Source organism: Furipterus horrens, unplaced genomic scaffold (assembly GCF_987537825.1).
Source record: "Furipterus horrens unplaced genomic scaffold, mFurHor1.1.pri manual_scaffold_12, whole genome shotgun sequence".
NCBI classification, from domain to species: Eukaryota; Metazoa; Chordata; class Mammalia; order Chiroptera; family Furipteridae; genus Furipterus; species Furipterus horrens.
Window position 1 is genome coordinate 4,104,813 of NW_028327182.1, and position 123,808 is coordinate 4,228,620.

Below are 123,808 nucleotides of genomic sequence, written 5' to 3' on the forward strand. Positions count from 1 at the left end.
TACAAAGTGAATATTGGAATAAATGTGGTACATCACAGTATAATAACAGACAAAAAAGAATATCTAATGACTGGAAAATGGACAGAAATATGCCCCTTTACTTCATAAGAATATCATGGCAGAAGCTACTCAGAGTAATACGGCGTATTTTTGAATACTATTGAAATACAAAGGCTTCCCTCTAAAGGTCTGCATAAACACTGAAAACGTATTGCGTGCATAGTTTATGCACAATATACAAAATACTGATCGAGTGGCTTATTGGTCCGTGGATTAGCTTTAACATATGCTTTATAAAGTGACAATACAGTATTTTAAACGAATATTAGGAAGAACACGGAGGAGGGATGCACAGCTGACCCTCTTGTACAGTCTTGGCGACCATCGCTGTGTGTGCCCGTGGGCGCGTGCGTGACTGCGTGTGTGTCTACGTGCTCGTGTGCTTTCGGAAGCAGCATGGTCTGCGGGGAACGCCTGAGGGTTACCCCGCTTCCCAACATAATACTGTTTCTACCAGCCCTTTTTGATGCTCTGAGTCCTTATCATAAAAAAAAAAAAAAAATCCCAAACCTTTGTTTGCATATATAGATTTGTTTTGCCTGCATCTATGTTCTACAGTAACAACGCTCTGTGGAACAGAGACGCCTGACGCCCCTACAATATTGTCAGCCTTTGGTCCATTTTCTCCCCAGCACCCCGCGCTCCCGTTTCCTTTACCAAGGCTGGCACAGCCCTTCCCCGTCAGGCAGCGACTCTGCCGTCTCTGGGTTGCTTTCCAGCAGCGCTGCAGGAATGAGAACCACGGGTCCGCCTTCGGAGCGCGGCTGGCTGCGCCGGTGCTCTGCGCCCCGGTGGCGCCGGGTGGCTCCGTCTCAGTACGGGTACTGCTTCTGCTTCTTGCCGGAGAAGCAGGCCAGCCACGTGCACAGAAGGACGGCGGCGGCGGCCCCGGCCCCGGTGCAGCAGTACGCCCAGCCGATTTCACACGTCCCTGGAGACGCGCGAGGGGGAGAGAAAGCGGGGAGGCGTTAGGAGGGTTTGGTAGGAGGCTCTGCTGCTTCTCCTAGTGCTCCTGGTGCGGAGAAGGAAAGGGACACACGCACTCTAAGGGTGGCGCGCTCAACCGAATGGGATGAAAACCCGGGAAGAAAGCCGGGATGCTTCTGTGCAGTTCAGAAGGACCTCAAGTCCTCTGCCTGCTGCTCCAATGGCCAAAAGCCTAGGGGTGAAAAGCAAGGATGGCAGTAATCAGGAGAGGAGAGAGGAAGCTATCAATTCTAATTTAAATCACCCAAACTGTATGCACAATGAGGTACCTTCGGGAAGAGTGAAGAACAGGCCCAGCCCTTCTGACGGAGATCCACGGAAGGGTAATGCTGGAGTGGCCGCTGCTGTTTACCTGCAGCTGCTGAACGGCTCACACAGACTGAAGCGGGCAAGAGAAGCGCCCAGGCTCTCCTGGGGTCAACACTCACCCCTAAACTAAAGCAGCAGGAAAACGAGGGCATCACAACAAGGGTCCACACGGGCGGGTGTTGGACCTCTCAGAGCTGGATTAGCACTAGCAGTAACAACAACACCCACTATGCTTAAAATACCTCTAGTGACGGAAAACAGGGGCAGTTCTCTTAATTTCAGAGACAGCAGACTTCCAAGCAGGGAGTTATCAGGAATAACAAAGGGCATTAATAATGATAAATGAGTCCATTCTTCCAGAAGACATAATAATCCGTAATGGGTGTGTGCCCAAGAATAAAGCATCAAATGACATGAGTCAAAACCTGACGGATTTCAAGGAGAAATAGATGGATTCGTTATCAGAGTTGGAGATGTCAGCATCTCTCTCTCAGAAACGGACAGGTCCAGCGGGCAGGAAATGCCTGCGGAGATACAGTTGAACTCAACGACACCATAATCAATTAAATGTGATTTACATCTATAGCCTACATCCCACAACAGCAGAAAACACATTCTTCTCAAGGAAGATGAAACATTCGCTCAGCTTCTGGGTCATAAGACAGAACTTTACCCTCTAATGGATTCTCCAAAATCCAATCTCCTTCCAATGGCCTTGAATGAGCTGGCGCCTGCCTTCCGCCAAGGCCTGGTAAGGACCTTCCCTCCCTCTTGCCTTTCTCCGGCTGCACTGGCTGCCTTCTCTGGATCACATCGGGCTTGTGGCTTCCACCCAGAAGGCTCTGCTTCCAGGTCACTAGAGATCTGGCTCCTTCTCAAGTGACACCTCTACAGGGGTACTGCCCACGCACACCTGCTTCATCATTCATTCTGGCCTTCATTTCACTTGATTGCCTGTGTGGCACTTAACCATGCTTTGTAAATCCCGTGTGTGTGTGTGTGTGTGTGTGTGATTTCAGCGTCAGTTAGAGGGGATCTTTGCATATTTTGTCCTCTACTGTTCCCCTACAACAGTGCCTGGCTCATGATAGGGATTCAACCAGTAAATGTTGAGTGAAAAGCGAGGAAAAAGAAAAATAGAAAGAAAGGAAGCAGAGTGGGCAGATAGCCAGTCCCTGACAAATAGAGTAATTCTGGAATGTTGCTTTAAGAGTTGCTCTGATCCTGTTTGGAACTGAACTTTTGGGGAGCAGCACCCATGCATTTATAGGCTCCTGCGGGACGTGTTCAGGGGAACAGAATGGCAGATCCTGAAAGGTCGCCTCTCTATCTCAGGTATGGCCTCCTTGGAACAATGGCCTCCATTAATACTGATAGATGGGGTAAGAATTTTTCAAGGGTAACACAATCCCCTTCATGGACCAGATTTGCTGATAACCACAGACTCATGTGGCCGTGACTCTCAGGAATATAGTTATTCTCCATTTTGAATTATTCTTTAACTGGATTAAATAAATGCAGTATGAAGAATTAATAGGCAGCTAAGAGACAGCAAATGGTTTGGAAACGTTCGAAAAGTCAGCAAAATCTGTGGTCGGTACGTTTAGCGCAGGACGCCATCGGCCATCCATAAGGCATTGACCAGCAAACAGCCCCATGACGTAATGTGAAAAGCGGAGTACATAATTCTTTATTACTGAGGGCACACTTGTCTGACAAAAAGGAGCTGGTGAGCCTAATAGGCTGAGGGTAGTTTAGTGACAGTCACCACACGTATTGAATAAGGACGGAAAAAGAAGCTATTAAAGAGTTGACTGCCGGGTGACTGAGGAGAGCAGTGAGCAGAATATTTTTTCTCCATGGAAGTCAATAAAATAGCAGTTTCAACCTCAGGAGCTTTTACCTGCCAGGGGAACGGTAGCAGACAGGATATCTGTTCTACTCAATTCCTTCGGATCCCTTTGCTGGTTCTGGGCTCTTATTCCTCAGCTTCTGCTTGGGCTCTGCCCCTGCCCGCTATACGCAGGTGCCAACCCTGCCAGAGGACCTGCGGGGATCAGAGCCACTTGGCCCCAGTGTTCAGGGAGCTGACGTGCCCCTGGCATGACCTGCCGCCGATGGTGGACGGGAGCATCCCTGAAAACATACCCTTACTTAGTTCTTACCCCTTTCCTGCCTGGCTTTCCCACTTCCTTACTGGTTTTTCCTTGGCCCACTTCCTTGAGTACTTCAACGTGAGTCCTCATTTCAGGATCTGCTCTGGGGCACCGCAATGTAAGACAAGAGCAAATGAACAAAATCTTCCTTGCTTTTCTGGATCGTAGGAAGGGTCTGTGAGGTTGCCTCCAGTGTCAGAGGCTGAACCCCCCCACCCCACCCACCCAGCCACACTCTGCCATTCCCTGAAGGTCCCAGAGCAAGACTACAACCCTCAGCACCAGCTGCCACCCATTCTCCCTGAACTACCCTACTCTTGGGGAGTAGCCCACTCCTTGACTTCTTAAGTGTGTTTGCGTCCTTTTGAATCATTGTTACGTTTCTGGAGATTTTCCTGTTTGCGTCATAAACCATGTAGTCAAATCATCAGACCCACCGTTTGTCAAGTGAAAAGCAGAAAGAATAACACCTGAAACAAAGGTAATTAAAAAAGAGACCGTAGTGGAAGAAAGTATTTCAGGATGCCACAAAATGTTGCCACTCATTACACATATATGCAAGTTTGTGTGTGTGTGTGATTTATACATTTTGTGGTTTAAATCCAGCTGCTGACTGAGGTCCAAAGTGAGCAATTAATGTTCAGCGTGATTAAAAAAACATTTCTCTAGTGGGAAGGGAAAAATCTTTTGTACACTTAAATACCGTGGCCAAAGCCCAATAGGCCTCTCTCCTCTGGATTAAATTCCCTCGTGCCCCCTCATAGGCAGACCATCCCGTCTGCATAGGCATTAGACCCAAGAACAAAAATAATCTATCATGGGACTAATTCCGTTTGTTCTTTTGTGCAGTGACTGAACAAAGCTGTCTCTAGTCAAAAAGAAAGCGGTTTTAAACCTTTGACCTAAAACATACAAAAGCTTTAATTCAAACATATAATGGAAGTAGTTAAAAGGATCCCTTGTGGGTCTGAGAAGAGACGAGAACACCAAACTTGGTGGGCAAAAAAAAAAAAAAAAAAAAAAAAAAAAAACAAACCAACTAAAACGAAAACCAGACGAGAAAGGGCTGAGGGCGGAAAGCGTGAGGAGCACGGCTCTGTCTGTGTTCACGACTGGGAGCCAATGCACATGGCTTCTCAGGGTCGTTCTGCACAGTTTCAGGATGTATCCTGTGGACCCCCAGACAGGTGCTCCAGGGAGTGCTGCCCGCGAGCAGAAGTCGGTAACGAGCCCCAGGAAGAGCCAAAGAAGGCTTCCGTGGAATGGCAGAACCCCCCAAAGACTAAGCGCCAAGTCTGGGCACACAGTGCCCCAGAAGAAGGGGTGGCCAGCCTCCAGCCTCCTCCGTTTTCAAACCAGCAGCCCCGTGGGCCGGAGAGGTCCAGCCCCTCTCCTGCAGAACCACAGCTCCTGATTCTACTGTGCTGGCTGGGCGCTATCTTTCCACCTCTCCCGCGCCTTCACTCCCAGGTGTGGGAGACTGTACTCTCCTGGAAGTTCAGTAGCTTGTCCCCAAAACACACAGTGTGCCTCAAAGCACTGGAGCCACACCTCTTCAAAAAAAAGAGCAGAGGTAAGAGTCCCGACTTTCTTTGCTTGCCTTATTGCTCCGCAGAGATAACCAGGAGGTGAAGAATCTCAACATAAAATGCGGCCGTGACCATTGTTAAGGACTAACCCATTCAAGCTGCAGTGGCGTTAGCTGGGGGGTTCGGCTGCTACACATACCCAGGCTGGTCAGCGGGGGCAGGGATGGACTCTCTGCAAAAGATACGTATCTGCAAGGAGCGCATAACAGCGCTGTCTAAGGAGATCTATCACAGTGAATTCTGATAAGAAAGTAAATATCACCCTTTTAAATTTTATTCAGCGCAGCTGCCTTCATTCTGCAGCTGGAGCAGACGTGAGCAGGGGTCTCCCCAAGGGAGGACATGGTGGGCATTGGCTGGCTGGGCCAGAACCATATTCAGTTTTAGGTTTCAGGGGGAAAATCTTCCTGAATTATAAATTCTTTTAATTCTATTCAATGGTATAAATTTCTCTGCTGGATTGTCCTCAAAACTCTTGCTAAAGAATTATAGCTTTAATTTCCTTGGTCGTGTCTCTCTTGCCCACACAGAAACGTTCTAGCTCCACCTGTAGGATAAGCAGCTGAGAAATGAAGAAGAGTTATACCCAAGTCCTGTTCCTGTCTCCCAGGGAAGGGTGCCAGCCATCATCGTCAGCCTGGGGATTGCCCGGGGTGCTTCCATTTTGCTCAGCTGCTCAAATTCATCAAAGGGAAGGACACCCAGATTAGTAGCTGGATGTGACATCCGGTTCAGTCTCACTGAGCCCAAATGATACATCAGGGAGAAAAGACAGCGCTGTTTATTATTATTACTATTAATACTTTCTGGAATTGTAGTAAGTTCCAATATCAGATGTAGGTATAGACAGTGGGCATTTTTTTTTTTTTTTTAAGTTTTGAGCATACGAAGATTTTAACTGCGACTTTATGTTTGTTATCTTCTGCAAATGGAAAACCATAAAGCAGAAATAAAGTCCAGAAAAAGCAATGTACAGTAAGAGAAAAAAAAATCCCATTTCTTTCATTCATAATTCTTTACTTGAAAGATGTCAAATAAGGTCTATAGGTTAGCTAAAACTATCATTTCAATTATAATGTCTTAATTTTGGGAACTGCACTGCTATGTAAAATAATATTAGTTTAAGAAATTATTCCCTTAACTACCTATGGTTGGAGGGACGCTGTCTGAGAGAGGGGACAGAGCAGGAGGCAGGGAGGGAAGACAATGGAGGTATGAAATGTAACACTAAGGTAATCTGGGAAGAGGACACGGGAATTCTTTGTACTATTTTTGCAACTTTTCTATAAATCTGAAACTAGTTTGAATCAAAGTTAAACAAATATAAAAAATTTATATAGGAACCTATGTACCTGTGCACAGATGCATATTCGCATGCATACACACGTATATGACATCAGTGGGCAGGCTTTGTACGTGTAAGTGTAAAGAACAAGAACGCAATGATCTGTCGGCTGTACTGCCCTGTAAAGTGAGAAACCTGCACATGGCAATTTTTATGGTGTGGTTCTCCTCGTGCGAATATTCGGTCACCTCCTCCACGCTGCTCGTTGCTCTGCGGAGTCTGGCACACAGCAGGTGCTCCAAGGCGGTCCCTGCTTCTGGCCACGGCCCCTCCCCACCCGCCACAGCCAACCACACAGTGGCACGGACAGCCTGCAGATGAAATCCACCCCAGTAAAGACGACATGCAGGCAGGAATCATAAAATCATGCACACTGGTAAGTGAGGAGGGTACGTGTGCAGGCCGAGTGTCCCCAAGTGGACAGGAGACGGAGCCCCCTCTCCTCCAGGATGCCCCCCACAGGCCACAGGGCAGGACCAGGCACAGAGGCCACGTTTCCCTCCACACCGTGGCCCGGCCCTGCCGAGACCAAGGGGTCACGTGCTCCCCTGAAGCGAAGGGCTTTTCCCAGCGGATGCACAGAAAGGTTTCGCACGGGCCAAGTCTGTGCTCCCTAAGAGGAAGGCTCCTGGGTGTGCACACGCACGTAAAGCTGTTTCCAGGCAGCTCCAGCTGTGCGTGCGTGCAGCAGGACGGGAAGGCAGAGGGACACAGAACTGGGGTCACAATAAAGGCACCGAGGCTTCTTCGCTTCACCACTGGCTGGGCTGGGCTTCCTCTGCCCGTGGGAACTTCCTAGGATCATTTGGTGTCACGTTCCAGAGTGTTCCTTTGGGTCCCCCTGTGCTCCCTCAGTTTGTTCAGCTTCCCTCCGTTGTCCTCTGGCTCTAGCACTTACCTGCTTTGGTAAATAAAGTTTTATGGGGACACAGTCATATCCCATTCATACATGAAGCGCCTTTCACGTTACAGCTGCAGAGCTGAGTGGTGAAAGTAGACAATATATGGTTCCCACGGCTGACAGTATCCACTGATCTGTCTCTTACAGAGACGTCTGCTCGCCTGTGACTCAGACTCACCAACCAGGGTGGCAAAGGACTGGCAAGGCAACCACAGTGCCCCCTGCGATGCCCCACGTCCTCCTTTCGAACAGACTTCCCGTGTGTGTTCTCTTCCCAGATATCTGCCTCCCCTGCTAGGCCTCAGGTTCCCCGAGGGCAGCGAGCAGTGCCTTTTGCAATGCCTTGCTGGTGCCGTACCCCAAACCCTAGCCCAGGCCCGGCACAGTGGCAGCGCCCTGTGCACACCCGTCGGCTGAGTCAGTGAATGAGTGAGCTCCTTAGATAACCTTTCCCGTGGGAACAGAAGCAGGGACTTCTCTCAGGAGATGGTGGGAAGAGAGTAACATTTCCGTACGTCATGCCAAGGACGGGACCCACCGTCCACAATGAGGAGGACATGAGCCTTCATCACATTAACACTGCCCCGCCTTTGGGGGGAAGGTGTGCCCAGACATCAGCAAGCAGGGGCTGTGCCCCTGACCATGGTCCCCGAGAGCCCCCCTGACTGAGAACGCTCACCCTCACGTGCAGGCTGGGGCCCCCGCCCTCAAGCTTGCTCCATAATCTGCGACTTCGCTCATTCGCTGAAGTTCAGCCTCCATCGGTGTTCAAGGGAACAGTAACAAGTTCTTAGAGAAAATAAACTGAACCGTCCGGCAGTTTGCATCTTCTTTCTCAAGTCTAGACAAGAGAGTCTGCAAATATAATAGGAACCCGAGAAGGCAAACTTGAGACCCTCAAAAGACTCATTCAGGGAGTCCAGGAACTCCTTCTATCTGTCCCTGACGCCAACTTTTATTTTCCTCATTGTGCAGCCTCAGAGAAACTTAAAACTAGAAAGGCACAGCTTCAAATGACACCACAGTTTTTAAATGGCGAAAAGGGCTTCCGTGCGTTTACTGACCTCTAAGGTAGTATGACCACTAGCAAAGAGGCCAGAGTTGTTTCTTTTTTTTTTAAGTGTAAGTTTGACATTTTTCCATTCACGTTTTAAAATCCACCATGCGGAGAAGACGCAGAACACTGGGGTGCGGTGATGAGCGCAAGGAACAAGGCCTGAGCTTCATCCTAGCCTGCTAATGGGTGCAGGGACACACAGTGACAGGAGAGAGTGGCAGAGCCACGTTCTAGTCGAGCCAGGAAAGACTCGCACACCAGAAAAAGGAAAAGGCCAAACACGATGCTAAACTCTCTCGCCTGGACAAGCCCGCTTTCCAAAAACAAACACCGTCCAAAGCACCGACCATCAGCTCTGGGCGGGCCTGTCCCCTTCCTGTCTGTGTATGGCAAGCACACAGGGGTCCAGACCTAGGACAGCCCCGTCCTCAAGGAGGGCAGAGTGGGCAGCGGGGACCCTCTGAGTTTCTCTGTTCACGTGACTCAGGTGGCAGGGAGAGGCCAATGAAAATGCCTTCATTTCCGATTCACAGACCTTGACACGGTGTCACATCTGCCCATTCTTCTTGGCATCTAATAGAAAAAACATTTTGCATAGACGTTCCAACATAAACGTAATTTTAAATGATTTGGGATATGGTAGGACCGCCGTTAGACCAATTCCCTCAAGTAGTTTCTTCTAAGAGTTGTATGTTTTTTTAAGTGTAACTTCGACATTTTTCCATCCACGTTTTAAAATCCTCTAAGAGTGAAATATTTCATGTGAGAAGTGGACGTTTAAGTGAGTCACTCACTACCCACTAACCGTCAAAAACAGTGCGTCTACCCACCTATCAGGGGAAAGTATACTTGTGAGCATCTGGCAGTGTGTCTTACGGGTTCACAGCCTTTGGTCGAGTTACACCGATTCGAGACAAACATCCTGAGAAAGCAATTCAATTAGGGAAACCTTGTACTCATTAAACTACTCATTAGACTATGTCTTTAAATAACAGACACTGGAATAGAAAGAAACAAGGACGTAGTTACATAAATGCAGGTTTACCGACCAAGTGAAACATTAACCCATCATTACAACTAATAATGGGGACGACCATGAAGCAGGCAAGAAAAGAAAACCTTACAGATTGCTAAGCAGAATGCACTCCATCTACAGGTGAGAAATACCTGAAACTTCCTGACGAGCCCACGGAAGCACTCCTGAGCCTCTCATCGGTGCGTGAATGCCTTCTCCCCTGTTTCCCCCTGGTCCTCTGCTGAGCCTTCCCCACCCTTCCCTGTGCCTTAGCTACACCGCCAGCCTTGCCTGCAAGGTGCTTCTGCCTCCTGACAGGTAATCCACACACATCACTCCCTTCAACACCCAGTTTGATTCTTACCCCCTTTCATCAAGCTGTCTATTGCCGGGAGTGAAATTGCTATAGATCCCTTAGTCCCTGTCATTTCCTTGATGGTCTTGTTGGTCGTATCTTCTTGGGTAGAGCGTGGATTCCGTGGACAGTTATTTTTAGCATTTGCAATGGATCATAATTATACGATCTTGCATGAATTAATCAATAAATAGAAACACCTCAGAGCAAGAGTCATTCCTTTTTTCTGTAGCTACAACATTTCCCATAGTTCAGGCGAACAGAGGATCCAGGGATCACCACTAAACAGAAGGGTGAACGGACGTCTGGGTGTTGTTACACACGTCTCCGGCTGCATCACTAGGTGTACTTTGCTTCCCCGTGTTTTCCACTTCCTGTTCCTGTGAGAGATCAGGGAGGTTCTTTTCTAAAAGCAGTGGCCTCTAGGGACAGAACTTACCCAGGTCAAACTGGCCGGAGATGTAGCCACAAGTCTGCTGGACTTCCTCGCTGTCCCAGCCCAGGGGGTAGAGGGCGCAGCCCGCACCGATCAGCAAGCCTGCGGGGAGAGAAGAGGGCGATGTGAGCACTGCCCCTCCGTGTCCCTACATGAAGGGAGCAGGAAGGAAATCGATATGAGCACGCCAATCAAGGAGCATCGTGTCCGCTTTTTAGAAAGCCATCCAAAGCTGGATTCCAAGAACAAGTCTGAGTTTGCTTAAAAGGAAAAAAGGAAAAAAAAAAACAAAACAAAAGAAACCTTGACAGTCAGCGTAGTTTGGGGTCCACCTTTGCCTTTTAAAGATGTAAAGCCTTGCTTTAGGAAATACGATCCTGTCTAGGAAATACAATCCAGGAGCCCCTTCAATTACTCTTGTAAAAAGCCATGCAATTCTATCATCAATCCAGGTTATGTAATTCAAGAGCAAGCGAAAGTGCCTCATAGGTTATGATTCCCCATTCATTTGGTTGTTTTTCCAGCTTAAGAATTGAAATAGAATGTCTCAGCACCATCAAGTGTCACCAGGGCAGCGAGAACGCAGAGATTTCCGTGAGAACACAGAGATTTCCGTGGGTCATGTCGGCACGGTGGTTGAACCTGTGAACTGCACCCCGTTCCAATGCTGCACTGAGGAGTTGGGAGTCGAGGAGCACCCCCCTGTCTCACAAATCCTCTAGAAGACAAATGCTGGGGCAAACTAAGTCCCCCTTGCAGCCCAAACCAGCAGGTTCGAGGACTCCGCAGGAGAAGGAGGTGCTTTGGCTTTGGTGTAAGTTATCCTGGCGGCACAGGCTGAGCTGATAGCTTCCCCGTGTTAGAACCATATGGTTTCAGAAGAAGCTAAAGGAGCCCAAGGTGCCGCCATGTGAGCCTGAGGGCTGATGTCAGAGTGACGCCTTGTCACACCCACCTGCAAGTGTCCCCATCGGCAGTGAGTCCCACAGTGCGCCGGGCCCGCAGGACCAAGGCCCACAGAGTGGAATCGGCGCGAACCCATCCTTGCCCGAGGGACCACGGGTCACAAGGGCTAAGTGAGGGAGCCCCTCAGTGAGCAAATCCATTACTATGGTCATGCACAGGCAGGATGGCAGGGCCTCAAGTGCACCTAGAGGAGGCTTCCCATATTTCTGCAGGGAGCAATGCCTTCGGGCTTTCTTCCCACTCCGGTTTTTCTCCGCCCTACCCCTTGTGGGTGACGTGAGCAGTTGTCACCTAGACGGTCTGTTTCCTCACAGGCGTTTAAGGACAAGCTGCTCCCCCTCCCCCCCACCCCCACCCTGACCCCCACCCCCAGTCTCTATGCTGAGCAGCGTGCAGAGCCCTCTGCTGTGAACTGGCCGAATTTCCCACACCCGTGCCTCAACCTCCAGGTGTCCCTCAGTCCAATCGTCACAACTGCAAAGCACTCATCCCAGGATGTCCTATGTATAAACGTGAAGTGTGCTGAGATGAAAGAGTAATTTCTTATTTTTTTATTTTTTAAAGATTTTACTTATTCTTAGAGAGAGGGGAAGGAGGGGAGAAAGAGAAGGCGAGAAACATGGAGGGTTGCCTCTCATGCGCACCACAGCTGGGGACCAAACCTGCAACCCAGGCCTGTGCCCCAACCAAGAACCAAGCTGGCAACCTTTAGCTTTGTGGGATGACACCCAGCCGGCTGAGCCACATCAGTCAGGGCCGAGGTCATTAGAGAGCAGCAGGAGGAGGTTCTGCAGACCCAGCAAATGTCCCAGCGACTGGTTTTCTTAGCTGCCCCCCGCCCCAGCGCCACGATAGAATTTATGGCATTTTAATGATAAGCCAGGTTTATCCACCGTCAAGGAAAGAGATAATTAATGAGGATGCGAATGTTCGTGTAAACTGAATTCCATGAACGTTGAATAAGTAATGTGACATCATTTCCATGATGCTCACTTCTTGAATTAATAAGGAACACCAGTTTTGAGAGCGTGTGAGCAGCTTTTTTAATGCAGAAAGAGCAGACCAGAAAACGTTCAAGTGGAAAAATATGAAAACACTAACATTTAAACCACCCTTTTCTCTTTATCTGATAGGCAAATAAGTGATAAACAGTCTCACTTGCTAATGTTCTTTTCAGAAAAACATGCGTCGTGTATTCACGAAAGCACCTGCTTTGGTCTAATACAATGCCAGCACTCTGGGGAATGAATAGAGAGGAATGAATAAATGTCATTATGTGGAGCAAGGTGGCCTGTGGCTGTCTACGTGGTAGAACACCTGGCACTCGGGGTGCCTCTGTACAATATTGGGCTGTCTTGGTGACACTGAACTATAGGTTCAACCATATAAATGAGGGACAATTTCATACTCAGGAAATTTATATTACATGTATGATTTTTAAAAATGTCTGATGTAACTATGCTCACATTTAAAATAGTGTTCAGTGGAGGACAACTGCCTTACCTGGATTTTTATATTGATATTTATGTAATCTTTGTTGTATCATCTGCTCATGTTGGCTCAGAGCAAAGAGAGCGCAGATTCCAAAGGTTTGAGAGACATTTCTGGGAGAAAAGTGTGTGCTGCAAATTGACCGGGCTAACCGGCTGTCACAATTATTAGGTTGTGTAGGTAAACATCAGAGGTCTCCCCAGCCCCCGTGTGGTGTGTTAAAGTGAAAACAAATCACAGAATGAATTCAGCCAAATATACCACAAATGTTTATTAGCAAGCTGGCATAAAGAGTAGGCAGAGGACCAGTTCCGTTAGCTCGGAAAAATCCCCCCCTCCACCCAACTCCGTCAGACAGTCGTTCTAAAAAGTACTTTTGACACAGGAGAAGTACAACAGCTATTCAGATGGTGGGATCAGGGACATGTCAGGTCAGATCGGGCAGTACAGTATTCCCTCACTTATCGCAGGTATTACGTTCTAGACCCCCCGCGATATGTGAAAATCCGCGAATTAGGAACCTTATATTTATTTTAGTATTTACTGTACAGTCCTGCAAAATCCCGCAATATAGCAAAAAAAATCCGCAATAAATAATTAAATATAATATTTTTTAAAATCCCGCGATACAGTGAGGCCCCAATAAGTGAACCGCAATACAGAGAGGGGCTGCTGTATCTTCTGTTTAATGGAGTGGGAGAGGGGGTAGGACTAAAGACAGTTCCAGACCTACATTGCCCAGTGCAGTAACCACAAACTCCACGTAGGTATTTAAACTTAAATTAAAATGAATTAAAGTGAAGTAAAACTAAAAATTCAATTCTTCAGTTGCATGGGCCTCATATTCAAGTGCCTCCTATAAATATAGACCATCTTCATAATTGCATGAAGTGCTATTGGAGAGGTCTGTTCTAAACCTAAAACGCCACTTCAAAAGGATGCGGGGCGGGCCCGATTCCCACACCCTGTGCCGGATACTGCTTGTTAACCATCAAAATCATCCCTGCTCGCTTAGAGTCTCCCTTTCCAGGGTGGAGCTCGAGGCCAGGAAACGACATTTCAAAAACTCTTCTCTTAAGAGGAATTCTGGCTCATATTCTGTCGTTGAGAAGCCTTCCAGTGGGATTTAGCAAGTAAGAGAGGGATGAGCCGCACTCCCTGGGCAGCTGGAGGAGTGACTCTGCCAATGGCTCCCTGGCTGCCCTCAGGGTGTCCGGAAGGCAAATCAGCAGCTGTAGCTTCTTTCCATCCTTGCTCTTCCTGAACTCCGGCATTCCCCTCTGAACTTCACTTCCCCTGACCTTCTCACAGGTCTCTGGAACTTTATATGCCTGGACTACATCCCTGCTACTTGAAATATCTCAAGTGGTTCCCTTTTCCTGGCTAGACCCTGCCTGGTCCATGTCCTGCTTGTCCCAGGGCAGAGGGGCTGATACACATCTGTCTGTCCTCCTCTATTACTTGAACATCATCCATTTTCTCAAAGTGGCCTCTAAGGGGACTTATGCTAATTATTAAACCCAGGGGTAAGTTTGGATAGTAGCATTAGAAAGCTTTCTGTTGACTGCCTCTGGTTGCGGTCTCTGGTTAGGGAGCTTATGCTACTTACCTTTTCCTGGAATGTGGATTTCAGGAGAGGTACTTCAAATGTTAACTGGCCTGAGCTTGGAGTCCGCTAGCAGTTTACTGGCTATACTACAGGATTAATATTATAAAATTAGAGAAGATGAAACGCAAAAGTGAAAACATCTTTCTAACGGAGAAAAATCTGCCATCAGTCGGCGGTAGCAGTGTTAACTCTTAGACCATATTGTAGAAATCAATATTTAATGGAAGCATGGTTTGAAAATCCCTGAATTAGCTACTGCTTAGATACTACACTTGAGGCTAAAAAGGGGGAGACATACTAAATCTGACCAGCTCAGGGGAGACCCCCATGATAGGCCTTATGAACTCGGAGACAGAAAGTAACCGCACAGGGTCTGAATGTAAACATTCTTAACACAAAGCAAGTCACGGAGGGCAGTCAGGTCCTAGGCCTGCAGCTTCCTTGACAAAGGTCAGTCTTTACCTTTGAAACTGTCTGTTGCCTTTGTGCATCTAAGATAACATACCTTTAAAAGGTCAGTTTCTTTCCCAGACCCCGGGAAGGTACAACCGCCAGCAGGAGCCCTGCTGTTACCTTATTCCCCGCATCCCGCCTCTGGGTGCTGTAACCGCTCACTGCCCTGTGCCCGCCGGTGAAAACAAGTCTGCGCTTCTCCATTTTGCTCTTTATCCAACCCCAGAGAGTTCCCCGCTCTGCTTCCTCCCGCCCCCTTCAGCTCCCACCAGTGGGTGTCACGTAACCCTCCTCACGTCTCCTCTTTTGATTCTAATGCATAAAATAAGCTGCAAAACATCCGTTCTCTGGAGCGTTTTTTCAATCTGTTGAGAGTTGGTGTCCTGGCAGTTGTCATCAGTTTGGCTCAGATAAACTCTTATTGTAGGGCTTTCTCTCAGGCTGGAAGTTCTCTTGTTGACCTGCTGTACCCTGAAAGAGGGCTCAGAGAATATTCTGGAATCTAAAGTGGTTGCCCAAATACCTTAATGACATAATGAGTTTAAATAACTAGTTGGTTACTTTGCTCCTGGGAAGCGAATGGCTCTATCAGAATCTTCTCGCTCACAGGTTTTTATCTCATTCACGTGGATTTTCTTTATTAGATTTGTAAACTTCGTGGATACCACAGGAACTTAATGATGTGGCATTTTAACCATATTCCTGTGTCGCTGCCATAAAAGGCCTCATGAAAGAAAACCACATTGTCAACTTTTTGGAAATCTGTGCGTCTAGGCGCGGAAGTGGGAGGAGAGGCTGTGAAGCTGGGAAACAGCCTGAGGGCTGGGACTGGGGGTGGGTGTTTGGAGGTTCGAGATCACTTGCAGCTATCGGCTCATTTGCAATTCAGAAGCAATCTATTTTTTGCAATTCTAAACACTTTGTAACTTTCCAGCAGTCATGAATAAATCACGACATTAGTGTAAATAGTTCAGTCTTTCGTTTTCACCCAGCACCTGGCTGCCATCAGCTACCAGGGGGCAAGAAATCACGTGGAAGATCATTTTGTGGGAAGTCTGATGAATTTGGAGAGATGCTGCCTCCTAAAAGGGGAAAACAATCTTCCAACAAATGACTCACTAATTCTTAAATTTAAAAAGAAATCAAATATTGTATTGACTATTAGGCCATTTCAACCTGAGTACCCTAGGGTTTGGGCCTCACCTCGTAGAGTACAAGACAATTAAAATAATCGAAGAGCCATTGTTGGTAGGGCTCAGTGGATTGAGCGTCGGCCTGCGAACCAAGGGTTGCCGGTTCGATTCCCAGTCAGGGTACATGCCTGGGTTGCGGGCCAGGTCCCCATTGGTGGTGCGCGAGAGGCAACCACACATTGACAGGAGAGCAATGGGGGAGAAATGGGACAACTGTAATTGAAAAACAAAATTCAGAAAAAAGAAAGAAAAAATATATTTGAAGAGCCAGGGCAGTGAAATGGCCTCCTAGGAGAAGAGAGGGTCTGTGGACAAGAGAAGGCATGAATAAGAGCCCAGAGCACAGAGGTGGCACTTGGAGCTGGGCGCGGATGCCAGGCTGCAAGAGAGGTCCGCCTTGGGCACCATGTGGGCTCCTGGGCCGGAATCTTCGCCCGGTAATGCTTTGCCTGCCCGGAAACCACCCACGAAAGAGAGCCCCTCTTTGAAACTGTATCTGTCCTTGCACAGTGCTGGAACTGTCTGCCATTACTTCCGAGAACCGAGGTCTGACGTTTGTCTGGAGCTCAGCGGTCCAAGAAGCGGGTGCTGGGAACCTTCCCTGTGGCGAAACACTTCCTATTCACTGTCCCTCCTGAACGCAAGCCAGCAGCATATTAACATAACAAACGGGTTCCTGCCCAAAAGACGGCACAGACCCCTGGTCACCCAAGGCCGATCACTCTGCCAAGGCAGTGGGAACAGAGGCCACGGGTTCAACTGGGAAAGCCTCATGTTTTCCACGCCGCCCTTCCAAGTTTTTATGTGATCTTACTTTTTATTTTTTTTCCTCCACAGCTATTGCTCCATTCTTTTTCCACAGTTGGGTCTTTTTTTTTTTTTCAATAGTGTGATTTTTTCCACCTCTCGCCCTTTTGGGGATCAAACCAGCTTTTCCCATGAATGCATCTTTTATGTTTTTTTGGATACTTTTATCCTTCCTCCAGCTCCTTTATCTTCTTTTCAGTGGCAAGCGACGAGGGAAATTGTTTTCTTTACTTTTCCCATGAAAGCTGCTCAGTCTTGCGGCCTGTTATCTGGACTTCTCTTTGGGAGACTTTGGCACCTCTCCAGTTTCAAGTCTCTATATGCTAATGCATGTACATGATATCTGTCCCCTTTCAGGCTCAGATAATGGTCCCTTTACAAAATGTAACAACCAAATAAATCCATTGGTGGGGAGTGAATGAGAGAGCAAGGGCCAGGATTTAACTCTGCAGACCTTCAAAGCACAGGAAGGGGGGTCTGCTTAAGTATTCTCTAAGAAGGAGGCTTGGTTAGGCCCTCTCTCATGAGCCACGCCTCCTTTCTGGAAACCGAGGCACAGAGGATGGAAGAGGCTTGTCCAAGGACACAGAGTCCAGATCAGTCCCATGGCTCTTGGGCCCTACCTCGTCCAGGCTCTTTTCTAGCTGTTACCTTCCCAGTGCTTGGACAAGTTCACTCCAAGGTCTCAGACACAGAATGCGGGATTGGATCCTCATCATCTTTTACTAAGGGGAACTTTCACCTGTAGGTACAAATTTCTGGTGTCTCTGAAGACACAACTATTGAGAGACGTGCCAATACCGAGCCTTCACGCACCTGGCTAGGGCCAAGCCAGGACAGTCCTATTAAGTAACTCCGGCACCCTGGCCTGTCCCAAAGGCATTTCTGAGTGGGGATTCCTGGCTTACAGTTCACAGGATAGAAATGATCCTGAGTGTTTGATTCGTGATGAGTTGTAAGACGTGACAGCCTTCCAAGTACATGCCCTTCCCTTTTTGGAGAAGAGGTGTCCTCAGCTCAGACCCCACGCTGGCAGTATTGCCCCAACCCCAACGGTCAACAAGAAGATGTTGCTACTGAGACTTCTTAGGAATTAGCCTTCTTAGTCCCATGAGACCCACTGTCCAACCTAAAGACTGGCCATCAAGGCGTTCTTCAGATCAATTTATGACCAAAAGGGGGGACTGTGGATGAAAGAAATGTTCTGTGGAAAGAAACCTCATCGAGGGCTCTCATCAGAAATTCCTCACTGGGCAGGGCCTGGTGGCAGAGACCCCTCAGGCATACGGCGTCCCTGAAAGGCTCACCTTTGCCCTGAGCAAGCCCTGCCCCTTGATTCTGCACATCAGGGTGAACAGAGCCTTGAAATGCCTCCTTTCAGACCCCCTCTTTCTGAGATGTCGCCTCCTTGAAAGGAGCAAATAATTTTCATTGTTTTATAATCCCATCCCTTCTTCCACCTTCACGTAATCTCCCTTCTGCCCCCTCCTTAATGTCAAATGAACAGAAGAAACGGCGGAACTGTCATTCCGTGGAGCGTTTGAGACCTGGCTCCCCAGCAAATGTCATGAGTTTGGCTGAAATAAACTCTTGTAAAAATTCTCCACATGTCCAGACACTTCTTACATGGACAGAATGAAGCACTGACATGCTACAACATGGATGAACCATGAAAACATTACACTAAAAAAAGAACCTGTAACAGGAAGCCATGTACAGTATGACCCATTTACATGAAATCCACAGACTCAGACAGCAGATTAGTGGTGGTCTTACCTGGAAATAAGGTGGTTGCAGATGTACTGAGCTACGGTGAGGTCACCCTGGAGCAGAGCGGGGCCCTCACCCGGTATCACTGGTGTCTTTCTAAGGAGACCACCACGTGAAGAGACCCAGACGCAGAGGGAAGGTGGCCGTGTGACCGTGGCCGGGGAGGCTGGCACACTGCGGCCACAGCCAGGGAATGTCCGAGGCCACCAGAAGGGGGAAGAAGCAAGAAAGGATGCCCCCGCCCTCCCCCGCCCGTCCCCTGTCTGTGATCCTTTCTTAAACCAGTCCTGGGAAACTAATATACATGATCAAAACTATTTTCTTCTCTCAGTTAAAAAATTGTTTAACCTTTCAGGAACTAAGTGAATAGAGAAAAGTACACGGACAGAAAGAAAGTAGAAAATTATTTTCTCAGTTGACGAACTGACCCTTGTCCCCCTCCCACCCTTCCCGAGAGGTCTCTGAAGAAAATGCCTCCAAGCAGAGACGTTCCTGGAGGCCCCAGTTTCTCCGAGCACAACACCGAGGTTCAGAGAGGCGGTCTGCATTCAGGCGCTGCCTCACGTAGCCCCAAAAATCTCCGCCTTAACTGCAGGGCCGTAGAAGGAAGGTCGGACAACTCCTCACTGTTATAACCTGGAGGGAGTGTAACGGAGACATCAGATACCATTAACCATGCCTGCCTGACACGCGAGGGGCAAGCTGCAGGAGTGTAGTTTCTATTGGAACAGCTTCTTTCTCCAAAGAACTCCAAGAGATTTATAGACTTTTACTTAATTAATCCACGCAAGCCATCCATGAAGAAGGTAAAGGAAGGTCACGGAGTCCTCTTCCCTCTGGCATCTCAAGGTTTGCCCACTTGTTCTGTTTACTCTTGTTTTCAGGATTGTTCCGTTTCCCTTCTCTCAACATGTGTGTTTTTATTTTGAAGCTCATGTTCATATTTCCATATAACCTATTCCTGGGAGCTCCTGGTGAATAGGAGAAAACATCTCCAATTCTCCTCCGCTTTTTTTTTTTTTTGGAGGGAAAAGCCTCATCTATTTCAAAAGCACCATCTCTTTAAAGCCATAACTCCTGAATTCTCTTCAGGTCCAGGAGACTCAGTGCGTATGACTGTGTGTGTGTGTGTGTGTGTGTGTGTGTGTGTGTTGTGTAGAGAGAAGCAACAGTCTTGCCAAAGGGCATCAGAATGGCATAAACAGGGTCTCCAGGGTGGAGGCGGGACCCCCACATCTCGGCAGATCACATCATCCTCACACAGGGTTGCAGAACCTTCTGGTCCGCTTGCAGGTGTGTCCCGTGGTGCCCTTCTCGGCTTGCCATGACTGGCAGATGTGGCGGAGGAATAAGGCAGGAGACCGAAGAGGAGGGCACTTTGCCCTCCACGCCTGTTTTAAGCAGGCTTGCTTCTCCTTTGCCTGTTCTTCTACTGAGCGTCCGAGTGAGCAATCCTCCCTCCTAAGCACCTTCATGGATACTAAGGCGAAGATTTAAGATCAGTAAATGTTCTTGAGCTCTTTGGAGAAGGAAGTTATTTTCAAAAGAGAGGCATGAAGCTCTGGCTGGGTAACTCAGTAGGTGGGAGCATCACCCCAGTACGCCAAGGTAGCGGGTTTGATTCCCAGTCAAGGCACAGACAGAAATCAGCCAGTGGATGCGTGACTGAGTGGAATGGTGAATGGATGTTTCTCTCTCTCTCTCTCAAATCAATAAAATAAAGATTAAAGAAAATTAAAAAGGGGGGCATGTAACATGCAGTTGCCCGGACCTGACCTATGAGACTCTGCCTTTAATGTACCAAAGGCAGCAGGTCTTCGAATGACAATTCTTTCCATGTCCTTGTGGGACCTTAACTCGTGTTTATATCAATTAGCCTTCGGTAAAACTGGTTTCATGCTATGTCATTTCACTCAAAGTATCGGGGCCCAAGGAGGGTGTGAAGTGAGGACTCTCCGCCGTGAGAAGCTTTAAAATCTGGGCTCTTGCTCTGCTAGGCTTAAAGCTCTTCTACACAGGGCAGCAGTAGGCCCCTTCAGCCTTGACGGGTCTGTCTTGGAGGAGGTTCAGCCAGCGAAGAGCAATGTTTTCCCAGCCATGAAGTTTGGGCAGTATTAGCTTGTCTGCTTGGATACGGTGGGTGGATGGCATTCAGCCAAACGCCACCAACCTCCAATCTAGCAGGGCCCTTTCTACAGCCCTCTGACACGTGTGCAGCCAGCCCAACCCACAAGGGGAAGTCTTTCCCCGAGCCAACAACGAGGACTAGAATGCAAGTGTTTAAAACCCTCTGTTTTTCAGATGCTATAAACATTCTAACCAAGGGCTTTCAAACACAGGTGTCTGCAAGACGAAGGAGCTTAACACTCAATCTGGCTTATTCTGCTGCTTATATTAAAATCTGAAGCTACCTGCAACCATCTTGTTGAGAAACACAGGACAATAGTTTTCTTACATGCGTTGTTATATTCATTTTGTTATATTCTAACCCAGCAAGAAAAATATATTAATTAGACGTATTAGAAGAAGAAGGTGACCATTAGGAAGAACACAAAATGGGAAGGGGGTGCCCACAAGTCCTTTCTAAACTCTTATCAGGAAGCATTTATGTAGCTATACCTTCACTGGAAGCTTAGACTAGCGGAAGGGGGAGAACAAGGCGGGAATCACTACCTCTTGTTTGTGGATGGGGGAGAGGCGTGGGGACTTGAAAAGAGAGTGTTCTATAAAGATTACACTGTGGAAAAGAACGAAACTCAGTGAGAAGTCAGGACGCTACGGCTAATGTTGCCTAATGCTGCCCCGGCCTCTACCATGTTCACTGACAAAGGGGACTTCATCAGCTTCACAATAATACAGATAAGGAGGACGTGGAATCAACAGAGGGGACTGATACCCTCAGCATCTCATGCTGTCAGATTCAGTAAGAGGAGGGCAAGGAGGGGGACTTTCCATTTGTGCCTGCTCTTCCCAGGAGTTATTATTAGACTGGTGTCATGGCAGAAAGATTAGCAGTACGAACATCTCTGAGCTTGGTGGTGATATGCATGCTCAGCCTTCCAAGTTTTCCAAATTCAGGTTCCACAGAAGTTTCCTGAGCTCTACTGCATGACCATCCTCATATCTTTGCCAACGGACCAAGACTCTCCCACCGCGGGCCATCGGTCTGACTTGATCGCTTTTACATCACTGCAAACGAGGAACCCAGATGGTTAAAGTGTGGGACTACAGAGCTCCGGGTCACTATCAGCCCCCCTCCGGCAACACCCCAAATCCTGTCATCTCAGACATCATTGTGCAGGTCAGGAGAACCACTGGGCAAATCAGGAAAGGATCTGGGCATATACTTAAAAAAAAATTAATCCAAAAGAGAAGCTGAATAGAAATGGATTATTTCGATAAGTTTCTTAGTTATATAGACTTCTGTCCAACGTGATAGCCATTAGCTCAATGTGGCTACTGAGCACTTGAACTGAGGCTAATCCAAACTGAGATGTACTCACAGTGTAAAGTAAACAATATTTATAAAGACTTCATTTGAAAATAAGAAAATACCTCATTAATTATTTTTATATTGAGGGCATGTTAAAACGACAATATTTGACATACTAGTGACCGAAATATAGCACTGAAGTGAATTTCATGCTTTGTTTTGCTTTTTAAAATGTGGTGCCAAGAAAATGTTAAGGGACGTAGGCGGCCCAGGTCACCTTTCTGTCGACAACACAGGCCCTGTGGCAGAAAGGGCTTCTCAGAACACCGACTCACGAAAAGTCACTCTGAAGTGTGTCTGCTCTGAAGGCCACGAGAGCAGAAGAGGGGCTAGAACTGGAGAAGGCGTCTTAAAACATCTTCACTCCTGAGAGCGACAGGAAGGGCTTCTTGTCAACCGCCCAAGCTAAGTGATCTAGCAGCATCAGAAAGAACCCCACGCAGATTTCCCAAACCCCAGCCTTGTCTTTTGAACGGACTGTGGGAAAGTAGGTCTCTCCGTCTACCAGAGGTTGGGGCTGCTGAGACTCCCCAGGTACTCAAATCCCCACTTTGGTTCTTCTTTGGATCCAAGATGGCACCTCATGACCGAAAAAGAGCCCCAGGTTCTTGGAAAGAATCCCCCCAGCAGGGTATAAAATGATCCAGAGAAATAGCAAGATAATTTGTTAACCACAGGCCAGATTTTTGAGAAGAGTTCAACTCCCTGATACTGAGAAATAAGGAAAAATAGGCATCAGTACATTGTATGAGACGTGAGGGAAGCGACTTTGTCCGGTGGCAATTCAAGTCATCCCAGGGACGGGCAAGGAAGGCGTCTGCCAGTGTAGACAAGGGGGCCACCATGCAGCTCTCCATCCCCCCCCTTTAAAAAAAATTTATGTCGTTGGCCTCTGTACGCGCTGTGTTCTGTAAACACTCAGGAAGGGGAGTTAATTACTGTTCGCTCTCTCATCCGTGAAGAATTTTATCTCTGCGTCCTTTCCAGGATTCCTAGGCTTAGGAACGCCAGCACGCCCTGTCCCCAAGTCTCATCTGCTGTAAATGACGTCACTGTAATCAGTGTGATCTGGTGCACAGACCAGCTGGCGGAAACGTTCATGCCCAGGAGTCATTCGCTAACACGCTCTGAAGAAAGCCCAGGCCAGGGTGGCGAGGGCACAGCTGATCTGAAAGAGCCACAGTCTAGCAGCAGCTATATAATACGTCCTGCTATTATCTGCCGTTTAATCAAGGGCACAGATGGTGCCAATTGCAAATAAATATCAATAATAGGATTTTATTGGGGAAAGTCATGTTTTGTTCATTAGCATGACAGAGGTGATAATAGGAGCTCATTAGGGTGACATTTCAGCTATTCAAAGTGTCTCCGGGAGCAGAAAGATGTCAGCCACAGCCCCCTGTGGCATGAGGGCCTGAGGGTTTAGCGGGCCTGCATTCTCTATGCCTTGGGCATGAATCCCGCCCCGCGTGGAGGAATGGGGTCTGTGGCTTGATCCCGAGATGGACCTGTGCCCAGCCATTGGTTTAGAAGGGTTTCTGATTTCCGATGCCAAGCGGAAGGCCTGGCATTGTAAATCCTGCATTGTAAATGCCGGCCTTTGGTCTCCAGGAAAGCTTTCTCACGCGGTGAGGTCAGCACACCCAGCAGCACAGGGCGCTGAGACCCCAGGAGCTTACAGAGCAAAGGGTATGAACTGTTTTGTGCCTACTCTGCTAAAGGCTATTTACTCAATAAATATGTGACTGAACTTTGTCTGGAGGGTGCACTTGTATAACCTGTAGCCGGGTGATCAGGGCGAGGTTTTCTCGCGTGGACTTGGAACGTCTTAGTCGCTGCTATTATCTGACAAATAAGCCTCAGTGTCGGGCACGACCCAAACGGCTCAGGTCCGTAGGCAACAGCCCCTCTGTCGCCCTCATCTGACACAGGGGGCTTCGGCCGGTCCCCGAGTGCCCAGCCCCTCCTGCCTCGGCAGCATCCTTCACCTGCTCAGCGCCTGCTCACTCTTCAGGTCCCAGCATCAACCCCACAATCCCTGGTTCCAGACTTTGCTGCCCGTTAGATTCACCCAGACGACGTCTAAAAAGTCCCGTGGCCTGGGTCACACCCCACACGAATGAAATCAGGACGTCTGGAGGTGGGAGCCAGGCCTCAGTATTTTCTAAAGGGCCCCTGGGTGATTCCCTTTGCGCAGCTGTTGCGGACCCGCAGGCTTCAGGGTTATTTTCTTTCTCGGCAGAGACCGCTGATCACTCTCCCCAGTTTAGGGCTCTTTGTAACTCGGCTTCCTCTGCCTCACGGCGCTCAGCAAAGTTTCTTATTTTATCATGAGCTGCGTCACTTTTGGGGAGGAGCCATCTGCCTCTTGACCGTCTGCTCCGGGAGGGCCAAGAGCTTAACCGTTTTTCTCATTCAGCATCCGAAACGGCCAGGACGGTGCCCGGCTTAGCGCAGGAACTCGGTATACAGTTGTGCAAAAGGAACGAATCAGTGAAGTCACTGTTTGTCTTTTCCCCAACACTTTCTCCCCCAAGGAAAACTAGCCAACTAACCACATATTTGAGTGCCGGCTGTGTGATCACGGCTGTGTGATCAGTCCTCCAGTAGGTACCTTGGGATGACAGGGGCGATGTGCAATCTATTTGTAAGCACGATCAATGCATATGAAATCATAGGAGAACTGGATGAGGCAGAATATATAAAAAGCAAGGGCTTAAATAAAGCAACAGGGAATGCAAGGTGACGAGTAACCCACGTATAAGGACATTTGTCTTCCAAGACGTGAGTGAAGGTGGGCACCCACAGTCAAATCTATGAGTCACACAGCACAGGCCGTCGTCCCCTTCCGCCCCAGCTCTGCCCCCCATCTCTCAGGCTTTGACTCCCACTCCCGCCAAGCCTTCCTGATCTTCACGTGACACTCTCCCCAATCAGCAACCTTTTTACCTGAATCAGAAAACTAGATTCACTCGCAAAATTTGGAAGAAAAAAAAAAAAACCATTGTCTTGAAAACCGATCGTCATCTTTATTTAATTTTGATCAAGCATTTGGGATAGCACTGAAATAATAAGCTGATAAGTCACAGAGCTGAGTTAGAAGGCGCAGACTTGTCTGCGTGTTCTCCAGTATTTACTCTCCTCATATTTTTATCTTGCACTGAAATCCTTGAAGATATAAACGTTTTCTGCACTGCCTCTACAAACCACAACTCCTGCCTCCAGCATGCACAGATAACGACCAAGCAGGAACCAAGACGGGGGACAAGGGGCAATAAATGTTCTCGCCAATTTCAACAAGTCAGCGTATAAGCCAACAGACCAAGAGACGCTCTCTGGCCCTTTAGCCTCCTAACATAAGCAGGTCCTGCAAATGAAAGGAACGTCCACAGGCCACAGGCCAGAGAAAGGATGCAGAAATTCCAGGGAGCTCCAGGGGGACAGAGGGCGTGTGGTGGAATGGAGAACACGCAGCATTAGTCAGAGGTAGGTGGGGGCAGGGGCAGCCCTTCCTCCGAGCGAAATCTGAGTGAATGGCAGGACTCATCCCCTTAATGTAAAGGACAGAATCTGTTCAGACTATTTTGGCAGCGAGTAATGCTAAAAAGGCCTCGTGGGTGTGACCGACATTAATTTATTATTCTGCATTGTAACGGAGCTCCCCAGAGTGCAGGATGGCTGGGAAATCACAAGAAGGCAGAAGAAACTCTTTCCCAAGCAAGGCTTGAGATTGTTACTGAAATGTTGTCCATTTGGGTTTCTTTATTTTCAATAAACCATATACTATTTGAGGAAGCATTGGGTCAGAATAGTATCATGTGTGACTTTGAGGGTCCCCAAGGATGACTTTTGTGCACAGTTAAGATTATTTAAGTTATTTTTTTTAAGTAAGTATTCCCAAAGTTTCTAAATCCAGTTTGTAAACTTTCTTCTCTCTTTTAAAATTGAGCAAAATTTAACAATTTCTTTCAAGTGACCTTTGATCAACAACTGGTTCGGTTTTTAATTTAATCCAACTCCTTAAACATTTTAAGCGACATTTACAAATTTACTCTGTTTAATTTCCTTCACTGCCTCCATTACTTGAGGACAAATTCTACTGCCCACACACGTCCTGGTAAACTGTAAAACCAAACCTTAAACATAGCGGGTCTTAAGTTACCTCAGATGGTCCAGAACTGTTTATGAATTTATTAATATTCCAACTTAAAACCACACGTCTGAATAAAATAGTCAGTTAACCATTTGTAATTTAATCATATGGCTCAACGAAGATAACTACTCGAGCTGCCATCTACATTTGGATTTCCTTATATAAGAACATTTAATATTACAGGGTGATTTTCTTAAACACTACATATAAATTCTTATGAAAACAATCAAATTGCTTCAACTTTGTGGTCACTCTGACAAGCAGATGTGCAGACATCTGAGGCTACATCATCTATTGGAAGTGACTGACTATCCGGCTGCAGGTTTTAACCAGGTGGCAAACTCTGGGATGGCAAGAGATCCAGTGTCATTTTTCTCACTGGCATCCCAAGGAAATTGTGCTTGGACAGGCATTAAGCCAACATGGATCACAAGAACATGCCTCCAACAAGGGCGATCTTTAGCCCAGGTCTCCTGATTAAAGCCATAACTCAATTTAATTTTCTTCCACTAACAGAATTTTGCAACCCTCATTAAATTAAGAGCTAATATCCTTCATATTTATTTGTGTTTCACAGATACTTAATTTCTTCATTGGGTTCCACAGATTCCCTCCCCACCCCCCACTTTTTTTTGTTTTAATGTACTGACCAAATAGTTAATGATTTCCCCAGTCTTTCCAATACTGTGTAGATCTTCCACCTGTAGAATTTCTAGGGCAGAATCAAATCTGGCTTCTCCAGAGCAAGGCTCTGAGTGTGACCCCATATTCTAAACAAAGCTCAGCATGAAATTAACCTTGACGTAGGCTAAGGCGTCAGTCTGTAGTGCGCAAGTTTCCATTTTCTGGACTTAGAGCTACGAAGATCTTCACTAACTTTCCTTGGTCCTTCCCGGATAAGTGCCGCTAGGCTGGCTAAGCATCTCAGAAAAGGAAAACTGGAAGAATTCGGTCATGCCATCAAAACTTGGTATTTCCTATGGAAAACAACTTGAACATATTTGTTTGTGATTGCAAAGGAGATCTGAGCTGCAAATAGGAATTAAATGGAATACGTTATGAAAGTGACGCTTTTCTACATAATAAATATTTGTCTAATAGGGTGTTTCATCTTAATAGTCACTGACCCATCTGAATACATAATTATACAAGACACAGACCTGTGCACATGATTTTTAATAACTGATTTATGATCTACTTATTTTTTTCTTCAAGGATCACTCTACAAAAGTTGATGTATTTATTTAGCCCTCAGTGACTATAGAACAAACCAATTATTAGAGCCACATACACAGTACTGGATTCTCTATAAAGAAACAGGAGCGTTTCCCTTCTCAGGACTCATGGAAGGTGGCCTGCCAGGGACACAGCGTCCGGCATTGTGCGTTGCTTCTGCATAATAACTGAGGAGCAGAAACGGATGCCAGAGGCTACTTAGTTATCTTGGTATCTGCCATGGTGCAGAACAGGGTGTTTATGCTCAGCTTTCTCAAATACTTTCTGAAATACAATGGAAATTAAGGAACGATGTATATGCAATCCTAAGAATGTCAAAAAATATTGAATAAACTATTCGATTATGCTGAGAAATAGCTGAGTTTTTTGAAGTTGTTATTGTATTTATGATAATATCTTGATGGTCTAATCTATAGACTGAATTAAACTGCCCTAATTGAGGGAGAAATCTTCACTCAGACAATCAGAACAGAAGGCCAGAGAATTATTCCGTAATAATGAAGATATCTTCTCAACTTCAAATTAAAAACATTATGAAATTCCTTGTTTAATCACTTTAATTAAGTGTAATTTATTTGATTCTAATGCAGATCTCCCAGGACTATTGCTTCCATATAGCCAATTATAAATACCTAGGGACTTTCCAGTTCTCATTACAGAAAACTAAAATGCTTTAATAAATAATGCATCCTCCCACAATTTGGGCCGATTCTATTTTTGATATGGTGCTTTACTATATTTTGCACCAAACACACAATAAACACTTATTCCTTACCTCTGACCAGATTGAGACACTGTGGCTTGAGATACCGAAAAATAAAAATCAGGTTCAAATAGAAGTGGACCAGGACAGACCCTGTGGCAATAGCACTCTGCCTGTTAACTTCAAAAAAGAAAGAAAGGAAGAAAGGAAGAAAGAAAGAAAGAAAGAAAGAAAGAAAGAAAGAACAGGTATGGTTTAGAGTCCAGTCGCATGAGCAGAAATATAATTTAGAGAATAGTTTTAATCATAATGAAAGGGATGACAAATTTGTGCTGTTATTATTTTTTAATTGGCTTAACTGATTGTAAGAAAATTGATATGGAGACCATGTGGAGGGTTATCAGCTGGGAAGGGGAAGGGGGAGAATGGGGGAAAAGGTGCAGAGATTAAGAAGCATAACTGGTAGGAACAAAATAGATTGGGGATGTTAAGAATATTATAGGAGGCCCTGGCTGCTGTGGCTCAGTGGATTGAGTGTCGACCTGCAAACCAAGTGTCACTGGTTCGATTCCTAGTCAGGGCACATGACTAGGTTGCACATCAGGTCCCCAGTTGGGGGCACAAGTGAGAGGCAACCACACAGTGATGTTTCTCTCCCTCTCTTTCTCCTTTCCCCTCTCTCTAAAAACAAACAAACAGACAAACAATAAATAAATAAACTTGTTAAAAAAAAGAATGTTTATAATTTAAAAAAGAAGAAGAAGCAGAAGAAGAATATAGAAAAGGCTGAAGCCAAAGAACTTATACGCACAACCCATGGACATGAACTAAGGCTGGAGGGAAGGGGGGTACCGGGACAAGGGGGCAAAGAGAAAAAGCATTGGGACAACTGTAATAGCATAATCAACAAAATATACTTAAAAAAGCAAAGAAAATAAGGACTTCTCATCTGGTTTGTTCCACCCAAAACAACCTGGATGTTTTGTAAAGAGCCATCAGGACAATAAAAGTTGTCACAGGTTAGGGTCCGTGGGGGCTAGCGGCTAGTGTACCATGAACTGTGAGGAATTCGGTTTTCAGCAGGTGGCTTAGACAACGTTACTTAGATCTACAGCCCAAAATGGCTTCGGATTCATTCTTCCAAAGACGTCATAACTCCTTGGTTCAAACTAAAATGCGCTGAGAGGCCACACATGATAAGCGTCACAGGCATTTTGTGCTGTGATGGCATCTAAGCCCCGCACACCCCCGTACGTCTTACTGAGTTAAAATGCCTGCCTTCCACTGCGCAAAATCCGGCACCAAATCCAGCTCGACAGTTCCACACACACAATAACCCCGCATTTCCTAAAGTAACCATTGAGGCATTTGCGTCAAACTTATCAAAATGGTATTTAAAACTGGTTCTTGGATAGGGAAAACATAATGTGACCAAAAAAAAAAAAAAAAAAAAAAGAAGAAGAAGAAGAAAATAATAATCCAAAATCAGTTGTTTTAAAACAGCGGGCTCCTTTTGGCCTCAGTCACCTCTAGAAACAGAATGACGCAATACTGTCCAACTATTCAGTGGTGTGGCCGATCTCTAAGCCAAGTTCTCGAGAGTTTATCATCTTTGTTCCAGATAGGAGACTCCTGTCCTGCAGCATACTTACCACCACACGTGAGACAAACGTTAAAAAGGAGAGCTTTTGTGTCAGAAAAAAATTCTCAAAAGACTATATAGCTTGGAAATCATTGTTCAGATATACAACAATGTTATCTATAACTTTTATGTGCTAAAATAGTCTATGGGAATTATAGATCACATTTGGGATGATAAGGATATCTCGAAAGAAAAAAATGTTTGAACTGATTTTTAAAAAGCTAGGAAACAAAACGTCTTTCACAACAGTTCAAAAATCCCGAGGCCAAATGTATTCACTCATTTGGCTTTCAGCAGGCCACTGCTTTGTCCCCAGCAGCATCAGGCCGGTTCCTTAAGAATGCAAAAAAGCTCAGGGAGCCGAAAATTCTCTTCCTATTGCCATGGTGAGACCACTGTGGAGAAGCTAGCAGTCCCCCTACCCAGCCCAAGAGGGGCGGTCTCCAATATTCCTTGGGAACACCACCACTGAACTTAAAAACAAATACTAAAACTTAGAAATGAATCCTCTACGGGATCTATAAAAGACCACTTCAAATATCATTCAGGAAAGCAGATCCTCTTTCCCATGTCCCGCCAGCAACAGTGATAAAAACTGCAAAAGATCTTCCCTTCATGAAAGACAAGAAGACTTTTCCAGTATTTGAAAAGGAAATGTACAAATAACATTCCCAACAGACACTCTCTGCCACAGCCTGGGAGGTACAGCTACTTTTCATACAACCTCACCGCCTCCTGCGATGGTCCATCAGCACACAGTGGCTTTGGGAGATTTTCCAAGAGCTAAGTCTCTGAAAATTGTTAACACTTCATTACTTCCTTCTTTTCTGAAGATTATTGAATCAGGAAGTCATTGTCCTGTACGAATCTTTGGAGGGGAAAAAAACAGTGGCAGGAATCTGTAACAACTTCCTCATCACACAGCACAGCTGCTTGGCTTCCAGTCAACATTTCCTATTTCAAGTCAGTATTACATATTAAACCATAAAATTAAAAATAGGTGGTTTCTTAGGGGGAAATCTTCCGAGGTGCACATATCTGTCAGAGCGATATTGGAAGAAAAGGCCGAACTTACTTTTCATAATGTTATGTTACCTACGATAAGCATTTCTGCATGGGCAATATGACACATGAGTATGAGTAATATTTACGCTATGCACAGGGCCGATCACCTGCTCCAATTAGGAATATACACTCCAACTGTCGTGAGCGAGCGTTTCAGCAAAAGGCCTCATTCTGGTGCTGCTGCGACAGATTTGCATTAGTTCTTTTTTTCTTCACGCTACCCTTAAAAGCATTTACAATTACCAAAATGGATGTAAGAGGTGCAGGGTTTGGTTAGTAAGATTATTGGTGCAGAAAATACATGGATGGACTAGACTACAGAGACATTGTTCCCTCGTATGGGTATGTGACCAGTACCCTGGAAACCTTCCGTCTGTTCCTCTTTTTTTTTTTTTAATTATTTATTTGTTTATTTATGTATTTATTTGTAGAGAGAGGGGAAAGGAGAAAGAGGGGGAGAGAAACATCACTGTGTGGTTGCCTCTCACTCGCACCCACAACTGGGGACCTGACGTGCAACCAAGTCATGTGCCCTGACTGGGAATCGAACCAGCGACACTTGGCTCGCAGGCCGATGCTCAATCCACTGAGCCACAGCAGCCAGGGCTCATCTGTTCCTTTTAATGACACCCACCCTAACTTCTAACAGAATCGATCGGTTGTGACTGTCTTTGTATTTATATGAATGGAATCATAAATGATGCACTCTTGTTATGGCTTCTTTCACTCCATGCTATGTTTGTGACATGTTTATTTTATCCATATTGTGGCGTGTCATTATGATTGGTTCATTGTCACTGCTGTCTAGCCTTCTGCTGTGTGAATATATCACAATTGATCCACTCCACTGCGGATAGGCATTTCAAGAGTTCCTCGCTTCTGTTGCTGCTACAAACCACGTTTCTGTGAACAGTCTCCTATACGTCTTCTCGTTCACACACCTACATACCGCTGTCTGGCAGATACGTAAGACTGATACTGCTAAACCATAGAGTACTCGGGCATTTCTATAGCTACTTCCTAACTCGAATTCAAGTTCAGTCAATAATAGTATCGGTAATAGCACAGGTCCAAGGAGAAAGCCTTAATAAAATAAACTTTGGTAGTGAGAATAGAAGTGTTAATGTTCATCCAACACAGTCTTCCTAATTACTTTGTCTAGAATGAGATTCTCACCACAGATTAGTAGAAGCCTATTAACAAGACTGGCTTTTGTCATTTTCCAAGAAATTGCTTTTAATTTCTCACACTGAGCTTTAGGGCGTGTACTTCAGGGCACCAAAAAAAAAAAAAAAAAAAAGTCCTCCAGGGTGACTTTGGCTGGAGTGCAGCTAGGACAAGAGTCCCTGCGTTTGGTGCTACGGGCAGCAGGGGAATCCTCTGGGGACACTTATTTTCACGTGTTCTCCTTATTTCTAGTGCAATCAAGTTAATTTCACATATAATGTTTCAAGTTCCTGATGCTGTGGGTTCAGTTTTTGACATTTGTGTTAAAACAAGCACTAAAATTTTTGCTTATGAAACTTCGAGAGAGGGCATAGTGATATCAATTATTTATCTTTTTCTGCCACAACACCTAAATGGCAGAACCCCTTGGCACTTAGAGGTTTTTTTCATGACTGTTGGCATTTAGACCCTTGAGTGGATTAGACAGTTTGAGGTCAATTAGCTGAAAGGAAACAGCACATCGTGTTACTTCAGACCATAAATAATTTACGAGAACAAGGTCAGAACGATGTCTTTGTGAAGACACCGGGCATGGTATTTCTCCTAAAAGCACTTATAATTCAAGGGCTTGGTCATATTTTAAAGTCTGTGCTCCTCCCTTTTTCTAACCCTTATGAACCGCGTGACCAAGTTATTTGGGGAAGAGCACATTCCTCAGCCCCACAGGGACAGGCCAACTGGCCCGGATTAACTTGCGCTTTTCTGTAATAGCAACCCAAGACGGAAACATCTGGAAAAATGCCGTGACTAAATTGGTGGGATCAAAGCCCCGCGGTGAAACGGTCTATTGTTCATTTCCAGGAACCGACAGAGAGCACAGGATGAAATAATTCAGTTGGGCACGAATCTCATCGGATTTCTGACAAGCTTGTCTGTCAATGTACTGCTGCACCAGAGAGCTGAGAAAAATCAGTTCAGCAAAGTGGTGGAAAAATAAATCTTTTTGCATGTGTGAGTTTGTTTTTATCTGACCTGTACACACACATGCCAAATAACTTAAATCTGTAGTCAGCATGCTCATGGAATATTCCATTGATGACAAGGACAAGGTACCATAAAGATACTTAAGAAACACAAAAGCCAGCTGGAGACACACTGAAGTCCTTTGTGACTTGAAGTCAAGACTTGTGTTTGCAAAGACACATTCTGGTCCCCCACCAGATGAGGTCTCAGAAGGCAGCGACGGTCTGATTTATTCTTGCCTTCCACCATGGCTGAGCCAGGCTCTGCCACATCGTTTGCAATGAACAAAAGTCTGCTGGGTGAAGGATAAATGGATAAATAGATAAATGGGAGCATGAAAACAAACAAGCAAGCAACCAAGATCCATAATCTAAGTGAATTTGACTCTGCAAGCCTTTCCCACTCACAGTCATTTCCTTGGCCTTTGGTAAATATATTAAGAAATGAGGAGAGAGAAGAAAAACAACACTTACCTAGCTGGAGTGGATACAGTGACCCCTCATTTATCGCAGGTATTACATTCTAGACCCCCCACAATAGGTGAAAATCCACGAAGTAGGAACCTTACATTTATTTTAGTATTTACTGTACAGTCCCGCAAAATCCTGCGATATAGCAAAAATCCGCGATAGATAATTAAATTTAACATTTTTAAAAATCCCGCGATACAGTGAGGCCGTGATAAGTGAACCGCGATAGAGAGAGAGACTCCTGTATTTGATAGTTAGGTATTTACAGAATAAGAACTAAAAAGACCCTCCCTTCGGATATCCCCCCTCTATTTCTCTGCCCGTGGGAGTGTTTAATCAGAAACAGAATGGATGTGGGGTGAACTGTCCAGCGGGTGAGCTGATGCGGTCTCCTTGGGCCAAATCGGAAAACAAGCGCTCGGCAAGCATGAACTGCAATCTGAAGTCTGCTAGGATGAAGAATAGTGAGAAGGCCCTTGCCAGGTTGCTCGGTTAGTTGGAACATCATCTTGTACATCAAAAGGTTGTAGGTTCGATCCCTGGTTGGGGCATATACTTAGGCTGCAGATTCGATCCCTGGTCGGGGCACGTATAGGAGGCAACTGATCAATATTTCTCTGTCTCTCTCTCTTTCACTCACTCAAATCAATAAACATATCCTTGGGTGAGGATTTGAAAAAAAGAATATTGAGAAGATTTGGGCGGGGGCAGATCAGGTTCTGTGACTGAAACCAAGATTTTGCCCTTGAGTTTAAACCCAAAGATGGCTGGTTTCTTTATCTGGTTTGTTTGTTACTGTATCTCAAGGGTCTAAAACAATGGCAGGCACAGCACAGATGCTCAGCACACGTTTGTCGAATGAATGAATAACCCCTAAAAAGCTAAAGGCAGGAGAGCATTTAACTCTATGATATTAGCTGGCCGGTTCATTCCCTTTACATTTTCTCAGCCGAGAGCAGAAGGTAACAGCAGTGTCCACTCGTGGGGTTACACAGTGACACCTGTGATTTACAGTTGAAAGGATAAAAAGAGAATAAAAGCTTTTCTCTCCCCTCCCACTGCAGGCTCCTTTGCCACACGCCCTCTTAATATTTGGGCGATAAAATCTGACGTTGGACGCTGGAAAACAATAGCATAGGATTTGTCTGTGTGCTGTGCGATGCATTATTTAGTTGCAAGGAAGGAGGAACTGCCAGCTTTCTCTCTTCTACAGTCTGATGAGCATAAATCAAACCCGGGGAAGGCGTCCAGATACTGCAGCTTTTCACACCCCGTCACTTTGGTGTCGGAGGTGGTAGAAATCATTGGTAAGTGACGTGCAAATCAACTTTTCCGCAAGTTGGTAAAAACCTCGGCTCTTCTAGTCCCAGCACCTATTTTTACCTCGTTGCCCACAATAGGAACATAAACATTTGTCGCAAGTGTTTAAGCGACGAACTCATTTTGTGCAATCACATACGGTTGTTTCCGTAAACGTGAATCCAGTTTTGTTTTAAAATGCCATTTGCAGATTTCTCCTGTCCTGCCTCTACATTTAGGGTAGCACAGAGTTGGAAGAGCCAATGCGCCTGCGGAGACTCCTTTGAACCCCAGGAAGAAACAGAGGGGGAACCGGCTGAGCTGCCTGTATTATGCTTCTAATCAGTGTCTCTTCTCTCCCTTGAAGTCATCCTGGCCTATTCACATCTGTCTTGAGAGAGGAGACCGGACTTTACCATAAAGAGTAAATGCCCCACTTTCCCCTCAAAAGGCACGGTCTGCTGGAGGCCGTGGTCCAGAAGAAAATGCGGGACCCCGTAGAGAGACAAGGTTAGGTCAGGGCGGCCTGAGCCAGTGCATGAAAGGCTGACATTCTTAAAAGCATGAATTGGAAGCCAAGGTGGGAGTTTTTATTTAGCTTTCTAAGAATATCTCTCTGTGTCCCTCCTGTCATTTAACCAACAGCACATCCACATTTTCTCCCCTTCTGAAAGGCAAAGGCAAGGGGGATGGGTCACGTTAACGACCGAGTTCCCTTCGGCCAGACTCTTGCTCGTTAGCTGTTCTGCAAAAGTTCATTAGCTGAATCACTCATTCTCCACAGACCTCATCTTTCTTCTTCTCCCCTTTGCTCTCCCCCTCCTTTTAAAAAAGAAATCCCTTCAGCACAAAACTAAGTCTTTGTCATGTGCAGCATGTCAATAAACTCTCACCTAGCCCCTCGGAGCACAGCCCCTGGGCCTGGCTGAGAGCTACATTCCAATTCAGTGAGGCCGCCACAAGGGACAGCCCCTCCGGCTCCCAATGCGATGGGTCCCGTATCTGACTGTGATTCATAACACAAACATGTTTAGAAAGCACAAGACAGGAAGTAGAAAAGCATGGGATTTGGAGTCATGGGGTCAGTATTGTTGGCAGATTCAGAGCATCATCAGGGGAGAGTAAGGATATTTTTCTGTGTCCCCACACCTCGTCTAGAGGCAGGTCTGCCCAATGACATGACACAACATTTTCTAAAATAAGCTCATAATTGAAACCACAGCAAACCCACAATTACCCTTCCCATCTCACCATCCCCTTTCTGTCCTGTCCTGGCAAAATCAACATAGGAATGAACGAATAAACAAAGGACCAGATGAATAAATGAATGAACTAAACACGTTCTCTTTGACTATGGCCTATGTATTTTTTGCGTCTCTCTATTTTTTGAATACTGTAGAAGCAAAAGCTGAATTACCTGCTTATTCTTTTTTCATGAGATTTTAAAGAAAATGCTGTGGGGATAGTCAAACATTCAGTGACCTTAAAGAACAGATTAATGTAGATGTCCACATTTATCCACAGGAAGTTTAATAGATTCAGAAATAAATTATTGATTGGCGAGACAGATACTGATTCCTAATATAAAATTTTAAAGCACAGAGTAAAATAAAACTTTTGTTCGTTTTAGGACGCAATAGAGCTAATACCGGGGGTAAAAAGAACCGGCCGTGTCTTACTTTTGTGTGATCCCTATCTCTGATAGGTTTATGCATATTCTACATTTTATCCAGCCGTCTCCTTATAATGCACGTGGTATCGGCAGAAGCCACAGAGCTGACATCAGCCTGCACCTGTGTAACCGCTGATGACGGTCACACACACTGGAAGTTTCCTGTCTGCGAGACCCCCATTAAGGCAGAAGTCCTTAATGCTCCAAATAGCAGCTGTGCATTTTCTTCAGCTAGCCAAATAGAATATCTAATCTGGTCACAGAAATCTCACAATGCTGTCATCTCCGGGGTGTTGGACAGCGTCACCTTTCCTATCTTCTACTCTGGCATGAGCATGAAACGCCCACGTGGCCACCCAGCCCTGCGGACCCGACAGCGTGGGGACAGTCGCGTTCGTCCTGAGCTGCCCAGGAGAGGATCCGTAAGAAACGGATTCAGTACTTAGTCATGAACAAGGTGCTGCCCAATGACCAGAGCCGGGAGTCCGCTGACTCACTTTTTCTGAAGTGTCTCCACAACATTACACCTCACTTTTCAGAGAAAGTTACGGGGTGGGTTAAGCTTCCCAGTTTGTCACCAGGTGACTCAGTCTGCACTTTACAGGTTGGCTGTGCTGAATCCACCCACGTGGTTCATGAAGACAGTCGCAGAAAACCCAGGTCAGGCTGAACTCCCTCCTGTACTGACCGCAACCTTGCTAAAAAAAGAGCAATAAAGGAGACGTCATAGCCCGTTGTTTCTCTATTCTGGGACTTCTTGCTTCTTGTCAAGTGCAAGCGCCGTTTCCTCTCTTCTCGGAAAGGGCTAAAGTCAAAGCCCTGGACAGAGCCCTGAGCAAAGGAAGAGAGGAACACCTCAGGCGGCCTTGGAGGAAATGGTTTTAGACATATTTGGTATTCCGCCCTCTTCTCTGGGAGAAAAATGGGGAAGAAGTTACGATAATGCTTATTTAAATAAACACGTTTTATTCATTAAAAAACCCTAAGTAAAAAGCTCTACAACCAATAAACTCCTCATTCACTGTATGTAAAATAAGAGTTGAGTCAGTCTTGTAAAATTAATTAAAATGTTTTAACTTCTAAAGCTGCTATGTTTCTAATGGCTGGGGCGAAGTGATTTCAGTTCATTATTCCTTCTAAATCTTAATTTTTATTGAAATTTCTACTCATTATGAGTTCTGCACATACCAGCCCTCAAATCATGTTTCTGTGCCTGCAAACAAACCATTTTTGTTTGCTTTTCCTTGAGGGTCTTCTGCCAGTCTGAAGATTATCAATGTAGATTAGAATTCATTAAAACTTTTCCTAGAGATCCTTTAAAAATCCAAGTACTTTCTATAACTGTTGATAAGATACATATTTTTCTTTACAGAAGTAAAAATGGAGGAAGTGGTGATTTTCAGTGAGGTTACCGAAGACGCTTTTTAAAACGCAGAAAACCTGGCAGGTCTGGACCACCGGCTGCACTTGGACCTGCTCAGCTGCACTTGGACTTGATAGTCGGACGTCAGTCTCCTTCCAGGGAGGCTCTCTGGACTCTGTACCCGCTTTCTCCCCTAGCTCCCTTTCTAATTAAGGCCGACCACACCCTCAGAAATGAGCCTTTTCCCCCAAAGACTCTGGGGTGTCTGGGTTATTATCCAGTTCCCAACATACGGAGTAGGCCTTTGCCTAGCAAAGTGTAATCAATGTCTCAGACTTCTTCATGTAGGTCCACCGTTCGCATGTTCTTTCTAGAAGTAGCAACTCACGTTGATGGCATTATGGGGAAAAACAAGACTTGGCCATTTAGAAAACTGTTCTAAAGGGAGAACACAGGAGCGTGCTCACAGCCGGTTTTCTTAGCACATCAGAATGACAGGATTTCTTTTATACTTACATATTCACCAGGCCCCCTCCAAGAATCGGCTTGTGGATCTCAAGGGACCTGAGCTTTGGGACAGGTAGCAGGGATAACACCTTCAGACTTTCAGCAGGGTTGCAGAAGGCAGACTTGGTCAGAAATGAGAAAACTTTCAAAAGGCTCTTGGAAAGGCTTGCAAGAACTGTATTTTCACTTTGGCGGGAAGAGATCCTTGAGGGAGATGAACAAGAGGTGGGCAAAGAGGCTGCAAACCACGGGAAGCAGCCTGAAGCAGCTTAAAGCCGCTAGGAACTTTGTGGTCTGTGTTTGTCCAGCAGTTTCTCCGTTGGTACCAGGAGCGTGGATGTTTTGTCCCGAAAAGAACTCTTTTCTTTTGTTCTTACAAGCGGCAATCCCTGCCGTTAAATTCTGAGTCTGAGTTAATTTTTTTCCCCTCAATACTAGAAACAGTTTGGTAACAGAATTGAAAAGGAGTTCTGCTTTATTGTTTCTGTATCGCCAGGAGGGCACCCTCACGCCTGGCGGTAGCACGATCTAATATGTCTCTTAGACCACAAAGAAACAAAGTCACAGGTGTGGATGTCCGTTTCCTTCCCTGTCCTGTCCCCAGCGAGCAGGCTGTGGGCCACAGAGACAAGCCAGCAGACTGAAAGTCAAACTTCATAATGCATTTCAGGAAGTGATATTTGAACGTCATATAATATCGTATTTGCTTACTGGTTTAAAGTTTCTCAATCACAACCATGTCTGTTTAAAAATATTTTGTACAACATACCTAATAATTTAAAATGACTCTTACAGATGTTACTAAATGTTGAATTCATAAACCTCTAAGCCTTCGGTTCATAAAACACCCATCACACACATACTCTGATGCAATAGATTCCAGCTTTATGACTGATCCTACACATTGAAAGAATTTAAAAACCATTCTCAAGTTCATCTGGATGATTTCATTGGGTGAGTGACAGTCCATGGTTCCACCTTGTGTTTTATAAGGTATGAAATCAGACGTTTCTTGCTAATAATGATCATTTCTAAATGGACAGGCATTTGGCATGATTCCATGTTAATGGGTGCCAAGTTCCAAGTTCAAGGTTCCAAGTTCATTCCCACTGGTAGACAACGGAGGAGTTACCAAGGTCATTTTGGGAACTCACAGCTGTCATCTGTTTCTACTTGCCCAAAGAAGTCGAAGGAGAACGGAGGAAGGTTGAAAAGTGGTTTCAGAATATTATAATCTGAAGGCTGGCTACGCAAACAATACCTTTTATGGAACGTATTTGAATTCTGTTCTCTCACCTGGGGGGATGGTTTCAGATGATTCCATCGCATTACATTCAAGCTCACTTCCCGCTGTGTGGCCCAGGTCCTAACAGGCTGGGACCTGTACTGGTCCCAGGCCCAGAGGTTGGGGACCACTGTTCTAGAAGGATTCTGCTCTGCAGTATTGTGACATGATGATATTTCAGAATGCTCACTCTGTCTAGACTTAAATCAGAAGCAGGGAAAACCTACCCAGGAAGACTATAACGAGACTCCAGGGGTGATAGTGGGGTGAGTTCCAGTAGGCAGTGGGAGGGCAGGAAGGGACATCTCCCTTGAATTCCTGTAAACTGGCACAAATACATAAAAATTTAAAAGTGCACACAGCACGGTTCTATAAAATTATGGTTTTTCCTAAAGTGTCTCCTGCATGCATATGAAAATAAAACCAAAATTGCTGAAATTGGGTAATAAAACTAGGTTGACCTTAGATTTGGAAATTCAATGAAAATTAGAAAAAGTAGATTTCCACCTTAGAGTCTCGATCTCAGAATTTAGGGGAATAGAGTTTAAATAAGAATGCTTCAATAAATGAGAAGCATGGAAAGGAGAAACAGGAAATGGTTATGCACAGACTGCCAAGCAAAGCTGCCAAGAATCCCAGCGGGCGCTCGGCCCCGCCACGCTGATGAGGACGGGGCTGTGAAGCCCACAGCCACCCGGTGTGAATGTGGCGGGAACAGCGTGACGGGCAAAGCCAAGTGCAGAAAAATCCACCCCTTGTGTACGGGCCTGGCTACGTTCATGCAAACGGGTAGTGAGACAGCATCCAATTTAAAGTCACGGGGATTTTTTTACAGAGTTAAAAAGGAAATGTCATGGCTCTGGCCAGGGAGCTCAGCTGGTTAGAGTGCTGTCCCCATATGGCACGGTTGTGGGTCCGATCCCCAGTCAGGGCACGTACAAGAAGCAACCAATGAATGCTTGAGTAAGTGGAGCAGCAAATCTCAGACTTTCTCTGTCTGTCTCCCCCCCACCGCGCCCCCAACTTTTTCCTCTCTCTAAAATCAATTTAAAAAAAAGGTCATTGTGATTTTTGAAAATGATTAAAATTTCCTGGTATAATTTCAGAGGAATCTCCGTGGCTATCGTAATTCATGTCTGTGTCCAATAAACAAATATAACCCTCAGACGGCACTATGCATTCCTAGAATATTTCCCAGAACTCTTAAAAGTGATAGGGCCGAGTATCTTGACATTGTTTGAACTACTGAAGTTGATTTTATTTTGTACCCTTAAATTGTTTTAGGCAGATTTATTAGGTGTAAGTGACAAACGATAATCCCCACATATTTAAAAGGTACAATCAGAGACACTTAAGCACGTATTTACCCATGAAACCACGGGTAATTAAGAATTTTATAACTTTATATAATACACACGCACACACAATTCTGTCTCTAATGCACTTTCTATAAAGTAAAGAGCATGTAAGACACATGTTCCTTTGATGGACGTGAGTTCTTAATAAACATCAAAAAGCAGCACTTAGGCCAAGGAAACTCCTGACATGGTCGCAACATCTGGACACACACATCTGTTCAAAAGTCAGCGACCTGAGTAGAAGACCCTAGAGAAAGAATTAGTGTCAGTGATAAATGATTATTATCAAAAACCCAATGTGACACCGCGGGTAATAACACAGCAGGCCAGGTAAGTGTAGCCTGAATGACCGCAGATTCCATGGAAATCAGAAGATCTGGATGGCCACCCAGGGCAGGCACGTGGGCGACACATTTCTCATTCGGCCTAACGGTAGAGGAGTTCCCGTAAGTCTCACTGTGGCTGCACTTAGTGTGGCCACACTAAGATGTACTAGGAGCCACACTAAGGTGTGTAGTAGCCACACTGGGTGTGTAGTAGCCACCCTAAGATGTACTAGGAGCCACACTAAGGTGTGTAGTAGCCACACTAGGTGTGTAGTAGCCAAAGTAAGATGTACTAGGAGCCACACTAAGGTATACAGTAGCCACACTAGGGTGTGTAGTAGCCACACTAGGGTGTGTAGTGGCCACACTAATATGTACTAGGAGCCACACTAGGGTGTGTAGTGGCCACACTAAGATGTACTAGGAGCCACACTAGGGTGTGTAGTAGCCACATTGGGTGTGTAGTAGCCACACTGGGTGTGTAGTAGCCACACTAAGGTATACAGTAGCCACACTAAGAGGTACTAGGAGCCACACTGAGGTGCCATGTTGTGTTCACCACTACACATTCGCTACTGAAAAATGCCAACGCCACTTAACAACACCCTTGAGGAAGTAAAAATGAATCTTTTTATTAACTATCAACCCTTGACTCCCTGTCCTTCTGACCTTGTGCACAACAGCTGGGAGGCGTGCCCACAGCAAAGGATGCCGGTCCTGAGGGGAAGCGCCGCTGGGGCTGGTTGTTTTGAGTTTCAAGCTGAACTGGCCTCATTTGTCATGAAACATTTTTGTTTGAAACAACAAATGATAAAGTATGACTAGACGAGACGTGGGCAGATGTGTTCTTTCACTGTTAAGGCGAGTTAAGGCAGTGCTGAGCGTATTTTTATTTTTGCCAATGATAAAATTTGAGCTTTCAAGCAAAAATAAGATTTGGAAACTCTGTATCGGTCCCAGTATGCTTGCTGTCTTCTCAATACTTAAAGACCAGTCAGGTAAAGTCATTAGTTATATTAGTAAATCCATTTTTAAATCATTGAAAAGTGTTTTACATTTTAATTATTTAAATAAAAAAATTATTGTGAAGTGTATCGATACATTTGGATCAATTTGGAAGATCTATATAACTCAATAAATCAATTTTCCAAACGGCATTTCCACAGCGTATACTACAAAACCACGCCTGGGTAAGGAGTGCGCTGCTGCCGGGGGTGTCCTGGCCTGAGAATCTTTATTTTTCCTGACCTCAGCGTGGGTCGCATTGGGGTGGTGGGGGCTGGACTTAAAGATCTCCGAGGCTTCTTTGAGCCCTGAAATCCTGTTCTTAATTTCCTTTTGTGTGTTGTGAATGTCTGCCTCGTCACCCTCCTGGTCCCCTCGGTGTCACCGGCCCTGTGGCCAACATCGCTTTCTGAAAATGCCTTCCAGGCTTTTAGTGTGGGGGCAGCTCACGGTCTCTACCATGGACTTCGGTTCACAGCCATGGCTGCTTCTGCACTGCCGCGCGCTCTCCCCAACCCCCCTCCCTCTCCCCTCTTTCAAAAAACTGACCACATTGAGTGTCTTCCATGGGTACCTCTAGTCAATAACTTCCCAATCTATCTCTAGCCCTGATGAGGTCACATCCCATAATGGAAATGGGTTGTGGGAATGGATGTGGGGCTTTAATAATTCTTTTCTTTTTTTTAAATAATTTGTTTGTTTATTTATTTATTTTATTTTTAGAGAGAGGGGAAAGGAGAAAGAGAGGGAGAGAAACATCGCTGTGTGGTTGCCTCTCACTCGCGCCCCCAACTGGGGACCTGACGTGCGGCCTAGTCATGTGCCCTGACTGGGAATCAAACCAGTGACACTTGGATCGCAGGATGACACTCAATCCACTGAGCCACAGCAGCCAGGGCTGGGCTTTAATAATTCTTAGAGATGTTCTTGCACTCAGGACTTTGTTAAGACCTGTTGAAAATAACGTTTCCAATTTCACAAAACGAAACACACAGAACAAGAAAGGTCAGCAGTTCCTAAGCTGGACCTTACATCAGCGGGAGTGCCCAGTCCTAGTGCAGAGCAGGTTTCATTTAACCTTTGTGAAAGTATTCTTTGGAACCCCTGCCGGGAGGGCGGGTATTAAAAGAGACCATCTGAATAAGTACTTAGGGGCGGAGAGTTACCCAATACTTGCTTTTCATAATTCACTTGGCAGCTCTTTCCCAATAGTATTCAGCTGTCCAGTAAGTACATATCTGGGAGAGACCAGATGTTTTCTGCAGAATAAATCAAAAAGCGGTACAGAAAAAATAACCCGGCCTTTTCACATGGCAGCCCGGAGTCCTTCAAGAAGACCTGCTACCTTCCAGGGCATCAAAGTTAGTTTGAAAGGGAAACAGCTTCTCCAAAATGGGTCTTCAAAGATGGCAGGGCACTGCAGAAGAGCTTTAAATTTAGGCTTTTTTTTTCTATGGCGGTTTAAGGATAACAGATGGATCTTCATAATTAGTACCATATTTGCATTTTTCTCTCCACACACAAAAAAAGAAAGAGTGATCTCAGAAGGAGAATTCAAAAGCAACATCCCATCCTATGTTTTGATTGACCTTATTTATAATCTGCGTGCCTGGTCTTCTCTCTGGTCCCTGTCACTTCCAACCTCTCCTCGGAGAGGGGCAAATTTACGAACGAGGAAACGAGCAAGTGGAGTAGTTACTCAGGATCAGAGTAGTTACTCAGGAGCGCGCGTCTGAAAATGACTTGGGACCAGAACTAACTGCAAAGCCTGGATAGAGTGGAAGAAACGTGGAGATGCAGAATCGGCTTGCAGCTCATCGGCATGATTTCCTCCAGCAGCGTAGGCTGGCCCACCTTTGTGTCCCTGCCTGGGAGCGTCCCAGCCTCTCCTGCGCGATACAGCTCCCGCCACTCCCAGCCATTTAGTCGGCTTCAAGGTGCTTTTGAATCGATGAAACCAGGCAGCCAAGGGCGCGCCCTCACGCGCAAGCTTTGCTGGTCTAGGGCTGCAGACAGCAGCGTTGCAAACTAGGGCGGGGAGCAGCAGAGCGTGAGGGAGAGGGAGGGGACCCTGGGACACTGGTGAGGCCAACAGCGTACCCCAGGGAGCTGGGCCAGGGTCGGCAAGGATCCTGTCCCGTTCGGGGTATAACAGCTGACATCCTGATGATGCCCATACCTTGCCCGTGGGGCAGATGACCTCCACCTTCTGTAGAGAAATGAAGTGTAGAGAAGTGAAACAGCTGCCCAGCACTTGAGTAAAGTGACAGAACCAGAATTTTTGTCTAGGTCCTGTCCAGCGGTAAACTGGATGATCATGTCTCGCGTGCCATTCAGACCTGCTGGGCTTGATTCATTCAAACTTGATGTCTGGCACCAATAACATAACCTTACAAGCCGCCTGAGTGGGGACTAGGAGCATAATCAATGATCATGAGACAGGAGATAAACCGGCCCACAAGGAAACTGACCCTTGACCTTCAGCTCGTGAGGGCTGACTTCCAACCAAGTCAGCTTATTAGCCGCAGGCTATCAGGTGAACAGACCGGGGTCCACGTCCCTTCACACCACAGATCTGAGCTGACGTGTCGTAGGAGCGCAGAGTTAACATGCCCTGGTTGGCATGGGGCCCCGTCCAGCACGCTGCGGACCCTCTGCGGATCCCACCCAGACAGAGGACACTGTAAGAGAACATTATAATCCTACGTTGGTGTCATCCTGGGGAAATAATGCCTATGCTTTGCTACATCATTTTTTCTTTTCTCTTTGAAGATGACACATCTAACCTAGAAATCGGGGTTTTTGAAAGAGTAGGGGTCAATGCGCCAATTTTTCATCCGGTTCATTGAACTCCCCACCCCACGCACACACAGGCAAAATCAGACCTCTCCTTGTTGAATCGGGGCGTATCCTACAGAAGACAGTGTGTCTTCAATGAAAAGCAATCGCACCACACACATACTGATGATATCTGTAAGCCCAGAAAGCCCCCCAAGGCACTCCCTCCCCCAAACCTTCTCCAAACCTCTTGTTATTGGATTTCAAGCCTCTCCAACAGCACAGGACCACGGTCCCCGCTCCCCACGCTCCCCACGCAAGGCTCAGTCCAGCCCACCCACTCCTCGCCTGAGCAAAGTCACCTAGGGGCTGGGTTCCTGCAGGGCAGGAGAGGAAAAGAGAAGAAAGCAAAAGGAGGGGCTGCATCCTCTGCCTCGTGTAGGCGGGGGTCCCTGCTCTTCCCGAGCCTCCGTAAATGCTCAACGCTTCTGAAAGGGCTGGAAAAGGAGAAACAGAAAGGAGAGGGGAAAGGAAGAAAGAAAGAGAAGGGAACTCATCTGGGGCGGCTCTGGCCTTCCTCCTCCCTCGGCGCAAACCCCCTGACCTCTTCCTCCTGTCTTTGTTGTAACCCCTCGCACCCCCAATCTGCCCACAGCAGCCAGGCCCCAGCCACAGCCATCACACAGGCAGACCCCGGAGTCCCCTCCCACGGCCCCGGAACGGGTGGTGGGGAGTCGTGGAGCTCAAAGCTTCCGAGCTGCTGAGGAAGCAGGTTGGCTGGTTGCCCTGATTTTAGACGGCTGTCATCTCACCGAGAAGACGAATGTTCTCTCAGAAGGCCAAGTTTGATAGAGCTGGTGTCCCAGGGGCCTTCGGACGTAAATAGGCTTTCGGGTGTCGGCCTTAGCTCTGAGCTTCGTGAGAGAACACCCTGAGGTCCAAGGCCTCTGTGCAGGAGCCTGGCCTGTACTCACTGATTCACCAGGTAGAGAAGTGAGGAAGAGTAGGGAGGGTCCCTGGCAGAGGCAGAAACAATGCTCGCTAAATAATACGCTCGGAATTCATCATTGGCTCCCATCGCTCTACTTTTCTTCCCTGTAACCATATACGACTGCGTGTAAAAATATCGCTACCACAACGTCTAACGTTCGTTCTAGATGTAAGCGTGGAAAACCTTACTGAGGGGAATCACATGCCTGGAGTTCTTTCAACTCTAATTTTTGTTTGTTCAGATCATAGTTCATGAGAGGACTCTAAATCCAGAAAGGTGATGGATTCTAACTTCCTGATGTAAATCTGACACAATCATTTGGAAATACTTAAACAGCTTATAACAGAAATAATTTACTGGAAAGCTTTACTACATTCCTTAATGAGTTCATTTCAGGACAAAGAAAGGATACTAATGCTCTGTTTTCTCGAGGGGAAAAAATCTAATAAGATTACATGTGTGGTGAAAAGAGCTTGAAGAGGCCTTGGCCAGTGGAGCTGACACGGCCACGTATGCAGACACACCGGACACCATCTGAGCTGGGGACACCGATTCCAAAGCAGTCTTACTTCCTAAAATGGCCTCAGCCACGCGCATGCAAAGAGCAAGCTTACTTCTAGTTTGAAGGACTAAGAGAGCAAAGGTGGGTACTACTTACCTCCCAGAGAGACAGGTGTTCAGTGACATTTGATGTCTTTTCTAGAAACAGAAGCCCAGGTCCCTGGGAAACGACCACTGATGTTTTTGCCCATATTTCATGAGAGTTACATTTAAATATGCACTAAATACACACACGTTTGAAATGTGCTTTCATGGCAAACTCCAGACATTAACACCCAATTCTAAATTAGACAAGTTCATAAAGAAATTTCTACTTACGTAACGGGCTAGAGTCGTAACCAATATTTCCAGATGTCATAGTCATCGTGTGAGTGGACGTGGTATTGGAGATGATGAGAAAGTAGTGTTGACAGAAACAGCGTTTTTCGGGGTTGCAAGCACTACGATTTTTCTGCAATACCATTTACATAAGTTGATTTGCACTTTTGCCATTTCAAAAATATTGTGATTGGGAGATATTAACATTGGCTCCGAAGTTTAGAATTTAAAATAGGCCTAAATTTATGCAACCCACTGCCCTACCATCAATTGATATGTTGGAGCTCATCTTTAGGGCAGAATAGAAGAGGGACGCAGAGATAATGAGCCCAATCATCCAAGCAGCTCAGCTTCCATCACCGTAGCTGTCATGAGAAGCTGTCCTGAAAACTAAATGGTACTATGCCAACCAAGAAACAATAACCACACGTGGGATTCAACTGCCACATCCACCGAAAGCTAATGGTTAAAGGTTCAATGATTCTACAGTGAAATAAACAAAAAAAAAACTTCAAATTACAATGGACTAATTGGCTAATTCCTACCAGCTCTGCATCGAATTTATCATCCCTGGTTCCTTACTGTGACATCTCATTTACCTACAGATATTTATCTGACAATCTCATATACTTGGAACATAGAATCAGTGAGTCAAATCACGGACTTCAAGCAACAAAACTCTCCACTGTGTCTTGAAGAAGAGGCTCTTACTCCTTCAGCTTCAAAGATTATCTGTGCGACAGGCGTGGTGACCTGTTAGAAACCGTAAGTACACAGGGTGAAGGCCTGCTGCAGACTCTGTGAGGGCAGAGAGAAATGCCGCCCGCAATAGCAGGAGAAATAGGAAACCTGCTGAAACCGACCAAAGCACAACGGTCTGGGGAGGCAGCGATGAGCCCTGACCCACAATCCGACAGGGATCATGACCATGAAAAAAAATTGACGGTCATTCAAATTCACCTAGAAAAGTCAGTCTTTTGTTTCATCAGCCCATTTAACAAGTCACAAAACTATTAACTCGTTTTAGAAGACATCCCGTTTAAAGGCTCAGATCCATGTCTCCGTGGGTGCACGGCTTAGACGTGGCCTGCCGTGCAGACAAACACAGGCGCCTCGCTCACATCCCTGTCCTGACACCTCCTTAGGTATTCCCTTCAAACACGCAGGTAAGACGTCGAAGACCAATTCCCGCTAGAGGCAGAACAGCAGGCATACTAGCCAGTGAACAAATGCAGAGGTTTAAAAAAAGAGGTACCCATTGACTGTATGGACTGAAAAGGCCGCCCAATTGCGATACAGCGCGGCACGCTTTTCCCCTGAGAAGGCCCACGGTGCGCGCAGCCGGCCCTGCCCTTCATCCTTCGGATCCATCCCGGAGCTTTGCCATCTGCCCCGGGTTCCTGCCCCCAGAGAGCGGAACCCTGCTGCCGCTGCGCAGACAGGCAGGGACAGACAGCCTGGGGAACGCCGAGGGGCCAGCAACAAAACCTCTCCCCGGCACCCTGACCTTTCCCAAGCTTTGCATGGACGCTGCGGACAGAGGAGGCTGCCGGCTTCCCTCAGCGGTGTCCGCTGGGCCGAGGGACAGACAACGCCGCCCTTCTATTTATTTATGTTTGGCATTACCGGGGAGGTGAGTCATTCTTGCAGGTAAGAGACTCCGTTTGCACTTTAAATGATGACAGTGTGGTTATAGCGTAAGACAAGGCCAGTCTAATTATTCAGGTAACATATCTAAGCAACGTGTCATTAAATGTACATGAGGACAGGGGAAAAAAAGGCAGAATCTGACTCATTAAGAAAGATTAATTAAGTTCCATCAATTTTAAGCTTATCTAGTATTTTTACTGTAAGCCTTGAAGTATATCATGATGTATATTTCAACGCATGCAGTGCTTTTCATCTGAAAGTACAGAAACTTTTATCTTGAAAAGCAAATATAATCTTTTATGTATTGAGCGAGAGGTGGGAGGGTGGGCAGAGCAGTGGAGAGCAATGGGAAAAATGGGCCACTGTAATAGAACAACAATAAAAAAATAAATTAAAAATATTAAGAAAATAAAATTTAAAAAAGCATAAAAAAATCTTCTGTGCATCATATGTTTTGTAGTGCTGAAATAAAAAATAACTTATGTTAATGATTTTATTTAATTTTCATTAAAGCAGGTGGCATTGGCAAGGCAACTATTACCATCCCCTGTTAAGGAGTATAAACTGATGTACAAAAAAGACACGTGGAAACCAGACCCACCATTGGTAATGGGGTGCTTTGACCTCTGCCACCTCGCTCGCTCCCTGAGCACTGTAATTCAATGCCGGCAGCACAGGATGGACAAGACAGACAGACTGCTGCAGAGTCTTCACCTTGACTGGAGAAAGAACTCAGCTAGCAAGCCATGTGCGTGATATAGTTCAAGAAAAGAAGAAGCTAAACTTCTCTTCCACACACTGGACCGTCAAGTACCAGAGAGAACTGAGAGAAGGTCAAAGCCAGGGCCAGGCTGGAGGGCGTGAGTGTCCGCAGGTGCAGGCCCCAACATGCTGTGACTCAGCTCGCCCACGGCACCCCCAGGTAAATGCACCTGAGGTTAGAACTATCAACTGCTTCGAATGGTCCAGTTCAGCTTTCCTCCATCCCTGTGTGGGTAATCAATAATTGATGCAAAACTGAGGATTTAAGAAAGATTGGATCTCACACTACCAGTATTACCTTCTAATCTGACTCCGTTGAATATTATTATACCTCTGCAGGACAGGTAAAAAGCCCAGAATCATAAAACCAAGATTAGCGAAACCTATAGTTATACTTTAAAACACATTTCAGCATCATCTGTTTTTCTTTTCTTTAAATGTATCCATAAGACTTGTGTGCCTGGGTAAGACTTGGGTTCACTTTAAGGATAAAACTAAAATTCTTCTTTCTGTAATTCCATTTTGCACCACTGATTAACACTGATGCTTCAAAGAGCACTTTTTATAGAGAGAATGGATTCATATCATGCATATTCATCACACTGGGCCTCCTAGCGATACTCTTTAAAGAGCGGAGATACAATATTTTCATCCCAGAGGTCAAGTGTATAATTGATGACATTTTAACTCATTGGGAAAAAAACGAATGTTATCAACGTAGAGTGTCCTCCACTTTTTTCTTCTTCTTCTTGTCACTTGGAGATTCTGTGAGTAAACAATCAGGTGGTTTTTAACGTCTAACTCATTTAACGGACATTCCCATGGCAGCCAGAGTACACAGCGCCCTGCAGACGAGCAGCTACGAGCTGGTGAGCAGGAAAGCTTCTGCCCCAACCTGGGCTCTTTTCTGAACACCGAAAACGGAGAAGTTCAAGTTTCCCGCTCTGAACTATTCCGTGCTCTGAAGTAACTGGACACAAAGGGGTCCCCTGCGCTCATAGAAGAAGAAGAGGTGGGCCTTTTGTGTCACAGACCCTCAACATGTATGTGATGATCAGTGTGAACATAAATCACTTGGATAATAAACTCCCATTTTCCATTTTGTTAAAAATAATGAGCGTTACTCTAAGTTTACAGGAGTTTTATTAGTTCCTGAGTTATAGACAGGCTGGTCACAGCAGCAGTGACTCCTGCTCAGAAGCCTAAGGAAGAGCAATAGTTTATGAGGATGATACCCTGGTTTTATTTCACTAGGGAACAAGGCTTTAAAGTCTCCTGTTAATTCTCACAGTGGACATAATGTATTTACCAAACATTACAAAGCATATACTTCATCTGTTCTAGCCATCAGTGTGGCATAGAAGCTTACCGCGTGAGAGAGGAGAGAAAACAAGTTGGTTTTTTTTTTAGCCCCACTAAAATTACCCAATCAACATTGCTGTTTAAATAGACAAAACACATGTGAAAAAATAATCATATTCTTGATTATCATCGATTTGATTAAATTTATGAGTCATGTTTCTGAAATCCACGAGTAGGGCAAACATCTTCAGCCCCTGCTCACTCTATGAAGGACACAGATCTATTCAAGGTGGTTGTCGGAACGGGGTAAAAGCTGTGAAGTGCTCTTCGGCACGGTCAACAAACTAAGAACAGTCTACATGCAAGCAAGGGAAGGACAGAAGCTTTCTGCGAGCAAAAGCCATTGTTAACCTCACACCCGGACAAGTGTTCGTTTCTCGAAGGCACTTGTTTAAAGCCTGAGCAAACTCTTCCTGAAGATACTTGCGGCTGGCAGAACACAGAGCCCCTCACAAGAGATACTTACTCTTCCAAACCGCAGAGGACGGTTTAGAAAATGGCTGCTCAAGGATGTGACTTTACCCTCAAATTTGTAAAAAGCTGATCATAGCAAAATAGGAATTCTGACTTTTGATCAATTGGGACAATCAAGGCAGGCATCAACACATTCCCCGACATGTCACTTTAGACCAAGGCGTCTCGAACAAGCTCAGAGATGAAAAGGTTAAGTAACATTAAGTAAATATTTCTTAAAGGTTTCTTAAGCACAAATTTTAAAAACTGTTAAAATGGACTCCATCCAGGCTAAAACCTTTTAAATTTGAAAGATACTGTTAGAAAAAAATATAAGCAACAGGCCGAGAGAAAATATTTGCAAAACACATGTTCAACAAATAACTTGCATTGAGCATATATAAAGCATTCAAGCCAGACAATCCAATTAAAAATAAGCAAAATTTGCACAGACGTTTCACGAAAGGTATACACATGGGCAATCAGTACATGACAAGATATTCAGCGTCACCAGCCATTAAAACCACCGTGAGACACGACTACACACCTACGAGCCTGGCTAGAGCTAAAAAGACTGACAATAGCAAGGGCTGACAAGGATGTGGAGCAAGTGAAACAAAACCCACACCATGCTGGTGAGGATGGAAACTGGGACCGATACTTTGGAAAACAGTATAACGGTACCTTACAAAATTGAAGACCTACATCTGAGCAATTCCATTCCCAAGAATTTACCCAAGAGAAATAAAACTTTAAGTCTGCATAAAAGCAAACCCAGGAGGGTAAGAAGCAGATCAATGGTGGAGGGGAAGGTGGATGACAAAGGAGCACAAGGAACCTTTCTAGAAGGAGGGAATTGTTCCGTGTTTCTATGTATACCTCACCGAAACGTATCAAGCCAGACCCTTAAAATGGGTGAATTTTATTGTATAAAACACCTTAACAAATAAAACTTCAAATTACACGAATCTTTTCCTTCACCCACTGCCTTTTGACAAAGAAAATGACAGTCTCTGGGAAAATGACCAGAGAATAATGCAGCGAAGTTAAGGTTTTTTGCAAGGCGAGTGATCAGAAATCCAGATCCTAAACCAGGAAGTCGAGCCCGAGCAAACCACCTTCCAACGCTATGACTACCATCCGGTAGCATTTGATGTTGTGGGAAAATGCTCACAAAATAAATAAAACATGTTCACAAAAAAATAATAAAACAGTACTAGCAGCTGCTTCTGGGTCCATCTGATGACCCCATGGAGAAATCGCTGAGTCCTCTAAGCAGATTTCCAGAGACAGCCTGCCATTAGCCAACCGTGGGGAACGGAAGAGGCAAGAGTGGGAGGGGTGGGGGTGGGGTGGAAGGGGAGCTGGCGGGGGAGGAGAGCGAGCTGTGCCCACGGGAGAAGGGGCCGCAGACAAGCAGGGAGCAGCCAGGGGGGCCCGCTGAAAAAGAAGAGGCTGAGAAAAAAGCAGGGGAGGGGCTGAATGCTGTCCCAAGAAAAGCACAGAGAAAAATAGATGTGGGAGCAAATATCCAAGTGAATGAAAGCAGGGGGTCACGAGCCAGGTAGAAAAGGGAAGACGAGGGAAGAAAACTATGGAACGTCCAGATGAGGAAAGAAAACAGACATTAAAGAGGGCTAAGAAGCCCAAATTTGAACGGGGACGTTGGGCTATGAGCCTGCCAGGGTGTTATTCTGCTGTAAAATTCCAGTATGTTCAGGAAATACCAGAGAAATCATTTGAAGAATTTTTTTCTAAGAAGTACTCAACACATTTTTTTCCTTCTATGAAATGTAACCTTCCTGGGGCCTTATAAATCTTATTTGGCTTCCTTAAACTTAAATAACTCAATTGAAAGGCATGGCTTCTTTTCCGGGGACATTTAAAGGCAAACGTTATGTTTTATAATTCTTTTCAAAGGTTTCAACAATACGTATAAAGTGATTTGCCACTTTCTTTCCTGGGGGATTGTAAGTCTTTTTAGATAGTATTTTTCTATGTATACACATTATTTATCACTGCATTTTCTAACTGTCTTCACAGCTCAGTTTGGAATTTTAAAACTAGGCCTGACAAGACAGCCGGAAGGCCCTTCAGCATTGAGGCTGTGAAAACAATCACGTGAATTTAAAGAAAATCATTTATGGCTACAACAAAAACTCTTCACAGCTTAAAGCATACACACTTTCTGAAAGATGTGTGTTGTTTTAGCAGAGATTTTGATGTTCAAGGAATCACTTAAAGTAGGTTTCAAAATATGCTCACTGGTGTTGGTGTAACAGCATCCTTTTCACCTCTTTTAGATTCTCAGAATTACCAGAAGGAATGTGATATGAGAGGGTCTTTTTAAAGAAAAGATACTACACCTTTATAGACTTTAACTTACTTTATGCCATTCAATAAATCCCTTGTGCGCCTACTGAAATACCTCTTTTCATGCTTTGACTAGTCGATGTCTGCAAACTGGCAGGCAATCCTTCTCCACCTCACCTGCAAAGCCACTGGAGGCAGTGACAGGAAATGGGTGTCATCACTATTGTCACAGATGGAGAGATGCTGTCGTGGGTGATGGTGGGAAAGGTCCTGGCCATGACAAGAGTACAGAGTCCATTAGTAAAGCGTCCCTGCCTTCACCCCACGTGTGTTTCTGCAGTGAGCTGGGCCCGATGATTTCAAACTCCTAGGACTTGTATCCCCCCTACCATTATCCCTACTGCTTCTCCTCAACCAAAGAAAGGGCTTCTTCATTGATGGCATGTTGTCAATACTGGGGCAGTAGATCTGAGATCTCCAGTGGGTCCCCCCATGCTGACTTCTTTGGTGCCCATGGGATCTGGTAGCCTTGGCAGGATGCTTATATTGATTATAAAATTATGTAACATACCAAAAAAACTATCCACTATGAAATGACCTAATCTACCTGACGTTCCTATTAACACATACCTTGCATAACAATATTAATTTGTGGTAGGGCTAAAGGTCATAGTACCTTACACTCCGTGGGTGATGGTGACGGACCATGAACAACCTTGTAGATATGAAGAGCCTATAATTGGGTGGAAAAGGTCTGAAGATTTCAGCCAGAGGCTCTCTGGCAAGTTAGGAGAAAGGGGAGCAGGAAGATATGGAGCTTCCCAGTTCTTAGGCTCTGTCGTGGGGGACCCCCTTGTAGTAGTTGGCTTCCGGAGGGCGTGTGCTGCACAAACCGCGGTTATAACTGGCCATGTGCACGTGAACGGACCCTGGTTTGTTCCCAGGTGTGATGAGTGCACACTGCGGTGGTGTGCTCCTCCTGCAACCTGGCCGCGGGGCTTCTACGTGTGCAAAATGAGCAATCCTAAATTGCTGACGCTGAGGGGACATGGAGACCTTTGCTCTGACGTCCTCACCCTCATGCTGCCGTTGCAAATGGGGGATTTTGAGTCATAATAATTTATATGGTCACAAAGGCTACACCACTGAAGAGATGCCAAACACAAAGGAAATGATGAACGAGGGGAAATGTCAGGTAGCTCAGTGATGTATATTTCTTTCTCATCCGCTCAGCGATGAAGTCGTTCATGAACTAGGACTCGAAGGAGCGAGACGTTAAAATATCTCCAGGGTAGCCTAGAAACACCCGTGAGAATAAATGTATTATATCAAGTAGAAGTGATATTTGGGGGCCAGTTAAATCCTTCCAGTGGTGATTTATATACAAATCAATGAGTCGAGGGACTGATGTTAGCGAACACACCTTATATAAAAGGGCCAATGATAGTCATTATTTCACACTTGACCCAGAATAACCAAGGAAAAGCAGTTAACAATAATGGAAGTCAAATAAAATTGAAGCTAAACTCAGCCCTAAAGTTGCTAAGACTATTAATATTGAATTTCGGATGAACTGTAGTAGTTGACTTCATATGAAAGGATGCATTAAAAAAAAAAAAGTTTTAATACCAAACTGCTACAAAAAATGTAATAAAGCCCAACCCTGCAATTCTTGTATTCAAAGACGTGTACTAACTAAAAAAGTAGCTAAGTATTTTATTTCTGTAACATTTGAAAGACTGAACAAATTCAAATATCTGGAAAAAACAGCCTTTAGGCAAACCTACCGTCATGATTTGGGTTTGAAACATTTTGTCACCAAAGAAGTAAAATATATGACCTGTCTCCAGAGAATTGGAAACGGTGCACTTGTTTCTCTCCTTAATCAATAATGCACAATGGGGGGGGGGGGCACAGCTTTAACTCTTTCTCAAGCTAATTACCCTGAAATGAGGTCTCAGACTCACCGCCGGAAGGAGAGTCCTTCAGATAACTCCCTATACATCTTATCTGGGGATACTGTCTTCTAATTGTGGCATTTATTGGCTAAAGAAGAACAAAGGGCCAGTAATCTTCAGGGACGGCCGCTGTCAAACAGCGTAAATCAGGGACCAGGATTAATTAACTAATTTGAGTAGTAAAGACAGATTTCGTTGCTATGGCAATAAGGAAGGGTTGACGACTTGATTATCTGAGAGATTCTTTAGTCTCATGGGATTTCATAGAAATCAGAAAGCACAAAGAGAAAAACCAGTTTTTTGTCTGTAGCAGTAGCCCTAAAGTAATAATACTTTGCAATCCCTTCTCTTCTGAAGCATTTAGATGGCTTTATTGACACTAATTTTTAGAGTGGCCTGAGACAGCTCCTGGCATACCAATCCATTAACAAGACATTCAGCCAGGCAATTCCTAAACACTACATGAGTGAGTGCTCAAAGCTCCTAGGGTCTTCCTGCCTTTGTGGCCCCTAAAGAACTCCCTCCCCTAACTTAGGAGCTACTTTCTCAGCCTATTCAGGGATTCCAACACCTATTGCCCAATTACCACTCTTAGGTTAAAGAAAACGAGAGTCCCACTGTCCTCAGACCATATCCCCCATACTAGTGAGTGAAATCATATGGTCCTTGTCTCTGTCTGACCGGCTTATGTCACTCAGCATAATGCTCTCCAGGTCCATCCATGCTGTTGCAAAGGGTAAGATCTCCCTTTTTATGACTGCGTAGTATTCCATCACATACATGTACCACAGTGTGCACTTGGGCAGAGATGCACCACAGACATGGACTCACTGAGTCATAAAGCAGTTCCATTTTTAATTTTTTGAGGTAGCTCCACACTGCTTTCCACAGTGGCTGCCCCAGTCTGCATTCCCACCAACAGTGCACGAGGGTCCCCTCTTCTCCACATCCTCGCCAGCACGTGTTGTTCGTTGACTTATGGATGATGGCCATTCTGACAGGTGTGAAGCAATATCTCATTGTGGTTTTAATTTGCATCTCTCTCATGATTTATCTAGTGATGTTGAGCATCTTTTCATATGTCTATTGACCCTCTGTGTGTCCTCTTTGGAAAAATATCTATTCAGGACCTTTGCCCGTTTTTTAATTGGATTTTTTGTTGGTGTTGAGTTTTTAAGTTCTTTATAAATTTTGGAAATTAACTGTCAGTATCTCCCTTTATGTCCACAAAGATTTGCTCTACATATTTAGGTGCTTCAATAGTAGGTGCATAAATGTTTACAAGGGTTCTATCCTTTGGCTGGATTGTTCCCCTCTTCATTATGTAGTGTCCTTCTTTGTCTTGCACTAGAGCCTTTGTTTTAAAGCCTATTTTGTCAGATCTAAGCAGTGCTTCCCCAGCTCTTTGTCCTTGCCATTGGCATGAAATATCTTTTCCCACCCCTTTCCTTTTAGTCTGTGTGTATCTTTCATTCTGTGGTGGCCATCTTGCAGCATATACATCGGTCTTCTTTTCTTACCCATTCAGCTACTCTATGTCTTTTGGTGGGAACATTTAAGCAATTTATATTAAAGTGATTGTTGATAGGTATGTATTTATTGTCATTTTATTCTTTTAATAATACGTTTGTTTCTTCTTCTTCTTCTTCAAGCGGGCCATTTGATATTTCTTGTAATACTGGTTTGGTGGTAACAAACTCCTTCCACTTTTTCTTGTCTGTGAAGTTCTTTATTTCTCCTTGGGTTTTAAATGATAGCCTTGATGGGTAAAGTAGACTTGGTTGTAGGTCCTTGCTTTTCAGCATTTTGGATATTTCATGCTGATCCCTTCGGTGTCTTCTTCCTTCACCAGGTTAGGGAGGTTTTCTGTCATTATTTCTTCAAATCGGTTATTGATCCCTTGTTCTCTCTCTTCTCCTTCTGGTACCCCTATAATGTGGATGTTGTTAAGCTTCATGTTGTCCCAAAGGTCCCCTAAACTAACATAATTTTATTTTAATTCCTTTTTTCTTTTTGCTTCTCTGATTGGGAGTTGTTTTCTACCTTGTCTTCCAGATCTCTGATGTGATCATCTGCTTCATCCAACCTATTGTTGATTCTTTCCAGTGTATTGTTCATTCAGATGTTGTATTCTTCACTTCTGACTTGTCCTTTCTTATGGTTCTTATGTCCTTTTTCATGCTTTTGAACATCTTTATAACCATCACTTTAACTCTGTCTCTGATAAATTGCTTGCCTCCATTTCATTTAGATCTTTTGCTGGAGAATTTTCCTGTTCTTTTATTTGGGGCCCGTTTCTTTGCCTCTCCATTTTGGTTGCCTTTTTGTGTTTGTTTCTATATATTAGGTAGATCTGCTATGACTCCCAGTCTTGGTGTAGTGGCCTAATGTAGTAGGTGTATTGAGGGGCCCAGGGGTGCAGTCTCCTCAATCACCTGAGCTGGGTTCACCTTCTGTAGCTTAGGTGAACCTAATGGTGTAGAAATGTTCCTAGTGTGGGTTATTTGGGTCCTCCTGTTGTAACTGAGTCTTGATTCCCGTTGGCCCGTTTGTGTGTGTAAGTGCTGATCACTTGCCTCCGTAGGTTTGGTGCCTCTTGAGATCTCCCTCTGGAGATGCCACTTGTGAAGCTTATTGGACCCTGCTCTGATGTTGTCTGAAGCTGGCCACTGGATGTGTTGGTTCTGGGTCTTTGGGGAGTTAATCTAGTTCAGATCAGTGTCAGACACTGCCTGTGGCTGGCCCTGGGCAACCTGTTTGGAGCAGCCTCAATGTGGCTTCTTCTATAAATCCTGGGTTATAACAGTTTTCTTCTACTAGTTTTTAGTTGGTTATTCAGAATGACTGTTTTATATTATTGTTTAGTTTTAATTTCAGTTTGGTCCTTAGAGGAGGTGAGTGTAGCTTCCACCTTCTCTGCTGCCATCTTGGATCTCCTTCCTTTCTGCTCATTTTTGAAATAGATAGACTCAAGGTCAATCAAAGTCAAAATAGCTAGCTAAAATGAAAAATTCCTTTGGTAAAATTATGCTAAACTAAATGGGCAAGATTTGTGATTCTTCAATATCTCTGATATAAAATATAACATTTTGTGCTGAGTATATTCAAAGAAACGCAAAGGAAAGTCATTTAATATGTTAAAGCTCCTGCAAAATTTAGAGAATAATGACCTTCAAAATCAATGTAATATTTAGCAATTTATTCTTAATTTATATTTTGATATTTTTCAGTCAATTTTTAAATCATCACCATGTGTCAGTTCTTCTATATGACAACTAAACATTGGTTCCTAAGAACTAAATTAAAAAGGGAACTTTATTTTAATTACAAATACAGACTTTAAACAATCTCAATAAATCAAAATAAAAATTTGTTTTCTTTTGTGATTTAATGCGTCACATTTCAGCTACACACACATGCTTCTAATTTCCTAAGCAGAGGAATGGCACTCCTATAAATTCTTGTTCCATGGTACAGGGATAAAAGGTTTTATAATCTTTCTGCCAAATTACATAAAAAAAGTCTGAGTCTTAATCCAACAACTTTCTAAACTTGGAAGTTAATTTAAAAAAAAAAGTCAAGTGAAATAAGTCTTGATTTCGAAACATCTTTCATAATTACTCAGGTCTTCGATGTTTCTTCATTTATAAAGTGTTATGATATAATAATAGTAAACATTTCAATTAATGGTCCAAAACAGAAACCAGATCATTATTCTAGATGCTCTTTTCTCTCTCCCTCTCCACTTCAGACCTTAGGACATTTGATCAATAAATATTCACTGTGCAACCACAATGTGCTAGCTAGCAAAGCGCTGGCTGGGCACCCTGAGCTACGAAGTAAAATGAGAGGGTCCTTCTCCTGAAGGGACTTAGGGATCATTCAGGGAGTCACCAAGAAAATCAACAACTACAGTGCAGTCACAGAAACTGGATGTGTTCCATCAGAGTGAAGGAGAAAGTATTTCCACAGGAGATGACGCCCGTGCTGAATTTTAAGGGACTGAAGGTTATGGCAATGTTGGCTGAGCTGTGGGAGAGAAGAGAAGGCCACACCAGACAGGGGAGGCACGGGCTTCTAGCATTTCCACTTTCCCACCTGGAAAACACCACTGAAATCTGTTCCCTCCTTTCCTTCCTAACTCCACTGCTTTGATTTGACCCTTAGGATTTTCTCCTAGAAGGCATGCAAATAAATTCTCTCGAGGGCTTCAGGCACCATGGGAGGGCAAGGCCCAGCGAGGACAGGAAGGAGAGGACTGTCGTTTCACCAAGCAGTGATGCCGAAGGAGCCTTCCATCCACACGGCCCAGCCAGAGGGCCCTAGAAGGACAACGGTTGCTATGGGTCCCAGTGCTCGGAGACTCTCAGCCCTCTGCCTCCCGATTTCACTTCCGAAGCCTCTGCATCTTGATTTATCAAGAACATGTATAGAACTGCTGTTAAGTTAGAGGTTAGCTGGTTTTATGTTACATATTGATAGTTATGCATATATTGTACCACGTGGATTATATATAGCATTAGGGACAGGATGGTTAACTTTGTAAAGAAATTAACCAAGGCATTACAGTTAATATTTTAGAAGTTATTCTTTTTTTCATAATGGCAGATTTTTAAAAAATTAACCTTATTGAGGAGACATTTGTTAATAAGATTCTTTAAGTGTCAATGTACAATTCTGTAATACATCATCTGGATATTGCACTGTGTGCTCACCGGCCGAAGTCTAGTCTCCTTCCATCACGATGAACTTCTCCCCCTGTACCCTCTCCATCCTCCCCCGCCCCCTCCCCCTCCGTGACTGCCATACTGTGTCTGTCTCCGTGAGCACGTTTGTTTTCTGTTTACTATGAAGGAAACCACGCAGTTCTTGACTTTTATACATCTGACTCCTTTCACCTAGCACGGTAGTCTTGAGATCCAGCCGTGTGGTTGCAAACGGCAGTATTTCATCCTTTCTCGTGGCTGAGTAGTCTCTCTCTCTCTCTCTCTCGGCAGCCGTCCGTCTCGAGAGACGATGGTGTAGCTTCTTAAGAGTCTATCTGCACCGCCGAGAATGGCTGTGCAGTCCGACTCGGGAGTGACACGGTATCTGTCTCCTCCCGTGTTGAATCGACATCTTGCGATGACGCTGGAGTGTCCTCTCCAGCGAAGCTGAAGCTACAGAGCCTGGGCAGGGTGATATGGAGGGTCTGCTGTTGCCCATGCAGCAGACCCCCCTCTCTTCGCAGCTGAAGGATCCAAGGGAAAGACGGAGTCAATACAGCTTGGCTTCAGGTGCGCCGCAGGAGTTGCCGGTGTTGACTACAACGTCAAACCGCCTTAGGGACTCCGGCTCCGGATTTTCTGTCGGGGTTTACTCCCTTAGCCTTTCCCCTGAAGAGGTATGCCGCAAGGCAGCGGAGGTTTTTTGGAGTCAGAGTTTTCCTTCTCTGATGTGCCCTGACTGGAAGATCGAACCAGCGACACTTAGCTCGCAGGCCGACGCTCAGTCCACTGAGCCAAACCAGCCAGGGGGCTGAGTAGTACTCCATGGAATATATATATGTACCATGTCTTTGAAGGACATTTTATTTATTTTTAAATGGATCAACTAATCACATGGAAAGGGTTGTCCCTCAGCTTTGTAATGATCATGAGTAGTTTGCAAGCGCACCTGATCTTGCGGTGGTGATGAACAGAGTAATAGCAACACAACACAAACGTCTTTTTAGAATGAGACAGGGAATAATTTCAAAAACATCTTTTGAGCATCGACACAGCACCTGGCAGGACCTGACCCAAACGTACTTCGATCTAAATTTGTAGGGAAGGTCTCTGGTCCCTTTCCCAGACGAGTTCAATCGACCACAAGGTAAGGCAGGAACTACAGAACTTTCCAGAGTTGTCTCAAGGTCACTACAAAGCTACTGTGTGATAACACGTAGGAACAGAAAATCAGACAGAATTAAAAAGAAAGAACAAAATAGGAATAGACGCTAGAAATGCCGTCAACAGTAATCCGCACTCTGAGCGTTATTGGGTCAGAAGGCACGTTTTAAGGGCAGGTTGACCTTGACAGTTGCCTGAGACTCACACGAGCACACGTCCACACGCAAGTGCCAGGCCAAAAACTCCCAAAGAGCAGAGCCAAAATGCACTATCATGGATACAGGCGTGTTTATGCTGTAGGTCACAGCCTGGCTTTTGAACTTACAGTATAAAATCAGCACTTTCCCATGTTACTCGAAACCCTGCAAATCAGCGAATTTAATAAACTAGAAAATATAGATCAATAAAAACAAGGGAAAACTCCACTCCTACTTCCACAGGCGTAGAAACCGCCGCCCCCCACTCCCCACGACTATTTTGGCACAGATTCTTCCAACTGTGTCCGTTTAAAGAAGGTCTTCTTCAAAGACCAGAGTATTAGAAAAGTTTAGAAAACATCTGAAGCTGGAAACATCCAAAAACTTTAAAAATAGCAATGTTACACAAGAGATTTATTTGAACATACATTTTGAAAAAGGAATGTTTTTTGAAATATCTCTACCCTGTTCCAGCTCTCTGGCTGTCAAAAATACTTCCCGCTCTGTCTATTTCTTTCTAGGCTTGTGTTGGGGCCAGGGCCACAGAAACTGTACCAATCTGTAGTGACTCTGAAACGGAACCAGAAAAACGAAACTTTTCTTTGTCCCCAAGGAAGACTAAAAAAAAATGTCACAGATACAAAAATAATAGGTGTTGATTATCCCAAACTCTTATTTGGCCGCAATTCTTTTTTTTTTTTTTTTAGTAAAACCACATCCTGCTGCTTTTTTATCTAATTCTGCCAAGGCATTTTATAATGTCATGAAACTCCCAGTTGATTGATATAGATTTTATTTCCTTTTCATTTTTTAGATGAAATACTGATGCTGTTGTCTTCAAAAACTAGACCCAATTTAGGATTTTACAAAAGCACCGGAAGTCCATCAGGGAGTAAAAAGCTAGAGCTGGCAATGCAAATAACTTATGGACTGAGCAACAAGAAGTGGCTAAGATATTCATTTAGAGGAGGCTTTGCATGTCCAAGGCCGTTTCAAGTCTGGTATTCCGTAAGCAAGAAGGATAGCACTCATCCCTGCCACCAGAATTATTAGTTAGAAGTTATTTTTCCCGGTTTACTGAGATTCACCAGGAGGACCACAATGACACAGGTACTTTATAGTTCTCCTTCCCAAAGACAGTTTTCTAAACGTCTCTTCAGTTTGCCGCAGTGGCAAGAAAACTTAATGAGTGGAAACCCCGGCTGGTCAGAAAAAGGAGTCAGCAGACACTCCTTCCTTTCCTTCTCTCTCCTTTTATTCTTTTCCTCCCTCCCTTTCTGCCCAGGGATGACTTATTGTAATTTGTAGATTCTTTTCCATTAATGCAAACTTCCTCTAAAAGAAGGAAGCATTGTAGTAGGCGGCTGTCATCTGTTACGAGGGTTTTAATACCAGCTTTCATCATACCCACTCTTCGCAATATAGTCCATGATATGCAGAATTTCTCACCTGCGCATGGAGGGCAGAGAGCATCAAAATGAGGGGTGCAGGCTCCCCAGGGATTGGCGTATGTGGCTGCGCACGGCCCTGCCCTTCAGAATGACCGACGGATTTTCCTCCCCTCCCTGGCATAGCACGAGAGCGCTGACTGGCATTTCTAGTGTTGGAAACAAAATGGTGGCATGTGGCAGGGACCACCTACAGTCAGTCCCCACCCTTCACTCAGAAGCCTGTGGCCTTCCCACGGCAAATTTTCAATTCCAGAAAGGCTTCTCCCAACCTTCGGGGTTGCTTTCCCCGTTAGTCAGCTCTGCTCAGGGAATGCCAACTACACTTAACATCATCAGATTAAGCAAAACGTGAAGGGAGATAAATCCTCAGGAGAAAGATCATGTTCCAGACAAAACACCAACAGGACAATTTGGGGTCTACCTCCTAGTTTGCATTATTAACCAGCACTTTCTAACTGAACAATGGCGTCGAGGCATTTTCATACTCTGACGGTTTTATCTGTATGTTCGATTCAGAGAAACAGGTTCGGCTAGTTTTCAAGTATTCTACAATTAATGGTCGCGTTTATACGTGGTGCAAGGGAGATCTGTTCTTCTCCCACAATAAAAGGCAGTCGTCTTTTGTTTGTGTCACATGTCATGAGCAGCACCACAGGACGATGGAAAAGAAGTCGGGCAAGAAATATTAAAGAAAAAAAAGTTCACTTTGTTGCTTATTAGATATCTGGTGGAATTCTGGTAAAGCCTAGACTAGACTAGAAAATAGACTAAAACAAGGTTCGCCATGTTCTACCTCGGGGTCTCAGTGATTTCTATGTCCGTGGGCTTGCGCCCCAGTGAATGAGCAGAAGCTGGCGAGGAGGAAGGCAGCTCTGAAAATCAGTACATTTTCAGGAAGCCACAGAAATCAGGATGGGACTCAAAGGAAATGATGAGTGAGCCCCATGTTTAAAAATCTAGATGCTGTCGTAAAGGGGATTTTAATTGCTTTGACCTCCCATAGCTTATATGCTCACATCCCCGATGTGGCCTTTAGCATACTGTTGTTGCTATTGATAACAGCCGTGGGTGCGTATTAATTGTTAAACATGTTCTAAGCTATTGAAGGCACCTCACGATGATTTTAATCTTCAACAGCCCTCTGAGATAAGTATTATCATTCCTATTATACTGATAAGAAAACAGACTAGGGAGAGAGTAACCTGCTTAAGGCCACAAAGTCCCTTGGGTCAGCGGCAGCATCAGGGTTGAATCCAAGACCGGCTGACCTCCAGACCCAGCCCCCGCCCGCCATGCAGCTTCCTCAGTGTCAAGTGTAGCCATTTCCCGATCCTGTCCTCTTTCCTCGTGAGACCGCGCACGTCCCGTGGAGGGTGGGGGAGGAACCCTGAGTCAGACCAGGACCTGGAAATTCTATTCCCCATTTTCTCCTGCGCTGTGCTCAGTAAGTGCTATTGACTGAGCCCCCATTTTGGTGGAGGATTTTTGTTGGTTTTAGTGTTGTTTCTGCAGAAGGGCCAGCCGCAGCACCGCAGTTGCCGTGGGGAGGGACAGGAGTGCTTTTGCCACCAACGAGAGTTGGTATTGTATAGACTCTGTCAGCTAATATTTTAAAAAATGTACGGCACCCCTATGTTATCACTCATGAGTGTGCAGTAGCACGCACACAAATCCCTCCCACGGGCCCACAGGGAGCCGGTGCTGCATGTACGCTGGGTGATCCCAAACGCGCGTCGACCATCACTGCTGCTGTGACAGCTACAGTCAGGGTGGCTCACTCCACTCTAAGGATAGATTTGTCAGGAAGAGAGGCATTGTGACCTGTCACTCCAAGGGCAAGAGCCATCTCGCCAGCCTGAAGAGCAGGGTCACTGTGAGCCTCTTTACAGAACAGAAAGAAATGCTAACATATCAGGTGTCTAACTTCAAAGGAGAAAACAGTTCAGTTCCCCACGGAATGACACTGCCTCAGTAATTTAGAACGCATTAGAAAAGATGGAAATTGTGTCTTTGCTTCTAAAAAATTGCTAAGAGTTGAGTGAATATTCTTGTTGATCCATTCAATGGTACTTAATCAGCACGTGACAGGGACGTTCATGCAAAATCTTACGAGGCAGCCTCAGCCTACTCAGGGTCAACACTCAACTCAATGAACTGCCTTTGTAGCCAAATAAAGATAAGGTAGTTAACTCACTGATCAATGAAATGCCAGCTGTTTGTCAGAAATTAAGTACATCGTCTGAGAAGCTTTTGGAAACTATCACACAGGTAAAAGGGGTCGCTCTGGACAGCCTGTCTTCCCAAAATTGTTAAAAGGGACAAATGGACCATCAATCTGGGCAATACGATATGCCCCTACAACATTGTCCAGGAAACAGACAGGAGACGGACCAGAGAGATTTTTCAATTCTCATAGTGCCTTTTGAGCTTAGCTTTTAGGCAACACAAGATCAATGTCTCCAAGTTTAATAGATGGAGGAGCTTCAGCCAGAGCACCCTGGCGCTGGCCTAGCTGCACCAGCGGCTTCCTGCGTGACCCTGGGCAGTGCAGGAGCGTGTCAGTGTGTCTGTCCAGCTGTACCATCAGCAACAAGAACAGGGCTCAACACCGACCTATCCCATTGGAGTGTTTTATGAATTAATCATATCGGGCCTCGAAAGGGCTGTTAGGCTTTCAAAGCATTCGACACCAGTTAGCAGATTTCCACATTAGTTGATAGAGGTGTATAGGGCCCAAAGAATTGCAGCAGAGCTCCTGCATGGTCGAGCGCATGCAGGTTCCTCTGTGGTCAAGGCTTTAGGTGACATCAAAAGAAAAATCCTTCTTTGACTGCTTTCGCCATTTAGCCCAGTTTAGCGAGAATTATAAAACTCTCTGAGCTTAAACAGAGCCCTGAGAACAGGCCACGGGTGACAGCCGCGGGGATTCTCCCTTCTATTCCAGCAGTGCGTTCTTTTTCCCACTCGGCCCGTTAACACTGTCACGATGATCCCCTTTCTCCCTCTCTGTCACATCAGGCCCTCCTTTCCCATCAAAGACACAACTTCTAAGGCGGATTCGGGTTCGATAAACTCTGATTCCATTATTCCAGTCACACGAAGAAACTCTTCCTTACCAAATGAAGCCATAACCATGTCATGTTGGGTCATGTACTACACTGGGCATCAAACTAATATTTACAGTGTGCCTACTAAGTGCCAGGGTATGAGTAAGACCTGGTCTTTTACCTAGTCAGTATATACTATATCCTGGCTGGTTTGGCTCAGTGGATTGAGCATCGGCCTGCGAGCTAAGTGTCGCTGGTTCGATCTTCCAGTCAGGGCACATCAGAGAAGGAAAACTCTGATTCCAAAAAACCTCCGCTGCCTTGCGGCATACCTCTTCAGGGGAAAGGCTAAGGGAGTAAACCCCGACAGAAAATCCGGAGCCGGAGTCCCTAAGGCGGTTTGACGTTGTAGTCAACACCGGCAACTCCTGCGGCGCACCTGAAGCCAAGCTGTATTGACTCCGTCTTTCCCTTGGACCCTTCAGCTGCAAAGAGAGGGGGGGTCTGCTGCATGGGCAACAGCAGACCCTCCATATCACCCTGCCCAGGCTCTGTAGCTTCAGCTTCACTGGAGAGGACACTCCAGCGTCATCGCAAGATGTCGATTCAACACGGGAGGAGACAGATACCGTGTCACTCCCGAGTCGGACTGCACAGCCATTCTCGGCGGTGCAGATAGACTCTTAAGAAGCTACACCATCGTCTCTCGAGACGGACGGCTGCCGCCGACTAAGTGCCAGGCACCAAGCCTGGGCTGGAGAAATGAGAAGCTTGTGGATGTAACGCGAGGGTTTTTTTGCAGCTCACAGGTTATACTGCTGCGTAGCTGATGCTGAGACGATAGCATTGTGGAAAGAGTTCAGGCTTCAGGAAGTCAAGGGACCTAGAATTAAAATCCTGGCTCCCATGCTGATCAGCTAGGTGACCTTGGGAGTCATTTTACTTTTCTGAGCTTCAGTTTCTTCATGTAGCGCCAACGGAGAAAACCTTGCAGGGCAAATGTGTGGGTAAAATAAGGTAACGGATATGAAGTGGCTGGAACGTGATGCATATTCAAGGATCAGTGACCCTGTGGAAAGGGGAGGGCAGGGGAAAGCGGGAAAGATGGGAAGCTCAGCCAACTCAATCCCTGGACACCTTGCTAAGACCAGTGTCATGAAATGTGATATAATGGGCCCTAAAGAAGGCTCTTTCCACAGGGTTTCTCTTTCCTTTCCTCTCCTTCCCGCCCCTCCCACCACCACCATCTCAGAAAGCAAATGAAAACGTCCTTGGATGAGGATTTAAAAACAAGATGTCTTTTTACTTAGTACAGCCATGGGAAAAATTAGTTTGGGACTGAGACATTTTAAATATTTTTTAGGAGTCCATCATTGAATCATTGATAAGCCTTCCTCCTTTGATTTCACTTTAATGTCTGGTATTGTGACAGCAGTCTCAAACGGAGGGGGTGGCGGGGCGCACACAGGGGCCGGACTTAGCGTTTACTCTCTCTGCTGTCTTTACAGTGTTGAGAGCGCCAGAGAGGGCAGTAGTAGCACCTGATTTGATTTGAGTGGCAATCTTTCCATTTAATAACTCTGGTGTCAGCTTCTCTGTCATGCCGTCAAGTTTAATTCCCACTTGAACCACGACTAATACTCTAATGAAGACACTGTCTGACGTTCACACTAGTCCCCACTCATAAAGCTTCGCTCTTCAAAGGTACAGGGGAAGCGTCCTCAGGGGGCCGAGGTAACCAGCCCCACTTAGGGTTCTTGCCGGTGACAGACCACGGCACGTTTCCACTTTCCTCGGAACCGTGATTAACTTCCGGCGCAGTCAATATTTTATTAGAGGTCCTTTATTTTCCAAGTGTGCTACTCTGTCTTCAGGGATTCTTCTCAGACCATCCCCAAACACGTGGGTGGTCCGGTTCTTAACAAAAGTCTACGGGCCACAGGTGGCCTGCCCGAGGGCAGAGCTCTCCAAACTCCGCCTCCCAGCCCAGCGCCTCCCCGCCTGCGATAAAGTGCAGGGCCAGGCAGAAAGCTGGGGTGCAGCAGATAAAGTGCAGGGCCAGGCAGAAAGCTGGGGTGCAGCAGATAAAGTGCAGGGCCAGGCAGAAAGCTGGGGTGCAGCAGGCGGGCTGGACGGCAGAGGGGGGGGGGGCTGGGCCCGGAACAGAGAGAGAGACACGGAGGGAAAGGCGTGGGAAGTAACAGGAGAGCTCACATCCAACTGGAAGCTGCCTTTCCGTTCACTTGACAACCCAAGAAAGGGAGGTGAAGCGCGCCTTTGAAATGAAACATGACCTCCCCTCATTAAAGTCTCGTTCAGATTCCAAAGGGCTTAGAGCTGTGGATCCTCTTCCGGGCTCCGGGCTCTCCGAGGAGCAGATGGGGAATGGAAAGAGAAACGACATTTTTCCTTTAACAGCCTGTGCATGTTTCTAAACAATTTTCTTAGAAACATTTTTATGCTATCCAAGCGACATGTGGCCACCGTTTGGTAAGTGTAAATCCACGTACTTTAGCTTACAGAGAAAACGCACGGTGTGCCTTTTGTTTTAAAAGAGCATCATGCATCATGCGTACATCGCACGGAGAAGTTATTGACCGTTTCTGCTGCAGTTCCGCTCTCCTGGGGCAAAGGAACTGCGCACCCCTGTCAGGAGCGCTCTGTGGCCCCCAGTAAGTGGGGGCGCTGCAGGCTGGGACCTGTGGGCCCCAAACGCGAGGGCAGCCACAGTGCATTTCCTGGGTGGGGAGGGTCTAACGTGCTGCAGGTGGCCTTCTTCATCGCAGAGCCAGAGAGGAACTTTCCTGCTGCTTCTCCACTCCCCGTGCCCACTTTCCCGTGCCTCTCTCCTGGGCGGGGGGGGGGGGGTGTCCGGACATTTCCGCCCAGTGCTGGTGGGAAAGGCAGACCCCAGACTGCGGCTGCTTCCATCTGCTTGATAAATATTAGAAGCAATATTCATAATAACGCCTAATATTTGTTGAACATTTTGCACATTGCAAAATATTTGTATCCATTCCCTGTGTGAGAGATGGCTATCATTCACCTCACTGATGGAAGGGAAAACTGAGACCCAGAGAAAGCAGTCGGCTCACAGCAAGGGAAGGACAGACTCAAGTTCCCAGCCCAGGTCTCCAACTCGAAGTCCGGGCCTTTCCTTCCTCTCTTCTTTCTTCCTTTGATTATTTGTATTTCTCTAGTCTACATGTGACTGTTTTAATTTTTGACTACGTTAAAGCATCCCTCTATTCCAATATTATCCATGTATTTTTTAAGAATGCCAAGCTGATCAATAAATAAGAGATTTTAAAATAAAGAGGGCAAACAGCATCAACCAGACAATATTAAAGCACCACGTTATAAGAACGAGAATAGGCCCCAGGAGAGGAAAACACTACCCAGAGAGGAGCCTGGGGGAGTTGACACCCACTCAGCTGCCTGTCTGCGAGTGCTCCCCGATGCCCCTGCAGAGGATGCCAGTGCAGAGCAGCTAGTGAGTGTGTGTTGTTCTGCGGTTCTGTGCGGTCAAGGCGCCTGAGGGGAGGTTCAGAAACTAGAGACAGCGACACCCATTAAAGGCAGAGTTAAGTCCATCGAATTTCCACAGTTTGAGCACATTCCTCACGTCTCCTTCACCTTTATCCTTTTTCTCTGAGTTAACACAGTGACACTGTTATCCAGAAGCACTACTTTTGCCCTGGGCCAAGCTGGGGTGGCCTGTCGGGAGCAACCGCCCAGAGCAAGGCTTTCTTTGTCTCTGGAAACTGAAGATCCAGAATCAGTTGTTCCTCTTGCTGCTGGAGGATTTTATTTCCAGTACTGAGAGGTGGGAAGGGAGGAGGGCCTGGGAAACTGTGAGGCCTGAAATCACTAGATTTGTAAGTTAAATTCATCACCAAACCTGATGTTAATCAAGAGATCAGTGTGCATCTTTCTAGAAAAAAAAAAGAAGAAGAAGAAGAAAAAGACTGACTGGAAAAAAGGTAACAAGGAATTAGTTGAAAGTCAGCATTCTTTACAGAAATGGATAGTTTTGCTCCTGGTCGGAGCAGTTAAGTACAACAAACAAGGAAAAACAGACAGAAAGAAAGACTTCAATTTGAAATATACGATTTAAACCTGCAATTAAATCACGAATATGCTTAATTATTACTTTAAAAATATGTTCTCATAAATTATTTCAAATATACAGAGTTATGAATTTATATAATTAACATTTCTGTACACCTTCTCAATTTATCAAATCTTAGCATCTTACCAAATTGGTTTGCTTTTAAATATAATACAGCATTATAACACCACCATTCTTGTTTAAAAATTTACAAATGCGAATGTACCATAAGGCATGAAAAATATACTTAACTTACTTCCTGCTCCTTCCCTCATCCTTGAGCCATCAGTCATGGCTTTCTCCGATCCTAACTTCTATCCACTGATTAAAGTTGGCTAAAAAAGAAAAGAAAAGCCCCCCCACCCCCAAAAAGGCACAAGAGGAGCAAACAAAGGGTTCAACCTGAAGACAAGGAGCAAAAAAACACTAGCCTTTCTAGACCAATTAGGCTGACTTTATGGATAATCACAGAAATATTGCTTTATGAACAATGGATACCCTCCAGCCCTATTATTTCCCTCTGTGGAAAACCTCAGGGCGTTTAAAGAAGGGGCAACGGTTCGGAAGACAATCAAGAACTACCCTTTTCTCTGAATTCTGGTGATCTCTTGGTACGCATCACCAATTAAAAGTCGAGTTTTCTCTGAATCAAGAGGTTTGCAGCGGCCGCCCCTGAGCCACGGTTTTGCTTTCTGTGGTTTCAGACACCTGCAGTCAACGGCAGTCTAAAAACATTGACTAGAAAGTCGTGGAAAGAAACAACGCATCGTTGTAAACTGTGAGCCGCTCTGAGTGGTGTGATGAAAGCTCACGCCACCCCACGCCAGCCTGCCTGGAATGGGAATCATCTCTCTGCCCAGTGTCTCCGCTCCGTATACATTCCCGGCCCATCGGTCACTTAGTTGCCACCCTGGTTTATTAAATCACTTATCAGAGAGAAAGAGAGGCCACATTCACATAACAATAGTACAGCATATGGCACTCCCTCTCTGTATTCTGGTTCACTTATCGCGGCCTCACTGTACCACGGGATTTTTTAAAATATTATATTTAATTATCTACCGCAGATTTTTCGCTCTACCGCGGAATTTTGCGGGACTGTACAGTAAATGCTAAAATAAATGTAAGGTTCCCACCTCGCAGATTTTCACCTGTCACGGGGGGTGTGTGTGTGTGTGTGTGTGTGTGTCTAGAACGTAACATCCGCAATAGTGAGGGATCACTGTATTGTTATAATTATTCTATTTTATAATGAGTTTCTGTTGTTTATCTATCTGCATGCCTAATTTATAAATTAAACTTTATCATAGGTAGGTAGGTAAAGAAGAGAATGTTGTATACAGGGTCAGTACTCCCCACGGTTTCAGGCATCCACGGGGGGTCTTGGACTGTATCCCTGTGGATAAGAGCGGATTAGTAAACCGAAAAGGTATTGGCTACCTATTTTTCTGGCACTCCCCAGTGCAAGATTTTGCCTGCTGTTGAGTACCTGCCCCGTGAAACAAAAATACCTGCTGAGCTGTCCTTGAAAAATGGTCTTTGTTAGTGACCATGACAGTGGGTCCCTTCCTGCACTCTCCACTGTAGATCCTTATCATTCCCTCAGGATCTTCTGGCACTTTCTGCATCACTTACCTGTTAGACTTCTCGCGCACCCCAGGTAATGCCTGTGGGGTCTCTAAAAGTCTCCTCCTCCAGGTAAGTGCTCCCAAGCCTCCCTGAGACACTACGAATACCTACTGTTTTCTGGTTTCGAAGTGGGATGATAGTTAAAATGCTCTTCATTTGAAAGCTTAATAACTACAAGGAACATATCAAGTTTTAAACACCTACAATTTCAACAGCTTCCCAATCCTTACCTTCTTGGAGCTCCATGCCCTGTCTTCATGGTATTTCCTGTCTCATCCTAACTACAGTCCTGTCTGTGCGGCATTCTGTCTCCTTAACTAAAAACCAAGTAATGCCTTTCATTGCTTCCTTTCACAGCGTGTAAAATACATGAGAAATAAAATCACATCTCTCAGTCATCTCTCTGTTACAAAGGGGTTAAGCCAATCGCGTCCTCCTTGTTTATTTTAGCCTGTGAAGTTGTTTTGGAAACTATCTGTATCTTCAGACTCTTCTTCCCCTGCCTGAGCCCGGAGTGTCTGGAATCTGAACAAAGATAAGAAGCCAGGCTGCCTTCTGGCCTGTTCTGTTCTGTGGGCCATGCCCCCCCTTGGAGGGTCAGGACGGCTGGCCGGGGTGGGAAAGGCCCATCTAGTCCTGCGCTCACTGCTCTGCCTTTCCTCTCTCCTTTTGGCCACCAGAAGGACCACAGTTATCTAGATCCACGGCCCCAGTGGGCTGGGCGTGGTCGGAATGCTAGGGAAGAAGCGTAACATTTTACTAACTGGAAACAGTGGTGGACAGAGTGCTGTCCTAGGCTGAGTTTCGTCGTTTTAGATCAAATCAAACAGTTTCCAGTTGGAAGTAGAAAGGAATGGCTGGATCCTCTTGTGGAATCCACGGAATTCTGACCTAAAGCAATGCTTGTATTCTGAGAGGGCCAGGCCTTCTCAGCCCCCAGCTCTTATACTCCCACGTGTGTATCGGCTTCTCTACTCCGTCTCGCTATTTGAAATCCTCCATGGCCTTCTTTATTGGAATATCTCAAAATAATCTTTGAAAGTCTTTAAGGTCTAAAGCTACATAAAATAGAAAGAGCTGAGAGTGAAGAAAGAAGTATATGTGTTCTATAGGATGCTTAGAAACTAGCTCATGGGGAAATGTAAAAATAAGGGAAGGAAACTGTACTTTTATTGAGGGCCTACTATGTTCCAGGCACTCGAGTAGAAGCTTTCATGTTACCATATTTATTCTCCAGAATAACTATATAAAAGAAGTATTACATCTACTTTTCAGGTAGGAACCTGAATTTCAGAGGGAATACATTTTATTGTCCAAGGTCATGCACCTTTTAAGTCAAGATCGAAACCCAGGCCTCTGTGATTGTGGTCTTTATGGTCACAACATGTGTGTGACCCTCATTTGTTTACAGAATGCCTGTCCCCAAACACACTCAGGAAGCATCTACCGAGTACGGACTATATGATCCTGACTGTACTCCTATGTTGTGGAATAAATAATGTATACAATTTAGTCCCTGCTCTCTATAGCTTTCCTGTGAATATATTCTATTTTTTTCTAAGTTAGAGCCAGTAATCAGGAAAAATTGGGGCAGGAGGACAGGAGGAGGTGCAGAGAGAAAGGAAGATCTTGACGAACTGCTGGACACATGAGAAACCTTGTGGAAAAGGTTAATTAAACTGTGCTCTTTAACGGACCCTATCATTTTATCTACGCTCACCTTGCCCTTTTACCTTCTTCTATAGAAGATCCCATGTAGAATGGGAGAGTCCTTAAAAGCAACTGCAGCTCAGCATTATTATCACACAGATGAGGGCCCTCTGGCCCCAAAAGTAAGTAACGCAATCAAGTTTACCCAGCCGAAGAGGATCAAACTCGGATTTGGGACTTGCCCCTTGTGTGTGAGCGTAGGGGTGGGCACACGTGCATGCGTGTGTGTTTGTGTGTGTGTGTGTGTGTGTGCGTGCGTGCAGGGGTGGTGGTTAGGAGGTTGGGGGGTGGGTAGAGAAATTGGGCAAAAAAGAAAAAGAAAGCTCATAGGCGTGGATAACAGAGTGGCGGTTGCCAGGGTCCCGAAGGAGAGGGAGAGGAGAGTACAGGGGGACAAATGGTGACAGACAGAGACTTGACTTGGGGTGGCGAACACAGAGGATGTGTGTGGAACCGCGCACCTGAAACCTGTGGAATTGTTAACCAGGGTCACCCCCATAAATTCCATTAAAAATAATAATAAAGTAACTGGGTTCACCTCCTCCACCTGTGAACCGCGTGCCTGAAAAGATGACTTCTAACACCTCCTCAGGCGTGGGCATTTTGCATTTCCCCCCGTTTTCCTGGCTAGGAAAGGACTGAAGGGCGGGGTAGAGCCAGGACAGACACAGCTCTAAGTGCCAGGCCCTCTCTGGAAAGCGCAGGCGGAGAGCCTCACCATTTCTCAGCTGCACCTGCAGCTTGGCAGGGCGGCGACCGAGAGCCTATCCTCTCGGAGTGGATTGGTTTTTGCCCACAGTTAACACGGACAAAGGGAAAGTGGCCTCGTCCCCTGGCAGCACATTTGTACCTGCTCTAAAGTGCAGCTTACTGCTGTGATGCAGTTACAAATGGGGACCACACCGCGCTCCCTGTGAAAATAACATTTACCTCGAGAAAGGCAAGCCACAGACCCCACCAGAGTAGCTCATCAGTCTCCAGCCGAGGCCCCCTGACTGCCGAGGGACGGGAGGGGAAAGGGGCAAGTCCTGCCAGCTCAGCAGAGCTTCCAAACCAGCAGTGAAGCCCCCCCCTGAACTATAAACACACTTCTGTGCTCGCTCAGAAAAGGAAGAAGTTAATATTCCCAAAGCTGAAGAAGCCCGCCAAGGGCTGCTGTGAATGTGCTTACTTCCGGCCAGCCAGGAGCCAAAGGAAAAAGAGCGACGTGCTGCAGGAAAGGGATTTCTATGTCCCATGTGCCACCACATATGAGAAACAATGGGAATAGGTCACATCAGTCTGGAACTGCCACGTCAGCCTTCTCGGGCCCCCTGAGCCGCTGCCGTTGAACTTCATCCACTGGATCCTGATGAGGCCCGAATCCCCTTTAAATGGCATGGCTGCACTTCTAATAGCCCCCCTCATTTCTGCAAAGAACCTTCTTCTGTTTCACACCTGCTGCTCCCTCTGACCCAGGACTGTCCCTGCCGGTGAGCGCCACGTACAAAGCCGTCCACGCCAGGGACGAGCCCCGTTGCCTTCAAGAAGTGAGGAGCCTGAACTTCTGCAGCCCCTTCAGGCTTTCCCTCCTTTTCCGTCCAGGGTCCAGGAGGTTTTCAGAAACCAGAATAGAGCTAGAAGCCCACGAAGCTATAAACCAGCATCGGGAAACAAGGTCAAGCCTTAAAGAGCACGTGCTCCAAAAGCGCACAGTGCCAAACGGGCCATTGGGGCCTTGGGCTGACGCTTTATTGTTCCCCTGTGTCTTCATTGCCTTCTCCGTCCTGGGAGTGTCTCTCCAGCCTAACAGCTTCCTAAACGCTCGCCTTTGTTCGATCACCATTGGAAGGCATTGCTCTACAATTAGCTTTCCCCCTCTCTACGTTATCTCTGTCCTGCGGGAGAGCCGAGAAGCTCAGCTCTATCCAGGCGGGCGCAGGCGATGACCTAGTGCCCGGGCTGGCCCGCCATTGGCGTCAGCACTGTCTTCTCCGCTGAGCGGGGATGACAGGAGGAAGAGACCCAAATGGCAGGGCCTGCTTAGACAAAAAGCATCATTTGCGAGCAGGGAGGCCAATAGCACAAGACGTTTGCTTTCGCAAAGACGTAATTGCTGTGGACAGAACCAAACTGTCGCTTGAGTCAGGTTTCACATGAATCCGTACCTCAAAAGTTATACATATAATTACAGTATGCCCTTCTCTTTATCCGTGCTAATGTGTTTCAGTTAAAGTCCAACTGTAGAAATTTTCAGAGCTTTGCAGCCTAGCACACCCTGAAAGGCGCAAGGCCGGGCGGGCTAATTACGACTTTCTCTGGTCTGGTCCTCGTTGAGCAATCTTCTAGCTGAGATTCCTCGGAGCTTTGCACTTGGGATCCGGGCAGACAAAGCCCCTCAGCGGCAGCAACAAAAGTCTAACGACTCTGCCATGGTTCCAGCTGCCTCGAGGAAATGAATGCAAAATATGTATCTCCTGGCAAAGGCCCCACGCCCCTGAAATGAAGTCGTTTGCTCACAGGCCACCCTGCCCTCTGCCGTGCCAGCCCCGGATACCAGACGGCACATTCCTTATCATCCCGCCCCACACCGGCATCCGCCGCCGAGCCAGGGCCGCTCGCAGCCGGGTCTGCTGGCGGACAAACCCCCAGGGAGCCCAATCTGCTGGGCGGGAGATTATCATAATTGATCTCTATCGGTTCATCATGTGTAGATAAAAGACAGGGAATGAACAGGCAGACTTCGAGTCCCGTCCCGCTGGTATTAAGGCCCCTTTCACCGGAGGCCGCCCGCTGATAAAGAGAACGTTGGATGTTAATGACCGGACCGATGATACGTAATGCAGGGACCACCAGGCTCTAAAAGAAAACGCCTCTGAGCTAAGACGTGGACGTGCTAGGTGCTTTGGCCATGGCGCCTGACCACTGGGAGCCTCAATGAGCCCAGCAGGAGCAGTGGATAAAACAAAAACCTTGATGAACATTAGACGTTGGGTTTAATTCCCTGCGATGAGCTTTCCAGGGTCATTTACAGTCCCAAAGACAACAGCCAAAACACAGAGCGAACATCAGAAGTACCTGCTCAGGAGTGAGCTGCATCACTCCAGTGGTCCGACATACATGCAGTCTTTTAAATCAGCCTGCACAGCATCCTGTTAATGTGAAGCACACTACAGGACACCCATGTCAATATTTCATACTGAATATACGGTGTGCTGTGGAGTTTTAAGGACAGGAGGAGGTTGAAAATGTTCTTTTATCTCCCTACGCGATCTAAAAATAATATTCTTTCCTAGAAAGTGCTTGAAAGAACACCCCCCCCCATGGTTAGATTCAAGGAAGACTTGCCAGGGGCTCTGTGTGTCCCCAAGAAAAATACTGTAGACTGTAGGGGGGTAATGAGAACGTTCACACTTCTAAATGACACAATTAGTTCCTGAGTACTCAAGAATATTTAAAACGTAATTTGCTAATTGGAAGGGGGCCGCATGAAATACAAAGAGATTAAACAAAGATACCATTTACTAACCGAATGAACGTTAATGAAATCAGAGGGGGGAAACTTTGTCCACGCTCCAAGCATTCCATATTTTCAGGGTCAAGTGGAAAAAAAAAATGTTTTTTTGCTTGATTTCCCAAATAGATACAAGGTCCTTGACTCTTCCCTTTCTTTATTTGAAATCTGAAATGACCACAAGTAAGCCAGATGGCGACCTTTATCACTACTACCCATGCGGCCAAATACACATCTCCCCCCGGACATCTTCCAGATCCAAATTTCTGTCCAAGTTTTCCCACGTGTTTGAAATCCCTTACAAAGGGCCTCCATCCTCCCCACACCTGATACCGTTATACGTCCCTGTGTGTCTCGGCCAATTCCAATGGATATCTGTTGGCCTGGGGCTTCCTTTCCCACCCGCGATGTCCAGACTGGACGGGTAAATTGCGGGGGTGCACGTCCACGTCGGCCACCTCCTCCCCTCACCCGCCGGCGTTAGGGGGGCCCCGATGGGCTAAGCGGGCTAAAATAACCCCTCGGTATGCGCTGGGCTTCCCCTCTCCACAGCCCTCTTTCCTTCCCCCAGTTCACCCAGCACGCCTGCTTTCAGAAAGAAGTTCAGAGTACTAAGCTTCCAAGTCCTCCACGGTGTGACTTCAGTCAGCACATCTCCCAGGACACGCCTGCTGAATGAAACTACATTAGAACTTCCTTATGAATAATAACAAGGCAAACGTAGAGTCAGTTTTCCCAGATCCTTAAGTGTGAAAGAGCCAATATGTGAGGTCCTGATCGGCTTCTTTCCCGGTCAGAGACGGGAGCTCTGAAACAGCCTGGCTCCCGTCCCCAGCAGCTGCGTCACGTTACTTCCCTTATAAGCAAAGAAAAAACACAACCAAAGCAAAACCCTCAACAGCTCAGAACCCAAACTCAAAACACAGTTGTCAGGAAACTAGGGCTAAGCCCATTTTACCAGGCCGTTACTACAGAACTTCATCAAGTCAGAACATGGTTCAGGGACAAAACTGCTTAAAAGAACAACGGAGAGTCCAGGGCAGGCTGGAACAGGACGAAGAGCAGGCAGTCAGCGGCAGGGTCCACGTTCTACGTCTAACTAAGCCTTTACTTCTTGCGTTACATGTTTACTTCTAGGATATCACTGTTCTTATCTTAAAGATAACTCGGTCGATCTTAGTGTCACTAAAACACTAGTGGCATACATCATCAGATTGGGTGCAGATCTGAGGATCAGTTCTCGTGATTTCTTGACCATCACGTTCAACATGAATTCAGTTGAGATCTAATGGCCAGGTTACGGCGAATCCAGGATACAGAGGAACTTACTAGATGATGCCAATCAAAAGCATTCCGATACATTCCACAAAGCGAGACATCCTACGTGTAGCGCAATGGCCTGGCTCTTCCAAAAAGTCAGCGTCTTGGAAAAAAGGGCACATCTTGAGTGAAGGAGACTTGACAGACACACACATCAGGTGCAAGGCATAAGCCCAGGTTGGCTTCTGGCTTGGCCAAACCAATTACAGATTATATTTTAAAAGCAATTCAGAAATTTTTATGTGACCTGAAATTTTTATGTAGTGTATCCAATTCCATACATACAGGAATAACTGTTATTTTGTTAGGTATACTCCTTTCCATTTGGCTACACAGAAAACGTTACTTTTCTGAGATATTAAAAAGACGGGTCCCGCAGGCCATGGTTTGCAGACCCAAATACACGCCTTCATTTAAAAATAGAAGCTGGGCTCACAACGAATGTAATCTTTGGCCACAATGGACAACACCGCATCCATCACCTCAGCCTTTGGCTCCTTTTCCCTTTTCCTTTAGAACAGTAGCAGCATGGGGTACCTATTCACGCTGAGACTGTAACCGCGGCCCAGCTCTACCCTACACAGCTAGTCTTTTCTCCATCACGTGACTTGGAAATTTTGTTTTAAAAGATCAATGTACCTATAAAGCCAAACAACTGTGGCAGCAGAAACGTCAACCCTGACAAGGCTCTCCTGTCCCCAATGCACCAGGGATCTCTGGTTCTGGAACTGATTAGCCCTTGACCAGCTCTTGAGGGCGACTGGGAAAGCTGCCTCAATGCACCGTGGTCACCAAACACATCACTCTTTCAGGTCCTCGGGACAGGGCTCCCCAGCCAGTCAGAACTCTCCTGCACAATATGCACACAGGCACGCACGCACCTGCCACGTCGGCCGGGAGCTCCCAGCGGGTCTGGGGAAACCCCGCACACGGGCGTAGACGAGGTCAGTACCTCATACCAAGTAGGAGCAGGTTCTGTGAAAATACCAGATGTGTCTGTCTGTCTGGATGCTCATTAATGACCCCTCCAAACTCAGATTTCTCCTCAAGATGAGAGTAGAAATACAGAAGCAGGATACAATACTTAGAGGATTCATTCAGTTGCACCATTGGTTCAGACTGCCTGATAAAAGTTTATAGGCAGCGCGGGACAAAAGTAGGTTTACAGTTGTGAGCATGCAAAAAGTTTATTTGGTATTATTATTTATGATTGTATTATTTTCCATATGAGCGAGTGTAGACCTACTTTTGCCCACGCTGTATAATGGAAAGTTTTAGTCTGCTCAGTTTTGTGCTCTGCCATTAAACCTGCCCGTAATAAATTTTAATAGAATAAGGTATGGAATGAAATTTAAATACACTTAGTTTCTAAAAGAGTTTCATAGAGATGATGGAAAAAAAAAACGGAGAAAAAAAATTCATGCTATATAGATGCTTTATTTAAAAAAATCATGATTTAAAATTTTAGGGGGAAAAAAATCTATGGAGTTAAGAGAGCCCATAAATTCTTTGGAAACAGGGGGCTGGGGTGGAAGATTAGAACCCCTGCCAAGTTTCAAGGTCATTAAAGTAATTGAAATAAAATACAAAGCTATATATAGAAGTACATGTTCCAGGTAATATGCTTTATGGTTCAAATAGGGCAGTAAAGTAGGAGACTTGTGAAAAAATATCACATTAGTGTCCTCTTACTGATTCGATGTATTATTTTGGGATTTTTAATTTAAATTGACCAGAAATGATATAAAAAGAAATGACTACTTTTAAGTCTTATTAGGAAGTTGGTTATAGAGACATGTTATTTTAAAAATAATCTGCTTCTAAGTATTATATTCGACCAGGAAATAAAACTTACGTTACTAGGAATAATATTGTATTTCTACAATTTGTGCCCTGAAATTTAAGTAAATTCGTTGAGAAGGAGGGGGATTTATCTCTGCCCTAACCCAGCAGAACGGACCCTTCATTGGGAAGTACAGGCATCGGGGATATTCGTAATTCACGTCATAGGATGAGTTTTCAACCCACCGTGGAAGCTTCTGGGTTAGCAATTAATACCATAATTACAAAAGAGTTGTATCCTTCTATAAAATACGCTTACACTAGACAATACGAATCTAGAAGTTGAAAAAATTGTTTTAATGGGGAGACGAGAAAATTACACTCCTTTCAACTTATTTTAAATAATCACACTTCTGTTTAGTTAGTTTGGGTGGAACAAACTCTTTCCTTCTTAGCTTAGATAAAGGACAGCTTACCAGAGAGTAGAAGCCAAAGCGCTTATAATTTTTCTTTTCATCGGAACACAAGTGAACAGGGAGGGAAACGAAAATACACATTTCCGTTCTCAGGTCAATGTGAACCAGGAATGGCTAACCCTTAGCACGTTCTCTGTCGCTGAGAGAACTACACCAGGAGTCACCTCCCCTACAAGACGCACGCACGTGACAGGACGAGGAAAGGCGTATTCGCTGAGGGTTCCGGGAGGTCGTATGATCATATGACTTCTTACCACTGGGGTCACAGCCGGGACACTTCCGCTGCTCTGGGCACCTCACACTGTCCCTACGAGCACCCTCCCTCTCTCTGTTCAGCCGGGCCATCACTGAGACACCATGACAGGGGTGGTTTGGTCTGGGGTGGCTGTGAGGACGCAGCTTGAATGGCAATGAAACCCTGCCGTTCTTCCATAGGTGCTCTTTAGGAAAAATGTCACACGGGAAAAAATGAACGACATAAAATCCTGCAGGCATGTTTCATCATTCTGGTGTGCAAGGCTCTCCAATGGTGCCCCTGTGTGACATGTCATCGAGATGTTCCCCCCTCCCCAAGCTACTGCCACCACTCGTCTTACCTCTGAGCCTTGACGCTGGGGCTTCGCCTAACCGGGAGGCCTCACCTTCTAGCTCTGCCTCTGCACATCCTGGTTGGTACCCTTCAAGTTTCCACTCAAACGAACTCTCCTCCCCTCTTATGCCCAGTCTTCCCAAAGTCCTCCAGTTCGCGTGCGACGGCTCCCTTTCCGCCGCTGTCCTTCACCGCTGTTAGAACGGTTACCACATTATTTGTTCATGGGCTTATTTCCATCTCTGAGCTCTGATCTGCTAAAGAGCGGGGAGCATCTTGTTTGTCTTTGTGTCTGCTCCAGTGCTTGGCACATACTAGATGCTCATTTAAAACATGTGGAATGGTGTTATCATGGGAGGGAAAGGAAAGGCTGACAGGAAGAGGGGATCAGGGAACCCCCTGGAGTGCTTAAAATATATTGTATCTTCACCTTGATGATAGTGACATGGTATTTACATAGTATTTTTGAGATACGCACACATGTATGCACACACATGCGCACACACGCACACATGCACAGAGCACTGTCCAATCAGACAACTGGTAATCTCTGCCACGCACAAAATCAGCTGAGCTTCTGGCCTAAGAAGGCATCAAATACCACAAAGGAGAAGAGACACTTGGCAGTCTACCAACATAGTCATTGTAAATCCACTACGTTCTTTCCTAGACAAGAGTTTATATGAACTCAAAATCAACATTATCAATAACAATAAGTTAGTAAAAACTCCATTAACAGCAAACTGAATGTTTTGCCAAAAAAAAAAAAAAAGGGTATATCAATGAATTAAATACATGACCTCATTTCACCTTCACAATTATTCTATGAGGTAGTATTGATCACCTCCATTCTATGCCTAAGAAAACTAACATTCAGAAAGGAAATATGTTTTCTCAAGGCCAAATAGTTAGTATGTAAAATCCTTCTGGTGGAAGCTGTTTACCTCCCAAAATCTAAAAACTGGCCTTTCACCTAAAATCATTTTTTTTTCATTTACTTCTTGGGAATAAATAGTCAAGCACGGTCCCTCTACTACAGCCTAGGCATTATAGATGAGAACAGATTATTTATCCAAAGGCTCACCTGATGTCTATTTTAGTACCAGGACATTGCCAGGCAGGATCAGCAGACATTTTGCGTTTATGTCCCATCACTTATCCATGTATGAGGCGGTCACATCTCACTGCGGGCCACGCAGTGGGGAGAGTATTAAAGACACAGAGGAAGGCCAGCCCCCTCGGTTCCCGCTCTCGTGGGGATGCCCACCCACAGGGCACAGGCCTCGCCAGGGGGAGCAGGGCCGTGCCCGGCTGTGGTGGAGGGGTGGAGGGAGAGCCACTCAGCACTCACATGGGGGGACCTAGTTTATTTTGTTCAGCTCTTACTTTCCTAAGACCACACCTGTGTGTGCACGCACGCGTATGTATGTGTGTGCACACCACGTGCATACGGTGAAGAGAAAAACAGAAGGAAAGGCACTGAAACTCACCGAGAGCCCCTGCTGCCAAACAAAATCTGGTCGGTAAGGTAGGAGAAAAGGTCCACGGAGCTGCCACTCGGTTTTCCATGCGTCAGAGGTTTACCCACTCTTCCCATTATCATTAACGCGGTTATGAATGTCATTTGTCCCCACGCACCGAGGGGAGAGTACGTTCTCACAGAGGGGAGATAGAGGGTATTCGGAGAAAAAATATTGTATGCGGCAAGCTGATGACTGCTAACTGATAATGAATGCAGCAGGAGTAATAATATTTTTTAGTTCCTCATTAAATGAGCCATAAAGATCATAGGGCAATACTCAAAACACACACGCGCACATCTCTGAATTATCCAGCAAAGGAGCGATGCCAAAAAGGAAGGGCTCCGTACATTAAAAATTAAAATCACGGTGAAGGATGAGCAAAAGGGAGCTGAAAAGCAGAGGGATGAGTCAAATAAGCCCCTTCTGTGACAGTCCCTTCTTCAAATCACGAAATTATTCGCTGATAACAGAGACAAAACACAGAGAGCTATCTCTGTGCAGGGGAAGAAAGCAAACACATCCCTAACCGACCAGAATAAATGAGGCTGCTGGGTTGATAAGTGAATTATACAGCTCAGAAGAGGTGTTAGATAATGAGGCACGGGACGGAAAACACCCCTGGAAGGCGAAAGCTCGCAAGTCAGCACCACAGAGGTATTCTCAAGAGCAGCCTCGTTGCTTATTTTAATGCCTTCCCGGCTAATGAGGGGGCTGGGAACATCACTTCTGCTTTCCTGAGAGCAGCGTCCCTTAAGGTGATTGGGAGGGTCTTGCTCCTCAGTAGATCTTTATTAATTCCTTGTCACGGCTCTATATTTGATCATCGCTGCCTGGGTCGTAGAATAGAGTCACAACTTCATGTCGTAAAATATAACAGCTAACTCCGATCGGAAACCAAATTGAGAATCAGAAATGGCACGTCCCCTTTCTTCTCAGGCTCTGCTTCTGCCACTGTGGAGTGATGTTAACAGACACTGTCCCCGAGGGCCATCCAGTAAGAGAGCAGACAGCTGTCCATCCCCAGAAGGCAACCAAACTGGGGTCACGTGTATATCAGCCTCCCAGGACCATGCCGGACCCAGGGGAGCCTCTGTAAACGGGGGCGCAGTGGCCACAGCACAGGAGAGCTTCCTGCCTCGGAGTCATTAGCTCCAGGAAATCCCTAGCTGTTCTCCTCCAGAGACTCTTCTTTAAAAAAAGACATCGAGCTCGCGTTTAGCGAAATCAGCAGATAAGTTGCCAAGGCCAAGGTTAAACTCTACTTAATATACTCAGTGTAGCACCTCGTACACCATTATAAACATAGCCGGCTTAATGAGGAGTATTTGATAAAAAGGCAAAAGCCTAACGGTCAAGATTAAATGAGCTGACCTCTTTGCATTGCCTGCAAAGGAAGGCAGGAAAGAAAAGTATCTGTCTGTCCATACCCCATCCATCTAGACAGGGTGCAGACTGAGCCAGAACAAGAGCCTGCACACCGTCCTACTTCTAACCTGCAAGAAGGGGCCCAGACCGTACACAACTCAAGAGCACTAACTAGCGAGGGTCCCGGACACAGCTTGTAACACATCACCTGTAACCGCCCCACCTACAGGTGCCATGACGTCAGCAACAATTACTGAGGTCCCCAATGCGGGGCGCATAACAAAGCACTCTTTGGTTGCCTTTGGGAATCGGAAAACAAGTTAAAAGCATCTCACAGTGGGCGAGTGAATTGCGTTTGCACCTTAACAGAAGCACTGATGAAAGATTAAATTTGCTTATTTAAATAGAAAGCCTTTGTGGATAAAAGGCTGAGAAAATCGCCCTGGCTGCTGTGGCTCAGTGGATTGAGTGTCATCCTGTGAACCAAGCGTCGCTGGTTCGATTCCCAGTCAGGGCACGTGACTAGGTTGCATGTCAGGTCCCCAGTTCGGGGCTTGAGTGAGAGGCAACCACACAGTGATGTTTCTCTCCCTCTCTTTCTCCTTCCCCCCTCTCTAAAAATAAATAAACAAACAAAACAACAAATAAATATTAAAAAAAAGGTTGAGAAGATCACTCCCACACTCAAGCAGTGAACAATTTCTCTCTCACATCGGTGTTTCTCTCTGTCTCTCCCTCCCCTTCCTTCTCTCTAAAGTCCATAAACATATCCTCAGATGAGGATAGCTAAAATAAATAAATAGGTTTTTTAAATTTTTGAGTTCAAGTTTACTGTAAATTACATGACAACACAGTTCTTAAACAGTGCAGAGTGAAGCTCCCCCTCTAATTTTGGTGGTGTGGGTTTTACGTTTGTGTAGCTGTTAAAATAAGAACGGAACGCGGAGGCGAGCCTCACAGACCAAGGAGAAGAAGCTCCTCGATGAGGGGAGAAGACCAAGGAAGCCCAGCAGGAAGTGGTGGGCGGTTTGAATGGGGTTTTGGTGGGAATGGTTGGGATTTTTCTCCAGCCTGCATTAATTACTTTATTTCTGAATGACCATTTGATTGCTATACAAGAAGATTCTGGATGTTCTGGTAAAACTCTTGCAACATTCTGGCAGAGTCCCTTTGAAAGTATGAGGCTGACAAGCCCTCCTTTTGAAAATCCGTGAACTATTTGCATAAGAATGACTGCTCTGAAGGCAGCAAATTCCAGGCCTGTTGACTCAGGGTCTCAACCACCTCTGCTGGGACTCCGGGGTCTGACGAGTCCCACCCCCGGCTCCTGGGGCGGCCAGACCAAGCCAGCTCACACTGTCATGTGAAGAATCACAAGTCACCGTCATGTGAAGAATCACAAGTGTGTGACGAGGGCGCCTGACGCCAAAGAGGACGATCCAAATCCACAGAAAAGCCAGGAGGCCATTTTGTTTATATCTTAACGCAATTTTTATGCTGTTACCCCCAAAACATACGGCAGAAACACAAATACAGAAACGCGCTTCTGAGAACTTGTGAAACTGCAAATACTTTTTACACCAAGTATATGCCCTTTGAGCTCCCAGGGTCCACGCCTGATCTTACCCAGCTGGACAGACAAGGAAGAGAAGGAGGAGGGAGTGTTCAGAGGGGGCCGCTCACCCACCTCTTCAAGAGGGTGGCGATTGTGTTTAGCCGAGGAGAAGAACAAATGAACATCTGACTGCTAATTTTCTAGCCCCTCCTCTTCCCTTATGTTCTATTTGGGCAGCTGATCTTTCTCCTTGCTATACGTCCAGCACCGTTTTAAGGAAATAAATCCCTAGAGAGCAGAACGAGTATCTCTAGGGCTCTCAGGACATATTACCTACAATAGCATCACTTGTGAAGAGGTTATGTGATGGGTGCATATGGGATAAGAGTTCACTCTGAAAGGCATTGAAGAAGAACTGAACGTGACCTCTGCTTGAGGAAGTGATCCAGACCCTGAGCTCAAATGCAATTTCTGCCATTAACTGGCTTTGGTACCTTGGACAAGTTACTCGGCTAGTATTTTTCTGGCTAGCATCAACGAACACTTCAATTATTGAAAAGGTCGCATCAATAGTGCATGCTCTGTCCGAAATCAAGCTCGGGAGACTGCAAGTTTCAGGCCCAGAATTAAGAAGGAAGACATAATTGGGTTTTATAGTCCCACTTAAAATTTTTCTCAAGAGAATAATTTACATTTATTCTTTATTACAATCTACAATTAATTTTGGTTTACCCAGTCTTTTAGAGCAAGAGTCAATAGACATTTTCTATAAAACTCCAAACTGTAAATATTTTAGGTATGTGGCCACATAAGGTCCCTGTCACCTTTCTTCCTCCTCCTCCTCCTCACCCTTCTGCTGCCCCTTCTCCTCCTCCTCCTTCTTCCTCTTCTTTTTTTTTTTTTTTTCAACAACTCTTTAAAACTGTAAGGGCCAGAAAGCAGCATGGTGTCACTGAGAATAAACTGTATTAAGTGCACCTCTTTTTTAGGCTTGGTAAAATAAGAAAATGTCACAAGCATCATGTGTCTTGATTTTTGCGAGATATTTGACAATGTTAGTGTTCTTCATGGTCAAAATGGAAAAATGCGGATTAGAAAGTAGAGTAGTAAATTGAATTCAAAACTGATTGAAAAATGTCACTAAAGAATGCTATTGTAGCCCTGGCTGCTGTGGCTCAGTGGATTGAGCATCGGCCTGTGAGCCAAGTGTCGCTGGTTCGATTCCCAGTCAGGGTACATAATTAGGTTGCACGTCAGTTCCCCAGTTGGGGGCATGTGAGAGGCAACCACAGAGTGAAAAAAAAAAAAAAAAAAGAATGCTATTGATCAATCAATATCTTAATCTTCTTTATATACAGAGGGCCCAACTAGAAACAACAGACGTTAGAAGAAAGCACGAACTTAATTAAGGAAGTAGTGAGAATGTTAACAATTAAAAAGATTGTGAAATAGGTGGGAACCGCCTGCAGAGCTCTAACACCTGCTCCAGCACAGCTGTCTCCGGCCGTCTAGCAGGCCAGGAGGTAAATACACGCCTTTCCCCTTACCATTCCGTCAGTTTACAGGACTGCCAGGTAAAAAAGAACAGCGTCATAACGAAAATCCATATGTGCGTGTTCTGGCTCCAATTTCGCTTTCAAGACTCCTCTCTCTGTACGCCTTGTGGCCACATCCCTCCAGCACATTTTCAATATGTGTCGTTTCCCAAACGTACCCAGAACTGTTCACGTTTTCCGATTCGTATTTCTTTTCCTGGAAGATAGATATCTGTGATGTTTTATATTAATTATAGTATCATTTTAATCTTCTTCCATTACTAAAATGCTCCTCACACTCAAAGGCCTATCCCATGTTACCTTTAATTTTTTTTTTTATCCCTCCTACCATCAAAAAAAATTTTTTATCTTTACGTTTTCTGGACTCTTGTCAAGTCACGTCTGTATGTCTTACAGGGTTGGGAAATATTATGCAGAGGGGTCTCCTGGCTCCTCCAGGCTTTAGAACGCCATCATTCACTCACAGGGCTTTAATATGACAATTTACTGACAAATACAACATTTACATCCCGTCAGGCTCTGCTCCTTCCAACGTGACCGCCCCATCCCTCACTGCTGGCAAGACGGCACTTCGTGAACTCACCTGCGTCCAAAATTGAAGTCATCAATATCCCTCAGTACCTTTACCTCCTGAACTCCTTATTTAAAAATTTTTTTTTATTGCTTGAGTTTTACAAAGAGAGACAAAGGGAGAGAGGGAGATGGAGAAATATTGACAGGTTGTTCCACTTACTGAGGCATTCGTTGGTTGATTCTTGTATGTGCCCTGACCGGGGATCGAACCTGCAACCTTAGCCTATCGGGACAATGCTCTAACCAACTGAGCTAACCAGCCAGGACTAAACTCCTATTCTAACTGGCGACATGACCATAGACTTATTCTGAGGATTGAAATCCTACATGTATTTAAATCTAAGTCCTTTTCTCCCCTGCGATGCTGCTTAAGTTTCTGTCCTCACTTCTTTTCACCCAAATGGGATGCTGATCTCATTATGACCCCCTACCCTGAAGCGCCTCTCTGTAAGACACAAACCCCCCAGGAACTCTGCACTACACATCAAGGGAAAGTCCAAGTTCCTCAAAACAGCCTCAAGGTGAAGCTCACAAGGTTAGGTAATAGAGGATCAGGATTAAAATCTAAAAGCACTCTGAGTCCAAACCAAAACTCCATGCTGTTCTTATTGTGCCTGCCAAGTCTTCTTTAAGAACTGAACACAAAAAAGCCAAAGCTGTATCAGGATCTCAGCAATAAAAATAAGCAAATTGTTCTTTGTTTTGCCTCTCGCATTTCCTCACATGTTCTTGGAAGGCTTTCGGAACTTGAAGCAAGGAAAATTCCAAACCACAAACTCACCAGATCTTGCTAGCTGAAATCCTTCATCCCTGAGGAGATTTATACAATTTAACATATCCAGCCGGAGTCACTATAAACATGTCAAGGAAAGAGGAGGTGGGGGTAGAACCTTATCTGATAGGATGATCATCAAAGAAGGAAGCAAGAAATAGCCACACAATCAACATTTGTGGATAATAATGGTTTAATTGTGGTTAAAGCCATAGCAGATGTAACGCGGCTTCGTTTCAAGTAATATCAGCTATTAGTCTGGTAACGACAGTTTGCGTGCGCTGACGGACGCGCGCGATTGTCATTGTTTTTCTCGTCAGTGTTTCAAGAAATAGCCTAAACTGCACAATGGAGTACTACACAGCCATAAAAAAGAAGGGCCGCTTACCCTTTTCGACAGCATGGATGCAGGTGGAAAGTATTATGCTAAGTGAAATCAGTCAGTCAGAGAAAGACAAAGACCGTATCATCTCACATGGGGAATCCAAGGAACGAAATGAACTGATGAACAAAATAGAAAGAAAGGTATGGATGGACACACAGAACAGGCTGACAGTTGTCAGTCAGGAGGAGCAAGGGGGGACTAGATGAAAACAGGTGAAGGGATTGGCTAAAGAATATACATGTATCACCTGTGTGTGGTGATGGCCAGAGGGGAGGGAGCGTTGGGGGATGGGTGGAGGTGGGCAAAGGGGGAAAAAATGGGGACATCTGTAATAGTGTCAGCAATAAAAATAAAGTTAAAAGTAATTTTCAAAAAGAGAGAAAGAGCCCAAAAGAGATGATCCGATCTCTTGAAGAGAAACATTCAAAGTCGGGAGAAAGAACCCTGCGATTCCCCTTAGCCACGGTTTACATTCTTTATCCTCTTATCCAATCAGGCTCAGTAAACAAGAATCCTAAATTCCATTAGTACAACCACAGTAAAAACCAGGGGAAAAGCGAACCATCTGATATAGTCCAAATTGTAGTCAAACTTACTCTTTTTAGGAAATCTCAAGAGAAGCCTCATACTACAAACAGGCTGAAGAATCCATGTTTGTGACCATATATGTGAATAGTTACAAACGTAATATTTAAGTCAGGGGGAAAAGACGTCCACTGGACAATGACAGGTATCATGCCACCGGACGAGGAAGCCCTAGGGCAGATTAGTATTTGCGTGCCACATAAATAACAACTAAACGGCAGAACAGCAAGTCTGCTTTCTTAGGAATCCTGCCCCTGAAATTGAATGCAACCACATATGAAATGAAACACTGAAGACGAACCATCGAAAGAGCTGCTCGTCTCGTGCTCAGGGTGGTAGTGGGGGTTTGTTCGTTCTTTGAAACTTTGGGCCTGACAGTTCCCACACGAGTCAGATAGAAGCCTGAGACTTCTCTCCGAAAGGGGCCCACGTGCCCCAAGGCAGGCCCAGCCGTCAGTCCGGATGATATTACGCAGTAGGTGCATGCCTACCCTGGTACTCAGCACCCCTCCTTCAGAAGCAAAAGCCTTATACCTAGGTTTGGTGGCTTTTGCAAAGGCAAACGCCCGCCATAGGACAATCTCCTGCCCCAGGTAGGCTGAGCCGCTTACCGCCCTCCGCTCACGTCTGTGTCTCCTTCAGTCTTTGTGCCTTCCCGTCTGGTGTCCCCCAGGCTGGCTCTGACCCTCTCCTCCTGCTTTCATCCTCGGCTGCAGCGCAAATCGCCAGCCTTAACCTCATCTGTGCGCGCACCCCAGCCCTCAAGCCCTGGGAGGAGGAGAAGTCATCTTTCTCCGAAGCAGCGGGGTTTGTGGGGGACTGCCGTGAGGGAGCATGAGCTTCTCCCCCTGAGTGGGCCACGGTCACGTGGTCTGTGGGCCACCAGGTCATAAAGCCACAGGCAAAGGGAGAACCCACAGGCAAGTGATGATGTTACTGAAGTTAAAAGGGGAGGTAAGCAGTCTAAGGTCTGATAACAGCCCGTTTCCTAGCTTATACCCGCAGACAGAAAAACAACCAAACTGAAATCAAATCTATTGCATAGAGTGCTTTTACCCAACCAAAGCTGTGTTTATTGTTTTTAAAGTTGTCTAAAAACGTACGGCATCCAATTCTAAATACAGCAATATCGGCAGTGCAAAAATAAACTGAATAGAAAATTTCCCATCAAGATGCGTGAAAATAGAAAATAAAGATCTGTTCCTATTTAGATACTCTTCTATATTACAAAAAAAAAAACTACATAAAACAAATTACTTCCTGGTGTAGATTATTTTACAATTTAAATACGAGTATATATCAATAGGTCTTACCCTTCAAAAGAAAGGCATCTTTTTTTAATGCTGTTTTTTTTTTAATTGCCCACATGGAGTTTGTTCTGGGCTAAGAAATACTTAGAAGATTTTAATAAAAATGAAAAAGCACATTTTAATGACCAAATGATCATCAAAATAGATTCAAGTTTAGGAATAAATATTTATATCTAAGGAAAAGTAATCACAGCCATAAATAAAAAATTCCCAGGCTTGAACCTTCATAAGCCCTTGTTTTATATAATATAGCTGCTCACAAAATGCTCTTAAATTTGTAAGTTTTTAAATGACAGTGTATCTTTATTCTACTTAGTCCTCAAAGAAGTATTGGAAATGGGCTTTCATCTAGTAAATCCTTCCTAATATTAATATTTATGAGTTGGCTCATGGTTCATCGTGTTGAAACTTTATAGAAAATAAATATAAAAATAAGAAAAGGAAGCTTAGAATGTCTTCCTCTGCTTCCTAATGAGTCGCATCCCAGATGCTTCCAGGCCTAGCTCCAAGCCAATCTCCAGTCCGGGCACATCCCCTAATTGTCACGGAGAAAACCGAGGTGGCTCCCCACAGATGTGCAGCTTCCCTACAATTCACTGGTGTCGTGGGGAGGGAAGAAACCTGTGACAGTGGAAAGAGGAAGAGTTTCGGACTCCCCTGGTTTGTGCTTGAATTCCGGCTCCGCCCTAAACTTGCACCAGGCTCCTGACCCCTGTAAACCTCAGCTTTCTCATCTGTGAAACGGGGCCAGCCTTCCCTTGCAGAGAGTTGGGAAAGGTGACAAGTCCAAGTGTCCAGCCTACAATGTGCATCTAAGAGATCACAATTCATATCATTTAGACGATTCACCCCTTTCTGTGGGCTTAAATCTTGTCCCCCACAGCTCCACTGCAGAGAGCCAGGACTAGCATCAGAAGGCAGCTGGATGATGAGAACACTCTGAGGTTCCTGTCCATTGGGATTCCTTCACAAGAGGCTGGGAGTGTGGTCGAAGGGGACAAGAAGGACTCCAGGATCGGACTCCCTCCTTTATCGGGAAAGGAGCTGGGTCTAACAAGTTTTCCTTCCGTTCCCTCCTCCCCGCTCCACCTCATCCAATGAAAGCCCTAGGTTCACTGCAGCGTTATTTACAGCCACCAAGATCTGGAAGCAGCCCAAGTGTCCATCAGTAGATGAGTCAATAAAAAAGCACTAGTACATCTACACAATGGAATACTACTCAGCCGTAAAAAAGAAGGAAATCTTACCCTTTGTGGCAGCACGGATAGACCTGGAGAACATCATGCTGAGTGAAATAAGCGGGTCAGAGAAAGACAAGGACCATATGATTTCATTCATATGTGGAATCTAATGAACACACTGAACTGACAAGCAAAACAGAGACAGACTCACAGACGGAGCGCTGGCTGACAGCTGTCGGCGGTGGGGTGGTCGTGGTGGAGGGACTGAACAAAAAAAGAGAGAGAAAAAACTCATGGACACGAACAACAGTGTGCAGATTGCGGAGGTGTGAGAGGCGGAGGAGACAGACGGAGACTTGACTTGGGGCGGTGAACACCCAATACAGTGTGGAGATACATGATGTGCTGCAGAACTGTGCACTGAAACCGGTACAATTCTGTTAACCAGTGTCATCCCAATGAAGTCAACGAGAAGGAAAAAAAGTGGAAGCACAGTCATGACCACATCCACGGGTGACCCAAGCTACATCGCCTTTCCTGGGAGGGGCGGAGCACAGAGCTCTGGTGTGAAGGCAGAAAGGGACAGGGTTTGTGAGCCCCGGTCTGCGGTGCAGCCAAGGGCCGCAGGACAGCCCTTTCGGAAGTGGCTGGTACATGAGCTTGCGTTTCACAGTGTTGCCTGTAGTCAGGCCATGGCTTTTTAAAACTACATTTTTTCCCAGTCTACTTGCACGTTGTTATCTCTATAAATTAAAAACTAGTACAATGCAGACCCGTAGAGAGGCATAATGCGTCATTTTAGTCATACCATCTTTCTCCTTCATTACTACGCCTTTATGTCCAGGGATCAACCCATGCAAGAGGGCAGATTTATTTTTAGCTTTAGTTTAATTCCAAGAGGCCTACCTTCTGGGAGTAAGGGTATGCCATAAAGGTAGGGAATGAAAGGAGGACGCTGGGAGCAATCTGCCATTCTAAAATTCACACTTCCAAAGTGGGGGGGACATGGGGACAGTTCTGAGCGGGCCAGCACCTCCCCCCCACCCCCTGGGGCCCAGTTCATGGTTGCACACAGTTTCTCCTTGAGGCTCATTTCTAGACATTGGGGGGCTGGGTGTGCACAGTGAACTGATCATCAGATTTACTTTCAGAGGCTGAAGGATGATCTGTCCTGCCATGTCTGATTAGAAATCACCAATTTACTTCCACGTCTGCGGAGACCGCAGAGCGGCTGACATTTCCTCTGCCTTCAGCTGGATGTGCTAGGCAGGCAGCCCTGGAGGAGATATCTCTTCCTTCTGCTTTATTACAATTCAATTTTCTCATAAACTCAGCCTGCCCCAGGGGATTTCTTAAATGCAAAGGTTTCTCTTATCTCATCCTGGGACCAGTGACTCGGGCAATCCTGGATCGAATTTGTTTCTACGTTTCCAAAGCTGAAGAGGAAATCGGCTCATTTTTCCCTGAGTTTTCCCAGAGTTCACACGGACTAAATTTGGGTCAGGAGATGGACTACGCAGCGCAGTTCCAGTCGGGGAAAGGCGGCCCTGGGACGGGAGTCAATTGCTGAGGCCGACGGAGTTTACTTCTTCCAATTTGACGCTAAGAACACTGGCACGGGCTGACCTCAAAGGCGGTAAATCAAGTCTCAGTTGAAATTTGCGCGGTGACAGGTACTAGTCCTTGTTCTCACTGTGTTGTGAGGCATCAAAGAAGCAAGCATCCTGCTGTTAATTAGAAACAAGACAACAGGCTATGCTTAGTTCACAAGCAAAAACAGCAGGATGGGAGATCAAGCCTCTGGCGCCTTTCTGCGAGAGGGCAGGGACGTTTCATGATGTGACCGCACAGGGTCACGGGTGGCTCCATGCTCTGCTGTCACTGCCTGATATTTTTGAACGAGGAGCTCTGCATTTTTCTTTTGCAGTGGGCCCTGAAATCACGTCACAGTCTTGGCCTGAGAGGTGTATACATTATCAATCCATGGCCCTTAGCTACTTATTAACAGGAAAGAATTCTTTCATTCATGCATCTCTTCATTCATTCATTCATTCATTCATTCCATAGCTGTTTGTTGAGACCTACTGTGTGCTAAACCAGCCCTGGCTGGTTTAGCTCAGTGGATTGAGCGTCGGCCTGCGAGCTAAGTGTCGCTGGTTCGATCTTCCAGTCAGGGTACATCAGAGAAGGAAAACTCTGACTCCAAAAAACCTCCGCTGCCTTGCGGCATACCTCTTCAGGGGAAAGGCTAAGGGAGTAAACCCCGGCAGAAAATCCGGAGCCGGAGTCCCTAAGGCGGTTTGACGTTGTAGTCAACACCGGCAACTCCTGCGGCGCACCTGAACCCAAGCTGTATTGACTCCGTCTTTCCCTTGGACCCTTCAGCTGCGAAGAGAGGGGGGGTCTGCTGCATGGGCAACAGCAGACCCTCCATATCACCCTGCCCAGGCTCTGTAGCTTCAGCGTCATCGCAAGATGTCGATTCAACACGGGAGGAGACAGATACCGTGTCACTCCCAAGTCGGACTGCACAGCCATTCTCGGCGGTGCAGATAGACTCTTAAGAAGCTACACCATCGTCTCTCGAGACGGACGGCTGCCGACGACGACGACTGTGTGCTAAAAATGTGAGAGACTCTATCTAAGAAGACAGGTATATTCATTATCCTCCTGGAGTTAACAGGCTAAAGAAATGAACAAAAGACTGAATAATAACATTTCAATAAGAAAAATATTTAAGCGCTAAGCTGACCTGCAAAACTATAAGCAAACATTCCACATGGCAGTTGAAAAGGATACATTCCAAAACTGAACAAACACCCCCAACCTTGCAGCTCTTCTTGGTCTTCCTCCTTCCCCTTCCCTCCTCCCGGCTGGGTGCAGAGTGACAGAGCCCCGCTCCGCCAAGCAGAACGGAAGGCGTCCACCCTGAGGGCCACCTGCAGTTCACAGCAGTCGGCACTCCTTTTACAAGTCAGGCAAGGTCAGGGGTTTGGGAAGGAGCACCAGTACTTCCACACACAAGTGAGGGACTGACGCTCAGTGCACAAGGTGTCAAGTGCTGTACTTGCTTCAAAAGGACCACGTCCCCCCTCCCCCCACGCCCCGCCCGCGTGAGCTACTGCCCCGTGAGATGGACTGTGTAGGGCATGGTGACCCTAATGTACCACACAACATCCGCATTAATTGATGGCTTATGGGTCTCCTTCTGACAACCCCAATACTGATGGTTGGACTTGCTCAGACTTTAGCCACGATGTCCTGGCCGCTTGCCAAGCGAGAAAGGCCCTTTATCAACGAAGAATGAACGGAGGGGATTTCTTGGTGCATTCACCACCGTTCAAACACACGCTGGCAGCATGTCTCAACCCAGATCGCTGACAGTTTCTCTTTTTTCTTTATAGGGAAGGAGCAACCAGCTTAATTTTTATCTAAAGTAAATGGCTGAATCAATCACGGCGGATGACAGCAGAAAAGCATGGCACTAAAGACCCCTGACAAAATGACTGAACCAACATGAAGTAATGGCAGTGAACTCTGTCATCTAACACCTTCGGTTATTGACGGTTTTAGTGTTGTCTGCTGGTTTGAATGCAACGAGAACAGGCACAGGGAAAGGAGACACTCTTTTTAAATTAACGTGATCAGTCATATGAAATATGTACATTTAAACACGTCTTTATTTTAAGCATAGGGCAACTGGCATGTGACACAGAAAATTCCATAGATCTGTGTTTTGCTCTAAGGTACTGACACTGACAGACAGCCTGTCCGGACTGCTGGGAGTGGGCTGAGGCTCGGACCCGCGGGGACCCTGGGGCAGATAGAGCCAGGCCATGGGAATGGGACCTGGGAGCTGCTTGGGCACCAAGTCACGCTCCTCTGGAACAGAGGTCAGAGGTCAGAGGTTTGAGTACCGAGGGCCTGCAGCCAAAGAATGCCTTCATGAGCCCCCTGGGGCCATGGCCAGGACCTTGAGTTTCCCAGCACTCCCAGGACCGTGGGACTGCGTTGCCCAAGGAACCAAGCAAGTGCCTTGTGGGTGCTCCCTGACCCCCCAGGAGGCGGTCCTGCCCTGGCCGCAGATGCCGGGCCCCTCCCGCTGAGGTTGCCCGCGGCGGCTCCACGTGAGAGGCCATGCGGGGTTCCCAGGGTTCCTGCACTTAGGCCTTTGGCTGGGTGGGCCCTGGGTGCAGGTAACTCCCTGCACGCGAGGATGGGGGCGTGGGAGTCACGACTTGATGGAGTGCCACAGGAGTCTCCCCCATTGGCCACGATGGTGGCAGATGGAGGTGCTGGACCCAAGGGGCCTGTTGTCTAGCCTGGGGAAAGAAGGGGTTGGTTGGGAGGCGGACCGACCGAAGCCCACGGAAGTTTGGGACGTTAACTGGTCATTCGGAGAAAGCAGCTGGCCTGTCCCACACCTACAACAAGTGTAGTCCCAGGGGAACAAAGAAACACGGTCTCTCGCTCAGCTCTCTGGCTCATTGCTTATTGCTTGGGACCTGCTCTGAGATGGTCCCCTGGCCTGTCCTCTCCATGGGCCATATGGCCTTAGTAGGCATGTGGCCCATGGCCTCCAGGAAGGTGTGTCTGTCTGTCTGTCTGTCTGTCTCTCTCTCTCTCTGACCTGGTGGAGCATTCACCAGCGTGGTCACGCCTTCTATTGCCTGGGAGCACATGACCTTGAAGCCTTAGCTGTTGCGTGGCTTATGGCCCTGCCGGCTCCACACACAGCCCCGTAGAGGGGCCTGAAGCCAGACAGCCGCTGAGAACAGGCCTGCGGGCTTCAGAGGACGGCACTTTAAAGTGAAGCGGGACTCTGGGCCCTGGCCTTTGTTTTGATCTTGCTGAGGATGGCCGGGTTTTGTCTGAGTTTTGTGGAGGAGATGAGCTTTGAGACGCGGAGTCCCCCATTCTCCCAAATTGTCCAGCATACAAAAAAAACCTCTTTCCTTCTCACCAGCCTCCGCCTTTTGAGTTTGCCTTTTGCGGCAGCAGGCAGCTGAACCCCCTCTTTTTTGTTGGGTAACAGTATGAGCACGGACACAGGACGTGACCTGGCCAAAAGGAAGGGAGGGTAATTAACAGTGTCACATAGAGAACACAGGCCAAGCATGCCACGGACCCCAAATCAGTATCTTGCACAGGTGAGCACCCAGACTTAGACTTTTCCAGAATGATTTAAAGCACATCATCAGTTAAATAAATGTAGAAGTTGTGATAAGTACAGGGTGTGCTGAGATACGATAGCAGGGGTCTGACAGTCACACACGGCTGACAGTGCTATGCCCATCAGGCCTCCACCAGAAAAGAAAACGTTGGTCATGTTCAAAGGAAGCTCCCCAAAGGCAGGGTTCCTTCGAGCTGTGCAGTCAGAGAAGACTTCATGGAGAAACCAACATGCAACTCTGGCCTTGAAAGATGAGTAGATTTGCGGCCTGTGACAAGGGGAAGAGAGAGGTGAAGGGAACAGTTTCCGCACAGGCCCAGAAGTGGGACTGCGTAGCGTGGGCACAGGCAACCTTATAACACGCAGTCTGGCCCGAGCGGGATGCGCAGGACGGCTGTCAGCGGGCAGTGATGAGACCCGGGAACTTAGGAGTGCGCGGGAGAGGGTCTTCTTCCTACAGAGGGTAACCGAGGTTCGGACAGGGCCTTGAAGGGCCACATTGCAGCCAAAAAGATGACTCTGGAGCTAACACAGGATGCTGTGGAGGGAGGCAGGTGTGCAGGAAGGGAGCCCAGGAAAATGACAGACATGAGCCACCTAACACAGGTCTCCCGAGCCGTGGGAAATTAGTGCCCGTGACACGAAATGAGAACAATATTTAATGCCAAGTGTTTTTTTTTTAATGGTCACCCAGAGATGGTGTTTCAGTTACATAGTAACTAATTATATATTATTAACCTATTAACTAACTTGTCCACAGTATATTCAAGACGATAAAATCTCTCATCATTCCACAGGATCCAACCTCTGATCTCAGAGTGATTCATGACTTTATTGCATGTTCTTCTGCTCCATTTCTGCCTCCCGTTTCAAAATGCATTGTATCTTTCTCTTACCATCTACTTGGTATAGTTTTGAAAGAATTGTATATAACCATCAAGAGTAGTTCCCTTTTCTTTTGTTCAGTTTCCCTGAGGGTCAGAAACAAGTGCTCCAAAAGCCCTGCACTGAGCTCTAATCTTAGAAAACTTCACCTCAGTCGCCTGCACACACCGCCGGCAAGGTTCCTTCTGTGAAGATAAAATAACAGTCCAGCTGTATAACATGACACTGACGCTTGTGTTTGATAGAACAGCGACGACGTCTTTCTAAGGGAGAGTCTAGTGACCAAAGCCAGGAATTGATAAACTGTTTGAGGTCACAACCCTGAATTATATTTACTTCTTTTGTCCCCCATAGCGCCTATCACAGTTCCAAACACAAACCTGCAGCGGGATTTTAAGACGAATTGAGAAAATGTGTACAAAAGGCTGGTATATATTATAAAGTGCTATATTAAAAGTAGCTGGCATTAGTTGACCTGAACTCTAAAGAATTTTACTTCCAGTTAGCCTCTGGTTATTCATACGGGATAAAAATACAGACGGGCAGTAATCAGGCTACAAATACATGGGATTGTATAGAAGAAGAGATGGAGGGTTAGAGGTGATATGTAAAAAATCACTATGATGAAGCAAACCCACAGTACGGGGGCACACGCCAAAAAAGAAACCCACCTGTTCAAATGTTGAGACTATCTATACAGATGTGTATATTGTAACTCAAACTTATGATCTGTGGCAGTCACGTACAGCCAGTAACAAACCTGCAGGCAGGAATACTATTAATTCAAAATTTGGTTGGGGAAATGAAGTATAGTAAAAATAGCAAACTAGAAGTAGCTGGAGGTATACTCCAAGTTCCTTCTTTCTTCTTCTTTTTTTTTAATGTTACTAAAACCAAGTTCTTTCTTGAAAGCTTTTATAGTCCTTCGTTAGCCTGCTTCATTTCTTTACTCCTAATATATGGAATGCTGCCTGGCACAAAGGGAGATTCCATAAATACTTGTGTAAAGAACGAAGCATATAAACTTTTTAAGGTAAGGTTAAGTTCAAAATTTTAAGTTAAATGAATTATTAGTCACAGGCACCATCCATCAGGAATCTGGTTTACCAGGCCTGCTATTGCATGACTTACACATATTTAAACTTCACGAAAACCCAGTGAGTCAGTATTACTATTAGCATTAAGGTAAAAGGGTGGAACCTGAGCGTGAGTACCTTTCCCAGGACTGTTTGATAGGACAAGAGTCTCAGGGTCTGGGCTATGCTGGCTAAATGTTAAAATGTAGTGCAATATTTTGCTATAAACAGGGTAAGCTGGGCAAGAACTCAACTGAATAAGCCTAGGCAACTGCAAAGAAGAAATTAACATGCAATAGACTAGGGTAGACAAGCAACGGCCAAGCCTCCCCGCAGGGGGACAGAGCTTTGGATGTGAAGCCTCTAAATCCTCCCCTGAAGACATGCTTATTGATTCTAGAGAGAGGAGAGAGAGCGGGAGAGAACCATTTATATGAGAGAGAAGCATTGATTGGTCGCCTCCCGCAAGTGCCTCAACCAGGGATCGAACCCACAACATACACACAGACCCTGACCGAAATCAAACCTGCGACCTTTCGGTTTAATGGGACAAAGCTCCAACCCACTGAGCCACACTGGCCAGGGCAACCGCCTCTCGTTCTTGTACGGAGCACCCCAAGCGGCGAACCCCTTGAGTTTGGAAACAGAGCCAGGAGCCGACGAGAGGCAGAATTCAACCCTGTCTGCCCAGATCCTGTGTTCACTTGCTTTGCACAACACCACATGGCCAAAGAATAATCTGAGCGCATGAACACAAGGCAGTCCTGGAAGACTGGCTAGTATAAGAAAAAAGTACTCACATTTCATTCTATTTGGTGTTACAGAAACATATTTTTCTGGGATCTGACTGCACGTAAAATTCTGAAGCATCGCGCGCGGGAAACACTGTTGGTATTCTAATCTGACGCTGGAAGTAATGCGACAAAAACAATCTGCCACCATTTACAGGCCTAATGAGCTCAACAGAGAAAGGAGAGAGAAATAAAAGCATTTCCCTCGCCCCGCATCCTCCCCCATTTTAAAGTCTCACCAGATTCCCAGACCTGCCTTCCTGGACTGCAAGGCCCACGCCACACGAAGCGCAAGTGTCTGGAACGATGCTGACGTCCAATGTGCACGAAACGGCCCACGCAGGAAGAAGTGCTGGCTGCTGTGTGATTTAGTAAACCTACTGGGCGCAGAGGGCCACAGGCAGCCACATGGAATATTAATCGGGGCTCACCCAGAGACTATCATCAGGACGGCCACCACCCGTGGGGGGGCTGAGGGAAATGAACGGACTTTCTTTCGCCAGGTAAGCAAAACAGTCAGTACAATGCCATCTTTATGCATGAGACCAAAACCAAAAACAAACCAGAAAAAGGGTTAAACTACATATGCTTCACACATCTGCTTTTTCACTCTACGGTCATGTCTAGACTCTTTGTGTTAGGAATGTCATGCAAAATGATTGTTTTCCCCTACCTCAATTTTTCTTGTGATTTATTCCAGGAAAAAAGCAAACGTCTTCATTATCCTGGTCTATCCACACAGTCACTGGCGAGCACTAGGCACTGTCCTAAGGGAGGCTTAGAATTGATGACTGAGTGATACACACCCAGGAGCTGGCCTTCCAATGGGTACAGCTAAGTGGTAAAGGGAAGTGTCAGGATTTAAAAGCCACGTCTTTTTAAGAGTAAAGGAGGCATCCCTGGTCGGTGTGGCTCAGTTGGTTGGGCATCATCCCACAAACCAAAAGGCCACTGGTTTGATGGCCAGGGCACGTGCCTGGGTTGTTGCTCTGGTCCCCAGGCAGGGCACGTGCAAGAGGCAGCCGAGCGATGTTTCTCTCTCCCATCAGCGCGTCTGTCCTTCTCTGTCTCCCTCCCTTCCCCTCTCTCTGGAATCAATAAAAGAAAAAAGAATAAATGAAGTAATACTCTCCTATGAAGGTTTTTAAAGACACTGTTTTCATATATACACATGTGTATATGTGTGTGTGTAATCCTGACCTTTCTCATGAGCGTTCTGCCCAGGTTTCCAACTGTCCACTTGACCTTCCACCCTCAGGTCCCACCAAAACCCGAACCACAAACTGTCCAGACCTGAGCTCGTCACCCTGCCTCACCACCACGCCTCCTGCAGAGACCCCACTCTTCACGAGGGCAGCCTCATCCTGGGAGGCTCACAGAGTCAAAACAGACAGCCAGCACCGATGCTTCTTCTTGCCCATGACAATCACCTGCCAAGTCCCACGGCTTGTGTTTTAGTCCCATCCTTTGTATCTCTCTGTCTCTTCCATTTCCCAGGGTCCAGAGCCTCACAGGACAGATCCCTAGGGAGGGTCCCCAAGGCCCAGCCAAGTGAAGTGCAGTGGGGTGAGACTTTCCCTTGCTGGGGCGCTTGGAGGTTAGGGGAAGACAGGAAAGCAAGGAAAGCCAATGCTGTAAGGCAGGAGAGCAGCGGGAGAACGCAACTCCACGATCACATGGCTACCTTGGCTGACCACCCCCCTCACCCCGCCCCCAAGAAATGGAAAAGTATTTTCCAAAGGAACTCGATCCGTAGCAAAACCGGACAGGGCTTCCATTGTATGGCCCGGCCCTTTTGGCTTTTTCAATGAGCAACGCAGAAGACTCCAGAGGGACTCGGGCCAACAGCTGTGTTTGGCTGAGGCTGGTGGCAGCTGACCTGTCCCGCAGCCTGCTCACTAGGCATACTATCTCACGGGATCCTCAGGACAAAGACCCAGTGACATCGCCCTGAGTCACTGGAGCACCCGCATCGCGTTTGCCTGTACAACTCCTCGCGTCAGAGCGTGCGCCTCTTAAAGCCAGATGCTGCCGATGTTCGAGTCCGCACCCGAGACCAGGCTCAGCATCCGCTGTCCTGCAGAACAGGAATTCGACCCACAGCTGCAAAGTTGCACTGGAGTAGGAACGCCCGTGCAGCAGCGTTCCATGGGGACCATATCACGTGAGCTGCCAGGCAGGCAGAAAGCGATGGCTGTCCGCTCTCTCTCGGGCGCTTTGGCAGCCTCTGGGAGTAGTGTCGTGAGTGGGACAGAAACCTCTGCTGTCAGGGTGGTAAACCAATCAGAGGAGACATTGCACACAAATTTGCAAAAATGGAGTACGTAACACAACTGTGCAAAATGCCGTGAAAATACTACAGGCAACGACAAAAGTGACAGTACGCTGGTACTTTTTTCCACTCATTTTTCATTCCATTCCATTTGTTTGAAGGGTACGAAATTGTGACAGTTGTAGCCTGAATGAAATACCTAGACATCAGTGTCACTCAACGCAGACACACGTACAACACACAGAAATTCCGTCACGACTTTCTCCCTTTTCAAAAGGTAACAATGGTCACCCCAGCCTCGGAGGGGCTGCTGTAGGTCACAGAACCCAGGAGCTTTCCGGCCAACTGCCTCTCAGCTTCCCGCCCCAACAACCTGCCTTAAACGAACGGGCTTCTCGTGACCAAGGATGAACAGTGCCTTCCCGCTCCACCTCCTCTCCTGGTCATCGGCATCTTATCTCCCGTGGGCGCTCCCCAAGAAGCCTCCACCACCCTCCCAACCTTCTCTGCACATGGCGCGCATGCTTCCTGCGTGTTTCGCCGCCTCCCACGGAGGGCTCCGTCCCTGTGCCCCTCGCTGGGACGCCCCCCGCCTCCGCGCTTCAGGTCTCATCTCAAGCCTGATCTCCTCAGAGAAACTGACCTCAGCACCTCACCTGGATCACGGTCGCTTTCCTCCCAGCATCTATGACCCTGGAAACTTGACATTCACTTGGGGGAGCCGTGATTCACGGTTCTCTCTCTTACTAAAATTCTAGGGAGACACGATCCGCACCTTTCTGATCAGCGCTCTGGCTCCAGGGCCTAGAAGAGAGCCCGGCACACAGCAGGCACTTGAACATCGTTTGGTGAATAAGAAAACAAGCCCTGGCTGCTGTGGCTCAGTGGATTGAGCATCGGCCTGCAAGCCAAGTGTTGCTGGTTCGATTCCCAGTCAGGGCACATGACTATGTTGCACGTAAGGTCCCCAGTTGGGGGCGCGAGTGAGAGGCAACCACACAGTGATGTTTCTCTCCCTCTCTTTCTCCTTTCCCTTCTCCCTAAAAATAAAATAACAAACTAATAAATAAATAAATTATGAAAAAAAAAAAAAAGAATAAGGAAACAAAAGCACCACAGTGAATTTTCCTTCACGGGGTTGCATCTAACACGTCCACACTTTCCAGCCCTGTAAATGCCAGGCTAACTTCCCGTAAGGTTGGAACTGACATTCTTCCTCAGAGCACCATTGGGAGCACGAACTCGTCCTTACTTAGAAGTGACGATGGAGACAAGAGAGAAATTGCCTGAGTCCCTAAGGACGACAACTTTCCATTTAAATCAGGTATCGCGATGGATGTCAAACAAGAAAGATGAAACACAACGCACAGCAATAAAAATGGCATCCGACCATCATTGAAGAGGACATGAGAAATCTTATGTTTTTCTCCAAGACAACTGTGCCCACGCAGTAGGGGAGGAGAGATGATACGGGGATCTCGGGTTGCCTTGGGGAGGCACCTGCGGCCCGGAGTAAGGAAAAGCTCTCCCAAATTTGACTACATGCTCTGCCCTGCTTCTGCCACACGCGTGCTGGAAAGCCATGGTCCTGTAGGGAGTCCTGCACTTCCTGGGTCTGTGTCCGACCCCACGCAGCACAGAGAGAAAACACCATGCCCCATACTCAGCCACGCTCACCAGGGAGCGCTGTACCACCTGAGGGTAACGCCCGGCCACGAAACCGAGCAGTTTTAGGGCCTAAGGACACATTCCTGTTTTCCAAAGATTTTACCTAATATAGGAGAACTATAAATTACACTGGAATGACAATATTATTGTAAGTCATCTTTTCTTGTTTTTTTAAAAATAAATTATGTGGAACTAGAAGAAAAGGAAAATGACTAGTTTCTTACATATACAGAAATATAAAATGACTGGGACATTCATTCATTTATTCATCTAAAAATAGGAGCAGCAAGACTTTTCTGTCTCTGCCTCAGAAACGTCTTTCAAATCCTTTTCTCTTTATCCCACGCGTTAATGACGTTCTCAGCTTCTTTATCTGAGACCCCTCTGCCAACCCTCACTGCCTTTGCTGGTTCTAGCTGTTGCCGAAATCAATCTTTGTTCTTCGTTGTTACTAGATTACATAGTTCTCAAGTCCATTTCAACCACTACTGCTCAGAAGCTTAAGTTTGGTTAAGGGTAGAATTCTTGGCGTGGAATATAAATATAAATAGAAAAACCGGACTCCACCGGCCCGCCCCACTTTTGCCCTTTGCCACATCACCCCCAAATCATAACTTATAGTAGACTGCCAGCCCCTGAACTCACCTAAGATCCTTTCCTAACCCCTTGGCTTTGAAACCGTCTAGGAGGAGAGACAGCTGCGCTCAAAGATACGGCCCAAGAAAGACCTAGAGAGGGAGAGACACCCTGGCTCTCCCCGCCTCCGCTGGCTGCGTGTACTCAGGTGCCAGGTGTCAAGTCTGCTGTGACACATGGCCGGGCAGAAGGGCGGAGTGGGAGGTGACTGGCCACCGCGTGGGCTGAGGAGCAGCACACTGGGCTGCTGCGTGGGCCTCGCTCATGACCGTGCACAGCGAATAAGGAAGCGTGCACACCTATCATGAGTCTTTTAGACTTTAATTACACTTGCACCTGGGCTTCCTCCATAAGATTGTGAACTCAACTGCAAAGCCCTTGTCTCGATTTGTACCCAAACACCTAGCATGCTATATAGTAAGCACCCAGCGTGTACTGTTAAACGCCTATAGACACTAGCCCCTGGCTTAAAACTCAGCATTTCCCAAAGCTTGTCCTGCCGGCCAGTATTTCAAATTGGTGTTAATGCATATTTCAGGTGAACGGCACTCTGCCATTCCCAATTAGTTTTTGAAAAACAGTGCTAATGTTAGGCTGTTATTTTACACCATTCAAGCTGCTATTTGAAGAGATGAGACATTCAAGAAAAACAGGGAACCATAAAATGGGAAGCTACTATTACAATTGGAGCTTCATGAACTTGGGGAGCAAATCACTAACTGGTATGATGTCTACAACATAAAGAAAAGAAAGGCTAACGAGATCCCCCAATAATGAGTCAGCAATATCAATGTGCTGGAACTGGGGCAAAGTTACTCCAACCTTGTGATCTTCTAAAAATAACCATGGGATGGAGGCTAGTGGGAAATCCCTGGACTCTGTGAGAGTGGTCTAGCTAGAACTCTGTTTCTATCATAATATCTTATTGATCAAGACTGACAACATAGAGCACCACCTTTCATTCCTAAAGGACACAAGACCCTTGGTTTTGTTATGTAAGAAGAGTGTCCTCTGGAATGAACATCACCTTCACCTTTACCAGAGGATTACTACTATTATTCTAACAATGAGGTGCTTACATTAGAAAACCTGGCTGGCGTGCAATATCAAATTCTTCTGTTAAGTAATTTTTTAAATGTTTGCTTTGGTCAGATACTTTGGCATGTTCCTCTCAAGGCCTCTGCACTACACAGAACATTACTAACCTGGAATGTACTTATTTCTTGAGAACTGGCAAAATGTTAGTATATCATATTATTCCAAGCAGTTCTGTTGTACTACACACAGAAATTGAGGACCAAAGGCACATTAAAAATATTACGTTAAGAGATGTATCATCCATAATGGCCAAGAATTCTGAATTCCATACATAATACTATGTGGAATTTCAATTAATAGTTCAGTATTGTGAGAATATTCACAGCCCAGCCAATAACTAATGGGAAAACTTTGGGTGTTACTCTCTAAAATTCAGTGTTCTCAGCTATAAAGAAAAAAAATGGCCTGCCTCACTGGGGTAAAATGAGAACTGAATAGGTTCCACAGGTCGCTGGTCCCTTTGGCGTGCTGGGCTCAAATAAGTTAGAAAAACACTTAATTCTACACTTAATATACAGTATACCCCCCCAGGAGGTTGGTAATCAGCCATAGACATATTAAAAGACTGTGAGTTCTGCTGTAATGAAATCTATTAACTTTCCACAGCCAAGTGTTTCTCAAATCTACTTGTTCCCAAAATTATTTTGCTTTTTCCTGTTAATGGCTATAGGTACAGCCAGGAATCAGTGTTCCTCAGCACACACGAGGGTGATACCTTCAGAGAACAGAAAGATGAACGTTAATGACATCCAAAGTAAAACTTCTCAACCTGGCACTACTGTTCTTGCTGATTGTAACTGACACACAGCTTCTGCCAAGGGAACGGAGCCGGAAAGTTCATGTACTAACCACGCAAGAACATGACGGTCAGGGGCCAACATGTTATGCCCCTCGTGATACTACATGAAATGATGGAGCGCTCTCATGTATGTGTTTTGAGCTTTTAAATAGGACTAGTTATGAATTTACATTCCTCAGTTGGTTTCCTTTGTGAATAACAACATGGTTTGCAAGACGGTGAACCAATCTGTGATCTCTGCGTTAGCAAGGCTAACTATCCACACTGACCCCGGCCTCCGCAGAACGTGGGGGTGGCTGTGTTAGCTGGCGGTACCGAGGGGGAGTAAGTTAAAAATCAAACGACTCTCTGAGAAAAACGGCACTCTGCATAAGGAAAATGAAGATTTGACCATGTCAAATAAAAATAAAACAATCTTAACAGTTCTAAGAAGAAAGCCTTGCAAAACTTCTAATATGAGACTCAAGTGGATAACTCCTTATCCCTCCAGTTTGAAACATGATGATCATTATTATTTTTGATGGCAGAGACACAAACTTTGAAAGTAAAAACTATAGTAACTCAAAATTAGGAAAAACTGAGTATGCTTGGCCGTAAAGAAACCGGGGATGTGAGCACACCCTAATGGAACACGAGCCCGCCACGGCTCTCTGTTGCCGGGCGGAGGACACAAAACATAGCAGCGGGTTGGTAATTTGTGGCTGGAGTCACAAATCAAAATAGAGTTTCCATCTAAGCATAGGATGGAAGAGACGTGGGCATTCTGCTTAACAGGGCCGCGTGTCCCCAGCAACAGCTCAGGTCGGGATGCGCCTTAAAGGGGAACATAGTTATAATGCACTCTGCTTCTACTCTAATTCTGGTGTCTGCTGCTTACGGCACATCGTCCCCACGTGACAGCTCTGGATGGGAAGACACTGATAAACTAAACTTAGCTTGACGGTTGAGATAGGTGTATGCCCCCCCCACCAGTAACATGGATGGGTTGCAGTGAATAAAATTGGCTCATGTTTCTCAAAATGCATCCAGAACTCATCCGTGGGGAGTTCGTTAAAAGCACTTCTCAGGAGCTCCACCCAGACCTACTGAGTCAGAGTCACTGGGGCAGAACCTTGGGCTCCCCACGTGGAAGTGGGATAAACTCTTAAGTGACTTTTAGGGCCACTAGAGAGTTAAAAGAATATTGTATTGAGTTCTGACATCAATTATTCATATGCAGAACTTGGAAGCTTCATAGGAAAGTCTGAAAACCATGAAAAAACTTTCCAAATTAAGGCTTAAAGGGCAAGTGCTTCTGGGGGAAAAAAGGAAAACTGGTGACAATGAACTTTTTGGAAATGTGACTTTTACAACAGTGTTAGGTACCCCCACATAAAACGGGAGGTCTAAGTCGTATTAATGATCAGTTCCTTCATCGACCTCCCTGCCTTGAACAGACGCAGAGCGGGAGCGGATGCCGAGGCAGGCGTTGGCTGGCGGCCGCCCGTACTGCATGGCCCTCCCACTCCATCCTGGTAGGCAAGACCCTGCTCACACTGCTGCCCTCTCCATCCCAAGCCATTTCGTCTGTATTATCAGTTGCGTGGACATAGGGCTGTGACGGTAGGTGTGACCTGTGGCGCTGGAAAGTCCTATGACTCAGCAAGACTGCAACACCCTCCCTAGAGATGCTTGAGAGCAGGTGACTTTCTCCGTAGTCAGAGCTAGTTCAGGCAGCAACCTGCCCAGCAGCAGAAGTGCAGGCTGCCTGGTTCCTAAGGGCCTCCCTGGCCTCGTCATCCTGCTTTTCCAAGAGGCGCATGGCTTCACAGAGATGGCCAAGGGCTGTCGTGGCCAGACTCTGTGGTCTGCAGTACGGTCTTCACGTCTTTCAGTTTGTATTCCTCGCTGAAAACCCGCTGCGTGAAAACCAGAGGATGTATAAAGGTCTCGTTTTCAGTTCTTCATCTATTAAATCTTGTGTCTGGTAAAGAATAACGGTACACGAAAGAATACATATACTGTAAATTACATAACGCACACATAATAGATTGTAATTAGAATGTGTATATAATATGTACTAAGAGAGAGAACTGAGTTCTGAAAGCAACCCACCCACCAGAAGTCACATTTTTAAAAACACGAAATGGTTCACTGAGAACAACTGCCTTAAGAGGTGGTCTCAGAACCGGCATTCGAAACACGCATTTTCAGTCCTCCCACCCCGCCAGACCTGCTGGATCAGAAATTCCCAGGTGGGCCCCCCATATCTGTGACGCTGATGCACGCTCGAGTTCCAGAGCCACGAGCTTAGATCTCAGATCAGCTCCCCTGGGCCTTACGCGGAGGGTCCGAGGCGGCTGCATGACACATGCACGCAACGTCATTTAAAGTGGCCCCGAAGACACCTGCCTGCTCCTCCAACTGGCCCAAGAAACGCCTGGATTCCTTAAAAGGAGACCGACTCCGGGTAAGACACGGTCACTGTACAGCCACTATGCTCATGAATACGCCAACACAGCCTTTATCTTATTCCTCGGCTGCCACAGGACGGAGAACCTGGCTATGGAGAAGAGCGAAACGCGCATATCATACGGTGGGTCGGGTTTACAGCAGGGCGGGGAGGGGGCTCCTAAGCCCTCATCCCGAAGGGGAGAAAGACAGGCCCCCGTGGGCCGGGCAGCGAGGGGGTCTGGAAAGGCAAGGGCGATTTCTGCAGACAGAGAAAGCGACGCACAGAGAAACACTTTGTCATCATTCCTGCCTTGGGCAGCACTGCCCGCGCAGTTAGCTGAGGAGATGGTCTCCCGCGGTGTCTCTGAACACAGTGTCTACACTGGGAACAGAGTTGTTTGTTACTGATTAGCATTCGACACGCACCATCTACATACATGTGACTCCGATGCAAACTAAATGTGGATGACTCCAAATTGGGGACTCTCTTCAGTGCCCCCTCATGACCGTTCCCAAAGATGAAATCTATGCATTTGGATCCGGACGTTTCCAGCTGACAGAACTTACCATGTCTTTACAATGTTCTTATTTCACGCTTCATTGACAGAGCACAGGAATAACATGTTTTACTAACACACACGTTAAAATCTACTTAATGACACAACAGCATTTGAAAGCACATCATTTTCTAGCAACAAGCAAAAATGACATGAAAGCCTCTATTTTCTCAAAGCACATTCCCACACTAAGCGAATGTTAATATTTTTGTTACACCTTATATTTCTCAAAGGCTCTCTACACGCCTTTTAAAAACTCGACTAAGGGTAAAACTCAGCCCAGACTTGGGTTTACAAATGACGACAAGAACGCAACTAAAATATAAGAGGGGGGTGGGGACAAAGCAAGTTGACGTTCAGTTAGTTCAGGGAAAACAGAACGTGGAGGTGTTTGTCCTCTAGGTAGCAGGTGTCCATTACGAGAATCCCACCTTGTGTTGTGCTATCAGTGGACAGGTGACATTTTAGCTTCTAACCAACCATGGCACGATGATTCAGAATTAAGGTTGACATTCTGTCCTTTAACTCGTTCCAAAGTCCTGCAGGGGTGACTGCCTGATGTCACACCATATGTGCGCCCCCGCGAGCCAGCAGGCAGGGCGGATGAAGCAGAACGCCTGCATCCTCGGCCATTCTGCCACTTCCTGTTGCTGCTAGAACGGCCCTAACCGGAGCTAAACATAACCCTCCGGGCGGATCATTTTTAGCAGGAGAACCGCCTCCTAGCCAGGGACCCTGCAGGCCGACTCCGTTTTGGAAGCACTGCCGTCTGCCATCTGTGGAACTCATAGAGCTCACTGCTCGGGTCTTCTGCGATCTTTGCGAAACTTACCCATCTGATGAAAGATTTCGTAACATAAAGTGACTTGCCACTGAAGCGTATATGAATAAAAACCCAAACAACTATGAAACGAACAACGGGAGGAAGTCTTTTTGAGGCGTCTCTGCATCTGTCAATGGGTTTACCATGAAACGACGGCAATTAATGGCAGATTTTCCCCAAACCTCCACAACCCCAGTTATTTTCTAATTCTAAACTCACTGTTGTCTTGGGGAACGCGGTGTATTTACCTGCCTGAGCCTTCAAGAGGTTCGATTCAGAAAAACCTTCTGAGGTTTTATATTCCGAACTTATTTTTGCCAGGTATGAAACATATATAGGAGAAATGACGGAATATTAACTGCTAGTAATAAAGTACATCCTTAGCTTACTGGCCGTCACAGTCACCAAGCTGGAGTTCATGAAAAGAATATACAAAGAAAAAACCAGTCCCTTTAAAATATATATATATATATATATATATATATATATATATATATATATATATATATATAGCTTCCCTCCAAGTCTTTCTCCTTGAGTTTTTCTGCAAAGTAAAACATTTATCTCTATACAATCCAAAAAATCTATACATAGTTTAGAGAAGGAGGCATAAATCTCCTGGGTCTCAGATTCCCTTTCTGTTGCCTCCCTTCATCATATGTTTAAAGATAATCAATAAAAAATGATTTCTCTTTGTAAGCATTTTCCTGTGCTGCCAGAAATAATAGCACTCCCTGCCCTCAAACGATGGGGAAAAAAGGAAAGTAATATTCGCCATAAGAGGAGAAAAAGAAACTGCCTAAGCATTTTTCCAGAGCCAAGTGAAACAAAAACGACCCATCAAGTTTATCCTTGATGAACAATATTTAACTACTCCTGGCATTGGCTTTCTTCTTCAACTCCATGGTATCAAGAAGTTTTCAGACTCTGGATTTATACTGCAACTTTCAACAGACTCTTTCTGCTTCGCAATAGTTTTACTGTAATTCTGCATAAATATACACATCACACGCAAGGCTTTTGGTCCATGTCGAATGCGGAGGCAATAAAGAAAGGAGAGTTGGGTCCCCCAAGCTGCCGTCTAGGGCAGAGTGACATGTGAGACAACAGAGAAAGAAACAGATGAAAACAAATTTGCAGCCGGTAAAGAAATAAAGAACGGCAAACAACTCTATCCCTTGTTTCGAAACACACCCCACTTTTGCCATTTGCATTTTTATCACGAGAATTTTCTTACTTAAAACACGACTGAAAGTTTTATGTTAAATCATCTGAAATCATCTGTGGGGGTTTCTCCAATAGGTAGACTCTATCTCAAAATCATCCATCTTTAACTGTTTTCTTCTAGATTTTTCACAAAAGACTGTAAAAAAACACCAAATAGAATAGCAACAGACTTTTACTTTGTAATGAAGTTACAAATACATTTTACATATTTTTCTGGCTTTTCTCTCTTTACATATTTTTCTGTATTATCTATGAAGTTGTCATATTCACCAGGGCAGATTATAAATCAGACAAGTTCAGCCTTTCAGGTTGAAAAATGGAGGTGAAAGGCACAGCGGAAAATATATAAAGTATAATTAAAACCATGTGACCAGAGATATTGAAGCAGAACTTGTTGGAGGAAACCCAAGTAAAAATCAGACATTTTCTGGTGTTAGTGAGACTATCCAGTCCGTTTGGGACAAGCACACATCGTTTGCTAAATATTCTTCTTTTTTTTCCCCTTTCTTAACAGCAAGACTACCCAGGGAAATGAAACCCTAACAAGGGAGTTAAGGCTCTAACTACCTTTGCAGTAAACTCACAGTTCTTAAGGTAAGACTGAAGTCTTATTTAAAACACTAATCACTTACTTAGAAATATAGTTTAAGATTGGGAAAGGCTCAGTTTTACCAGAGCATTAAAGACTTATGACCACGTCGTGGAATCAAAAGCCTTTTCTGCTTTTCTGTGACGTCTTCATCACTCAAGCCCTGGGGGTTCCATTGAGACAGAGTACATCTAATTACTGCTGAACACAAAGAGGAAGAAGTGATGGCATGCAAACTGTCGCCCCTGCGACATTAGGAAGGACCTAAAAGCCACTGCCACAAGTAGGTGGCACTGAGCAGGCAAATGAGGCCTATGTGTCTAAGGATGTACAGAAATGAAGAACTCTGGCAAGCTATAAAGTGATTCTGGTAAAAACCTCTGACTCGGGTCATCTGTCACCAAAGCCATTATGTCTATTTCTCCAGAGCGTTCCAAGGGCCAATTTTAATAGCTTCAGTGGACAACGGGAACGTACTTCTCAATATTGCTTTGGGATTCCAGGGAGCAACTCAAGTGCAGCCAGTCACTTACCTCCCAGGAACTGGATTCCTCCAGCCACTCTCCCCACTGTCCTGGAGATGAGCTCCGACACGCAGCAACCCATGAGGGCAGTGAGCGCCACCAGTAGGAGGAGGCCACAGCCCAGGCCTGTCACGACGGTGCAGATCCTCCACTCCACGCTGGGGATGCCCTGGAATGAGGCGTAGCGGCCGCATTCTTCCACCATCACCATCACCTGCCGACTCTCATCACGCACGGGGTACGAGCACCTCCGGAAAGTACCGAAGGACACGGGCTTGCCCAGCTGGGACCCCCAGAGCCAGTACGGCATGAAGAACCCCACGCAGGAGGCAGCAGCACAGAGGAAGGACAGCAGAGCCCAGATCACCCCAGTACAGGTCAGGCTGGACGCCATCTTTCCCCAGACAGGGCGGTGAGGACCCAAGGGACAGTGCTGGGCTGCAGGAGACTGTGAAGGGGACTGGGGCCGGAGGTCGTCCCCTGCTCTGGAGTGGGCAGCGTCTACGCACAGAACGGCGCCTCAGTCTTCCTGGGGCTCCACTTCCCAGCTTCCATAGTAAGGGGGAAGATCCCTGGTAAAACAAGAAGAAATGCTAAGAGCCTTAGGTTTTTAGTGAAGTGATCACACCAATTCAGTTGCTCTACAACTTTAATTAATTTTGATTCATTCAAAATTGCCTCAAGACTTCAAGAGTGGGAAGAACTTAACTTTCTCTATAAATGTCTCTTCCATGCAAATTTTGTCAAACTAGCTCAAAACTTTTTCCTGTCTCGAGCTCCTATAAATGCTCCTGAATGAACGCTGACAGCTGTTTACTTCAAAAAAAAAAAAAAAAATATGATTTCTATTTGCAAGTGAATTCATTTCATACACTCATGTTAAAAGTTATGTAGCATTTTTATTGGCAGTAAACACAATTCCAAATATAATAAAATGAATCAAACCACGGTTTGTCTACTTGGTTTACAAGTTCATGCTCATAATTTGTAGCAACTTTTCTGTGTTCCTTTAGGTGCACTAACTCTCTGCATGAGCCTAAACAAAATAATTAGGATAATTTCACACCCGCAAAGCACGATAAGTTGAACAAACTTTACAGACTGTCCAGACACGGGGAAGAGATGGAGCTATTAGGCCCTCCCAGCACTGGTGCAGTAGCGTTTGCGAGTCCCTTCAACCTTGACTATCCTCTCCTCGCGTAAATGAAAGAAAGCCAGTGTGTGACTTATTTTCATACCTGCAATTTTGATTCATTGGTTTTGATACAATGATTGGAACTACCTCTCTAGTTCAATGATTGTCAGTGTCTACTTTGAAAAGTAATACGTACTTTCCGGTACCCTACACCCAACCCCAATCATTCACGTAGTTCCCCACGCGCCCTGGCCGGTGTGGCTCAGCTGGTTGGGAGTCCTTCCAGCAAAGTGAAAGATCACGCGAGGACTCCCCGCCAGGGCGCATGCTTGGGGAGCGGGGTCGGTCCCCAGCCTGGGCACATAGGGCAGGCAACCGAGAGGTGTACTTCTCTCTCATCGATGTTCCTCCCCCTTTCTTTCTCCCTCCCTTCCCCTCTTTCTAAAAACTAAATAAAATCTTTCCAACAGTTTCACATGCATCGGACGACCACCTCCCTCCCCTTCAAGGAGAGTTCCTGGACCATTTCCCACACTTTCCAGAGAGAAGTAAATACAGAAGCACAAAGGCCATGCACCCCCGAGTTCCATTCCCGGAACTCTCACCCCCAGCTCGCGGAGTCGACAGCAAATGCCCCCTCCCCGCCGCTCCCCGTTCCCCAAGCCTCGCCTCGCCCGCCAGCGCGGTTTCCTCTCCCCCCTGCCGCCCCACGCAAGGTCCAGAGTATCACTCCAGCGGAGCTCCGGCCACTGTTTGCCTGTTTGTTTGTTTGTTTAATCTGACAACTGCGGTCAGCGTCAGCGACGAAAGTTGTCCGTCTGGGCCATGAGGCCGGGGCGCAGGAGTGGGGGTGACGAGTGCCATCACCCAGGGCTCGGGAAAGGAGCCCCGGGGCGCCCCCGCCAGCCAAGCTCACAGTCAGTCCCCAGCAGTGGCCTCGCGCGCCCCACCCACCCTGAAGACACACAGGATCCCCCCATCCAAAAAGAGGGCGAGAGGCTTTTTCCAGCCGGCCTCGGAAGGGAGGGGACAAAGATGGGAAGGCGGCCACCCCGGAGGCGGATGCCAACCGCGGCCGCGGCGGGCTGGGGGCGCCGGGCCAGCAGCTCGGCTCAGGAAGTCGGGATCCCGGGGGCAGCGCAGCCCCGGCGTCGGGGGGAGAGGGGGGCGCTGGCAGCCGGGCGCGCAGCCAACGCCCCGGGAGCGGCGAGCGCTCTACTCACATGGCTGGCGGGCAGCGGCCACCTTCTGTCCCCGGGCCGGGGCGCGACACAACTTGCGGTCTTTTCCGGGCGGAACAGCCACAGCCCAGCCGAGGGACCGTCCTTCCTTCCTCCCCTCCTCGCTGCTGTCCCCAACAGCCGCAGAGACTCGGGCCCGGCTTGCGAGCAGGGGCAGGGGCCGGCTGCGGAGGGCGTCCCGGGAGTACCGGCTGCGCCGCCGCGGGTGGGGCCCGCGCTCCCCGCGTGTCTCCAGCGGCGGCTCGGGCGGAGCGCGGGGCGCGGGGCTCGCACGCAGAGGCACAGTCTCGCTTTGGCAGGCGCGGCACGCACCGCCTCCGCCCGCGGCCGCCCGGCCCTCCTCTTTCTGCTGTCCCCTCCCCTCGCGCCCCGCGGACCCAGCGCAGACAGACCCGGGACCGGGCGCGGTCGGCGGGGACCTTTCCGGCGCGCGGGGAGGGGCGGGGAGCGGCGTGCCCCTCTGTGCGCTGGGATCCAAGCCCATCCCTGGGGGCGGCTTTCGCGGCTCCCCCAGCCCCGAGCCTCCCTCCAACTCTCCTCTCCTTGCGAGGCTTTCAAAGGGGAGAGCGGGGAGGCAGACAGACCGAGAAGTAGGGGAGAAAGTTGCTTGGCTGCTGGGGTGCTCGCGGGGGACGCATGTTTCTTGGTTGCTCTTGTGGGTCTGGTGTTTGGGGTTAAAGCCCCGGTGGCCTTCCGCGGTTAGTGTTTGGAGGTGAGAACGAGGGCCCTAAAGACTCGGTCGAGTGACCCTTCTGAACTTTGGGAGGCTCCTGGGATGGGGTCCCTTTGGAAGGGGGTACACAATGTGGACGTGGGAATGAGAGAGAAGTATGACAGCCCAAGGCTTAGGGGTGCAGGCCGGCAGACGTCTTCCCGGATATGCCAGGGAGGAGGCTGGGGGGAGCCTTCCAGCAAGAGCCTCTCCCAAGACTCACTCCCTCTTTCAAGGAATGACATCCTCTCTCTCTTTCTCTCTCTCTCTCCCCCCTCCTTCCCTCCCTCCTTCCCTCTCTCTCTCCCCCCTCCTTCTCTCCCTCCCTCCCTCTCTCTCTCCCTCCCTCCCTCCCTCTCTCTCTCCCTCCCTCCCTCTCCTCTGTTTTCACTTTCTCCCCTTCACTTCCCTTGGAGCCCTCCAATCAATCTCGTAATCAATGCCGCCATTGGATTTCTTTTCTAAGAATCAACGGATTCTTTACTTCTCCTCCTGTCTTGAGGGCTAGAACTACCTTCTGTAGAAGGCAGGAAGTCTCTGCTGGAGACAGCATTTTAAGAACATAGCCATCTGGGAACAACAGTGTGAGGTAGGTCCTTCCCTGGATATAGTTTATGAAATGCTTCTTCAGAGTAATTGAAAGTAATAAATGGGTAGGTATACGTTCCATAGTAAATTTTCAAGTTGCACCATTGTATTTAGCCATGATGGGGTGCTTTTTTCCACAACTGTCTCAGGAGATGTGTGTTCTTTCATTATTATTTTGAAAGGCTTTGAGTAATTGGTCCTTTTGAGGTCATAGAATATGATGAAACTTATCAGCCTGCCAGAAAATAAAATCCATGGACATGTTAAGCTTTATCACCGTGGTTCTCAGGCAGGAGAAGAGAGACTGTGCTCCCCATGGGACATGCAGCGCGGTTGCAGGCATGTTTCTGATGCTCATGACCAGGGATGTGTTATTCATGTCTAGTGGTTAAAGGCCAAGGATGCTTCTAACCACCCTGGCATGTAAGGGACAGGGCCTCTGAATTATCTGGCCCGAACTGTCAGTAGTGCCAAGGTCGAGCAAACCTGAGTCAGTGAAATGTCAGATGGGTTCCTCTTCCCCCGAAGCCCGTCCATGAATCCCAGATCCAGAATCCCTGACTGAAGCGATTCAAGTTGCCGTGTAGAAAACAGTGGATGCTGAGCTCAGTGACAGCGTAGTAACCGACTTCCAGTTACGTGCCACACCCTACGCTACTCTACAGGGTCTTCAGATCTACGCAACGTGAAGGGAAAAGATGTGACTGAGTACAGAGAAAATCATGATCGCGAAAGTCACTCGGAAGAGTTTTAAGCCCTGAAGCGGGTCGCTGGGATTAAGTCCGTGCTGTGTCAGTCACTACACTAGCTTTTCTTAATGGGTTACTTTATCTAATCCTCAAAAAGCAAGAAAAAAACTATCAGAAAGACACATGTTATTCTACAGAGGTTATTTTATTGTCTGCATTCTATTAAACAGAGTAAATGCTATTGGAGAGATTTTGCCTAAGATTAAAAAGAAGATAGAGGAAGAGACTGAATTAAAAAAAAAATTAGGATGGAATATCAGTTATTTGTGAAATCATAGTGTGTTATATACTAGGACTCAAATTCTAACTTTGACAAGTGAATTTGGACAAGTCTTTTGAGCCTTAATTATCTCATTTGTAAAAAGAGGTTAGAATAGATGATTTTTAGTATTCTTGTGCCTCATGACTTCTAGCATCATAATTAGATAGGTACTCATATTTGAGAGGGAGGACAGGGGTCATCTAACTTAGATCAAGTATGTAATTTTTAAAAAGATTTCATTTATTTATTTTTAGAGAGCGGGGACGGGAAGGAGGAAGAGAGAGAAAGAAACATCAGTGTGTGGTTACCTCTTGCATGTCCCTAAGGGGGGACCTGGCCCGCAACCCAGGCATGCGCCCTAAGTGGGGATCAAACTGATGACCCCGCGGTTCGCAGGTTGGTGCTCAATCCAGTGAGCCACACCAGCCAGGGCCACATACATAATTTTACAGATGATGAGGCGGAGGCTCAGAGTCCTTCCAGTGTCTTACCCAAAGCTGAGCCTAGAATCCACGTACCCTGATTTCTTTTTTCATTCCACCATGTAATTATCTTTCCAAACTATAAAATCTTCTCACTTACTCTTTGGGCTGTTGCATGCACACTTTAAAGGCTAAATGCATTATAACATCTTTAAAAACCGTTTCATTAAATTTGCACCTTCAAAGGATCTTTGAATTATTTCCCAGCCAGAAGCTCCCAGATGGCAGATACCATTTTCTACCTCTTATTCTAGGTTTGAGCTTCCCTATGTTTGGAAAATGATCTCACTGAGGCCTGAGATGCAATCATGAACGTAAAAGTGCGTGGAAAGCTGCAAAGCATCTATGACACTTTTGATCATCTACCCAATACGAATTCTCAACCTCCTCTCCCTTGTTCACTGGATACTTTTCTAATCCCTCCTAAAGCTAGTGGTGCCACATGACCTCATTCTAGCCAAGGAGTCTGCCAAGGGGGCCTCCGGGGGAGATCACACTCCCTGATAAAGAGAGGAGGCCTGAGAGAAGGGGTCTCTCACTGTCCTGGCTGCCTTGGGACACAATCTTGAAGAATGAGTGTTTGAAACTGTGGCAGCCTTTTTTGTAACCATGAGGGCAGAATCACAGAGAGGTAACCTCAGCACCCTAAATTGTGGAGCAACACACTTCTTTCTGGATTTTTAAGAAGAAAATTAGGGGTGATAATATGGTTGAAGATACGGTGACTTGAATTTCCTGCTTTTAATACCTGAAGGCATTCCTAGCTGACCAAGGACTGTGCAGGCAGGACATATGCTCAGTGACGTGAAATACGTGTTAGTTAACATTGTGTCCTGATGCTTGGCAACAGAAGATAGATACTTAGAAATTCAACGTTAGCTGAGCTGATTAATGAGCAAATTAAGATCATTGTGATCGTTAACGTTGCTCTGCTGCACCCTACAGAGTGGGTATTTAACGCTTCAAAAACTGGGGCCTGCTCTGTGAAATCAGGGGAGGAGCATGCTGGTGGGACACGTGGCGACACCCTGGACTCGATCATTTCTGACCCTTGGAGCGAGTTTAGAAAGGGACCTCTCTGTTCCTCTTTGAGGCAGACACTATGATCTGACTGATACAATGTTCATGTCCACCCCTCTTCGTCCCTATTCTTGTCTCCAGTAGAGGCAGCGAAAGCTAAAATCCCCATTTCCCAGCCTCCCGTGGAGTCTGAGTGGCCATGTGAGAGCGCTGGCCAGAAAGATGACAGGGTGCTGGGGCCCTTCACCTCCACTTGCGCTTCTTCCAGCCTCAGTTTACAATGCACGTGACAGCACCTGGAGGCGCAGACGCAACCGTGAGGGGACATGGGTGACGAGGAAAGCCAGCACACTCAGAGTCACGGAGTACAATGGCGGGAAGAGTCTGGGTGCTGGGCATCTTTGTTCTCCCCAGACATCCCTCGAGTGAGAACAATGGCCTTAGCGGCGTAAGCCCCGGCCATGAGCGATGAGAAGGGGCCTGCGGGACCACTCCGACCCACGTGCTCTGGCAGCCCCAGGGCCGGCCAAGTGGGTTAGGCACAGAGCACAGGGGCACCAAGCAGAGCAAAGAGGCCAGACACGCTGGCGCGGAGGGAGAACTGAACCTCCAGCTCAGGGGGGTGCAGGGGGCATCCATTGCCTACAGCACGTGTTAGAGAGGACGCACCTCCCCGGAAGGTGGGCAACAGAAACAGAAATAGGTAAGAGCGTAGCTTACAAAATGCCTCTCCGTAAAGGCGTCACTTGGAGGCAGAACTTCGCAATCATCACCAGCTGGCTTGGTACAAGAAGGGTCCCCTTGGATACCGACCAGCCAGAGAGCACCGCAGGAAGGCATAAGGGGCAAGAGAGCAGAGAATAACGAGGAAGGCCCTGAACAGAGCCCGGGAAGAAGCGTGCTCCCTACCTGCTGCTGCCTGCGGAGCGCACCGGTTCTCTGCGAGAACTCAGCACTTCTTCCTCAGTGGGTGCTGTGAGACCCCAAAATGCACCCCCAGCCGAAAAACTGGCAGCACAGTCTTCCGCATGGAAAGGAATAAAAGAAACAACGTGAGGTCATGGTAAGCGTCTCCTCCTTGCCATTTCCTCCTGTCCTTCATTCCTAAACTACCTTTCCCCTTTGTGTACCCCTTTCGAAGACAAATTTCAACAGGTGTCACTGTGGTATTTTACTGCATGCGTCCATCTCTTAAACACAAGGGGGAAAAAGTCCCACGGGATAAGTCACCATGCAGGTCTCTTCGTCTCCTTTGCAAGTGGACCCTGAGTGAGGCCTTGTAATGCTTTTATTTATTTATTTTAATAAATTTTACTTTTTAAAAGATTTTATTTATTTATTTATAGACAGAGGGGAAGAAGGGGAGAGAGAGAAACATCAATGTGTGACAGATACGTCTATCGGCTGACTCTTGTGTGCCCCCAGCTGGGGACCTGGTCCGCAACCCAGGCCTGGGCCCTGACTGGGAATCGAACTGGCGACCTTTTGGTTCGCAGGCCGATGCTCCGTCCACTGAGCCACGCCAGCCAGGCCTGTATTGCTTTTAGAATGTTCATTGTCCCATTTTTATACATACATTTATCACAGCTATCCCAACATCCTGTTCTAAGAGGGTTTCTTTTTCTATGAACTTTCTTTCGTGTGCCTGATAGGCTCCGAGGCCTCTTGCTTGCAGAAATCGCGCAGGCATAGTTACGTACAGTTTCTGCGCATCGCGATCCGTGCGACGGCACGCCCCAGGGGGTCCTGTGGAGATGAGTCTGTGCCCAGCAGGGCTGCCTGCACTGCTCGTTTCAGCTTTGAGGGTTACTTCGGAAATATAAAGTGCTGTCTGATTTCTCCCTGTAATTCTTTTATGAATTAACGTGGCATACAGATTTTAAATCAATAAATTATTCATAAGAAGAAAAAATGTGAAGTGTTAAATCATACTTAACATAGCAAATACATCACATTAAACCATCAAAATGGAAAATGTCCATAATACCTTATATAAATATCATACATATATCTTTTCTACATGACCCAATATGCGTTTTAAAGCTGTACACAATTATGTTTAATATTGAATCAGTGTTATGCTTTTGCTACTTTCAAATTCTTATTCTTTTTTCTTTTCAATATCAAGTCATCTCAGGCTTTTGTGTTACAAATCTTTTCTGTTTCTTTGCTAAATCCCTAGAATATGTAAAAAAAAAAAAATGAGTATAATGCTTTCTATAGAAAGGTATAGAATTATTTTTGTGGATAACATTTGCCATCAATTACTCATAACTTTAAAAAGATTCAAAAAGATTTGTTCCTATGGTATTTTAAAAATCTTAGATCCTCCCCCCTTCACCAAAATAAGATGCATTGCAAGGATCGAATATACCAATAAAGGACCAGAAAAAAGCCAGGCCGGAAACGCTTGATTTGGTATTAAGACGCTAACAGGACTCAAACACTGATTTTTCTAAAGTCAGTCGTTTATATCACTGCCGTTCTGAGATGGTGGAGGGGAAAGGCTCCCTCTGCAGGACTCTGGTTCTCCCCAGGGGACATTCTTCTGCGAGCACCTGGCCTCTGTCCTCCCTTCTGAGTGCCCGGGAGAAAGATCGAGGGTGTGGGTGCTTGTCTCTGCTCTTCTCCTGGGTGGGTGCATCTTCCCCAGAGGCAGGGACGCCACTGTCCCTCAGGGAGGCCACTCCAGGCTCCATCAGCGGGCCCCTCCTGGTGTCCCAGCTTCCCTTCCACCTTGGCTTTTGTCAGTCACAAGGGGGCTATTGTGGTCTTCACCTGCCACTTTCCCCTCCGCTTGTGCAACTGTGACTGCGGAGGGAAAGTGCTCCTCACTGGTCCCATCAGAGACCCCAGTCGGAGCTGTCACACACTGAGAGTCAGCACGTGTAACTATTTATTACATATTACTAGGTTGTGACGCATATGCCGGGTCTGTATTACTGGGGTCAAGGAGAAAAGAGGGGAATGGACTGTCAGCCGTTAGCACTGAGTTGAGCTGCCCAAGACTGTAGCTTACGTGCCGTGCTTGGTTGACCTGCTAACCCACGTGAGCGTGGAGATAAAAAGGGCCTGCTGCTTGGCCAGCCATGTCTTTGCGAGATCAGTGTGTCTATGTGTTAAAAGCCAAAGAGCATGGGTGAGGTGACAAGAAGCAGAAGATAGAAAAATAAAAATAGAATTAAGAGCACTCTAAACACCAGCCATGTCAGCAGAGAGACGCTGGAAGTGGTGACAGGTGTGATGAATAGCAGGGTTGAGGTGTTGGGGAGAGAGGGGGCGGGAGAAGGAGGCAGGAGGAGGAAAAGAGGGAGGGAGGAAGGGAGGCGGGGGAGAAGACAGAGGGAGAAGGCACCCCTCTGTTTCTGGGGTTTGGTTCTGGTTTCCCTTGTTTCTGGGGAGACAGGGGTATAGAGCAATGCTGTGCTTGGGGTACTTGTCACGTCTGGGGAGCGATGGGAAAAATAGGGTTCCAATGACCCGGCTGCTCCTACGTGGGTATTGGTGTGCCATGAGGAATGATGTGTCAAGTTGGAGGCATTAGCAGGCCGAGGGGCATTCTTCACTCTGTGCAGGGAGATGGGAAGCTCTGTTTGCCGGCCCGTTGTCAACTTCCGCAGGGAGGACCCTGTTTGACAGGATGGCTTTTCTAACTGCCTCAGGCAATGAGCCAGCCCTTCCTCTTTGCTTGCAATCGACTTATAGCTACTTCCACTGTAGAGGTCCCCACAAGGCAGTGTCATTATCTGCTTGTGAATGTGGACCCCAAACTGCGCTACCTGCTCGTTAGGAACTATCTTACTCGTTCTGAGCACATCGCAGGTGCTTACATGGTAAGGCCGAAAACGTCATGGCTGCTTTGATGTCTTGGGGTCTCAAGAGCCTGCCCCTACCGAAAGAAAGGCTACCCACGCCCCCAGAAAGAAAGGCTACCCACGCCCCCAGAAAGAAAGGCTATCCCCCCAGAAAGAAAGGCTACCCCCCGAAAGAAAGGCTATCCACATCACCCCCCCAGAAAGAAAGGCTACCCACCAGACCAGGCTCCCTATCAGCCAGATCAGCTGCACACCACGAGGTCCTCAACCTATTGCGCTACCTACCTACCAGCTCCCAAAATTAATCAAACACGTCAGTCATATCCTCCTTTGGAACGGAGGTGGGGGTTACCTCACCCTCCTGTTGCTCCCAAGCCTACGACCCCAGCCGCTGCTGGTTCCCACTGCTCCCAAGTGCAATGCAGGTGTGGCCCTGCCTGGCATGCGGGACCCTCCTTCCCCAGGCAGTGGTATAGATGATTAATTAACTGCTGTCACCTTTTCTGTCCAGGTCAGGTGTCACGCATTTGGCCATCTCACCCTACTGAGGTTGACAGCCTTCTTCCTCGTGAATGAGGAGATCGGAAAAGTGCTGAATAAATACTTGATTAAGGAAAATTAATGTAAGACCCCATAACATCAAAAGAAGACTACATCGCATATTTCTTTGTTTTTCTTAAAGGCTCCAAATTATACAATATGCTTTGGAAATATTTCCCTATAGCAAAAATGCAAAATTTGGAATGTGAAATCCTTACATATCTAGAAATCTATTAGCTAGAGCAACCGCCCCTTGATTGCTGCAGTTAACATTTTTACTAGGTGATTGAAATAGCAATTACTTGGAAATTATCAAAATGGGGTAATATTGAGGGACTTCTTTTTCTTTTGGCTTTTCTCTATTTCCTAATCTTTCTGCAAATCACCTGGATTGTGTTCAGTTAGATGTAGAAACCAATTATCAATGGAACGAGCCCTCTGAGTCACAGAATAACAAAATCTAATCCACGGGACGGAGCTGCTTACGAAGGAGCACATTTCAGGTCCGAGCAGGGAAGGAAAGGGTTGTTTCTCAAGTGAAACATGCATTTCGAAACTTTGTGAAATGCAACACGGTAAGTGTTCAAAAGAGCAGATGCGTGAGTCAAGAATGTTCTAGAAAACAATCCACATTTGGTCTGAAGGTCTACAAGAGTCTTTTCTGTTCCCTTCTCTTCTCCTAGGGTTAGCGGTCCCTTGGGCACCTCTCTAAGCTCAAGCCCATGGCCGGTGAGGCCCCTGCGTTTCTGCAAGTTGCTGGGGAAAGTCTGGTCTCTCTCCCTCAGCCTTGGGTCTCACGTGTCTCCCCACAAAGTCAGACC

At 46.3% G+C, this 123,808-nt stretch overlaps 1 protein-coding gene across 1 annotated transcript; it reads right to left on the reverse strand.

The window, feature by feature from the left end:
• Positions 1 to 847: 847 nt before the first annotated feature.
• On the reverse strand, positions 848 to 115,149 carry LHFPL6 (LHFPL tetraspan subfamily member 6). Its single transcript, XM_090258589.1, has 4 exons — positions 114,802 to 115,149; positions 112,453 to 113,015; positions 10,214 to 10,312; positions 848 to 991 (listed from the first exon to the last, which is right to left on the reverse strand). Exons 2-4 carry the CDS (start codon positions 112,835 to 112,837, stop codon positions 873 to 875), a joined length of 603 nt encoding a protein of 200 aa, XP_090114715.1. The 5' UTR covers positions 112,838 to 113,015; positions 114,802 to 115,149; the 3' UTR covers positions 848 to 872.
• Between the last annotated feature and the right edge of the window lie 8,659 nt (positions 115,150 to 123,808).

Coding starts and splice junctions, on each gene's coding strand:
- LHFPL6 (XM_090258589.1), bottom strand. CDS start 112,837: ATGGCGTCCAGCCTGACCTGTACTGGGGTGATCTGGGCTCTGCTGTCC. Junction 10,313..112,452: donor AGGAATCCAGTTCCTGGGAG/GTAAGTGACTGG, acceptor CTCTCCCCGCAG/GCTTGCTGATCGGTGCGGGC. Junction 992..10,213: donor CTCCGGCCAGTTTGACCTGG/GTAAGTTCTGTC, acceptor GCGCGTCTCCAG/GGACGTGTGAAATCGGCTGG.